Genomic DNA, 123,970 nt, shown 5'->3' with positions numbered 1-123,970 from the left:
AACGGCTGGGATTCGGGAGCAGTTTGCTACCGTTACAGGCCTGATCACATGCAGTACTGTGTCAGTCAATTCATCATGATCGATGTAATGACCGGGTCCGTCGCTAAATACTCGTTCGTAGATTCTATTAACGATTTTTACTTGGTGAGGTAGGTGCTTCGAAGCTGCATGCATTCATGTGCACTCAAGCTAACGCACGCATGTGCAAACTGCAAACTAATCTGCTCTGTGCATTTTCATATTCACTACACAGTGTTTCTCCTTATCTACGAACGAATGGTGTAGGCTTAGTTTCTTGTTTGACAATCTAGATTATTTGATTAGCAGCTCGAGTGTATGCCTAAGGACATGTGGCGCATGTATGTAGCTAGCTTAGACATGCGGCATGCTCTGACTCTGATCTGCATGCATCAACATCCACCTGGCAGCCATGCAGAATTGGAGGTCCCACGATGCTCGCTCCGGTGCCTGTTTTTAGCCGCTAGGCTGGATCGATCGGAAGTCGTTGATAAATGTAGTTTAATAATTTTTTTAAAAATAATTATAAAAAATATAATATAAGTGAAAAATTATTTATTTTTTATTTATCTGTGTTTATCATAAAAAGTATTGCTCCGTATATATAGTGGCAAAACCACTAAAAGATAGAATCAATTTCTAAGAGATAGTGCATGTTTCAAGAAAACCAAATCTTTAGGGATCGAGACGAGCCTAAATTCTGTTATAAAACTCTAGATCTCTAACACTTTCACTTGGATATTTCTCGTGAAATACATATGTCTCATCAAAATTCTCTAAAAAACCTAGTGAACAAAAATTGGAAGAAAAAGTATATAGCTCGCGATATGGTCACAAGAATTGCCTCATTAAAAATCTTAACATGAGAAACTTCAGGAAAATTCATCTAAAGAAAAAAGAGTATAATTCACCAAAAATACTTCAAATAATCTTCATGATTAACTTTAGGCATTTAATCTTCTTGACTAAGATTTAATTCTTCGTATTGATATTATGTGAAAATTCTCTTCCTGAAATGTGCACCTCTATAAGTCTCATCATCCCAATATCACGAATACACCTCTTAAAACTAGATACAAGGAAATACTTAGTGAATAAATATGTAAGATTTTCATATAACTTATTATGCATTACCTTTATTTCATTCATTTTTATACGATTCATGAGCATAAAAGAACTTATAGTTGATATACTTCATTAAGTTATTTTTCACATATCCTAATTGTACTTATGCAACACTATCTTCATGGATAATAGTGGGGGTGTTAGTGGTGTTCAAATCACATAACTGCTGGATATGATTGATCACTCTTCTAATCCACACGTATTCCCGTGCAGCTTCATATAAAATTATTATTTTCAAGTGGTTCGTCGAAGTAGATACAATACTTTGCTTTGATAATTTTTAGGAAATTGCAGTTCCACCACATAGAAAAATATAGGCAGTCTGTGATTTTGCTGTATACAAGTCTAACAGATACCTAGCATTTACATATACAACCAGACTTAGATCCTAATTTTTTATGTAGAACATACCCATATTTTTGCTACCTTGCAAGTAACGCAGAATATACTACACGTCTGTCGGTGTATTTAGAACCAGGGGTCCCTAAGTCCCGAGGCCAGACCGGCCGTCCACCACATATCACCACCCTGCAAGATAGGTAGAAGCAGAGTCTCGGGAGAGGGTGCTCGGGGCTGCACGTGGCAGCCCCCGAGGACTCGGTGCCCCGAAGGTCCCTCCAAGGTGCTCGGGAGAGAGTGCTCGGGGCTGCACGTGGCAGCCCCCGAGGACTCGGTACCCCGAAGGTCCCGCTGAAGTACTCGGGAGAGAGTACCCGGGGCTGCACGTGGCAGCCCCCGAGGACTCGGTGCCCCGAAGGTCCCACCGAAGTACTCGGGAGAGGGTGCTCGGGGCTGCACGTGGCAGCCCCCGAGGACTCGGTCCCCAGAAGGTTCGCGCAAGATCATTCAAAGACTCAAAGGGCCCCGTCGTCAGGGTGTCATCCAGTCAAGGGCCCGATGCCGCATTTAATAGGCGCGCGTGGCCTGACATTCTGACATCCTGACATTCTCGGCTGCCCACGCCCCAGTGTCAGACCCTGCCATGCACTGGCAGGGGGGCGTGGGTCCATTAAATGCACGGGTCCCGTCCCGTTTTCGCCTGCGCACCTCGGGATAACGTCGCCAGAATCGAAGCGCTCGGCCTGCCACCCTGCCCTGGCAGGAGAACAAGACAGGGTGGGCGCACCGGGCACCTCTGAGGCTGTCCGGTGGGCCCTTTTCAGAGCACCCCGAAGCTTCCGCAGCGGCTGGTGGTCGAATGCACGCCGCCTTCCTCCACCGCCCCTGTCACTTCGCCAAAATGAAATGATTACGCCTTTCTCCGTGGCACCCGGGCATTCGCGTCCCCTCTTTCCCATTCAGGATATGTCGAGGTCGGCGCATCTATAAAAGGAAAGGATGGAGGACACCAAGAAAAAAGGAGGAAGAAAAGAGTCAGTCGAAGGACAAGAAAACAACAGCCCCCGATCGCAAGACGATCAAGAGACCAGCTAGCTAGAACATAAGAGCCTCCAGCTCTTTGTAAACAGCTCTCCTTTGAGAACCAGATATATCCTTGAAGGATCCCCTTCAAGGATAGATATAACACTCATACAGGAGTAGGGTGTTACGCCCCCGCGCGGCCCGAACCTGTCCAAAAACCCGGTGTACCCGCAAGCCAGCGCATTTACTTCCGTTCCCGCTTATTTCCCGTACAAGCTTTTCTAGGATCATCCCCCCGGCCGAATCTCTAAAGAGGGGTCTCTCGGGATCCCTGCGACAGGAGTTCACTCTCCGACAACGTCCTTCCAATATCTTTTAGTGGGCTCTGCGCTGTATTGGGAATTCTAATCCTAATACTTCCTCCCTCTCTTTTTTAGGTCTATATGGATCTTGATATGCATGCAATGACCTTTTGATCATGGGGATTTTAGCGAAAAATAATTTTTTTTTTCAAAACCAAACCACTCTAACACCTTCTAAGTGTAGTTTGACCGAAATACTAAAATTTCATCTATCACATGTTCTAGCTGCGGACCTAAGCAAAACTTAATTTTACCCAAATCTTCATTTCAAATTCATACTTCAAATACATATTTGCTTCTTCTATTTCTTTTTCTGTACTAATGATATTCATATCATCTTCATATGCAAAAAACAATTCTGGGATTTGACTGTTTCAACTCACATAGCGACTTGTTCAATTGTATACTATAAATGTGTCTATTTCTTCTATCTTGATTTGGCAATGGTATTCATTCAGGTACCTTCATGTAAATGTTCGAATAAGTCTCCCATGCGGTCACAGCATCCCTCAATTTCATTTTTAACTCCAGGTTAACTGCCATTGAGATTAAACATCTAAAGGTAATACTACCTATCATCGGAGAATAAGTTTCTTCATAATCAATGACTGGTCGTTGAATGAAACCTTGTGCCAGTAGTTGTGCTTTGTACCTCACAATTTCATTCCTTTAATTTATCTTATGAATTAAAACTCACTTGTATCCTACTGGTTTGATGTGGGGAAGTATGTGTCACACCGGCCCAAAAACCGCTCTTTTGTTCAGGAACAACAATTCAGCTATTATTGCCTTCGATCGGTCTTCATAATCTGACATCATTCTTTATTTAGTGAGCGATGCAGCTCAAGGTCATGATCTACGGTTGTGGCAATTTTATTTGCAAAGTATGTGTCGACTATCGTGGTTGCTATATTCCAGGTTTCCCTTAAATTCACATAGTTTATTGCTATTTCATCATGGGTGGCACTTTCAGGTGCTTCTTCATCTTGCTCTTCATAATTTCTCTCATGTGCACTTGCAGGTGCTTCTTCATTATTTCTTACTCTTGGAACAAGGCCCTTTAGTTTATTAGCGTCAATTTCTATTTTAGCGCGTGTATTTTCATTGGTTTCTTCCTGCGTGGGAAGATTCAAATATGTTATGCATACTTCCTGAGGTTACATACCATAGTCAGGTCTCAACTAGCTCCCGTTCTTTTTTCTTTGGGGTATTTCTGTGATCTGCTGTGGTAAGCTCATATTTTTCACTTTTGCAAGATGTCTTCGACTATTTGGGCTTGAGAAACCAAATTTCTTGTTCGTTTATTATTTTTTGGAACTCTTAGGACAAGATGGGGATACCTTCTTTTGGTACTTCTAACCTCTCCGGTGTATTGCGTGTAGGCACATATGACTTAGTCACACTCTCCAAATCACAAAAATGATCAGGTAGATTGTTTTCTAATTTCTATGAATCAATAATTTTCTGTATTTCATCATTTGTTTCACTAGTGCGAGGATCATATGCCGTAATTCCTTCAGCCTGCCATATAATTTTTCGATATTTTCCATCCAAGGGTGTATTTCCTCCCCTAATGACGGAAAATTATTTTCATAAAAAAATACAATCAGCGAAGCGGGCCGTATACAAATTTCCAATTGTTGTTTTTAAATATTAGATTATGAATGCAGTCTCATAACCGACATATATCCCAACATTCCGCAGAAGTCCCATAACGGTTCGTTGTGGCGGCGGTATTGGCACATAAACCATACATCTAGGTTTGCGTAAATGAGAAATCTTCAGAATTACCCCTTGCACTAGTTACACTGTTGAATGGATGTTATAGGAGGATGGTCTATAATAAATAAGAGCTACAACATGTAAGACTACATGTCCTCTACATGTAGCAGACAAATTACATAGCTGTAACAAAGGTCTAGCAATAAACTTTAGTCTTTTAATCAGCGCTTCGGCTAGTCCATTCTGAGTGTGGACATGCCGTACAGAATGTTTAACTTTAATTCTCATACCAGTGCAATAATCATCGAACACTTTCGAAGTAAATTCTCCAACATTATCCATTCTGATAGATTTCACACGATGATCCAAAAACTTATTCCTGATTTGTATGATCTGCGAGATCAACTTTGCAAAGATGTGGTTACGGGTAGATAATAAACATACATACGATCACTTCAAAGATGCATCTATCAATACCATAAAGTATCGAAACAGCCAGAAAGCGACTAAATAGGACTACAAATATCCCCCTGGTTTCTGTCTAGGAATACAAGGATTTCATCTTGTACCTTCAAGATAGGTGGTCTTATAATTAATTTTTCTGTATCACATGCAAGGCATATAAAATCTTCATCATTCAAGAAATTCTTCACATTTATACCATACTCTTGTTTCTCATCATTATAAGACTAGGGTGTGCTAATCATGGCATAGGGAGAATAATTCTGCGCTACGAGTGAACACTTAAGTGCTTTTAATGCCAGTATAGTACAAGTCACTGCTCATAGTGGGAAGTTTTTCTAATGCTCTTACTTCACTATCACGCTTAGTGATGAGTAGTTGCTCCCTACCATCTTCTTCACCAGTTTCTACATGAAAACCGTAAGCACGAATATCTTTAAACTTAAGAGATTTCTTGTAGATTCAAGGTATAATAATGTTTCTTCGATGTGCAAAGTAGTTCCCATAGGTAGTATGATTGTGGCTCTTTCAGAATCTTCTATGTATTTATCACTTCTAGTGATAGTCATCACTTTTCTAAAACTATTTCTAATAGACTGAAAATACACATTTTCTCTTAAGATGGTGTTTATAGTTCCACTATCCATAATATACACTTCCTCCATACGGACACCACACATATTCTATTAAATACCAAAAAATATTGTTTGTAGCTAGGGTTGCTCTTCTAGAGCTTTCATTCATTCACTCAATCCTTCTAAATTCAGCAACTAAATAAATGGCTAATTACTTTAATTCTAGATAAAGTCTGAGAAATATTCAACCACTTTTTGTATAATGGCTTTCTTTTCCGCTTCATCCTCCATGGCATATTCTATAACAGTGGAGCAGGGCAAAGTAGAAGCCTCTGCATCCTTCATTAGGAGGTCTTTTACTGTCAATTTGGGAGCATTATCAACTTCCATGTGAGATGCTTCACTTTCAACTGTGGCTACTTTGTCCACTTCCATCTCTATTGCAATGGTGAGGTGTGTTTCTGGCTACTCCTTCTTCTTCTAGAATGCTTTCACAACTACCTTGGTGCTTTGCAGATTCTGGTTCTGCTCGCCATATGACTTGACTTCTTTCTTTGTCTTGCCATTATTATCACCAGGCTTGACCTTGACTGCCACCACTTTCTTTCCTCACTTCCCCTGCTTCTTATTGCGGTTCTTGTGTGCTATGAAAGAGCTATGATTGACTTCCAGGTCACTGCTCTTTCCTTACGGCTGGGATAAAAAGTTCTTGTTTATGACTTTGACATGAACTTCAAGAAGTTGCAACACGTCAATCAGTTCTGAAGACTTCTTGTATTTTGATTGACGGTGATTACGTGTGGATTCTGCCATATTCGGGTGGAAAGTGGAGAGAGTCTTCTCCTCTTCTGTGATATTTTTCCTACAAAGACATAGGAGTGTGCAAATACGATGCAGCGTGGAGTTGTACTCTTTGACATGCTTGTAGTCATAGAAAATGGAGCCAAACCAATCCTTGCTATGCAAGAGGACTAATAGTGTACTTAAGGTGTTCAAAACGCTCATACAATGCGTCTTATAGTGCCTTAGTGCTAGTCATTGCCATATACTCATCCTTCAAAGTAGGGGAGAGATGGTGCCAGAGAGAATGAAGTGCGTGATCATTCTCATCCTCCGTAACAATCATTTCACTCCTTATTCCTTGGTCAATGGCAGTGTGGAGTTTTTATCGCTCCAAGTACAATCCAGACATCCGATGCCTAAGTGGGATAGTTGCGACCATCTGCACTCAGCTCAGCGAACTTCTTGTTCATGATGCTAGCCATCTGTATACTCAAATGACACAAGCGTTACTAATAGTAAAGTTGCATTATGTTGCTAAATCGGATTGCTGCAAATTTTTCAATATTTTCTATACTATTATATGAATATTACTGAATTTAAACGCATAACAAGCAATTTAAGCAGTAACAATAACATAGAAATAAATACTGCATAATTACAAAATAGATGCAAAATTTAAATTCTAGAGGTACTTTTCTACAAGAAAAGATATTCTTGGGATTTTCTGTGAAGTCCTAGGGTTTATACACAAAAATTTTTAGGATTTACATAATTTCCAAAATCATAGGGTCTAATATGCAAAAATCAGAGCATCTGAATAATTTTCAGAACAACTAAGTGGCTAAATGCAAAAGATAAGGATTGTGCTCAATTACAAGGAAAACCAAGGGCTAAATACAATTTTTTGGAATTTTATTTTTCTTTCTTTTCTTTTTCCTTTTATTTCTCTGATTTTTCACCCATGGGCCAACCTTCTTACATCTCGGCCGGCCTGGCCTATCCTGCCCATGTGCCCAGCTTATATGGAGTAGCTAGGGTTTGATAACCCTAGCTGCCCCCGATTCAATCCAAACGGTGGCCTGCGGCGCATGGTGTGGGGTGACGCGGTGGCCAGTGCAATACAGGGAGGCACCTGCGAGGGCCAGTGTGGGGTGACGTCGGCGTAGCTTGCACGGCTACAACGACGCATGGTTCGGGCGGCGGCAGGTGGTGGTCAGCTTCAAGCGACAATGGCGGCGCACTTCGGATGGCGCGTGTGGTGGGTGTTGCACGATGCAGGCTGCTTCAGGCAGTGGCACATGATGGCGGCCGGAGCGAGTGGCTGGGCACGTCAGCGAGGTGGCTGCTCCTTCGGGCGGCGTGATGGCCGGCAGTGCAGGGTGGCATGATGATCCGGAGCACGGTGGTGCTGCAACGCCGTTTCGGGTGACATATACGCGCATGCGGTGATTAGACTGCGTGACAACTTCAAGGCAGCGGCGTGGTGGCCCACCAGCGTCGCTTCGAACGGCTCTTGCTCGGAGGCGACACGACGTCCTATGGTTCCAGCGCGGATGAGCTTCCGGCGCAATCGGGCGCACACCGAGCAGGTGGCCGGCGTGTCACTTCTCTCCTTTTTTTCTTTCTCGATGTGTGGTCATGGCCTTCGAACCACCACATACCGTGCTTGGCTGCCTGATTCGGCCAACGGTGTGGGGCTGCTCGACGAGCCTAAGTGGGGGAAAGAACCGTCGGCTTTCATGTTGGCGAGGTGTCGTGCCCCTTCCCTTTTGTTTTCTTCTTTTGGATCCCTGCAGAGAAGGGCGGCCACGAGGTTCCTAGGTGGCGGCGAGTTGGAGGGGCGGTTGCCGATTCCAAACCGGCGGCGAGGTGCGGCTGAGGGCCCCACCATGACTGCTACGCGATGCTATACATCTATTTTACTATTGTTCATTGATACGGGCTATTGTTCATATGTATATTCATGTGATATGTGCAATACAATTCACAGATCTATTTTAGTCTTGAAAACAGTAGCATCGAGAAAACATACCGGACGGTCACGTACCTTTCGATCCTTGTGAATAGATTCATATCGCGTAGAGCATATAGGCTAGACCATGACCTGCCCGCTCGATTCAGTGCAGATCTGTTCTGCTAGTTTGGTCTCAGACAGAGCTTCGTGCTGATAACGTGTTGAGAAACCACTGCTACCGGGTGTACTCTAATGATCCCTCGAGAGAACAATTGCAAATAAGACACTATGTAGGAAAAACTGCTTATTCTTTATTCATCTATATTTATAACGAGGAGTGTTGATCTGTATATAGTGTAAAAACTACTAAGAGATAGGATCAATATCGAAAAGATATAAACTTATTAAAAAAAATCAAATCTTTAAAGATAAAGACAGACGTAAATTCTATTATGAAACTTTAGGTTTTCTAGCAGTTGAATACTCAAGTGCAACGTTGTGTGGGGTCAGAGGTTACTGAGTAGTACGAAGAAAAGTTGCAAGATTCCGGCGGCTTCTCTCTTACTCATTCTCTGTGTGCATGAGACGTACGTGATCGAACGCACAGATAGTCCACCGGCACCGCACCCCATCGCTTCGGCATGCGACGTCTAACGATTAATGAGGTAGCGACCTTGGTGAATGACGACGACTATACGGCGGGAGCAAATAACGACATCTGCGGATAGCGAACGCTGCAGACAGAGTAGAGACCTAGCTCATCGAGAATGGGCCAGCTGGGGCCTTTGCGGCTACACCACATTCACATCATCGGTTGACGCTGGGACGCGATGAAGATGGAGCACACACTCATCTCTGTAGTGCATTCCAGGTTCCTCTTTCACCACTGACATAAGCAGAAGTATGTAGGTTTCATACATGATGTTATAAGTATAATTTCATAAAAAGTATGCAGTATTTCAATATTTTGCTACCGTAAAATTGAAAAACAAACAATTGATGGTCAATTAACTGTGAGACTAAACTATTTTGCGAGAAAAAAATATGTGAGACTAGACTGATGCCCTGAAGATATTTTCAGACACAGAGTGAGACAGTCCCTCTCAGAAAGATCAATCCACCAATATATCATTCCTTGGTTAAAAAGAAACTAGAATACATAAGAGGTGTTAGGCACCTTCTTTTGTAAAGTATAATGAGGATTATACCCACCATAGACTTGCGTGCAACGCCCTATGTATCTCGGTCTACAGCTTCGACGCAATTGTATGGTATCTTCAAACAGTTGACGGACAAAATGCAGATGACAAAAAACAAACAAAATTTCGAGTTTATAAAACCTTGGACGGACCGAGATCGGATCCCAGTTCACATTCAGCCACATCCAGTATTTGAATCGCCTGCCAACTTTGGTACGGTCCAAAATGTCCTAACAGAAGAGATCAGCATGCGACCGGCTGGCCAGGTCAACACGTACGTACGTCGCCCAAACGGCCGGACAGACCTTGACCCGAGCGCCGGCCGGCCGGAAGCCGGATCGCGCCGCGCCAATTGCCAAGCCAGTTTCGGGGCAGGCGCCGCGAGCCCGCGGGCGAATCCGACCCTACGCGACTCCCGCCCGGGCGTCCGCCCGTGATTTCGCGCAAAAGTTACAGAGAGCCTTCAGGACCTGCCCGCCCGACGCCCGTGTTTTTTTAGCGCAGGCACGACGCGGCGGCAGCCCACGAATTTCTGGTGCGCTGCCGGCCTAGCGGACAACTGCCAAAGCGCAGATATGATGAGGCCCGTGCACATGGATTCGTGCGTGTTTAGCTTGGAATAAACCGTAAATCTGGAAGGACAGGAGCTTACAGTTTCACCAGATTTACTCTCATCAACGTCTCGAGTCATAAATATGAACATCTCAGTTTAATTTGTTGCGTATGCAAAGTGGTTTAGTCCTGATCAGATGTAGCTTCACCAACTTGCGCGCAAACTCATCAGCACAAGCTAACCTCAGGAAATGTAACTCCGTAGCGTATCCTCAGTCTTGATTGTATCTCTCATTCATTTGTTGATTCTCTCATTTGTCTTATACCTTTTTTATCTAACTATTCAGTAAAAATCTCAACACGACTGAGATAGAAGATGGGTACATATCAAGTTGTGGAATTTTCACTTCCGCTACCATCTTGCATAGCAAAACATCGCCGACTTACAACCTGGCCTTATCTAGTGGTTACGTTGGTGATGCCAACGTTCACTCTCTGTCTATTATTTTCCATTTTGTCTGTATCTATGCATAGTAAAAGATTGCTGCTGCAGCCTTCTAGCAACTGCCTTACTTTACAAAGTGAGCTCAAGTCCCTTGCCACATTTACCTATCATGAGAGCTACATGGTTATACTCACTAGGCACGAGCTGCATAGACAGCCGAAGATGGGGAAAGATTGGAAGTAATATATAGAGTAAACAGCAGCAGAGTACATATCTACATGGTCACAATCCTACGAGAAAAATACAGTATCTGATGCATCAGTTCAATTACGAGATACCGTAGTATATCTGACTCTGTGCCGGGGTAATAACGAGTAAACGGCTACAATAATTCACCGTCACCACTAAGTTCCAACCAAGCGAAAGCTACCTCGACGTTACACTCGCATACATATATCAATATACAACAGAATAATAGCTTTGAACTTGTACATAAATCATCTGCCACTCATCATCCCGGTCTTCTTCAAGGAATCAAAGCTCAGAACGGCGTGCACGACAATGCATGCCAGTTCCGGAGGAGTGAGGACTTATCCGAGAAACTTACCAAAAGTTAGCTTGCTCCATCGATGCGGCAGAAAGCGACCACTCGTCACTCGATCGAGTTCACTGTAACAACTCTGGCTCGAAGCTGATTGGCCTCTTCAAACGGGGATCCGAAGCGATCGGGTTTCTCTATAGTCAAAGGGGAGCATAGCAGCAGTACACGTTGATCCGTTCGTTCAGTCTACCCCGAGTTCGTTCTACGTTCTGGACAGCGGAGTTCACAGGTCACGGTGTTTTTCTTCGTGCGGCAACAGCCAACAAACCGCGAGCGTAAGTCCAAAACCCGGTGATCCGGTCACGACACGGTCACCACCTGAGAGGCCGAGATGATCAACCTGGAGGGAAAAACCAATATGGAAATCTTAAATTTTGCTTGGAACGGCAAGGCTGGGTTGGACTGCTTCAGGTGTTGGGAGACAGATCACGGAGCACGAAAGAAATAGTAGCGCTGAATTTCAACGCCAGATTAGATCGATTTGCGAGTGTTGGCTCCATGGTCTGCGTTCTCATGACCGAATCCTCGCACGGAAGTTCATACTCCCTGTGGATCACGAGGTGTCCCCTAGACCTTGCCGGACGGAACAAACAATGAAACATATTTGGGTTTCTACCATCTTTAATGCGTCCTAAAGACCTTGCAGCTCTCTCTGGAAGAGATGGTTGGAAAGTGCGACTGGATCGTCAGCTCACCCTCGCCAACTCCCGAGTTTACAAGAGAATGATATGCGAACAATTTGCTGGGTCTTTAGAAAGAAAAACAAGAAAATGATGTCTCGGGTGAGAAGTCTGAACGGCTGAGATCAGCATGCAGTACGAAAGAGCTAGTCCACAGTACTGCAAACAAGGGAAGGGAACGGGCGAGATATCATGCATTCATACATCACCTGATTTGGAGCTTTTGAGAAGTTCAGCACTGAGAATGTTCAGCCATGAGCCCATGACACAGAACTCCGATCCCAAACGGATAAGTTCGCGTGTTGTACAGAGGATTGAATACATCAAGTCTCCGAACCTGAAAGATGTCCACATGCGTATACGTGATCGAAGGAGGTTTCAAGTGCAACACCCACCGGTTTCAGAATCTCAGCGTGTGTCAGGGTGCTGCGACGTACAACGGATCTTCCAGCGACGAGAAAAAACCCAGCAGATTTGTCTTCACAGTTCAGACCTTCCAAGCGGTCCAAGCCTAAGTCGTGCATGCAGGCAGCAGCATGGCAGTCTTCATGAGACCAACACATCGATACGACGATACCACTAGCGGTTCATATTCGATTTTCTGAATTTCTTGATCACATCGTGTTAAATTTACTTGTGTGGATGCGAGACGAGAGGTAGTAAGGACGTCAACATGCAAACACGGCTTCGATGAGAACAAGAGGAGAGGTGGCGTTACCGTCGGAGAGTAGGCCGGCTGGGCTGACATGTTCGCCTATTAAACCACTAGGAAGACCGGTTAGAAAGACGGAAAGCCTGGACAGACCCGAAGCAGACGAGCACCCTCATGGGTTGGGTCGTACTAGAGTCGGCCCACGCGTTGCCAAGGCCCGAAAACACAGAGGAAAACGACCTTTTTTATTTATATATTTTTTATTTTCCAATATTTATAAAAATATATATTTATTTTAAATATTATACATCTAGCCTACGTCGTTCGTTAAAATAGTAATAATAAAGTATCACCTACCTAACAAGTGGCATCTGTACTGTTGCTGGTTCAAAACAGGTGACATCTTTTTCACGGTGCTGTTGTACGGTTGTATGCCTGGTGTTGCCGGTCGACCGTGCATGTATGCATGTTTTTGGATGCATACTGAAAAAGTTAGCCACACGTGCTTTTGGATGCATGCTTTTCGGTTTTCACAAGACTGAAGTAGCTAGCTGGCAGTGCATGCATGTTGCGCTTTTGGACTAAAATAGCTTGCCCAGCATATGTGTGAAGAAGTATTATCGGTTGAATGGGTGATATCTTTCATAGTGGGTTCAGTAATATTTTGTTGGTTGGATGATATATTATATGAATGTTATATCTATCAGAGTATTTAATTTTTGACAGTTGTATCGTGAGCTCTATAGAGTAATAGTAGTCTAAATATGTAATATTTTATTTTTTAATGGACGATTAAAAATTAGTAGGCAGAGTTCTTTCACCGAAGGTTAAAGTGGTAACGGCTCAATAAGACTATCTTCAAATGTTTCACTTCAGGGGACATAATCTTTTCACAGCGGGATTTTTGTTTTTTCAGCGTTTCAACGATTTCTCTTCACGGTTTTTGTCACGAAGTAATTTTCAAGATCATTCCCTTCAAAACAGTATTCTCTCCTTTCACCTCACAATTCCTCTCGAAAAAAACTGTTGAAGATAAATAAAAATAAAAATGAAAAAGAGAATAAAAAAATGAAATGAAAGAAAAATGGTTAGGATAGTCTAACCTCGTGGCTGTGTAAACAGACCAATTTAGTAGGCAGAGGGTACAACCATCTCCATTGGTTGCTTCCGGCCCTAGCGTTCGCGAGTTGCTACCGGTTGCAGTGCGCGAGCGCCAAATTGACGCCTGACGAGTGATGCACCGCCAGTCCGTGTGCCTATATACTACTTCAGCCCTGTACTTCAATTTTCAGCCCAGAAATGCTCTGGCCCTCTGAAAATTGCGTTGAAATCCCAGCTTTCTTCTTTTAAGAAAAAACTAGCAAGTTAGCCCAGATTAATAGTGTGGCTAATTTTACTATAATATTTTATCACGATTTAATTAAAAATTAGTCTCTTTAGATTTTTTTAATGAGGTTAGTGTCATTTTAGTTACAAAACGTATAAAATTAGAAGAAGAGATAAAATTTATATTAGTGAAAAAGAAAATTATTTATACTCTAAATTTATACCGAATTGTATATATGTATTGTTTCGATTCATATACAATTTGATCAATTGTTAAAATCGTACATTAGGTATAGGCAACTCAATCAAAATCAGAATAATTTTGCCTTACTTGCGTGTTATATATTGCCTGCTGCCTGCTTGATATGACGAATTTAAACTACACAGTACTTCTTAATTTATTATGTTCGTAAGAATTTTTAATTTTTCAATTCATTTCATTATTAATTTTAGTTATTGATTAATTGTATTTTATATGGACTCTTTATTTAGATATTTCATTTTTATATTACTTTTGTTCTAAGATTATATTTGATACGGATCCTTATTTTCTATTATAACCTCAATTTCAATTATTATTTAATTTATTTTTTTACTCTTTATTAGATATTTTGCTTCTCAAATTATATAGAAATCGAACTGCTAAATTTTCATATTTTAATTCTAAATTTACCTAATTATTAATCGTATTTGATATGGATTTTTGGTTAAATTTAGACCATTAGACGTTCATAACAATGAGTGATGTAAATCTTTTTCTTTTTTAATTAGCATGTTAATTTCGTGATCTTGAGATAATAGATCTCATGCGAGTGAATATCATAATATCTTATACTGCAGGTATTTTCCAAAAGAAATCACTCATGTTTCCGTGAATTCACAAGGCCACACGTGTCCTGTTAAGTGTGAGCTGTTTCACTTTATAAAACCGGTGGTGTAGCACATTGCAAATTTACAATTCCGAGTGGCGCACCCGCATCTGCTATCTATCTTGCGTAGTAGCTCAAGAATCTCTCTAAGAAAATTGATGTGCCCACGAACATGAAGCACTGGTGAGCTTGATGACACTTTTCAGAGGCAAAACCAACCAGGTCAATCGATCTACTGGCCGTTGAATAGCCAGCGGAATTAGGTTTTCGAGCAGAAAGGGCTGCCAACACGTCACATTAACCAGAAGGGATCACTTCAGTTTCCGGCTCTTTGCAGCCACTTGGCAAATACTACGTGCTGACCTACTGGACCGAGTGCTCGTAGCCGCAGCATGGGCGGATCCACCATGATGCATGGGTATTCAATTGAATACCCAATTTTTTTGCAAAAAAATCGAGTATATAGCACCTATACTACGTATATATATCTTTGCTGCTTCAATCTATCAGACCACTCAGCAAATTGTAAACTAATTGTTTTAGTAAACTAATAAAAGTGGTTTCACTAATTTTGGGGTGTTATGGATTAATTATGAATTAATCTATCTGCAATACATTTACTCAATCCTGCACGTTACAATAACTATTTCAAGATTTCATGTATTTTTACAAGATAGAGGATCATGTAAGAAGACTAAAAAAATTTGTTTCATAATTTTTGGATTAGTAAATAATTAACTATGCATTTAACTCGAATTAATAAATGAGTTGTACGTTTTTTTTTCAAACTTACTCTCCATGTAATATGATGCAAAGGATATTATTTTTGAAAACAAATTTCACAAAAGGTCTTATAATTGTCTCTAGTTTTTTTTAGAATTTTTTGTGATTTTTTTTTAAATTTTAAATTTTTGGGCATGTTATTCAACAAAATCAAATTTTTGGGGGTTTTTTTTTTCAACAAAACAATTTTTGGAGGGGAAAGTTAAAATCCAAGTGACTTTTGGGGGGATTTTTGCATTTTTCCCTAACTGAAAAGTGCCCACATAGCAACAAACATCAGGTATTTATGATCTTTATGTTGTGACTATCCAGTTCGGCAATCAGCAGTTGAGCGTGAATTTTTTGTGCAAGTTAAGGATAATGACATCATTAAATGCTTCCAAGCCATAAAGGAACACAAAGTTAAATTGTAATTTTCTTTAAATGCTTTGTAATTTCTTTTAATTAGTTAAAACTTCTCTACTATGAATAATTTATACTTTAAAATTTACGCTACTATGGACTTCTCGTATTTTAGATTGAATATTTTTTTTAATACTGAATACCCAATCGCCAAATCCTGGGTCCGCCACTGAGCCGCAGGGCACACAAGCGCAAAGCGACGAAGGAATTCGGTCCTCCCATCCATCCTGACGTCGTAGGCGTGATCTGGACGCTGATCAACAACAGTTCATCTGTTCATGGCATCTAGATGAAGTGGCAGCGTAATTTGCTTTCTGAAAGTGCAAATTCTTTTTCCCCTGGTGTGCATTGCATGTAGATGCGCTGATTCAGGCATGCACTGGCCTGTGACCACTGGAGCCAAATGGGTGATACAGTACAGTTATCTCGCATGACAACCGTGTGTGTTATTATCAGCAAGGAATATCCTATCGCCTGGAGCAGTACTACAGAGAGCATAGAACTATTTTTTAAATACTGCTGATCCAGATACCAATTTAGAAAGATTAAAAAGCCAACTAAAATTCCATCAAAAGAACAACCTGTTGTAATAATGGTTGTAAATAATAATGTGATAATAAGAATATGGATATAATCCCACATATAAATATACAAAAGCATATCAGATATATCAACCAACTAGAAAATTCACATGTCTAAACCATTGTACTAAGTAAACATGCCCAATCTTAGCCCATCAATTCATAATTGAGTAATAATGTATATGTACAGAAAAAGAAAAGTAACACTTACAAATTGATTCACTGAAATGCACTGTCAATCGAGACTAGGCACGACCCAAAAATCACAGACCCAGAAATCCAATTGCTCATCGTTAACACCGGTGAGAAGAAAAATGGAGATACAAAGCTTCAACCGTATTGCAACTGCACTTGCGTGTGAGCCTTAGTGTCCACATCTCCGATCACCCCAAAAACAGAAGTTTCACAACTCAATCACTCAAAGTGCCAAAACACCAGAGCCGCCTAAATAAAGAGTCTATAAAAATATAATTAATCAAAGGTTATCGTAGCAAAATATTATAGCGAGACTAGTTATACTTAATAGTGTGAGCTGCCTTGTTAACATGAAACTCGTAAGTTTTGCTTGGAACGGCGAGCCTGGATTGTACTGTTTCAGGTGTTGGGAGACAGATCAGGCACTGGGAGGCTTATTTGGTTGGGCTGAGTTTTTTGTTTTTTTAGCTTTTTTTCTTCTGACATTTTACTATTAATTTTTTACAATAAAATTTTAGCTGCTCAGTATAAAAAAACTAAAAAAACTTTTTTCAACTAACTTCTCAGCTTTTAGCCTAAGAAAGCTGAATTTCAACGCCGTGTTTGCCACCATGGTCTGCGTTTTCCTGGCCGAACCGCGAGCAGAGGTTCAGACGCCCTGTGGATCACGAGGTGCTAGACCTTGCCCGACGGAACAAACAATGGTGTCACATTTGGTTGGGTTTCTACCATTTTTAATGCATCCTAAGGACCATGCAGCTCTCGCTGACAAAGACGGTGGGGACTGGATCGGCAGCTCATCCTCGCCAACTCCTGAGATCTACAAGACAATGATGTTTTCGATTAGAAGTTTTAACAGCTGTGATCAGCAGGAACGGACGAGATACCATGCATCACCTGATTTATTTGAGGCTTCGAGCAGTTAAGAGCCGAGAATTAGGAATGGCAATCAAAAGGTACCGCGCCCGATGGAGCCGAGTATATGTATGTTTTTGTGCCTACGAGCACATCGGGTCAAGTACCTGCGAAGTAGATGATCCATAATGGACGACAAGAGCCTATTTTGGTTAATTTTAAAAGCGAACGTATATTTCTACATTTTTTAAATATATATATATATAAATAAAAAATCACCGAAAACATTCATCTGGACCGGCCCGAAGCAGACGAGCTCTAACATGGGTTGGGTCGTATTAGACTCGACCCACGACTTGCCGAGGCCCCCAAAAGGAGATAAACCTGCTTTCATCGGTTTCTCCACACTCCTGGGACTCAAGGTAACGGCCCGATGGCAAGAGCGACAACGGCACAACCTTGCTTCCCGCCACAGAAAAAAAAGGTCCACGTCGAAGGGCCACCGCACCGTACAAACTTGGACAGACACTATGCAGTGTATATGTAGTGGATAGGGAGGTCAATGGACCGATCCCTAATTCTTTCGTGAGAAATTCTTCTATTAGCGGATGAGAATAGTGAGATTTTGTCCCTGTGAATTTATATAGGGACGGAGACGGAAAGACGCTCCCCGCTATATCTCCGATATTATATATATATATATACACACATAATTTTCTTAAAATATAAATGTATAAATATTATATTACGTAGAGTAAATAATAAATTACTCTTTTTTTATCTAACGTACAATATTTAATCAATTTTGTATTAATTACTCTTGTATGTATCAATAAATTACTTATTTATATAATGTATACATTATTAATATATAAAAATAATTAAATATCATTCAATTTTACATCCTTATTGGGGACACGATCCCTGCAAAATTCTCTGCGGGGATGGAGAGGAGAGAAATCTTCTCCTGATAACTAAATGGGGACGGGGATGGGGAAGCATTCCCCGACGGGGATTAGCCCCGTTGACATCCCTAATAGTGGCAGAGTTAGGATTTTATCACTGATTGTGCCTTATTGGACATTTTTATTGGACACTCTAAATTTTCGAATCTAATATACCATTATAAAATATACTAAATATACATTATAAATATATTATTAAAAGTTTTCATATAGTAAATTCAACAAATAATATTGAAAATTGTGGAAACTACAATATAAATTGTCCAAATATGAAATGAAGTCTTACATAGATAGTCCAAATCTGATTTCCAATCTTGTTTCCTTGCTGCCATCAATCTAAACTACTTTCTAATCTTGCTTGCTCTCTGATCTTGCCTCTGGACTTCATGCATCAAATTAGTCAGTAAAATTAAGGAAGAGGCAACTAGATAGTTATCGATCAGATCAGAGCAAGGAGGATTGGAAATAGGTAACAGCTGTCAGCTTCGGGGAAGATTGCAGGAATTTGCACAGCGCCATCAACTCCAGCAACATCTGATCAGATATCAACATATCCTAGATTTTTGACAGAGGTTCATTGATGAGAAAACTCGTAGATAATTCGTCAGTCAGATTAACAGCAGAGGTATCTGATGGGGTCCTCAGCAGAGCACAACAGCAAGCTGATTTGTGGGCAGCGAATAACCTTTGGGCAGAAACCAATATAGGCGGCAACAATTGTGCACGACCCTGATCTGATGTGATTCATCAACCTTTGGTCAGCAATGTACAATAGAGCAATAGCAGCTGATCTTGCCATCAATCCAAACTACTCTCTAAACTTACATGCTGCCATAAATCTGGTCTTGTACGCGGACAAGCCTTGTGTTTGTTGATCTGTCTCCAAGCCACATGGACCCATCACTACTGCCGCACAGCCACCATACCATCAAGACGCAATCGACTGGGACCGTGAGGAAAAACGATCGACAAGGTCGACCTGTATCTGAGGCCACAGTTCGATCGGGCAAGCCAATCAAGAATCCGAAGCAACAGAAAAGAGAGCAGCTCAACCACTCGAGAGCATTTGCAAATTGCAACACAATGACACAAGCCTCAATCATACACCACTGTTTGGATGATTGGATCCGCCCCCGCCCATGGTGCTTGAGTGCTTACTTGCAGTCCTGCAGCAGGGCCGCGCGCCCCTGCCACGCGCCGCAAGCCCGACCACTGCGTGCGCGCGTGCCCGCCGCCGCCACCGCCCGCCAGACGGCCAGACGCAGAGGGATGAGCAATGAGAAAGGCAGAAAGCTGACTTAGGCTTCAAGACTTGGACTTGCATGTTTCTTCTCATTTGTTATTTTGAGCTTGGGCTATATAGTTATAGATTTTTGGGCCAAAATCTAGAATAGTCCTGCATTACTGGATTACCCTTTAATCTGCCTATGTGTGTATAATAAGAAAGTCCATATGGCATATGTTAACTATTGTTGGAGTCTGTTTTTCTTACTCGAGTCGCAAAATCAGATATCTCATCTCCTTCAACTATTCAAGCTGGTGTAATTTACCTCCTTAGCTGGTTTTGATGTGGTTTCGTCCTATGTGGCTCACACATGGCGGTGGGACCCACATGCAGTGGCGGACCCAGGATTTGGCGATTGGGTATTCAGTATTAAAAAAAATATTCAATCTAAAATACGAGAAGTCCATAGTAGCGTAAATTTTAAAGTATAAATTATTCATAGTAGAGAAGTTTTAACTAATTAAAAGAAATTACAAAGCATTTAAAGAAAATTACAATTTAACTTTGTGTTCCTTTATGGCTTGGAAGCATTTAATGATGTCATTATCCTTAACTTGCACAAAAAATTCACGCTCAACTGCTGATTGCCGAACTGGATAGTCACAACATAAAGATCATAAATACCTGATGTTTGTTGCTATGTGGGCACTTTTCAGTTAGGGAAAAATGCAAAAATCCCCCCAAAAGTCACTTGGATTTTAACTTTCCCCTCCAAAAATTGTTTTGTTGAAAAAAAAAACCCCCAAAAATTTGATTTTGTTGAATAACATGCCCAAAAATTTAAAATTTAAAAAAAAATCACAAAAAATTCTAAAAAAAACTAGAGACAATTATAAGACCTTTTGTGAAATTTGTTTTCAAAAATAATATCCTTTGCATCATATTACATGGAGAGTAAGTTTGAAAAAAAAACGTACAACTCATTTATTAATTCGAGTTAAATGCATAGTTAATTATTTACTAATCCAAAAATTATGAAACAAATTTTTTTAGTCTTCTTACATGATCCTCTATCTTGTAAAAATACATGAAATCTTGAAATAGTTATTGTAACGTGCAGGATTGAGTAAATGTATTGCAGATAGATTAATTCATAATTAATCCATAACACCCCAAAATTAGTGAAACCACTTTTATTAGTTTACTAAAACAATTAGTTTACAATTTGCTGAGTGGTCTGATAGATTGAAGCAGCAAAGATATATATACGTAGTATAGGTGCTATATACTCGATTTTTTTGCAAAAAAATTGGGTATTCAATTGAATACCCATGCATCATGGTGGATCCGCCCATGCCCACATGTCAGATAATATATGATCATCTTCTCCGTCTTTCCCAACCGGTCCCCATGGGCGGCGGCTAGCAGGGCCTCTGGTTGATCCACCCCTCAGCGCCATGGGCAGCAGCAGCAAGGCCTCCGGCTGGTTCTCCTCCTCTGCCTCGGTGGACGGCGACAACAGCTCCGCCCCAATCGTTCTTGGTGGGAGAGTGACAGGGCCTCAGTGGGACAGTAGCACAGCTCAGTAGGGTGACAACAGGGTGACATCCTCCTTAATCCACGACGATGATAGCCTTTGGAGTGGTGGGATGCGTGGCACGGCTTTGTCTGCTGTGGTAGCAGTAGCTCTGACCCATGCAGTGTCGGAGGAGACAGCCACGACCGACAAGAATTCGGTCTTCGTCATGAGGACCAAGGCTGCGGCGAGCAGGGAGGAGAGGAAGAAAACGTCGTGGACCTCGCAGAAGGAGGTGACAAAGCAGTTGTCGGTGGTGGTGGTGCCATCAGCGCCGCTGCACATGTCAAGTTGCACCAAGGAGGAGGTGGACGCGATCCTCATCCAGCGCGGCCGGCTCGGCCTAAGCAACCATCTACTAGCGTACATAAAGAAGAAGGCGGATTGGGGCTCACCGAGAAAGAGAGGCGACGACCGGAGTGGAAGAAGACTTGATGAAGTGGAGCAAAGCAGCAACGGGGTACAAGGCTTGTGCGCGGTCACCACTGGTCCGAATCTCGTCCTTGGCATCGGTGCATCCTGGTGGCTCCTTGGCTTGAGCGACAAACCACGATTAGGGACGGTCGAGATTCCGCTGCAAGCTCTCCTCTAGTACTTGCGATTGCGCGAGAGGATCACGAACACATCCACCATAGAGAGAAGGAGATAGTGCTCGATGCACACGAAGGGGAAGCCTGATAGGGGGTTCTTGGGCCGAGGGCCTGGCCGTGGCCCGACCGGTGGTGTGTGGCCGAGGATCTCGATCACCACGGAGAGGCACGCCGATGTCGGGCCGAAGGAAAAGCGATGAGCGCAAAAGAAGGAGGAGGGAAAGGGGAAGCTCATTGTGTGCTTGTTTGGTCGGAAGGAGCGCTGCAACGGTGACTCGACGTGCGATTAGATCGGGTGGTGGCCAGAGTTGGGGAAGATGAGGCTGGCACACTCCATTCAGGTCGGGAAAGGACTGAACGGGGCTCGGGCGTTGTGGATGGTGCTAAGTGGTAGCTCTGCGCTGTGATCCGTGCTCTGGCTGAGAGAGGGAAGAACGAGGGAGAGGGAGAGGAGGGAGGTGCAGCGCCCTTTAAAGATCTCAGTACGACGGTGTCTGTGGGCTGGTGAGCTCTTTTTTTCTTGAGAGAGAGAGAAAGAGAAAAGAGGGAAGAAGAAAATATGAGATGTCATATGACAAGTGGGGCCCATTACCACATGTGACCCACGTCTGACAAAATCACTGTCAAAATCAAGCAGGGCTGAAAAAAATCCGGTATAAATAGTTGAAAAAGATAAAATATCTGATTTTACGGTTGAGGAGAAAAAAAAGGGACTCGGACAATACTTGAGAGAGGCAAAATGAATTTTTTCCAATATAATAAGCACTGAGAAGGCTGACTTCAGTTTCAGGACTTGGACTTGCATGTTTCTTCTCGTTTGTTATTTCTGGTCAGACACCAGGGGGTTAGAAATGGGTTTAGACTGAGAAGGTTGATTTGGGCTTCAGGACTTGGATTTGCATTTTTCTTCTAGCTTGCTATTTTGAGCTTGGGCTACCTTTGATCCACCTATCTTATATTTACTAATTGAAGACTCTTTTTAGTGTCTTCACATTAATTCTAAAAAAATCATAGAAACTCTCATAAAAAAAATAAAATATCCGATCATTAAATTGATTGATTGACTAATTGTAACCATGGATCAACAACCAGACGAAACAACATAGGTTAAAAAATAAATCATAGAGTTCAGCCTCAAGACTACTTCTTGCCTCGTCTTTCCTTTTTTTTTTTTATAGATACCGTTTATCCGACAAGGTTACATCAGCAAACTCCAACTTAGTTACGATAGCAATCAACACAGTCAATTAAATATACGTGTAATCAAATATTACAAAATTAAAACAACATGGCGCAAACATATTACGGATTATCACATAAAAATAATAGCAAAGAATTTATAATGTATTTCAAAAATAATAATATGAGATACGGTAACGACATTAAAAATAATAATAATTTCAAAAAATCAAGAAACAAATAAAAATCAATTTGCATAACACATAAAATGAAAATTATAAATTAGATCTATTCACAAATAATAAACATGATTCCAATATTATAAACAAAAATTATATTTATATTTTACATTCTAATATTTAAATATAAATAGCTGATGTATCTTAGCACACAACCATTATTAACACAAATATCTACAATTCAACCGTAAGATAAATTTCTAGCTGTGTAATTACACATGTTGATACTTAGTGTATATATAATAAACAGAAGCGGGTGAAGCACTGCAGTATCACTCGTGTTCTCATGAATTCACATACCACGCGTGTACCTGACTACCTGTATACATTTGCATGTAACGCCCTCGGGCTTCCTTGAGCAACGCACGCCGCGCGCATAGCCATCCATCTCAAGTGCTAGGCTGCTAGCTCAAGTTTCTCTCCAAGAAAATGGTGTGCCACCTGCCATGGACATGACGCACTACTGAATTTGAAAGCATTTTCAGGGGCGACGCGAAGCCAATCGAGGCAGCGGCAGTCTGCTTGCCATTGAATAGAGTACTGCAGAATTAGGTTTCCAGCAGAGATGGCTACTTGCCATTGAATAGAGCCTACTTGCCATTTTCTGGGGCAAAGCAAATCAAGGCAGTGTCAGTCTGCTTGCCATTGGCATGGAGCCCGAAGGGATCGGCCACTTGGGAAACACTACTGGGAGCACGAGCACTGGTAGCTGCAGGCCGCAAAAAAGCACAAAGCGACAGAGGAATTTGGTACTCCGATGTGTGCTGACGTGGTAGGCGTGATCTGGAGCTTTTCTTTCTTTCTTTCTTTTTTGCTGGTGTGCATTGCATGTAGATGCGTTGATGCAAGCATGCACTGGGCCAGTGACCAGCTGGAGCCTGTGTACATTGGCCAAGTGGCTTAACAGTACATTTATCTCGCATGACAGCCATGATACATGTCACATGTGTGTACATTTATCTTTTGTTAGATAAAGGAGTAAAGTTATGGTCTTTTGTATTAACCGATGTATACAGCATGTGTTTATTATTACAACATTTCATTATGAATACAACCAGAAAAATAAATAAAAAAGTCTTAACAACACAGTATATGATTGTACGATCACCCATTCTTGGTGTACATTTATCTGTGAAGCATGATGAGAGTTCGATATTTGCACACCTCATAGAGCTAGTTTTGATGTATGCTCCAATCGCAAAAAAAATAACAAATAGAATAAAAATAAAAAGGTACTGCTCCAGCTGCAAAAAAATGGGGAAGACATTTGTTTTTTTAATTAAATAAAGATTAATCCAACAACAAGTATTAGGGAGACGCTTACTTGCAGACAACTGAAAACATTAACATTTACACTAAAATGTCTTTTTTGCAAAGATTAAATATATCATATTTTCATTAGTCTTCTAGTTCTTTGTTCTTTTCTCAGTACCGTAGGCGTAGCTCCTGTTGACCCAAGATGTCAAGCCCAACGCGACAACGCCTAACGGTCCAAGCCCAATGCGACAAGTTGGCAATGCCCCTAGTGGCCCAACCTTTAACAGGCAACACACAATCCCTATTTACCTAAATGCGCAACTACCTCTCGGTGGCCCAATGCCCAAACACATGCACAAGATGGAGGGTGACGACACCAAACCTGGTGGCAGCGCAAGCACGACCATCGAAGTCACTTCACTTTTGAAGGGCCTACAAGTTGCAGAGCTTTGATCTCCTTAAATATGCATTATCATTTTCTCACCTTCAATTTTCAAAGATGTTATTGCTAATTCGTTGTTCATAGTGCTTTATCCATAATTTCTAAATAAAAAGATAAATTTCATTCCTTGTACTTAATTTATGTGATCATATGACATGTTGTCCTTTACATTTCTTACATACTTGAGTACTAATGTATAAAATGAAAGACTAATGCGATATTGTGATCAGAAAAAATACAAAATTTACTCGCATAATATCTTATTTGTTTCACCGTCTGCGCTTTCCTACTAATAAATAATACTATTTTTCTACAGAAGTTATCAAACACATTTTTTAACCAGCTATATATACCCATTGTTAAGTTTTTGCGGTTGGCACTGATCAGACCTCCTTTCTTCTTCCTGCAATCAATCTCTCTCTTTCTCCACTGCCCTAGCGACCCTACCACCACCGCACTAACCTGACCGTGTCAGGCCATCTCCGAGTTGCCCTAGTCCCGACCTGGCCCTTCGCCGGAATGGTCCTCCGCCACCACGGCCAATGACACCCCCACCGCCTACCGCCCCGGGCAATCCCAGTAAAGGCTGGGGCATCTGGGTCACCTCCATGAAGCTAAACCCCTCACCGGAACTAACTCGCCGTCCACTGTAATTGTTGCTAAATTTAGTGGCCTAACGACACATAGGAAAAGTGGAAGTATTAACATCAGTAGGAGTATGCTTATTGCCTTATAAATACTGGGGCATGCTATGAAGCAGAGATTGGGAGGAGCGAAATGAAACGTTACGAATGGATACATGTCACTTCAGCTGGTTCGATATAGCACTAGCAGCAATCAAAGGGGGTCTGTCTTGTACTGCACGAGAGGCTCATCTTTTTTCCAGGCATCAAAATGATTTACATTCAGGTGGGCCTTTCGTTTCCCGGCGTGGATCGATGCAATGAACCAAGGGGCAACCGACTTGACACCGATATTTATGTGTGGATTTATCACGACAATCTTATCCTCGCCCAAAGTCTGCAACTCACGATCGAGGACATCAATAATTCATGGCGTATGCTGCATGACGCTTGTTGTAACTGTAAACAAAAAAGAAAACATTTTTTTGGTGCATGAGAAAAGTCGGAAGCATGTAAAGCTCCAGATTCGGCGTATGATGCTACAACTAGCTAATCCGTTCTTTCCCCTAATTTATGGGATTGTTGATGCAAAACTTTCCAGCGTTCTCGCTTGTCGTAATCGTAATCACTCGCTAATGGAAGGATGAGAGAAGTCGTGCCTGCTACGCACGTTTCGCCCTCTACGTGCATATAGAGCGTGCTTGGTTCCTCTCCGACGTATGCAGTTGTGGGTGTGGGATGCATGTTTGATTGTCTGGATCGCTCGCTCGTGTTTGTATCCGTCCGTGCAGGCGCATCGTCTCAGTCTGGCTCCGTGTGTACGCGAGATTTGGTCTTATCCGCTGGTCCTGCTCAGACGGTGTAAATTTACTGTATATATAAATTTTTTTATTTAACTCTCGATTTTATTTAAAATTATAAGAGTGATTCAAAAATTTAAATATTTTTATGAACGAATTAGAGCTCACTAGCAACCCTATTTTAATTAGTTTGATCAAAAACCTAAGTTAATATTTAATTAAAATTCTCTAAAAATCATTAAAAAATCACTAATATTCTTTATCACGTGATGTACTAATTTATAAAAATATTTTTAACCCTAGTTTATTTGATAAAAAAAATAAGTTCTTTTATATTACAACATATACTTATACGGACCATCAAACATAATCTCTTCTCAATCAAATTAAACACGTACAACCAACCAAACAAATTTTATTACATCTTCTAAATCTAACTCAACTCTACCTAAATGAGACATACGGACCAGACTTATAGCATTCGGACAACAAACAGACCCATATTTATGGTTGCATACACGTAAGATGACCATGACCTGCCGCCTGTCAACATGCCATTAGCCTTTGTAGTCTCACCCTCATCGGATTCCGGATCAGAGCTGATTCCACTTGGGGCATGTGCATGAACCTTGCTAGGTGTTTATCCATAGATGTTTAAGGAATATATATAGTGTTAAATACCTATATAAAAATTGTAATGTTTAATGCAAATTAAGATTATTGTAGGAACGAGATTGATGATCAGATAGGTGAATAGACGCCTCAACAATTTTTTTTAAATCGATAGTCTTTTCTTATTTAGATTACCCAATATATTTCAAAACTCAAGCGGAAGCACAAATAGAGAGAAGTTTTAACAAAATAAAATCGAGATAACATAACTCCATGGATGATATATGAACCATATGTTCCAATTAAGATCAATCCATATGTCTTAGCAATCGAAAAATCACAACTTGCAAAGAAACAAGAAAAAAGATGAACACCGAGCAACGAAACTTTCCAAATTGATTGTCTAAAGGTAAGAGAATTCAAAACCCCATCACACAAGCGTGTGTATGTGAATTTTATGCCTCTAGCAATAAGAAAAATGACCTCACAAGGTGCTAAAAATTTAGCCCAAAAACTAAAACAAAAATCAAAACCGAAAACCGAAAAATTTGCAAACTTGCATGGGAACCAATAGAGGTAAACTAGAAGGAGGAGAATTCAAAGCATATGCAAAAACATAAATTTCATTACTCAAAAAGATCAACCATATTTTAGACAGATTACAAAGATTTATCTCTCAAAACTCTCACCTATTATATAGGCTAAGCACTCATGTTTTTCTCATCTAAAATCACAACTCTAAGCTCTCAAATGGGTGGCACAAGAGGGGCTCAAGTGGCTGATTCAAATTCTCCCATAATCCTACCACTTTATTTATAGCATAAAAAACTTGACCCTTAAGTTTCCTAGTTTTTTCCCAAAATAGTATACTCATACATACCACCAATGGCATTTTGGTCAATTTTCTTCTCCATTCATCGGACGGCTGTGACGCCTTCATGATTTAGCTTCGTCTCGACGCAAGCTTCGCGATGATGCCACGTACTACTCAAGTCCTCCCACGGTTTTGAGACCAAACCGCGAAACCGCATACACGCTTCTCAAAGCGTGACTCATCGCCTTGCTTACACCTTAAGCAAGCGCTTAGATATTGACGCATGTACTCCGTCATGCGATCCTGACCGCCGGCAAATCTCTCCCACTCCCGATCCCTCGTGCCGTATTTTCACTTACATCAACATCCCCTTCGCTTGACTTTGTCAACACGCTGTCTCCATCCACCTTCAATAGTTTGCTTGATCTTCACGTGTTCGGTTAGAATCACCCTTGACTCCGTCCGGCCTCCTTGATCGTCTGACACCAAGCACTCCGCTTGGTCCTTATCATCGCGCTGTCGACCGTCAGGTTGCATTCATCACCTACACATCATGTGACAAGCAAACACATTTCTCCAACTCCAATTCCAATTAGTCCATAATCAATATGCTCAAATAAAATCCCAAATCACATCAAAGCTCATGCAAAATAGAAGATCATTAAACCAAATAAATGACAATATCAATCACTCATCACAAGTAAACCAAGATAAATTTCAACTTAGTTTCTCAATTATAAATATTTAAATATAATTAATTATCTTGTTACTACTAATATAAATAGCAGTGCTTAATTAAACATATTTGTCCTCAGGCCAAGCACATGTGTCATATAGTTGGAAAAAATGATTTTTTAGGTAAGTATCTCATCTAATCACCTATTTTACTTGCTCTTATCGTACAAATTGGTGAACCTATGAATACTCCAACAATGTTTAGTTCAATTAATTACATTAATTTTCTAAAAATGTGCTCAATTTTAAAAAATAATATTTTTAGTTGAACTAAATAGTATCGGTGAGTATTCTTAAGTTCATCAATTAACACCCCTAATTCCACTTCAGTTCAATCGAGCGTGGAAAATGGATCCGAAATTACTGGAGGTCGTACGGCCGGAAACAGCACCGAAGGAGCGTGATCCCGGTGTTGGTGTGGACTTCCATGACTTGGAATTTCTCGTGCGAATTATCTTTTTTTTTCTCGCACTAACACGTGACCTGAGGGTTTAGCATGTAAGTGGATAATGGCGTGATTTCCCCACCTTTTCTGACTCTAATAATCATGTGTAATCAGCAATCTTGTGCAAGCCGCACGCTTGGCCTTTTAGTTTGAACGTCAAGTTCGGTGCATGCACCGGTCTGTTTCAGGCTTTGCATAGGACGCAGGGAAGTCTTCAGGAATAGGAATGTCACACCAGGACTCCGGATCACAAGAAAACGGTTTGGTGGCAGACGGATGAGCGAATGTGAAAAGGGCTTTGCAGAAAGAAGCTTTTCGTTTGTGTAGGATCAGGGACCGATCGATGTGGTTGTGGTTTGGTACAAAGCTCAAACTCAGTAGATCACCGTTTGATATTTGCGCTACTGACCACAGGATGAGAAAAGTGGTTCTATCGAGACTAGAGAAGATCGCCCTTGAACTATATTTTCCTGACAATATGATTTTTTGAGATAAAGCTCTCCTTATCCGGTCTTTATTAGAGGCCTCAACAGAGGTATACGGGGCGGAGGCTTTGAACCCCACCGGTTTGGCTCCACCATGAGCGTTGCTATGGAGCTTCATGCTTATCCTGTAATCGTATTCACATGAACAATTACTATCCTGTAATCAGAAGAAAGTTTTTTTTTCTCTTGATCAGCACACAGGTGTTGTCGATCCCTGGTCCTGGGCCGCGAAGCTATGCATTGCGGGTTGAGTTCACCTTCAGTCTTCCACGTCAACCAACCAAACCATCCATGGCCGCATGCAGAGCGGAAAGCACCAAGCAGCTTCATCATCGCGCAGAGAAGTGCTCTTGTCCAGCTTGGATGTTTGAAAAACGGTCGTTGATCCTGTATCGAATAAAAAGCGCCGTCCTTTTTCATGCCCCTTGGCATTTCTTTCTGCAAAGCTTAGCACATCAACTGGTAATTGTGCAGTCAGAGTCTAGGGGAAGACCAGGGACAAGAGACTACTCTTCTCTTGCTGGAAAGTAACGCTTTCTGCAGGTCACAGTGGAAAGGAAAGAAAAAGAAGGTCGTGCTACTGGTAAACTAGAAGGACCGGAGTCTGCAGCACGTTGAGGTGCTACTGCTGTCGCCTCAAAAACTGCCCTACAAGTTTACGCGAGTCAAAAAGGTCTTTCCACTAGGTCCTGTGGCTGTACACATCGACATATGTGTGTCAGGTGAAGTCAATTCCGGGCGTTCGTTTTCGATCGGACGACAGAGACAAGGTATGGAGCGCACTGGACAAGACGGCAGTTACGTTCGGGCAAGTATCGGAAGGAGTGAGAAGCACTCTAAGCAAATTTCATAGGCTCTTTTATGAAAGATCACTATAAAATTTTAATTAAGTTATATATTTTCTGATCAAATATTTAAATCGAACAGAAAAAAGAGGGAGATGACATATATTATTATAGGAAGAAGAAACCGATATTATATAATTTGTTTCCAGAAAGACCAAGAAGCTTCCGAGGACGTGGACTCTGACGTATCCCGCACGCAGGAAAAGGCAAGTCTTTGCTGCACCTCAACTACTGCGCCCGTTAACCCCCCACCCGATTGCTTAGTCCACGGTCAAAGTCTTGACCATTGACTAGTCTAACCCTTGTGTTACTAAGAGTATTAGCACTGTATTATTATTTCTTTCTGCAACCTGTGGCCTTTGATGCTGAGGATGTTGCGTTCGAAACCTGTGGCATGTGGAAGAAGGAACAAACCCGGGTAGCATGCATATTATATTATTACAGTATGAGATTCGAGTCAGTATCGAGCTATATGTGACTTGAAACCCTGAACTTGATAATAATAACTGTCGTGATCAACCTCGGTAATATAAGCAGACTGAGCTGCTGGTTTTCTGCTGATTTAGATCGTATGAGCTACTCCAGAAGATCGTTGTCGAATAAGCTGGCATTTGTATCGACCTTGACCTGCAAATGTGCGCATTCATAGACTGATAAGAATACGATTCTGGTACTGGATTTGCAACCTTATCTATACGTAGGATCCCAGAACGACAAATACCCACACGCCAGTCGGCAAGACAAGCGTGTCGCCATCGAATGTTGCGACAAACTTCTGTACATTTCTTCTCGAAGATTTCCACAGAGCTCATGCATGATGCATCCCCCGGAGTCGTGATAGGAAGAAAATCACGTGCTCCGCTGTTAAATTGATTCTCGGATAGCATGCTTGTGGAAACAAGCAAGAATTTCATTGGCGTACGTAACGGTGCTGCAAAAGTTAAGCAGTCATCGATCGCCCTAGCTAAGCATGTGAATGCACTACAATCTTCTACTATTACTGTATCAAAATAGATGATATTTTAGAGTTTAGTATAAATATTAAGGTAAAAGATAAAATAACTATTTTATCTTCTTTTAATACTACTTCTCTAATTACAAATGTAGATCATTTTAGCCTCCTTAACTATTATATAAATATAAGTCATTCTTAAATTTCTATACATTTTTTCTCTTTTATTCTCTTCTTACCCTTATTTAATAAATGCTATCACTCTTATAAATAAATGAGTTATCTTTTTCAATGTAGAATAAATAAGAGGCAATAAGGTCGTTCGATCTACTTTTTTTAATCCTTGTATATAAGTTTAAAACGACCTAAATTTACAATCGGAGGGAGTATTTATTACGTAGAAAATAATATTTATATTGAAAAAAGTTACTTAATGGAGGATGTAAAATTAAAAAACTTAAGTTAAAGTTACTCAAAATCATAAAACATTAAAAGCATAATGTATTTTGAGACGGAGGCAGTAGTCTTCAGTTCCGCCCATCGCACCAGCACAGTTGTTGAAAATCCAACCTGTCAGTCTTTGTGTTCCAACGTTACACAAGGATCGAAGTGCATGTAAAACGGTGGATATGTAAATCAGACCATCCATCTAGAAGGTTGGCACGTGAAATGGACGCTGCACCTTCAAAAGTTGCAGGTGCAGGGTAAGGGGGTACTCTGTTTCTAGTACGTTGAAGCTCTTCACCGCATGTCTTTCTGTTTGGTGGGCCCCAGCAAAACAGTCGTTATCCTCTGTGTTCGAGTGCAACTACGAGACGGTCCATAAACATTGCACCGCATGTCTTCCACGCTATTTCTTCCTGTGATGGCAAACTTCAGGGCCACATCATTCGATATAGATCCATTGTTTTTGTCAGGACTCGGGCTGTCAATCTTCTCTCTATCTAGTTACGGCGGGAGAGAGAACCGAACGATGGCTTGTGCCACAGTGCTCGCTTAGCCCAAGAGGGTTGGATTCCTGGGATAGTAACCGGTACGTCTCATTAGAGTTTTTCCTTAACAGCATCTGAGTTGAGTTCGGATTAGCGTAGAGTATATGTGTGTATATATATATACACGTATTCAATGCTAAAAATTGTTTTTAACAAAAACTCATAAATTTTAACTGTGATAAATATAACTTTTTTATCTAAAAACCAGGGCCAGCAGGCTAAGCAGTGAAGAGACATAATTCGAAGAGCTTTATTAACGAAACAGAGAGCGAGAGAAAAGCACTGCGCTTTACCATCACGGGATCGCCATGCGAACAACCCGAGGAGCCGAGAGAAATATGCGCGCCAAGGGGGTGTTGGTGGACCATCTAGAAAGCATCGAGATGGCACGACCAGCAGCGCTGCTGAACGCACGATCCCCGCGCTCCCACGCCACGGCGGGATGAAGTGAACCGGGCCGCGCTCCACCCGAGCTGATGACCTCATCGCTGATGCCACCACGTCCACCAGCACGAGTCTGCTAATCCAATCCAGCCCAGCAGGCAACAGCCGGAGCCGGGCGCAGAAAGAAGGGCTGTTTGGTTGTTGGCCTCACTGAGTCAAGCTAAAATTTAGTCTATATTTTAGAAATTTAATATCCATTTAATTCGAGGCTAAAATTTAGTTTATATCTTGAAAAAAATTGATTTTTTCTATAATATTTCTGCACATAACTCGAGCGACTAAAACATTCACCAAATTTTAACTTAGACTCAAACCAAATATTATTTATATATCCCGACTTTGATTATAACCCAATTTTAACTTACGCATAGAGGTCACAAACCAAACAGGCCCCAACTGACCTCTCCGCGAACTACTCGAGTAAAATAGAATTAGCACTAGCATTAGCGTCGCCTAACCGGGCTTCAATTAGCGCTTATTTTATTTACTCGGGAAACCGCATTCCATCACGTGGCTCCAGGTTAGGAAGGTTCAATGAACCGCGAGGCCGGTGTGAACTCGCCTCCCGCTATATAAGCCCCTGGCTCACCTCTTGCCGTTCAACTCGATCACTTAGCTCACTTCAGTCGTCAGCTCATAAACCAAACAGAGAGGCTCATCGGCTCGGAACAGAGAGGAGAGATAGGCAAGTAAACGGAAGGAGGATGCTTCTCAACCCGGCGTCGGAGGCGTTGGTGCTGGACAGCATCCGGCAGCTCCTCCTGGAGGAGCCAGCGATGGCGGAGGCGCGGCCGGCGTACCGGCGGAGTGCGAGCTTCGGGAGCCTGGTGGCAGACCAGTGGAGCGACTCGCTGCCGTTCCGCCCCGACGACTCCGACGACATGGTCGTCTTGAGCGCACTGCGGGACGCGTTCGCCTACGGCTGGCTGCCCGACGGCTCCTTCGCCGCGGTCAAGCCCGAGCCGCCGCTGCCGCTGCCGTCCCCGGACTCGTCGTACTCGTACGACGGCTCGTGCTTCGGCCTCCCGAAGCCGGAGCCGCTGTCGCCGAGCGCCGAGGAGGCGACGCCGAAGAGGGACGAGGCAGCCGCGGTGGCGAGGGGGAAACACTACAGGGGCGTCAGGCAGCGGCCGTGGGGCAAGTTCGCGGCGGAGATACGGGATCCGGCCAAGAACGGCGCGCGCGTGTGGCTCGGCACGTACGACACCGCCGAGGATGCCGCGCTGGCCTACGACCGCGCCGCCTACCGCATGCGCGGCTCCCGCGCGCTCCTCAACTTCCCCCTCTGCATCGGCTCGGAGATCGCCGCCGCCACGGCCGCCGCCGCAGCCGCCGGTGACAAGCGGCCGTCGCCAGAGCCGGCGACCTCGTCCGACTCGTCCTTCTCCTCTTCCTCGTCCTACTCCTGCTCGTCGTCGGGCTCGCCGAAGAGGCGGAAGCGAGGCGAGGCCGCGGCCGCGACCATGGCCATGGCCCTGGTTCCCCCGCCTTCCCAGCTTAACCGGCCGGCCCAGTCATGGTTCCCGGCCGCGCCGGCCGAGCAGGTGGCCATGGCGCCACGCGTGGAGCAGCTTGTCAGCTAGGCGCCGATCGAAGCTCATGTCAGCGATCGGGTGGAGGAGCCAATGAGGCGTGCCACGATGGATTGACCAGCAAGTGCAAGAACCGGACAAGACCCGGTGTTGCACTTGCACGGGCACGGTGCACGACGGGCAACGAATGCGACGGCGAGCGCACGGCCCAGTGAAATCTCCACCGGATGCAATGCGATAAGCTCGAAGCGATTGGGTGGTGCGATTGGAATTGCGGTCCGGACGAGATCTAGATGGTGCTAGCTGTTGTTCGGTGCAACTTGCCCAAGTGGAAGAACCTGTATGATTATCAAGTGTTTGTCTAGGAATTTACGGTGCATAAGGTTATTGCATTCAGTATTTTTTTTTGACGTCACTGTCACTGTGGTTGTGGGTGTGGTGAGAGCTTGTGCTGATGAGAGTAAAATTGTACAAAGATTTCTTGGGAGACGATGAGATTAAGAACAATCTCTTTTGTTCTTTAACCATACGAGAGTTGCGGTTGCGTTCAAGACACCAACGACTGCGCCATGATCTGATAAATAATATCTTAGCGGCTAAACCGGGGCCGAAGTGAACAAACGGTGACCAGAACTCGAGACATGAAATCGAAATGGTCCTTGAAAACCAGAATTCCAGAGCCCAACAATAAACAGACGCGAGGGTTCGCACGTACTAGAAGGCTTGCTCACGGCAGCAAGATTAACTAATCCCCCTCGTAAAATAGACAGAAAAAGTCATCGTGGGGGCTGCGTGCTGATAGCTCGGTGGAGCAAGTGGGCAAGGCGAGAGAGTCGCCATCTTGCTTTGCGATTGTGCTGGAGACGAAAGGAAGAAGAAAGACGCAACCAACGAATGAAGCAACCCTCGTCTTTACTCCTAACGAACAATAAAAAATCTAAAACCCGTGCCTATCTGGGATGCAAAGAGGGATAAGCACCCATCATGCATTCAGGAGAATTATTCTGCTTCCGGGCAATATCCTGTACAGTGTTGTGTTGCTTAACAGCTGCCCTTGGGCCATGTTTTGATGTACCAGACTATGGTATGAGATCGATCTCCATTCTTGTCCGGTATTGTGGGTGGAAAGAGGATCGAAAGGAAAAGGCATACGTTGATGGTACTTGCCAGCAACGTTGTCAGCGAAGCTTATCCCTGAATAATTTTTATTCGCATTCACGTCTTTTAGAAAGGGACGCTAAATTAAATTCTCGCTACGATTCCAGAATAGAATCGGAATAATTAACCAAGGGAATAGGTGTAGGCAGCTTGATTGTTTTCTTTTCTGGTAGATCATTGGTGTACTCTACCTCAATTTGCCATTTGTGGAAATAAAGAATATTCATTTGTGGATTCTTCTGAACAAGCCTTAGAAAAGAAGCTTAAGAAGCATGGTGTATTGATGCGAAATTGAACGGAAAAATCCGTAGAAACCATCCATTCTTCGATGAGTGCATTTCTATTTGGGATTGTTGAATTCCTCTTCTGTTGGAGAAAGTACTTTCCTTTTCGAAGCCGAAACATGGTTAGAGCTCTAATATGTCTTAAACTTATATTGAATTCAATTAATCTAAATCTCATATAAAGAACTTGCTTTCTTTCCGCTTAAAAAAGTTTTCTAGCTTGGAAAGATAAGGCTTGAAACAATTGTTAACTTAAAAAAATAATAGTTATTTTCTCACGAATCGTCGAGATTGAGATGGGGATCGTAAGTAGGATATATTTTTTTGCTTGACATGATCGGATCGTAGAAGCATGATTCTATCATATTTTAAAAAATTCATATATTTGATATAGGAATTGCAATATGTTCTTAAATGGATATTTATAATGTTGATTTTGATAAATTTAGTCATTTTTTGTAGATTCAAGTGTACTTTTTCACAACATTTTCAATTTAACTTAGTTTTAAATATTACTTGTTCATAATTCAATAATTAACCAGGTTAATTATAGGTATTAGCTAATTTTAAACATTAACAAACAAGATTGCTAGGATTGGGATCATATGTTTGACCCTACCAATCCTATGCGATCCACTTGATAATACACATATAATCATGATCCTATGAAGTTAAGATCCATAGACCAATATGGATTGTTCCGACTCGGTGGAATTGTAGGATAGTAGTATTCTAACATATATATCGGAATCGTGACAACCTTGCTTGCCAGCGAAATTCAACTTGAAAGAAGGTATACTATGGAACATATAGACTAGCCCCGGTCTTACTACAACCAACCTGCCTCCCTGGTTAATTAGAAAGGGATGGATGGAAGAATTTCACAATTAGATGACCGGCAAAAGCTTGATGATAGCGTTTATGTACCTGATCCATTCTTTCGTATTTGATGTTTTCACTTTTGTGGCCTTCAAGATGCGATTTTGATCACTACTTTTCGTAACTTTATATTAACAAATACTAATATAATTATACTGTGACAAAAAGTATTTTTAAAGACAAATCTAGTCATATAATTTTTATATAGCCAATCTTAGTTATTTTTAACGTATTGATGATCAAACCTTAGAAAGGTTGACGATGCAGATTCTAGGACGCCAAAGAAAAACCGGAGGGAGCATGATTCCATCCAGAAATGTAAGCATACAGCTAGACTAATCAACAGAGACCAATCAAATGCGGCCACGCTGGCATGGTTTGAACGGCTTCGGACCGTTGATTTCTGTTTAACTTTTGCCTAGGATCCTATACAGTAGTCACACCGTTTCCAATTTCCAAGTCCACCTGACTTTCCACGCCAGAATCGGAGTCAGTCCATACCAACCATTTTCAATTGTGAAAAATGAACACAACCTTTGGAGGTGAGATGGACGGGCCGATCGGCACACAACTTGTTGGATGGTCCACAGCCTCGTTCAGCTGACCCAGCCCGTTCGGCCTGCCCCGTCAGTCGGCAGAGTCCAACAAGGACTAGCCCTGCCCACACACGAGAGGTTCTGCGCCGAGTCTCGCCAACACACGGGAGATAAAAACGGCCCACGCCATATTCGGCCATCGCCAGGCAGCCTGCGGCCGAGCGGCAGGACGTCCAATTACCTCGTACGTAGCGCCGCGGCACCACCACAGGTGTCGCGCGGCGCCCGACACGAGTGCCGCATGCGTCCCACGCGGCCGCGCCAGCTCCCGCCTCCGCGCATCCCCAGGCGCGCTCTCCCTCTATAAACCGCGCTCTCCCTCTCCCTCGTCCACCTAACTCGTCGTAGTGTGGTAGTAGTGCTAGAACAGTGGGCTAGTGAACGTGGTAACTACCTCTGGACATGGCTGATCAGCACCGAGGCATGACGGGAGGCGGCGGCTTCGGCGAGCCCCACCGCGGGGGCGGCCAGGCGCAGCAGAAACAGCCGGCCATGATGACTGCTCTGAAGGCGGCGACAGCCGCGACCGCCGGCGGGTCGATGCTGGTGCTGTCCGGGCTGATCCTGGCCGGCACCGTCATCGCGCTCACGGTGGCAACCCCCGTGCTGGTGATCTTCAGTCCCGTGCTCGTGCCGGCCGCCATCGCGCTGTCGCTCATGGCAGCCGGGTTCGTCACGTCGGGCGGCCTCGGCGTGGCCGCGCTGTCCGTGTTCTCGTGGATGTACAAGTACCTGACTGGGAACCAGCCGGGGGCCGACCAGCTGGACAACGCCAAGACGCGGCTCGCGTCCAAGGCGCGCGACATCAAGGAGGCGGCGCACCACCGCATCGACCAGGCGCAGGGGTCTTAAAGCGCCCGGATCAGTCCTACTGCTTGGACGGCGCGGGACGGCGGCGCACGACCACCGACGGCATGGTCTACGGCTGCTGCTACGTACGCTGCTGTAGTGTCTCGGTCGCCGCGCTAGCTAGCTAGCTGGTTGCTCATCTTATGTGTTGTGCTTGTTGTGTAGTGTGTTTCTTGATCGGAGTGGGCGGACGTACTACATGTTGGATGTCTATGTTTATGAGGAGGAATAAAATGCAGTGTTCAGGAGAGATGCCAGTTGTCCACTAACATGCGATTTGAGATATTTCTCAGTCTACTACTAGCTCACGTTATCACGTGGCATGGAGAGCTCGAGAGACGAGAGGTGACGCTCTCAGCTGACAAGTGTATTTTGTGGCCTTCCATGCAAGGGAGGGAGCGTTTGTTCTCCAACCCAAAACGACAAGCATGCAGAGAGGAAAGCTAATTTTCTGGAAATGGAAAAAATTATCTTGCCTGGAAAGCGACGCCTGTGAGTGACAAGTCCCTGACGAGCGCATAGCGGTGAGCGGTGAACCAGAGCCAGACAACCAGTAGGCAGTAGTGCAGGCTCTGCATGGTTAAGACAATAACCTGGAACACCCTCACTGAGCATGATGGAAATTAACCACTTGCTGGACCCGTATACTACTCGATCCGAGAGACGAACGCGCACCTAGGCCATCACAATTTGGGCTGAAAAACTTGCGAATTCATCTGTAGATAGTTTTGATGTCAATCCTTCACATTGTGGGCTCTGTCCACTGCGAGTGCTAGCCCGCTGTCAATTTTGTACGTGTTAAATCTTTCCGGTTTCGTCCGTCAAAAAATCGTTCTCGGAATGCTTTATCCTTTGTGCCGGCCGGCCTGCCGGCCCCATCAACCAACGCGCCAACGCCCGCGCCCGGCGCCCCCCGCCCCTTCCCAGTAACTGCATCTCGGCCTTCAGAGCTCAATGGCAAACGACCGACGCAGTGCCTCGCCTCTTTACGCGTCTGGGCCTAGCCATTAGCGCAGTCACACCAGTGGCACCACACTACCCCGGCAGGCGACAGCGGAACGAAATGTCCCAACCCGTGCGCAAGCCGCAACTCGCCCCCGCCGGCTTATGGGGCGAGGAGCTGGGTGCGTCTACTTGGCCCCCCAAATCCTGGCTCCGCCCCTGGCGGAACCGTTCCTCCTCTGCAAGCGAATACCTGACGAGGGACGACGCCCTGGCGGCACAACCACGAGCTCACATGCCGTAGCAACCGTCACGCCGCCCAACCTCCGTAAGCAGTATGCACTTCTTTTCCAGAAAATAATGTCTTTCTTCGGAATCTTCTATGTACAGACACAAATGAGTGAAACTACCAACGAGTTCTATATAGACAACTTTCTCTCTCCATCTTATTTCATTTTTTCCCGTGTTCAAATATTAAAACAGATGCAAAAGAACAATACTAAATATTGCGGGGTAATGTCTGGGGCTATATCACTTGCCTGAAAGAGCCATGACATTGAAGTTGTTTGACTGGGAATACTGTGCAATCCGTGCCGTTATAACTTTTGCAGCATCCTGCACACAAAGATGTCCAAAATCATAAGCATCATCCACAATGCTTAACAACAACAACGAGCTATCAACATCACAGCAACAACAAAATCTCATGCTTAAGGTATGAATTTGCAGCTACAAAGTCTTTATATATCATAAGCTAAGAACATAAAATGAATGCAGCATATCCATAGCCGATGAAAACAAATCACATGAGTGCATCAATTTACCTGCAACAAGGTATCGGGAGAAGAAGGGCCATGAGGTATTGGCTGTGAGTTCCCTCCATCAAGCTCATAAAGTTCTCCTGGGTAAAAGAGGCAGGGTTATGAGAAGTGATCAACAGACTAATGGTTGGAGATGTGCAACAAAACCCATCTATGATGTCTTAGTAGATGATCGTATGTTACATACCATCAACGCAAGAGAAACAAACATAATGTTCAATTACACCATCCTTGGCCTGCATATAAAATATGGATCTGTCAGATGGCAACCAAAGAAAAAGCAAGCTCAGACCAAGGAGCAGGTCTTCCACCAGTTTCAAATAATTGTGATTTTCAGTTCTTTAATAATAACCCTTCCAATTGATACTGTAAATGAATGAACAATGTCCAATTCTCACTCACAATGACACATGATCAACAAAATTCACCACAGATCACAGATATTCAGACTCACAAATGTGATTACATGATGGCAAGGAAAAAATGGTATACTGGCTAACAGAAAGATTTGAAAAAACTGGCTGGGAACCTGTAACTCTGGATGGTCAGCAAACTGGTGTTTCTTTTAAGATAGCAAACTGGTGTTAGCAGTTAGTTCCCAGATGGTTACCGGTAACTGGAAACGTTTTGATTCTGAGAATCACTGGCAATAAAAGTAATATAAACAATGGCTTGTGTATATTTCAACATAATAATATCCGTACATCTGGTGCAAATATCAAGATGCTAGACACATGTTATAATAACCTCTGTGTCACCGGCAGTAGCAGCAACAGAATGAGCATTCTCCATTTCTTGGTCCTCCTCAAGAAACACAGCACGCTGAAAATATCAAGTACTTAATATGTTAGTTCAACATAGGAAGCAAGTAATCATCATGAAAGCAGTTGAATTGTAACCCATGGACCACTGACCTGGATAGGATCCATGTCAGCAGTTCGTTTATAAAATCTATCAAAATATGATCCCTCACCTGCAAAGAAAAGTGCTAATCAGATCTCACTACAAGTGAAAGATAGCTACAGTAAAAGGAAAGTTCTTGAGGTATAGTCTGGAATTCTTAAGGGATCATGCAAATTACTGTTTGTTTTTTAGACCAGTGCAAATTACCGTTGGTGACCAAATGGTAACACCAAAGAAGAAAAATGACCTGAAAGATTGCCATGTCTTTTGCAGCCAGACTGATAAAATCGCATGAGAAAACCGAGTATGTGCACAACTAGCTTTCACATATGTATGGCGTTTCATCAAATAACATCTCCCATATTATAGTGTTATTCTGAGACATCAAAACGCTGTAGATGAAAAGTTAAATAAGAGTTCAAAACTCCTGGAAGAAAAAAAAAATACCTAGCTTGATTTTGGAAGCAGCATTCCCCAGTGCATGAATAATACCAACTGTTCCACAGGCGTTCCCAATGGTCTGTTTTGTGAAATATACCTTCTTGCTGGGCTCCTGCATCATTTAGTTTTAGTTTAGGACTGATGATGAAAGTGTTAGATGTATATGTACCTTTTGTATTTTCCCTTTGTACATGGGGCTTCTTTGCATATTTCCACCTTGTATACCTGCCCTTTTGGGCTATGGAATACATTGAGCTGCACAATTCCAACATGGTAACAGAGCTTGCTCTCGATCCCCAACCCATCGCCCGCCGCCAGCCGGTATGCTCCCGGTGGGTCGCCGGTGAGTCACCACCGCTGGTCGCGGTGGAGGCAGCTCCATCTCCCTTTTCCCCTTCCTTTTTTTTTTCTTTCCCTCTCCACCGCGCGACTCCGCTGCCCCAGCTGCCTCTCCGCCGCGTAGATCCAGGCCCTGGCCGCCTCTCCGTCGGGTGGATCCAAGGCCGCCCCAGACCCGACCGCCTCTCCGCCGAACGGATCCACAACCACCCTGCCGTGCTCCGGCCGCCTCTCCACCAGCCGCCCCTTCTGTGTGTGCATGCCTGATCTCCACCAGCCACCCCATATGTGTGTGTGCGTGAGTAAAAAAAAGAAGAAAAAAAAAGAAAAGGTTGTTGTCTTCATGGCGTCCTCCGGGAGGCTAGGGTGCCATTCCTGTTTTGCGGTGCCCGATCTTTTTTAATGGCACCAACTGGGGGGTTCGCTTTTCACATAGAGATCCACATAGGTAGTCAACAGCTGTGGGGTTAAGGCTCCTCTGATCGATGCTTTCGAGGATAAGGCTGATGATCCGCCAGATGCTGATGATCACGCCAAGGATCCTCTGATCGATGCTTTCGAGACTGAGATGGAGACTTACCAGTCAAATCTCGCTGCCTACGAGACCTGGTTGCGTGAGGAGGCCTGTGCCATGGCCAGGTCGATCTCTCGATGTCCCTCAAGGGACTCGCCACTACGCAACTGATGTGGGCTCACCTCCACCGCAACTATGAGATTCGTACCAATGCGTTGTACATTGCTGTCATGACGGAGGCTCAGTCACTTTCGCAGCTTGACCCCACTGTGGAGGAGTTCCACCGTCAGATGTTCGCAGTTCCACCGTCAGATGTTCGCAGTTTGGCAATGTCTGGATAGCTTGGATGCAGAGTCCAGTGGTGCTGGCACCCGCAGGTGCTGTGACAGCCATCAAGCATATCGGTGTTGATGCTTCCTACATGAGATCGCAGGTGCAGGATCAAGTTGTGGCTCTTCAGTATATGCCTTCCGAGCTCCAGTTAGCTGACTTCTTTATTAAGGCACAAACAAGAGCTCAATATAGTTATTTTCTCTCCAAACTCAATGTTGTTGACCCACCATGAGTTTGGGGGAGGGGTGTTAGATGTATATGTGCCTTTTGTATTTTCCCTTTGTACAAGGGCTTCTTTGCATATTTCCACCTTGTATATCTACCCTTTTGGGCTATGGAATACATTGAGCTGCACAATTCCAACAGAAAGAAGCATATATATACTCTTGACAGTTATCACAAGTTCAGTAACAATCTTGCTGCAAAGTTTCAACTGCATAATTCAACGCTATACAAAATCAAACGGAGCTTTATCTCTAGCATAGATCCAAATATTCGACAAAACTAAAACCATTGATTTATGTGCTAAGAATGCATCATTAATGAGCAGGTACACTATATCTATAATAACATCAAATCTATTGATACTTCTAACTAACAATTGATAGGAATCAACCACAACTGGAACACAAACTAGCAGATTTTATTTAAAGAAAGAAGCTAGTTGGGTTTATCAAATCAAACCTGAACATGCTTATATTTGAAGAATAATGTAAATGAACTATTCGTAATGTAAGTTTGAAAAATAACTAAAACTATATACCAACAATATATACAGACAATAAATCCATTCTGATTTATGTTCACCGACAGGATGAATTAGCAAAATCATACAAACAACATACAAACAATTTCCAATCTATAAGTTTCATAAATCATTGTATCAATTTCGATTGGATCAATAAAGGTGTTGGGTACACTCGCTAGGAACCGACTTCAGTCTCACCTTGGTCTCCACGGACGATGCAGTCGAAGCTTGGGATTCCTTGTTCCGATCCTACCCGCACAAAAATGAGCTACAAATATAAGCTCCTCCCCGCAAGGGATTCAAGCAACCCGACGAACGCAGGGCCAACTAGGGATCGGGAATCACCTGGGGGTAGAGCAAGATGACGGCGAGCACGGGCTGGGGCACCATGGCGAGCATCTCGTCGTCGAGGCCATACACGTCGCAGAACCCTACGTCCTCGGGGACTCCCAGTCCCCACATGAACTGCACCGATCGTGTAGCATAGGGCGCCGTGAGCGAGGAAGAGCGAGGGGGGGGGGGGGAGGGCACGCGGAACGAACCCCTGTTACCGGAAAAGAGGAAGGGGTGTGAGGTAGTACCTGGTTCATGACGTCCGGGTTGGCCTCAAGGGGGAGCCACCGCTTCACCATGGCGACTAGCGCGCCGGAGGAAGGGAAGACGGAGGTATCGGCGTCCGGCGGCGGCGCTTTTCGTGAGGTTGCGTACTTGCTCTCTCTGTTTCTGCTGTGCGGCGAATGGGGTGCATTTTTGTGGGGGCGTTTTCGCTTTAGCCGCTGCGGTTGCTAATTTGCGCCCAAACGCACTTTGGACCCCAAATTTACGGAAAAGCCAAAACGCACTGGACCGTTTCAGGGTGCTCGAGAGCTCAATTTTCTGGCCGTCCGATGCGTGCTGCGATTCTCGCTCTAGGTCGTCTTCCCCGACTTTGGGTTGCAGTACATCCAGCGGGAACTCCAAGTACTGTTGCAAGTCAAACTGAGTCATGTGAACTTTTTTTAGGGAATCTGACACGTGAACCTATGTCACTAGTGAGTCTCTACTACGTTTCCAAGCCCAGCGTGCTCGATAGTTTTCTCCAGACCCGTCATGGCCCATGGTTTTTTTTTTTTTTTTTTTACTCTTCACCACTTAATACAGCTGTAGTATCTGAACATGAACGCGCGCACTCACCCCCACACACACGCACTCATCCCACACACACCTAACGCACGCACATACTAACCCTACAACTACACACAGCTTGAAGAAAGCGTCCATCCAAAGATCACCAGAATCCAAGAGAATCCCGAAGACGACGAGCACGTCGTAATCCCTTCTGTAGCGCCACGCTGTAGAAGCTGGAGAAATCCGAAATAAATCGGAACTCCCCGTGCGTCACCCGGACTTGAAGCCCGGGTGGGCTCGGCTCAACTCCGGAGCCTTACCACCGTGCTGAAGGCACGTTCGCATGGCCCATGGGGTTGATAGCGCCAATTTGCGCAACTGTCAGTACGTCCTTGACACGTCTGCACGGGACGGGATAGGCCGCCCCGCCTGAAAAACAAAACGCGCACAAAGCCGTGCACGCGGAGCCAAGCCCATCCGTCCAGCGGCCGCTCGGCAAGTCCGTTGGAAAACGCTGCCGCAACATCCACGTGATCGGCTCCGTAAATTGCATCGGTGGGCGGCTCGGCCTGAGGCCACACCTCGCCTCCCCTGAACGGCCTGCCCGGACGGCGTCCCAAAGGACCACACCGCCACGGAGCACGGGCAACGTCGGCCCTGCGGCTTGTTCACGAACGGCGGACGCACAGCCCAGGTACAGCACCGGTTCCTGGAACACTTGCCTAGGCTTATCAAAGGGCCAACGGGTGCATATAGCATAAGCAAGCAGCGAAGACGAGGCCTATTTGTTAGAGCATGTTTGTGCATCTGCTAGATCATGAGAACGTTTTGCGATCGTCAGTGCTTTCAGCTTCACTGCAATTTACCAGTTAGCAAGTGCTTCAAGCTTTGGAGCTATCCTAGCCCTCCAGAAATACGGAAAAATGGAGAGATTTTAGTAGGCAAACACATCTATCTAATTCTGGTCAATTCAGATACGATAATTTTGCACCATATAGAATGATCGAATCACACACACCAAACTGACCAAACACCAACAGTATGTAAACAATAGTTGCCAATCGGCACTGCTCTTTAAAAGAACTCAAAGTCCAGGTATTTCCCGCCTGACTTGACATCTGCGCCGGCAATCCTCTTGCTGTTGCCCCCGATCGCCTCCGCCACCCCGTACTTCACAGGCAGCTCGGCCTCGACGGGCCTTGGGACGTCAGGAGGAGTGCTGCACCTGATGAGAGCCCAGTTTACGCCCTCGAAGAAGGGATGCTGCTTTATCTCTGTCGCTCCCCTCTTCACGCCGAGGCGGTGCTGTGGTTCCTTGACCAGGAGCCCCCTGATGAGGTCTCTGCTCGAGTAGCTTGTGGACGGTGACTCCGGGAATCTTAGCTGCTGACCAACCACGTTAAACAGCGTGGCACGGTTGCCTGACCCCTTGAATGGGGTTTTGCCATATAGCAGCTCATGCAGGAAGATGCCGAAGGTCCACCAGTCCACAGCACTTCCATGGCCTTCGCCTTTGATGATTTCAGGGGCCAAGTACTCATGAGTCCCGACAAATGACATCGATCGAGCCGAGGTTGGCTCAGCAACGAGCTCCGGCAGGGTGGTGGCACTCTGTCCCAGTTCAGACCTTGTCTTTCTAGTCTTGTTCTTACTCTTCTGACCGAAGAATTTGGGTAAGAAGCATGAAGGCTGCATACAAGCTGACGTAGGTTCTATGCAAGCAGGCTGCACACAGAAAGAACCACCCGCTCTTCTGGGATCAGAATCAAAAGCCGATGCTCTGATGAGTGTAGGTGAGACTGCACATCTTAGGGAGAGGTCGAAATCTGAAAGCATTATGTGGCCATCATCGCGGACCAGAACATTTTCTGGTTTCAGATCCCTGTAGACAACTCCCAACATGTGTAGATACTCCAGAGCTAGAAGTACTTCTGCAGCATAAAACCTGCCCAGAATCAGAGCACTCGATGTTAGTGCTTGCAATTAGCAGGTATAAGCTACTAAGCATGACAAGCAACTATTGAATAGTAAAACAAATGATACAAAACTAAACTGTAGCATGGCCTAATATCTCTTTTACTCGCTGTTGCCCATGACATGGGCCCTGCTGTATAAATATGAGTCCATGAAAATATATAGGAAACATTTACAGACACCTCCCTGGGTGCACCTTGTTCTCTGCAAATTGTCTCATAGAAGCTAAGAGACTCTATTTGGAAATTATGTGGAGAGCATAACTGGGCAAATTTCGATTCTCCTCAAAATCCCATAAGACTAGTATGGTAACACTAAACCAGATTGGGAATTGCATTGACAGTAAATCTAGCAGTACCTTAGATTAACGAACTCCAATAATGTGAATAGAATATATTTTTTTAAGGTGAATGTGAAAGAATATGATATTAGGCACTTAGTCATATGGAGGTACTGAAGAAATCAGCTAATCTATTCCAGACAAGTCGTATTTCTCCGAAGAACTGAATCGTGCTATAATATAGATTACCTTGCAGCATACTCAGAGAAATGTTTGCCCGGTTGTTTCTGTCGCAGAGTATGCAGATCACCACCCGGACAGAATTCCATGACCAAACAAGAGAACCTGTCAGTCTCAAAATGTGTGTACAGAGTTGGAAGGAATGGGTGGTCCAGAAGCTGTAGAATCTCCCTTTCAGTTTGAGCCCTATTCAACTTCTTCCTACTTGCCAAGGATGCCTTGTCCATTACTTTCATTGCAAAGTAGCACCGAGTCCCACTCAATTCTGAAAGGTAAACACTGCCAATGTCACCACAACCCAGACGCTTTAGTAGTCTAAAATGGCTCATCCCAAGCACACCATCACGAGTTCGTACTGCATGAATTGCCTTCCATCTAGGATCATTCCCCTTGTGAGGCTTGCTGGCACCTCCTATGATATTGCTCCAGCTGCTGTCATCGCTAACACCACTGCTATTACTTGCTCGACTCATGCTAGTTTTTGCACTTTCTAGCAAGTCCCCTCGAACACCCTTTACACTTTCAGAGTTTCTCTCCGCAGTAAGCAGTGCTTCACTAGCTACGGCTTCACTTTTATATGTGCTTGTGCAGCTGTTCAAGGTGCTCATTGCAATGACCACACCCATGCTGTCAATGCTACTGTGAGGGCTAACATTGCCACTGGGAGGGAGTGAAGCATCCCAGACGCACTCTTTCTCCTCCGAGTCCTGAGGCAAAGACATAGCCTGAGATGAGCGTGCTGTGGCCACTGATGCCACTGCAGAACCAGACGCCTTCCTCTCTTCAGCCAAACCTTCAGCACCGCCTGCACCTACCACCACATTTGCCTTTGTGCCTGTAACATGGATCGAGAGGCCATCTATGAAAGGCCCCTTCATGGATGGTCCTCGCACTAAACACACCGGTGGCTCGGACTTCTCCTCATCAATTGCGACATAGACTGTCTTCATAATATCCATCTCAATAGGCTCTGGAGGGTGACTAGCCCCAGAGAAGGAGCTCCGGTCACCCTCATCTGAGGAATCCAGGCTCTGGAAGCTCTCCTCGCCATCAGCTGGCAAATCCTTCTCTTCATGCTGCTGGGAGTTCTTCCCTTTCCATGATGCCTTTATCGGTATCGGCGGCTCCAAGTTATGAACCTTCCAAGCAGTGAGCACCAAAGGATTTTTGGGCTCGGCAATCTTATCTACTGCCTCCATTTAACTCAGCATAACAAGTGCACAACTAGCTGCAAAGATTCGGTCGCTTGTTGGCGAATTACCGAGCAATTCTATGCTTCCTGGCACCGATGAGCAGATTTCAGCACGGAGAGCACTCCACCTACAAGAAGCACAGAGATTAAGGAGCTGAAGGAAACCAAAATTTCCCTTCAATCCAAAGGGTTCCATGAATCCAACCTGCTTCCGCGCTAATTCTGGGCACCAAGCGAAGCAATTCTCGGGTGTGGGAAGAACTCCACCCTGTCCAAACACAATAGTGCCCTTCAATCCACCGGATTAGACATTATTTTCTCAAGAAAACAGAAACCCACCAAACTACGCCTAAGTTCTTTAAACCCCACGGTTCCCAGACCGCCGCAAAATCCCAAGAACCACACCTCAAGTCCCCAACTTGCCACCTGGAAATGCACCTACTTGCATTCAGATCTTTCCCGCACGCAAACAGCCAAAAAAAAAACTACCGAAGAAGAGCAGGAACCAGCATTTCCCCAAGAAAGCAAGAACCAACCCGACCCAAGAATCCTAGCAGAATCAAAATAATCACCTCGAATAGGGGGAAGTGGAGATCCCGGAGAGGTGCTGCAGGGTCCTCGCCGTGTTCTTGGCTCTCCTCTACTCGCCTCCCCACCGCTCGCTAGCGTTACTACTGCTTGCTTGTCCCGAGTAACTCCGCACCACTCGCACTCTCTCTCTCTCCCCCTCCGCTCGTGAGAGGAAGGAAGTGGAGGACAAAAGCAAAAGCGAAAGGCGTGGTAACTGTGGAGGTCGGAGGTGGGGGCGTATGATATTAGTTTCCTTACCTTTTATTTTACCTTTAGAAATTGAATGAAACAGAGAGAGAAGGCAGTAAAGGGGCTGCGCGTCGGCTGCTTGTTTGCTGTAGCCTACAACATTCTACCGCAGCGTTTCCCGCCGCTAATCTCCAATCTACTTTCACTAATCACGCAGCTTTGTTCGCTTTGTCCATTCCTTTTCTTCTTGGGGGGAATTTCCTGTAAGCCATCAGAAAAACTTCCTCTTCCACTTAAATTTTTGGACTTCCTTTGCCATCGATTTTAGGTTTTGTTACACATTTTCTTTTGATCCTCCCGTCAAATTTACTATTTACCAGTTCTATTTATCTAAAATTCCTAAAAAAAATTATATATGTTTCATAATTCATGTGCAACCTATTTTAATTAATTTAAAAAAACCAATATAAAAATTAAAATTCTAAAAAAACTACTTTTATAACTTCTAACAATTGTTATCACCTCAAATAAAATCTCAAAAAACTAGACAAATTTACTAATATTATTCTTATATGATAGACTAATTTCTAAAATTATTTTTAGCTCTAGGTTATATGGTGAAAAAGTGAGTTCCGTTGTAATATTCTATTTCCATCTATTTTATCATGCTGTATATAAATAGAGCATTACAAATGAGCTTACTTTTTTACCATATAACCTAGGGATGAAAATAATTTTAATTTTTTTCATCATATAAGAAGAATATTAGTAATTGTTTCATATTTTTGGATTTTATTTGCGGTCCTAATAATTGTTAGAAGTTATAAAAATAGAATTTTTTACGAGTTTTAGTTTAAACTCTACACAAGTTTTTTGGATGAATCCAATTAAAATAGGTTGCACATAAATTATAAAACACATACAAAAATTTATAGAATTTTTAGAGAAACAGAATACCACTGATTTAAATAGTGAATCAGAAAATAATGAATTTAATGGGGATTAACTGAAATGTGGATAGAATGGTAAGAAAATAGGGATTGATAAAATCAATAGCAATAAAAGAAATAAAAAAAAAGTTTTCTGATGGCATACAGAGAATTTTCTCTTCTTCTTGTTACTGATCCATCATTTCAACCTACCTTAGCAATCACTACTGTCGGTGGATGAACACCGCAAGCGGGGATCCTGATGGACCTCCATTGAGATTCGGCCGGGGGGGGGGGGCTGATTCTGGATCTACCTCGTACTCGGGGTTAATGCGAATGTATGAGACTTTGGCGGGACGAATGATTGTCGGCTAGTAGGAGTAAATGCATAAGGAATTTAGACAGATTTGGGTCGCACGGAGGCGTAATACCTTACTCCTGTGTGTCTGATGTGTTATTAATGCTCTTGGAATGCCTTTCTCTGAATCTCTGTGTTACAAGGTTTTTTATCTATCTATCAAGTATTGAGCTTCAGTCTTCAAGCACCGGTCTCTCTGAACTTGTGTGAAGGCGAGCTTCGATTAGCCTCAGCTTCGTCTGAACTTCTCCCTTTTTTTCTACAAAGTACTCACCCTTTTATCTATCGGAGGGAGGCCCTCCGGGGTGTGCCCAGAACGGGGGCACAAGTTCCCGTAAACCATAAATAGAAAACAACCATCATGGGTTTACAGTTTGATGTTACAGGGGTTGAAAATGCGCCATTCGGTCGGTCCCTCGGTCATTACGCCTCAACTTTAGTAGGTGCAGGGGGGCCCACCGGTCAACCACTGAGTATCTCCTCATGCTCGTCCAGTCAGAGTAGGTCTGACACGAACTGACGTAGCAGGGCGATAGGAGATACGCCTCGAGCCCATCGACGATATCTTCAAGCCATCTTTCTCCTTGGGTCCGGACATGCAATGGGACTCGTTGCATTAATTGTGTCCACGCTTCCTTGCCAGGAGGTGGTAGGGACTGACGTACTCAGTACGACAGGCGTGGGGGCGAGTGGTTGGATGTGACTGGCCACGCTTCCCCTTAAATGCAACATCAGGCCTCCCACCGATCGACACCTCATCGTGGAGCCCTTGCGGGGTCCACCGGCAAGGGCTTCTCAGGTCCTTGGGGAACTTTGGGCACTCAGGGACCAACTGTTCCTGGCCCCGAGCACCCCCTCCCGGCCTGGCCCTTCTCGGATTCTCAGGGAACTCTGGGTACTCGGGGACCAACCATTCTTGGCCCCGAGCACCCTCTCCTGGATCTGGCTCTTTTCGGGTCCTCGGGGAACTCTGGGTACTCGGGGACCAACTGTTCTTAGCCCCGAGCACCCCCTCCTAGACTTGACTTTTCTCGGGTCCTCGGGGAGATGGTCCCCGAGGGATGGCGCCATGTGGCACTGTGCTGTCCTGGCCTCGGGACTCAGGAACCCCCGATTCCCATATCACCGACAACTACTCACTACGTATCTGTGTGAGCACGACGGAGAAACTACTCAAGTTGTTGTGGTATCTTAATCATGTATGACTGAAATTAAAGGGGGAAAAACTTACAAATATTTTTTTCTTCAAATCACATTTATTTTATTGTTGATGAAACATGTTTCCTCTACGATACTGATGAGGATTTAATAATTAATGATTTACTAGAAATATGGTGAATCCTAAAGATAGATCTACGCATGTCCTACTTCTGATACAGTAATTTTTCATAACCGCCATGATAAATAAGGCATATACCGATATTTCAGGCAGCTCAACATGTTCTATATGAAAAGTTGAAAATCATCCCGGATTACGAAGGAGTCATTCAGATATTTTTAAGTAATATAATTCAGAAATATTATACTTATAGACTCCGAGTACGTTACGCTTTCTTGATCCAACTATATAAGTAGGAGAGGGGATACGTCCAAAGAAGCGAAAGAAGGGAGTAAAAAAGGAAGATAAAAGGAAGCAAGGTTAGAAGCCAGAAGCAAGACAAATAATATGAAGCAAGCCTACTCAAATAGAAATACAAATAATCTATTGAAATCTACAGTGGATTGAAACCGCTATTAGATTCATTCGACAATAGCTTAGGGCTTAGAACACAAGATAACTCACTGATATCCTTAGAATTGGATCTAGATATATCCTCATTATAATAGTCTTCTCTTGAGATTAAGATGGAATATGACATAGAGCTATTATTGTAAGGAAGATCTAAATCAATATAAAATCTTGTATCCTCCTATTTGATATGTATAGTTGATGACCAGATAACTCTAATTTAAATAAGTATTTGCATAATCAATTTTACTCATCGTCAACAAACATATACTTAAATCATAGATTTTAGATTTAGGATCCTAGATAGTTTGCAAATAATAATTGGGAATAACAATTACACATACTTAAATCATAGTTTTTATATTTAGAATCCTAGATAGTTTGCAAATATATAAACGAAAGTGTACTGAAAATGAAAATATTTCTAATTGGGAATAACAAACTGTTGGTTTTAATTAAAGCTGCAAGTATCACCGAACGTGAATTAATTGTTGTATCGAAATGGTCGGAGCCTTCGAAGACGTTTGGGCCCGGAGCGCGGGACCATGTTGTAACTCTTTTGGACTACAACGGGCCCATCTGTCACCTTCTTGGGGTGCTGCGACCCCCCAATTACCCAAAGAAAGGAGCATGCGTGAGCCAGAGCCACTGAGTGATGCCATTTATAAACGCATAATCACCTGTTCACTCTTTAATCATTATTATCGTGCAAGTTTAGAGAGGAAAAGGATCTCTTGATCTTTAGCAGAACAAAATGAAGCGACATCCTGGGATAATTTCCAAATGTACTTTTCTACAATCCTTTGTTTACAGGGTCTGTTTCAATCTATGACCTTATCATACAATAGAAAAATAGAATGGAAATTCCATAACAAATTAAATACATAGCATTTGTGTTTTTTTGTCAGCGAAGATGAAAACCTTGTCAGCCCCAAGGTTGAGAATGGAAAGTCCGTGAACTAGTGAAATTGCGCAGGCAAATCGACCTAGTTCAGCAAGCTCATTCTAAAGAGACATATTAGCAAAGAATATCACAGCTTCAAGCGAAGAAAATTGCTACTACATCCCCGGGTAACAAACTACTACTGGACTCTCTACAGAAAGAAGCTAAGCAAGGGAAATTTAAGGGGCAAGTCACATCCTCAAAATCAATGGCGTCTCTTATTGGTATATGTCGTACCTACCAAGTGGCGCATAATGCTATAGCATCTTTTTAGTGAGAGCACCGCAATTAGCAGACTAATCAATGGATCTACCGAATATATGTGGCTTTGGATACGATAAGGTGCGTGATTGCCCGTGATGCACAATGTGGGAGTGGTTGTCAGGACACGAAGGCAACTCGTCAACTCATCCTACATAGGCTGTCCTCTTTTGCCTCCCTTTCTTCTCCCGTGCCCTATAGGACCATATGGTATCGTACCTGTCCTGCTTTTTAGACTAGTTTTATCTGTTGACCGAAACAATCAGGTTTGCCGCAGGCTCCTTCTGATCCATCACCTTGTGTCGCTGTGCAGCTTACCACTATTTTAAAAAATGGATAGAATCAGATAACTGAGATGGACAGTGAAGTAACGTGATAAAATTAAGAATCACAAATCCATCGGACAAAAATGAAACATTTAGCAGTTAAAGCACACGAAAGGTGAAATGATAAGTCATCAACTGAAACCACTTGTTGCTCTAATATTAATTCATTCTCAGGCAACTTCCCTGTTTTCCGGGATTGTTCAGTTTCCTGTTTGTCCGAAGCGATTAGACCTAATCTTCATATACCCAAACAAACCGTAAAATATTTATTTGTAGGAGAAAAGAATGGCAGGCTCAAATTTGCACAAATATGAATTTTGTCGCATTGGGCCTACGAAAACTTCGTGAGACCTTGACCTAACAGTTTGTACCTTACCATAGAACAAACAATTCATTCAGGTGGTGGCGAGAAATAAACCCACCATCGACAGCGACATGAGATGCTGAGTCTGCAGCCATTTAACAAATCCCAAAATAATTACGTTGCATGTAGCGATCTAAACTGAAGTGACCTGATTTGACGAGATAGGATGTATTGCCGAAGGAGACAAGTCAAAAACAGAAAAGGCTAAAAAGAAAAAAGGAGAAAAATCCAAGATGACCTGAAACGAATCACGGACCTGGAATCCTGGATAACGATCCATCGTATGTGCATGCAATGAGCAGGTACCACAGGATTCTCATGCTTCCACACTGCCCAATTCTGCAACCAGATTTTTCCAGTGGCAGTTTCTATGCACCGTCAGCACGCCTGCAGATTCAGCTTCATGATCAGATGTATGGTGTGAACGATAGCTCCTCGTTCTCATGTGACCCTGAAGGAAAAGCAGAGACGATTTTTTTTTGTTTTGTTGTTGCCAGTCTCATGAATTAGATTACTTCCTCCTTTTAAGTTCATGTCGGCAGGCTTAAGAATTGCTATGGTTGAAATTTTTGGTGAATGGTACCATGGGGTAAACGTATTTTGGACTATGGTTTGGTTTTATTAGTCACTTCATTAGTTTAGGACAACAGCTTAGGGTTTCATAATGTATACTGCTGAATATTTCAGCATGATTTCTTTCTACTAGTTTTTCCCAATATGCTCTCTGCCCTAGGCAATATGATGCGCGCTTTGAACAGTAGAAAAAGGAGGGGTGCAAAAGCCAAGGATCATCATCAAGGAGGAGACAAGATGTAATGATTAGCTTTGCATTCTAATATCAGCTGGCCCCATTAGTTAAGCTAGTATGAGGCATTGGGATTACCCCTACTCAAGCAACAACCAGTGCCCCCCCAGGGCCAATTATTTTTGACAAAGTTCATGGCAAATAGACATAGAGTATGTCTACCCAAGTAATAAATGGGTTTCCTCCTTTTCTGGTTGTTCCCTGGCCCTTCATCCATCTGGGCATTGGAATCCAGGAAAGTTGCAGAGTCCAATTCTGGTCTTCTGGGGCATGCATATGCTCTCATCTCTCTTATGATGCCCAGCTACTTTAGCCTGATAAAAAGGCTGTGAGAACGTGAGGCTGTGGGGTTCCCCTTAACCGCCACCATGACAAGTCAAGAGAAGCTTTGGCCTGAATGTACCTTATTTACCGCACAGTTCATCATGGTTGCTCTAGCACGGCAGGCAGGAGTTGCAGCCTCTAGATCTGCCGTGCAGCTTCACACACACACACACGCTCTTTTTTGTTTTCTTAGTTGGTGACTTGTTTATCTGATATACTAGGCTGGCTGAGTTTCTGCAGAAAAGGTCCAAATTTTGGGATGTTGGAGATTGCAGTTTATAACCAACAGAAATAACATAACATGTGCCATGTTGGAGAATACATTAATTGAGAATACAGTAATTGAGTAATGCAAGCAATAAATAAATATAAAACACACGGATCTCAGGGACCAATAACTCTAAAAAGAAAATGAAATAAATGGAGAGGTCACTAGCCACTGCTTTGTTCTTGGAATGTTGTTCCCACCTATCATCAATTTGAAGTCACTTAAAAGCAAAAACAATATCTCAAAGACCGCGTGTGTTGCCACAGCTACTGTGATAGTAATTCCATAGGAAATGAAACACACAAGAGGATTGGATTGCCGTTTTAATAAATATGAGCAAACAGAGGGATAAGATCGTATGCAAACCAGTGAAACCACACAAGCTGTAGACTTAGGTCTGGTAGGCAGTAGCACAAAGTATGAAACTTAACAGAGAAGCATCTCTATGAAAAACAGCTTCTGTTTCAAATCCTAGCGCACCAGCCAATAATCAGGTGTGTTGCACCACCTACACACAAAGCAATTCAAATAAGTAGTAAAATTGAAAGTTCAGAATGGATTGCTAAGATAAAAAAAATATCACAGATGATGGACAACTGCACTGGGTCCAACAAAATGATATCAGTCCCTTCTGTTGCTCAAAACTAGCCACAGAATAGATTCTTAACCAAACCTCAATAACTCTTATGGAATGTCCGCAAGCCAAATAATTTATGATAGTAGAAAAGAACAAATAACCCTTTTTTTCTGCTCCAAACTCATGATCAAGTAGTGTACTGAAAGTAAGGGAGGCTGATTACTACTGCGACATATAAGTAACATAGTGTCATTCAATTTTGCAATAGAATAAAAAAGAATAGCATAAACATCATTGAATTAATCTTGACCTTTAGCTCTTTTGAGAACTAAAACCAGACCTCAAAACAGGACCTGAGCTCTGCAGGGTTTTGTGTGCAAACACAATGTGCTAAAGCTTACTAGAGACACTAATTCAAATAGGACATCCGATCCCTGTCTCAATATATATGATAAAAAATCGATTACTTTTTTTTTTCATCTGCTTTCCTATCATCCTATGGGCTATACAAAGACATAAACTAGAATTCATACAAATAAACATTTGTTGGGCAGGTTTTACAATACCCCTACTGATGGTAACTCTACAACTTGAAAACAATTGTTAACCCAAATCAGATGGTGCATAATAAGAAACATGTTGAAATTAGTCTGTTGGGTTGCAGTGGAAAAAGTTTGAACAGATCTAACCTTTGCTCTCCCATTTGGAGCACAAATACATAGAAGGTTATGCTCACAGAACATATACAATGTGTTTTAGGCAGAGCTGATAAGAAATGTCACTAAGATCATAAGATGTGAATGATTATGGGACAGAGGTTAAACTCATTCCAGTTAGCAAGTGAGTGCTCATTCTACATGGATCAGCCAAAACAGCCACATCTCACAAGAGATACAATGAAAATACGCAAATACAAAAGATGAGATGTTACAACTTACAACACATTAGATAACACTTATGTCAATTTTCTTAAACTTGTAACTCAAAAAAGGCATATACGGGGACATGTATACATTACAAAAGAGCACCATTAGAATTTCAGTTTAGATCAGCCAACATGGACCTGAGAAGCTGGCTTAATATTGAAGATAGATTGCATTTTTTACATTTTGACCTATTGCAGCACAAAATCAATTGCCTCGCTCCATGAGTAAATTGAGGCACAAGAGCATGTACACATGATTTTCTATCCTTGAAGTTACTAGCTGCAAATCTAAGTGACTAGGAAGTCAAACAGATTGTGAGAACTTCCAGGATATTTTTCAAAAGAGGAAATTAAGAGGCCTAGTAACGTCCAATTTTGGTAGAAAGTCAAGTAAAACTGTAGGCATCTCATATTTAAGTTAACTAAAAAAACTCTGTGGTGGCAATTCAAAACCAGAAAGAACAAAAATACGTACCACATTAAGACATTCAATACATCAAATTTGATTACATTGTCTTCAAAGGTTGCCATGAGGACTGCAAAGGTTCCTGGGTAACACTAAGTTAGCTGGAGAGATTGTGAGGAGCAAGGGTCAGCAACTTTGCGACACACATGATAGAGGCTGATAGCCAACAGAGATGTTAGAGTGAGACTTTTTTTTTGTCATTACCTGAAATGAGCTCAGAATAAACTAGCCATATTCATATTTCATTTCCGGGCCAAATCCATAGTTTTTTAAAAGATCCAGCATTGCCGGCTTTATATATTAAGCATTTAAGCGGAAGGAGCAAAATTACAGGTGGCTATGCCACCAGGAGAACAACAGCAGCAGCAGCAGCAGCAGCCCTTGTCCCAAGTAAGTTGTGGTAGGCTAGAGATGAAACCCACAAGATCCAACTAAATAAAAGGGCAATTCAGAAGGGCTACATGCTGGCAGGTAAAAAGGCAACTAGATGTTTGGCTCCAGCCTCACTCCAGCTTCTTGCTTCAGATCTGCCAAATCCAAATTTCAATAAGACATTCTGCAAGAGCTTAATTTGCACCCAACAGGATTAGGTTGGTCGGGTCTGATCAAATTTATATACTTGAAAAAGGCCATATTATCATTTTTCATTGAGCAATTTGTCACCTTGGCTAGAACAGATCTAACTTGAAAATATGATACTCACAGCCGTCTACAATAGCTTTGCAGCACTTCTCCTTTGGGGCCACTAAGTTGAATTGAACCCAGTTACTGGAATCATGAGTGAAGCCACAATCTCAAAACAGCGAAATTCAGAATGCAAGATCATCAGCCCATGTCAACAATCACTATCGCCTTCATCTTCCCCGTCATCAGCAGGCCCGTCATCATCCACAATCTCCATTCCAAAGCATTCGACATCAGCATCCTCATCCATCCCCTCCCCTTGAAACTCCTCCTCTCCATCCAGTGCACCGTCTTCCTCAGTGCCATCGTCATCCAGAACAAGCTTGGACAAGCCCTTCCCGCGGTACAGCACCCCGGTGCGCATCACATAGTGCACCTTGTCCCTCATCGCTGCGAGGGGATGCTGCTCCACGAGCTTCCCTCTCTCGTACCCTTCTCTGAGCACCACCGTCGTTGTCTTGCACTTCAACGACAGGTAAAACACCCCGGGATACCGCGTGAAGAGCCTCGTGAACCTGTGCGGCAGGCCCAGCTCCTCCCGGAGCAGCCGGATCGCGTTCCTGCGCACCATCTTGTGCACCGTCAGCCCGAGCAGCTCATGCAGCAAGCCGACGTTCCTCTTCTCGTAGATGTCGCTGTCTGGGTCGATCCCTGACGCGTCGTCGTACGGCGAGATGTAGGGAAGCCGGTGGAACTCCTCCATCCAGGCGTTGACCTTCTTCATCCCGCCGTACCCTCGCGGGAACCGCATCGGGAACGCGAGTGGCGCGCTTGACGAGGAAGGCGGCCGCGACAGCGCGCGGTAGGTCACAGCGTCGATGGCCGCAGCATGGCGGCGCTGGAGCGAGGAGACGGCAATGCCGTCAGGGAGGCCGGATGCGGAGAGTAGCGAGATGCGGTTGTTGGCGACGGCGAAGGTTCCAGGGTGGGAGGACGGGAAGGCCGCGGCGAAATTGAACGGCAGGCCGAGGTCGAAGCGGAGCGGGAGGACTGACGCGAGCGGGAGCGACCTGGAGCGGGTGAGGAGGAGGAGGCGCGCGAGGCGGATGTGCGCGTCGCGTGCGGAGGCGTCGGCGAGGCGGGCGAGGAGGGTGTGGGAGGCGGAGGTGAGGGAGAAGGAGGGCAGCGTGGGGAACCGCGGATGCGGTTGCTCGGCGAAGAGAGTGGGGTGGCGGCGGAGGAAGCGGAGCACAGGAACCGTGAGGCCGAGCGGCTTCTGGAGGCGCGCGAGGGAGCGCGCCGGCACGAGGGAGGCGGCGGGGAGGCGCGCGAGGTGGTCCAGCAGGAGGCAGGACGCGCGGATAGAGGTGGTGCGCGTGATCAGGTGGTCCAGGCCACGGTTCTTCACCCACTTGAGCCGAACCTTCTGCATCGCGGCCGCGGAGGCGTGAGTGCTCGGGTTGGACCTTGGACGCCGCGGCGGAGGACGGTAGCCTGGTTGGGAGCGGAGCGGGGGCCGAGGGCGGGCGGCGACGGCGCGCGCGAAGTGTTTGAGGAAATGCGGAGGAAGTGCCCAGGCGGGTGCCCTATGCATCGGCTGACCGAGCCAAGGCACCAGGCCGGTCAACCCATAAAGCCCGACTAAGTGGGCTTGAGAACGGGATCGCAGAAACGGCCCATGTGGAGTTTGCTTTTCAATTTTCTTTGTGATTTTTGTACTTTGTATTTTTCTACTAATGTATAATTTAATCCTTTGATTTTATATATGTATTTCATATGTATGTAAGAATTAAAAAAAATCAAACAAATTTTTTTTGAAACCTAGTTCAACAATGTTGAAGACCTAATTCAACTTTTAAAAAGATATGTTTAACATTTCGTAACACCTATTTCAACAATTTTCAACACCTATTTCAACATTTTATGTCAACATGCTCAACATTTTCGATGTAATTGGTTGAAATAGTATACTTCAAAATATTGAATTTTTAGAAATTTCAAAATATATCCATATTTTTAAAAGACATGTTCAACATTTCGTAAGACCTATTTCAACAATTTTTTATACCTATTTCAATATTTTTGTGTTAACATGCTATATCATTTTGGATGTAATTTGTTGAAACAGTGTATTTCAATTGTTAAAATAGTATATTTAAAATTTTGATTTAAAAAAATCAAAATATATCCATATTGAATCTTATTTTGTTACATTAATTATAGACAACAACATGGTGCAAACGGTTTTGAAAACGAATAACCTGTTTCGAGAAAAATGCATTTCTAATTTTAAAATACCCTAAAATTCATCCCATCCTCACCTACTCCATCCCCATGCCAACTAGCTGTGCCATGTCAGCTGAGGGGCATGAGGCTGCCAGTTAGTCGACTACCATATAGCGGTGCAGTCTGGTGTTGGCTTTGTTGGTGGCGCGGGCATGAGTTGTCGGTGATGTGATGTGCTAGTGGTTTTGTCCGTGTTGGACCCCTTTTGCATTGTGGGGGGGGGGGGGGGGGGCAGGAGCACTAGGCGAAAGCTCTGTTTTGGCATCCTATCGACGCCGGTGCCGACGACGCCCTTGGGCGTCGTCTCCTCCTTGGAGATGGTGTTGTGGTGTTTCCTGCCTCCCTAGGAGGTTCTTCGAGTGAAAACCCAATTTCGGTTCTTCGAGATGGGCGACGACGTCATTGGCGTCGTGCCCTCCTTAGAGGCATTTTTTGGGTGTTCCTCTCCCCATGTATTCGGGTGGCGGTAGGATTGGGTCCTGCCTTTGGGCTAATCTGTAGTGGTGTGGATCACCAGAGACCTAGTTTAGCTAGTTAGATGATCAAGTGGTTGCGGTGATCCTGTCCTAGTTTAGCTAGTTTGTTCGTCTGCGGTGTTAGGGTTTTGTGCTCGGTTTTTCCTTAAAAACAGAGAGTTGTGTGATTTGTTAGCTCGTCAGCTCTTCTTCTTATTAATATAATAGGTAACTCTCCTGCCAATTTTGTTTTTAAAAAGGATAGGGGTGTGCGGGCATGTGGGTTGGAACTTGAACCCAACCAGGTTTAGCCCACCCAGCGCAAAACCGAGGATAGGGCCAGGACAACTCAGGCCCCATGAGAAACACCGACGAGAATAGGGCTAGGACAACTCAGACCCCACGGTGAGCTCGGATCGACGATGGAAGAGCGCTGCCAATGAAAACTAGTACGAGCGTCCATAGGCCCCAAAGGCCTAGGCCACTCCGTGGAGCGTCCGTCATGTGACCGCTATCCTAGGCCCACAACCTGCATTTTGTGCCAGTGCTACTGCCTCCATCTATTCGCACCCATTCCTTTACTAGGAAGTCCAGAGCGTAAGGAGAAATGCGGGACCTTACATAATTAGGCCCACAAGTCATCTATTGATGAGTGTGTATGCAAGGTGGGTTCGTTTTTGAAGAATAGGTCTGGCTGTGTGCCGTGTGTTGTCATGGACGGAGTGTCCGATAACAGTAAAACTTGAGCCCTGGTGACTTTCCACCACAGTCGAACCCACTTCATTTAAGAATATTGATATGACTCTTTCACAAAACCGCTTCATGAAAAATAAACCATTGCATGTGTAAACTTGTCATTTCCGCAAAGATTAACCTTACAGCTTATTCCTTGTCGGTATTATATGCATGTATTTATACCCCTGCCGTAGGGTAAGGGTCGAGACTTGCTGAGTACGTTTATACTTACTCTTGCTTGTGCTTTCATAGCATGATCCAGACTTTACCGAAGCAAACGGTGAGGTTGACGAGTAGGTCTCGGTCGTGTCTGCACCCTAGTTGCATGTGGAGTGGTGTGTCTTCATATTGTTCCTATTGTTCTATCTGATAGCGTGGATTCTGTTGTTCGCAAGAATCCTTTATGTATTCTTAGGATGGTGGATCCTTTTCATCACTTTCCATGTTGTATGATTGTGGTATCGTCTGTTGTAAAACTATTATTTATCAGTGACTGATCCAAAGACCGGTATAATAATGATTTTAAGCACCAGGGTAACTCGGGGCGCTTTACATGTAAAATAGAGGTTTAGGTCTATTGGTATTCGCTTCCTTCCTAGTGCATCATATCAGATCATTCTACATGTCCTTATTGCTACAAACCAGTGCACAGCCTGTTTTGCTCTTTTGCACAATTTTGTATGCCCACTGCATTATAATCTTGTTGATGTGGTCACTTTCATTGTTGGGCAAAAGGCACAACTAGTACATATGACTACTTAAACAGGTGCCTCTGACATGTAGTATGAAATATATGCTTCTTTCAATACCATGATCAATCAGATCGTGATGTTTCAAGACATGTTTCAAATTAGTTTTGTTCATTTCATTATTAAATGTGTGAACACTTTCGTGTTTATAACAAATATGTCTTATGTTGCTTTGCAGAACACAAACAGATCGAGAAGGGAGTAAGCAGTTCATAGGTAGTCTTTGTCATGCGACGATGGACTTACATATCTGCTAGTTCGTGGCTAGTTTTTGTGCAAATTCATCTTGTGATGCTCCCATTGCCACTCTGTTTGTTGATGGATGCTTCTATATTTTCATAGATGCTCCTAAAGGAAGGTGAACTTGTTTGTCATAATACCGTACATGCGCAATCGGGTTTATCTGCGCTACAAATTGATTGTATGGTTACGTGTCTAGACCGCACGAAGTAGCAAGTCGCAATCGTCAAGTTTGTAGCGCGTGATACGATGGCTTCAGGTGTTGGCGTGCCCAGTGCGTACAACCTTAACCATTTTAAGTTACCTGCCTGGAACAGACTTGCAACTGAAGTGCAGGTCATCGGCTTACCCGACTCACACTATAACAAAGACGGTAGATTGCAAGAGCCGAAATAGAACAAGTAAAAACTTTGCCGGCCAGAACTGAGTTAAATAATTGTCTCAGATCAGAACTCCAGGAAGGGACTGACATGGGTGCGAAAACAAAAAAAGGGACACTGAACTGCTCGGTTGAGATAAGTAATCATTTGGATTATATGAAAATGCTATTTTAGGCAATTAACAGGGAAATTATACAAACGCATCGCAAGCAAACAGTAGTAACAGTGCATCAAAGTTTACAAGAATTGAAAGAAATGAAGAATCTAGGAAGAGCAGCAGGACGTCTTCTGGTTGACGGGCTGGCCACGGATCTGCACGGTCGGCGGCCTGGCATTAGCTGCCGCCGGTTGGCTAGCCATCCTGAGACCATAAACAACTTGGTTATGATCTAAACTGGTCGAGATATTAGCACCGTTACACGACAATACTCATTTGAGTTGTGATATACCTGGTCTTGATGGACGCAGCCATAGCCATGAAAGCCTGCTCCACATTAGTAGCGTTCTTGGCACTGGTCTCCATGAATGGGATGCCCATCTCATCAGCAAGCGCCTAATAGATATCATATCATGTGCAAAAGAGAGAATGTGAGGGGTAAGCAAACGAAGATCAAACCTATGCCACTTGTTCATCTGTTAACCTAACCTAACCTCTTCACAAAATTCTATTTGATTGACTGGTCTCTTAATTCATAAGCACTACACTACATTCCCTCCGTTCCATGAATCTGCCAATTTATCCTAGAACTCACCTTGCCTGCTTCATATGACACAACTTTGTTTGCAGTTAAGTCGCATTTGTTCCCAACAAGGAGCTTGTTTACATTGTCGCTTGCATAGCGGTCAATTTCATTCAACCATTGCTTTACGTTGTTGAAGCTTTCTTGGTCTGTCACATCATACACAATCTGCATGTACACAAATAATTCTATCAATAGAGTGTCATGTGAAACTGAAGGAATACCGATTAGCTCTGGTGCCCAACTTACGATAATGCCATGAGCTCCTCGGTAGTAGCTACTGGTAATTGTCCTGAAACGTTCTTGCCCAGCAGTATCCCACTGACAATGATAAAAAAGAGTTATGACAAAAAATGGGCATCGAGTCATGGCTCGTAAGGGGATGAAACAGCTCTGTAGATTTTGGAACCACAGTTATGCATTCAAGGGCTCCTTGTATTCACACAAGACAATCTATTACAGTCGCGAACAGAAGGAATACCGGTCATACAGGTTTATGTTTGAGAAAAAAGTCATACAGGTTACAGATGTACAAACATCAGCTGTGATATTTTAGATCTATTTAAAAGTGGCCATAGTAAAAACCATATGCTTTTTTCTTGGTGATTTCAGAGGAATTATTCACCTATACATCTGTAAGCTGGCGAATAGTAGCGTAGTTGAAAAGTTAACATGTTAAGACTTACGATCTGAAGCTTGATGGTCTTGCCCTCCTGCTCAACTGTGCGTATTTTCTGCAAAGCAATCATGAAATTACTACTGTGCATAGCATGGAACTTACATTCAGAGTGAATCTAACAAAAATATACTCACAAAATCAACTCCAATTGTGCTGATATAACTGTCCAGGTATGAGTCATCCTACAAAAATAAGGTCATATATCAAAAATACTGTAATACTCTTATATGGAGGAAAACAGTGCAAAAACACGCAGGCATGATACTCGTAATAGTTTTGAGCTTATAACGCATGCCCAACAAAAAGACGCAGGCATGATACTCGTAATAGTTTTGAGCTTATAACACATGCCCAATGTTTTACTACAAGTTTCATGCATGCCTCCAGTAAATTTAGGCTACAAGTCTCTACTGGACTAACATATAATAGACTTTCACCAAAGCACACATGTACAAGTATCATGCTATGATATATAATATTGTTGGTAAATTCCATGCCATATTAAGCAGAAGTATAACTCCACAACTAGGTGAAGGACATGAAATCCATACCGCAAATCGCAGGAGTAAGCATGACTTCCCAACACCGGAATCACCAATAAGCAGAAGCTTGAAGAGGTAATCGCTGAAAATCGACAAACACATATTAATGTTATATTACTTACTAGTATGATAATGACAATAAATGGATTTCGATTAATGCCACGCTGTATGGTATTTGGCACTCCACACCTCAACTACCTCTCTTCCCACACAAAACTACTCGTAGTCCAAGGTAAAATCAGTAACATGTAATGCTAAACAAACCAGTAGAGGATAAGAGCGCTCTATGAGCGGCAAAAGTCCAAATTTTGCCTTGATTCTAATTCTGTAATATGTACCCAGAATCAATAAATACACACCATGACCTCTAACGAAAGCCACTGAGGCCTGACATACTGTTTGTGTTACATTAGTTTGAACAACCTCCAGTACAGATTTCCTTGGTTCTAGATGGGCTAGGCTAAATTCACTGAACACGCTTCAACTACATGTTGCAATTGCATGATTGAGCATCTAGAGCCAAGGAAATTTCAACCTATCGCTTAAACAATGCAACGCACGCTTGACATAATGCACAAGCAGTTGCCATGTATGATCCTGCCCGTAGTCATACTCTGGGAGGAACCATCTACCACACTGTAATGACGATTCAGTTCCCTAGAAGCTTCTGAACCATTAACTATTTCTCCTCAATTTTTCAACGACCAGCAACAAGGGCAGCCAAAGCAGAAAAAAGGTAGATCCGCACACAGGAGCGAATCATGCCTCCTAATGGTGGGGGTACAACTTGCATCGTGATCACACCAATGCAATAATTCTCGTATCAATCGATGATTCCAACAGAACAACCCCAGGCGTCGCCATCAGATCCAGATCCATAAGTCCGGGAAGAACAAAACTACGCGAGCCATACGATCCTCTCAGCAACTCAATGCACATGTCAACCAAATCGGAACATGCAACGTCCCCCATCACCAAGCAATTGCGGCACGGTGATTGAGACATACACACATAAACCTCAAAACAAAAACACGCGGATCCGCGCGGTGGAGGGGGGGCGGGGGGAGGGGTGGAACCGGGGCACTTACTACTCGGGATTCATATCGAGTGGAGCCCGCGGGTGGAGTCGCCGGCCGACCTGTCTCCTGCCTCCTGCGGTTTCGACGAGCGGATCGGGCGATCGCGGGGGCAGGAGGCGACGGGGTTGGGGAAGGGGAAATGCTGAGGGGGGCGGAACGACGAGTCATATAGGAAGGTGGGTCCGTGGGTGTTACCGTTCCCGTGCGTGGGCCAAACTACGGCCATGCTTGCTTCGGATTGGCCTTGTACACGTGTAGTCAGCCATGCTTGCTTCGGCGTCAGAGTCTCGGGATGACAAGGAGTTCTTTTTTGTTTGATGTCTGGGATGGTGCATTTGACCTCCGTGCTTCGCGGGAAATCACATGTTAAAAAAGGTTGTTCAGAGTATCGTGTACCACCATCGGTGTCACTGTCACGGTTTTCTTAGAACTCCAGCTTTACTAATTAAACTTTGACCTTTAATCTTCTTCGTGATACATGTGCGAATAGCTATTTTTTTAAAAACCAAGCTATGCCGTTACATTAAAGCGCGTTTGGTTGAGGGTAAAATTAAATGGGATATGATTATTCATATTTTGTTGGATGAGATGATTTTTTATTTAAATAGCATGAATAGTATGGTTTACTTTTTTATTTGGTTAGAAGGATATAATTTGAATGGGATTAGTCAAAAAATTTGAGATCCGTTTATCATATATATTTAATTTTTTATCAAAATATAATTAAGTGGGATCTTATTTTGTTGATTTAATTGCAATGAATATAATGTTATAATTAGATCACAAATCCGATAAACGGTTTAGGAGATAATATTATTTAAAGCGTGATAAAAAAATTTACTCTAACAAACCAGAATATGCCACATCAGTAACTCATCTAGAGTATGAATAGCTTCATCTCGCTAATTTTATAGGATGATCCAGCATCTATGGAGAATATTCCCCTTAGTTAGCCATCATATCTAGTTTGCTCTTCAATCAAACACAAAAAAACTAAACCACCATCTCTCATATACAAATATTCCTTCAATCAAACACACCCTAGATGTGTTGTGGTTGAAAAAACACAATACTAGAGAAATGAGACGGTGCATGGTTTGAATGAGCTTGAAAGCTTGTGACTCCTTTATATCTTATTTATATGGGTAGGAAGAGGAGTAAATCCTCATCTTATCTTTGGTAGCATGTCAAAATTACAACTTGTGACATTAGATACAATTGGGTCGATTCTTTACATGGCGCATCTCTATGTTATTATGCCATTTTCCCAACAATACCCTCTCACCTGCAGGCTCCTTCGTACGAGGGACCTACATATACAACTAGAGATAGCCCCTAATATTTCAAGGATTGGAACATCTACACTAGAAACCCATGACACATGTACGCGTTGTTAAAAACTCCAACTAAAAACCCAATAAGGAAAAAGGGCATGGAGAAAAGTGTCAGTAGGTCATGTGAATCTAACCTATCCTAACACCATGATGCTAGGTCTTTTCATCGGAGCCACTGCAACACGAATAGGCTTTGGGTAGAGTATATTGGAATGACAGAACCGAGGGAGTCGTACTCCCCAGCGTACTTTGGTGTCGATGAGGCATGGATCAGTTGAAGTCGTTGATGTAGCTAGAGTTAAAGTCATCGATGGAGTCCCACGGCCCGGGGAAGTCTACAGCACGGAACCTATCGAGGCCAAGGGAGTCATATTCCCCCCGGCGTACTTCGGTGTCAATGAGGCCTAGCAAAGTCGCAATCGTGGATGGAGTTTCGCGGGTTGACAGGATTGCAGGTGTGAAGCCACTCGAAGTCCAAAGCATTGAAGACACGGCGAGCCAAGAGGCCAGAGCCAACGGAGGAGCTTGTTCAAGAGCAAAGATTAATTTAAAGAATACTCCGGTGTTAATCGCTAAACCAAGTATTATCCCCTACTTCCTCTTTAACCGATGTTGTAAAATAGGTTGCGCAGCCCCCTCCAATACTTGAGGAAGGCTTGAGGACCACTAAGAAGGCAGTGGCGATTGAGGATGCTATCCGAAGCCCTTAGTGGCCTTTAACTCTACATGATGTGTACTATTATTAGAAGTTCCTTAATCAATATTTAGTCGATGATTTGTTTAGGAAACATATGGTTATGTTGCAGCTTTCGATACATAATTGATGTGCTTTCATGTGAGCCATTGTGTAGTCCAGCTGACATCTTTCTTGGTTTGGTATTTATGTGTGTAATTTCATCTGATTGTTTATACTGGAGACAATTCATTAATCTACAGATGTGTTACATACCCTCTTGATTCAATCCTAAAATCAACACAAGTTCCCTAGCAATGCTCCAACAAACCAAACCAGAAACAAATATTTAGTGAATTAAGAGGTAGGGAAATGGAGAAAAGAGGCTGCATATAGAGGAATTAGAGGTAGAATTAGGGATTAGAGCAGCAACAACAGAGGGGTTGAGGACAACAAGCAAGTAGGAGGAAGGAGCAGAGCCAAAGGAAGTAGGAGGAGTATGTTCCATCAATTCTATTCAATCTCTGTGTGTCGATGCCTCCAGATATTCTGAATCCTGGCTTCCCATCGGCATATGGGCCAACCCATCAGCCCTCTAGTCACTATGACACCGGTGGCTAGCAGCGTGCCCGTGATATTCCTCCCTCATAAAAATACAGCTTGTCCTCGAGCCGTTGTCATGACCTTTAACAAGGATACCTGGAAACCACAAGCTTGTACTTGCACCGAGATCAACCAAAAGCTTGAGCAAATAAATTTTGTAGGATAAATCATAGCTTCATCTTCCTTGTCCACATGTACTCTGAAGCTCCATTAATTGTTCATCATATGCACTGAAACCATGCCATGCCCACCATTAAAAGATGCATTGCCTTGAGGAGTTAACTTAAGGGAGAACAACATTTCTTACCACGAGTTTACATCCTTGACAGTATAAACATTTTGCAGTCTCTTGGTGTTGGCAATTAATATAAGATCACTAACAATCAAAGTAGCAAAACGAAAATGCATGATGTGTTGTCAACAAAGAGCAAATCCAATGTAGCTGTGAATTCCACATATCGAAATTGACACTAGGTTAGTGATGTTCACCTCCTTCCACGTCCAATAATAAAAGGCTCAGCAAAAAAGCCTTAACTCTGCATCTAATAAAACTAATTCACAATCATGGTTCTCCGTTGATTCAGCAATACTTACTACGATAGTGATTCTCACAAGCATAGGCATCCTAGGTTTCTGCTCGAGTTGTACAATTATCTCAACTAGTGTGCAATCGATATTCTAAGTTTTAGCACAAGCATGCAACACCAAACAATAGCTTGATAGATAGCCATCTCCACCACGCTTCAGCTGTAGCATCATGCATGCTCTACAACCATCCATACGAAATTGCACTACCCTGTCAAGCACAGTCTTACCGTTGTCAGCATATAGCTTGATAGTACCACTTAATGGTTGCACATAAACTTGTCCTGAGTTCACCAACACAAGGCAGACACCAAAGAGAGAACCACACAACAGTAGGATTTTGTGATAGAACTTCAATGGAAGAGCTCAAGTAGTTCAATTCAATAGAGGTTGAGTAACCATGAGGAATTTCTGAGAGCTCACCAAATAATTGTAGCAACCTTATTTCTCCTTGAGCACAATTTGTGTTACCAAATTTGAGTTTCATCCTGCTGATTAATTTTTCCTTACTATAATCATTCCCAATTATTTGACCACTCAACCATACAACCATAGGCCCATCCACAATGGAAGACACAAGTATTTCCCATAACAATTTTGTTGGCACATGCAACCACTTAGTGGCGGCCAAAGTGATACACATAGCATTAAAATGCTCTTGGCTGATAGTGTATTGTGCAATTACTTGACAAACAAAGAATAGCAACTGGGCAAGCATGAATGCATGAATCAGGATGCTAGGCATGCAGTGGTAGTGGTAGTACCTCTCCTCCACGGGCATGGTTATGGCAATGCTGGTGATGCCGATGTCGCCGACACCCATGCGATGACCTTCCATCCAAAGCTTCATGTGTGACATGGCATTGAACTTGGTGATGTCGAGCGGCAATGTGCTGAAGGGTGATGTCGGGGTAGCCATGGTGACATTCACGGGCATCAGCAGACTGAGGCCGCGACCATGATTCAGATTCAGCATCAACGACTTAGTAAGAACCAGCAATGGGAGCTGGCGACGATGACATGGGTGACATGGGTGGCTTCATGACCACCTCCTTGCTCAGTGGAGGATGTAGAAGTGATGACATGCTAGTTTGGTGCAACCATACTGAGATCCTTGACAGAAATCACGACGATCGTGAGCATGCCGACTTTGACGGTTGGTGGTACAACATCAACAGGCAGAGCAGGACGCGTGATGTCGATGTCGAGTGTTAAGGTGTGCATGGAGGAGGTTAGAGCAGCAGTTGGAACATCCATGACACCCGCTAGAACTGCCGTGTTGAACACCTTGTGTGCACATTGGTAGAGAGTCCTTCCTCTATCCTTGGCTTCGTAACAACCGTGGCGTAGCCCGTAACGGTGATGAGAGAGGCTAGCGGCACAATCGGATAGGGCATCGAAGCTCCTAGGGCCTTCAAAGCAGGAGATGTCTCCATCACACCCACTAGAACTGCCGTGTTGGAGGCATGCAATGACACCAACAACTTGGTGATCTTTGCCATCTATTTCTCCATGTCCACACGACCTTCTTCTACTCATAGTCAAGCACCTCCCAGGATGACAACGACTCTGATGCCATAATGTTACGTACCCTCTTGATTCAATCCTAAAATTAACACAAGTTCCCTAGCAATGCTCCAACAAACAGTACCACATACAAGTATTTAGTGAATTGAGAGGTAGGAGAGTAGAAAAAGGAAGCATGATATAGAGAAATTAGCGGTGGAGTTAGGGATTAGAGCAGCAACAATAGAGGGGTTGAGGAATAGCAAGCAAGAAAGAGAAAGGCGCAGAGCCGGAGGAGGAAGGAGGAGTATGTTCCGTCAATTCTGTTCGATCCTCCTTTGTTGTGTCGATGACTCTGATTATAAGTTGAATCCTAGCTTCCATCGGCACATAGGCCAACCCATTCAACAATAAGCCCACCATCCCTCTGTCCACTATGACACTGGTGGCGGACTGTCCGTGACAAGATGTTTTATTCTATGTTTATTCGGATCAAGAAGATTGTCTTGTTTCTGTTGGAACAACAAGTATTGCTGGCAAGTAGGATAGAGAAGTTAGGAAAGCAAATGAAAATACTACAAGAGCAGCTAGATATATCTGGCATTGCTGAGTTGCGAGAAGCCTATAGGGAAGTTGGTTTGGATCTCATAAAGCTTCTTAAGTTTGTTGATTTTAATGCAACTGGCATTCGGAAAATTTTGAAGCTCAATAAGCGTTTCGGTTACAGATTTAGTGATCTTAATGCCCTCTCTTTTGGGAATGTGTTCCTTCAGGTTTGGTCTGAGACTTTTGAGATAATATTGTTCAAAACTTAAATAAATTTATTGAGTTCTTGCAGTGGAGGCACTGCATGCGCAAAGCTAGAATAACGGTATATTTGGTTTGAAGCAAAGCATTGCTAGAATCCGAAAGCAAACGAAATTCTTGTTTTTATTCTTTTGTTTTTCCAAGATCACAACGTGTGTTTAGTTACGTACCAAAACTTTGGCTTTTACATGCATAAGTTGTTTTTCTTGCCAAAACATGCCCAAATTGTGGCGACTAATTTCATTACCAGATAACGATAATACCGTAAGCTAATTAAATCGTATAATCGATACATATGTGTTGGTTGAAACAATTATTTGGCATCATAATAACAAGACATTAACGATAGCTTCAAGCACAACCATCACAGAATCATGGGGCAGAAAAACCATAGCCCTTGATCGATCAAATAGTGCTATCCTTGGGTAGGGGTGGAATCCGGTCGGATTTCAATCACACCACTTATTTTATATTCTACCATGTCCTTTGTTTCTCTCTCGGATTCAAACACAGATGTTGTCTGATATGAATACACATACCATGCGTCCATGCTGGTAATCTCAGTCACAATTGCGATAAGCGAGCAACAGCTTAGTAATTAAACACTTCATCTTGGTGTCAACCAAGCTCCTGTAACAACCAAGCCGCTGCTCTGAAGCGTTCTTCGCCTCCCATGCCATGTCGCGGTCTATCCTCATCTCTTTGTCCCTCCTCTTGTTGTTGATCTGACGAGATTGCCGCAGCGCCTCCATGTCCTTGCGCGAGGTGTGCTGCGTCAGGTTGAGCTCCACGCACACGGCGAGCGCCTCGCCGACGGTCATCCTGATAGTGCGGTCATTGGCCTCGAGGAGACCCGCGAGGGACGCGATGGTCGCGTTCCAGGCGGCGCGGTCCGCCTTCCGCTGCGCATCCGTGACGGTGACGGTGGTGATGAGGAACGTGCACGCGGACACGGCCGCGGCCACCAACTGGGTGCTCTTCGTCTTGGGAGATCCTGAGCTCCGGCTGGGGAAGATTACGTCCCAGATGGCCTTGAGCGACCGCTCCGGCTCCGCTTGCTCCGTGACCAGTGCGCCGGCGAAGGTGACTACGGCGATGCAGTCGAGCGCGGCGACCACCACCAACGCGTCCGTGGACGCCGCTAGCCGGAGCGTCCTGGAGAGTATCAGGAACGACTGGTCCAGAATCTCCGTCGCGCCGCCCTTGCGGAGCGTGAGCGCGAAGAGGCCGACGGCGTGGTACGCGAGGCAGGCCTCCCTGCTGGCCGTGGGGGCGGAGGAGGAGCCGGCCTTCTTGATGGAGACGCCGCAGAGGGCGAAGATGTCGAGGCACCTGCCGTCGTCGGCTTCGTCGAGGGTCAAGACCCCCTCGGGCGCGCCGACCAGCGACGCCATGGCTGCCTCGAGCGTGGCGGGGGAGGCGCTCTTGTCGTGGAGCGCGGCCACGCATATGTCGAGGAGCTCGAACGGGTCCGTCACGTCGTCGGTGTTGCAGTTGACGGACGGTATCGGCAGTGCCTCCTCGTCAAAGCCATTGGCGTATTTCTTCTTCTTGCGACACACGGCCGAAGCGAGATCAAGCGGCGGGGTCTCCTCGCCGACGCCCTTGGCGCCTTCCGAGTATGATCAAGCGGCGGGGCTTCCTCGTCGACGACCTTGACGCGTTTATTGCTCTTGCGAGGCATGGCCGGAGCGGGATAAAGCAGCGTGGCGCGTTCCTTGTTCTTGCGGCCTATGATCAGAGCGGGATTTAAACGGCAGGGCACAATTAACCTTTTGCCATCCTTATTAGTGGCATACTCTCAAATATCATCGTTATTAAAAACTTTGACAAAATACCACTGAAGAGCAAAATGACTTGTCTGTTCTTCTTCTTCCATGGGAGGCCAGAGAGCGGTCGTCGTATTGGCCGCGCCCCAGCCCCGGCCAACGATGACATTGTCGATGAGCCCCGCTGTATTGGTCGAGCTCATCTCCTCCTCCACCGGCGCGCTACTAAGCCCGCCTAGCTTCAAGCTGTTGGCGAGCCCCGCCGTGCTCGACCTTCCCCTTCCCTCCGACCTTCTTCCTCCTCTTCAGCCTCCTTTACCCCGGTCAGCCACCTCTTTCTCTCCCCGGTGGTCCAAATCCAACTTCCCTCCACCGCCCTTACGGCCCCCCTCTTCGGCCATCTCCCTTCGCCGGTGAGCCCCCCTCTCCTAGCGTGCCTCCTCTCTCCCTCCGGTGGACGGCTACCACAGGGGCAACCCCGGTGCCGCGCCCGGAGAGGAGCACGCGGCTCGCTCCGTTGGAATCCTTGGCGCTGTTGGTGACGAAAGCCGTGGTCGCATTGGCGCCTGAGCCGGAGTTGAGCTCGGCGAACGCGATAAGCTGCGGGGAGAGGCTGAAAACGAGGAGCTTGCACGGCGCCCGCACGACGACGAGGGAGTGGAGCAGCACGAGCTCCTTGGCCGCGAGCGAGCTCCTGCCGGGGAGGGGAGGGCGAGGGGGCCGACGCGCGTTCTCCCTCGGCCGGAGAAGCGCAAGCACGTTTGGGAGGTGGTCCAGTGGCAGGTGAGGAAGAAGGGGGAAGAAGAAAGAGGAAGAGCAATTGAGTCAATTTGTAGAGAAATATTCCTTTAAAGATGCCGCCACATCAGCAAAAATGATAATAAATCAACAATCCAGTGGTCCCTAGTAGTATTTTGTCAAAGTTTCCGGTGACGATGGTATTTAAGAACATGCCACTAGTAAGAATGGCAAAAAGTTAATTGTCCCAAGCGGTAGGGTCTCCTCGCCGACACCTTTGTACATTTCTTGTTCCGCGACCTATGGCCGGAGCGGGATCAAGCGGCGGGGCCTCTAGGGTCCGAACTATATAATGTCATATTTCGACTTCTGGTTATCGGATTGAATATTCATGAGCATCTGGTTTGTGTTTATAGACCACTAGGGTCTGAATCATATAATGTCATATTTCGATTTAGCAGTCCATAGTCAAATCTGTTTTGGTGGAAATGTAGAGGGGAGTTCATGTTTATTGCCTCTAGTACTCTTTGTCGATAGTTCACTTTTAGTGATATCAACTTTTTGTTGCTAGCTTTCTGATGCTGGCTTCCATAACACTCTGACTTATTGTGATTGGTCTTTTCTTGATTCGGAAAGTTTTCCCCTGGTTGTCCATGTCATAACTGAATCTACTATATTGATTCAGGGCCGCTTGACGGTTCTACTTTGTTGTTATTAATGATTTTTCTATTTATTATTTATCATCCGTAGCATGTACCAATTGAAGAAGCTAATATATGCATAATCGTTTCTTGCAAGGAGGCATTTACACTTTGGTTTCTGTAAGCAGAATCATATTGACCGACCTTCAATCGTTGCATCATCCATACTGCAGGGTGTTGAGCATCCCAGATGTGCCCAGTACTGTCCTTCAAGCTATGCAGAATTCATGCAATGCATTTGCTGTGTCCAAACGAAGAATATTTATGAAACTCACAAGATATCCTCAAACGAGCGGTGTGTTCTAAGTCCTTACAGTTATTTTTACTGAATCCTATATATAGTACCTTTATGTCGTGTTTCCTTTTGCTTGTTTTATATGCTCATTTTGTCTTCAGTAAGGTATACAGCATCAGAGAGACGTGAAAGACAGGGTAGATGCGACTGGTCTCGGGCAATCGAAGCTTGTAAGCCACCGCTCCCACGCGCTGCAACACCTATAAAGAACCGAAATAGCGAAATGCCAATTTGTGATTAGATCGATCTACCACCGAGGATTGAACATAATGCTGGAGCTTCAAGTAAACCCAGTCGCCTTCCTCGAATGAACGTTCTGAGCGCTTTTGTTCTGTCTGATACTTCATTCTTTGGCATGCTCGCTGGAGATGTTGAGACAACAGATCAATGCGCAACTGCCTTTCTTTCATCCATTCAGACAACTCTGGAATAGAACAGACATTAGTGTCGATAATGCCAAAATGACAAGGAGTATGCCCATATAAAGCTTCAAAAGGAGAACATGTCAATGAAGAATGGTACGGTGTATTATACCAAGACTCCGCTAAAGCTAGCCATGAAGTCCATTTACCAGGACATGAGTGGACAAAGCAACTCAAATAAGCCTCCAAACACTGGTTTATGCGTTTGGTTTGTCCATCCGTTTGTGAATGGTAAGCTGAGCTCATGTTCAATTAGGTTTCAGCCATTTTGAATAGCTCCTTTCAGAGAGCACCAGTGAAAATGCGGTCTCGATAGGAAATCAGTGACTGCGGCAAGCCATGGAGCTTATATATGTTCGTCAGGTAAGCCTGAGCTACCTGCCACGCAGTGTACGGGTGGGAGAGCGGGATGAAATGTGCGTAGCTTGTAAGTTTATCCACCACCACCATGATGCTATCGAATCCCGAAGATCGTGGTAAACCCTCAATGAAATCGAGCGACACGATCTGTCAAGCCTGATCAGGTACAGAGAGGGATTGCAAGAGGCTGGGGTACCTGAGATGCTTGGGCTTGGGCTTGGCTTGAAGGCAAATTGAACAAGCTCCCACAAATTCAGTCACGGATTTCTTGAGGCCAGGCCAGGCAAAGAGTTTCTGCACTCGGTTATATGTGACATGTATACCAGAATGCCCACCGATTGCGCTAGCGTGCAGTGCTTGCAAAATTGCCTCCTGCATTTTGATGTTTCGGCCAACCCAGATGCGTCCCTTGTATCGAAGTACCCCATCTTTCAATTGGAAGTGAGGAAGCGTTGTTGGATTGATACTTAGCATAGTAACCAATTCTTGAGCAGCAGGATCATTGGAGTAGCCCAATACAATTTCTGAAATTCAGGTAGGAACACATGTTGAGATGCCGTCAGTTCTGCTGTTGTCACTGACGAGCTACAACGCGACAATGCGTTCACTGCTCAATTGTCACATCCTTTCTTGTATACAATTCGATATTGAAAGCTCAGGAATTTGGTCATAGCCTTTTGCTGCCACGAGGTTGTGAGACATTGATCTTGCAAGTGCACGAGACTTCGCTGATCGGTGCGGATCAAGAACTCACCATTCTGCAGGTATATGCGCCAGTGCTCTATCGCCATGAGTATTGCAAGGCATTCCTTTTCGTAAGTCAATAAATGTTGTTGTCATGGGCCCAAAGCCTTCCTCAAATACGCCAGAGGATGCTCTTGTTGCATGAGGACCTCCTTGTTCCCTTCTCTGATGCGTCTGTTTGGACAACGAACTGCTTGTCGAAGTCTGGTAATGCCAGTACCAGTGCAGACAGCAGCGCTTTCTTCAGTGTACAGAAAGCCTCTTCCTCCAGATTGGTCCATTGAAAGATTGAGTGCTTCTTCAACAAATCAGTCAACGGCCTGCTGAGAATTCCAAAATGCCTTACGAATTTCCGGTAGTATCCCCCAAGCCCCAGAAATCCTCTGACATCCTTGACCGACAACGGCCGCGGCAACTGACGCACTGCCTTGATGTTCTTGGCGTCTGTTGCAACTCCTTCCGGGCTGATCACATGCCCCAGATAAGTCAATTGGTGCTTGGCAAACGAACATGTGGATCATTTAATGCGGAGTTCGTGTTCGGATAATACCAGGAACACCTTGCAAAGTGTCTGAATATGTTGCGCCAAAGAGCTACTGCATATAAGAATATCATCTATGAAAACTAGAACTCTCCGCAACAATGGTTCAAGGATTGTATTCATCACGCACTATGTAGGATCCAGAATGGCGAATAGGGAGTGGTGAATAGGTGTCTCGATAATTTTTTTCAAAAAAGATAGACTTCTCCTATTTTTTCACCTAACTCACCTCAAAAATAGATCATAACAAAGTATAACACTCGACACAAAAATCCGGCGCATGCTCACTGCGAATTGCTTTCAATGCACCAGGGAGTTCCTAAAACAATCTCAAAGTCAAGCTCCGAAAATATAAGAACATTTCATCATTTCTCACAAGAAAGAAGATCCAAAAGTAGTGACAGAAATCATCAACAATAACAAGTACATATCACTTCCCACCCACCGAACGAACCTGAGAAGGACCAATAGTGTTTATATGGAAAAGTTCTCCCGGTCGTTCAGTGATCACCAGATTAACTGGTGGGTGAGACGCGACAACCATCTTTTCATGTCAACAAAGAGCACAAATAAAGTTTTTCTCAAACTTGAGCTTAGGCAATCCACGGATCAAGCCTAGGGCACTCAAATAAAAAAGCAAATCAAAACTTATGTGCCCTAGTCTCATATGCCACATCTAAAGCTCAGAATAAGATTGAGCAATTAAACATCGAGAAGAACCAATAGACTAAGAAAAAACAACTCTAAAAACTCACTCTGGAGATCCGACAAATCAAAGCGCCCGAAGAATCAAGAACTCGAGAAGTATCGTGTTTGAAACGCACTTCCAAGTCCTCATCCAACAACTGAGATACATAAAGCAAATTATATCTCAGATGCTCCACCAAAGCTGCATCCTTGAGAGTGAAACTCTCATTTACCTTTACCATACCTTTGTCCTTCACTCTTCCCTTTATATCATCCTCTAATGTGATGTACTCGTGTTGCTTCGTTGGGCTGAGGTTGGAGAACCATGATGCATCTCCGGCCATATGGCGCGAACAATCGGAATCGATGAGCCACTTGTTCTCCAGGCCTCCGCCTACCAGCTCAGAGGGATCGAGCTCGAGTTCGCTGTCGTTATCATCCGCCATGAAGTAAAGGCCAGTGAAGTCATTGTTCTTCCTTTCGTTCTTCACTTATGATTCCTTCTCCTTTGACCTTTTCTCCTTGCTTGAGGAAGTGTCAATGTCACTGAGCATCACCACAAACGTCCTTGAAGCCACCTTGGCCATTTTCTTGGATATCTTGTTGCGGTTCTTGAAGAATGACTTTTTGGACTTCTTATACTTGTCGTGGTTGTGGTTGTGGTCTTCCCTCTTCTTGAGCTTGGGGTAGTCCACCTTGAAGTGGGTGGTGTCACCACACTCAAAGCATGTCCGGGAATCACCCCTCCTCTCATCTCGACAGTTGTTATAGAAGCGGGTGAACTTCTTCATAATCAGTGCAAGATCTTTATCATCAAGCACATCCACCTGCTCCTCTCTGATAGAGACTAGAGAAGACAAAGCAAAATCACCTGTTAAAGGGTTAGCATAAAAAACATCAACTCCAAGCTGATTGCCACCGCTAGGTACTAAAACCAACATCATATTATGAGACATGGGGTTTACTAGGCATATCCTTGCTGCATTGGCGATCTCGGTGGGCTTGAGATTTCTAAAGAATTCATCACAAGTCAATGTGTCATAACTGAATGATTCTTCAATGCTCGAGATCTTCAGTTCTCATATGCTACGGTCAAGAGCATAGAGAAGTTTAATCGCTCTATCATGATCTGAGTAAGGCAAAACTCCAGTGGATCTCAGATTGCCGATAATCCCATCAAATCGAGCAAACATGCCATCCAACGACTCTCCAGGACCTTGCACGAACCTTTGATATTCTTGGTTATACGTGCTTTGGCGATAAGCCTTGATTTGGTTGGTGCCCTCATGAAAAACACTAAAAGTAGACCAAATTTCACAGGTAGTACCAGAAGTGATGGACCCTGTCAAACTCATTCCGACTCAGGCTTATGAACAAAATATTTTTGGCCTTGTTGTTGACCTTATACTGTTCAATTTGAACTTGAGTCATGCGAGCACCAAGGATCTCATACTTGGAATCAACTATTTCCCAAACTGCACTTTCTTGACTTAGGAGATAAGCCTCCATGTGCACATTGCAGTACGAAAAGTCTCAACCATCAAATGACATAATCTTTCCACTTCTCTCCATTTTCGCCTACGGATCACAAAGCCAGTTAAGGTCAAAGGTGATCAAACTGGCTCAACAATTCTTTCGAAAAAGATGGCACTCTCTTATTTTGTAAACCAACGTACCTAAAAAATGGGTCACAACAAAGTACAACGCTCGACACAAAAATCACAGCGGAAACAGAAAAAACCCGGAAGTCCGAGTTGAACAGAACAGTGATTCAAAAAATCAAAATGCAAACTTAAAAATCCAATCAATGGTGGGTCTCATGATTGGAATAGAACACTAAGTTCCACAACATATCAATCCATAACTCATCCCCACACAAGGCTTGAATCTTGAGAAGGAACACGCAAATATCAAAAGATGAACACCAGTAAAAAAAAGTCTCCAAGTTGATAGATAAGAGGCAAGGGAATTCAATAACTAATAATATAACTTAATACGTGAATTTTATGCCTCTAGCAACGAGAAGAATGACTCTAACAAGGTGAAAAATTTTAGCATAAGCACAAAAACGAAAATCACAACCGAAAACTGAAAAACTTGTAAACTAGCAAGGGAACTAATAAAGGGAAACTAAAAGAAGGTGAATACAAGCATGAGAAGAAAAATAAATTTTATTACTTTCAAAAGTCAGTCCTATTTTAGACGGATTACAAAGATTTATCCTCACAAAGCTCTCATCTAATATATAGGCTAAGCGCTCCTTTTTCTCTCCTCTAAAACTCTAGCACAAGGCTCTCATATGGATAACTCAAGGGGCTCAAGTGGTTTGTGTAACTTCTCTTATAGTCCTATCCCTCTATTTATAGGCCGAGGTTTCTTGACCCCTAACTTTTCTAGCTTTTTACCAAAATACTTCTCTCTTGTAGTACACTCATATATACTACTAAGGGTATTTTGGTCCATTTTCTCCTCCATCCATTGGACGCCCATGACACCTTCATTACTTAGCTTTACCTCGACGCAAGCTTCGCAATGATCCCACGGTTTTAATGTCAAACCGGGAAATCACCTTGTATGCTTCTCAAAGCGTGACTCACCACAACTTGCTCACACCTTGAGCAAGCACTCTGATGTCGACGCGTGTACTATGTCTTGTGATTTTGACCACCGGTAAGTCTATCTCGCTCCCGATCACTCAGACCACCTTGTCACTTACACTGGCATCTCTTTTGCTTGACTTTCAACACGCCATCTTCATTCACCTTCCATGCTTTGTTTGACCTCTACGTGTATAGCTAGGATCACCCTTGACTCCGCCTAGCCTCTTTGATCGTCCGGCACCAAGCACCTTGTTTAGCTCCGATCATCTCACCGTCGACCGCCAAGTGGCATCCATCACCTACACATCATGAGACAAACAAATACATTTCTTTAACTCTATTTTTCTCTCCAACTTTGTTAGTCATGATCATAATTGCAATACAAAGACATGCTCATGTAATCCCAAAATCATCAAACCATATCAACAATCTTGTCAATCACCAATCACATATAAACAAAGGCACATTTCAACTTAGTTTCTCACACTGGAAGGTAGCTGGCGCACCAGTTAATCCATAAACCATCACGTGAAATTTGTAGTGGTCGTGATGGGTTTAAAGGCCATTTTCTTCTCATTTTTAGCAACCATACAAATTTTGTGGTAGCCAGCGCGCAAATCCATTCAGAGCTTCCTTTGAAATAGTCATCATAATTTTAGTAGTTGAGCATCTTCTCTATGCAGTTCTTTCGATATGCAATCACTTGGATCAGGCTCCTCTAAAAAATTCAATAATTGCTTGACAACATGGAGTTGTACTGTAGCTGCACACTTGTGGTTTGGTGACCATTTCTTCCCCTCCTTCAGCTCGTGTGGCTTCGACGCCCCTTCCATCTTCAGTCTGATCCACTGTTGCATTCCGCAGCTTCCCACTTGGTGATGGTGGCAGCGGAAGGGTGGCGTGCGAGATCATGCGTGCCCCCGCCAGTGCTTTCGGACGATGCTCTCGTTGCCAACCCGTGTCCAGCAGTTCTTCCTGCAAGCAAGCCAAGGATACAATAGTATCGAGGTGGGGAGGATGATGTAACACAACTGCAACACAAATGTCATCAAGCAAGCCGTCGAGAAATTATGTAATGAAGTACATGGGTTCCCATGATGCATGATGAGCTAACAAATTGTGCATCAGCAAATCAAATCGCTCTGCGTATTCACTACGCTATGCGTTTAGCGAAGGGTGGTGAATTGATGAAGTGTTTCCTAAAACTAATCTCTACTAAATCGAGTAATGACCGAAGCAGTGAATTCCTCCCAATCCAGACCACCCCATAAAAACTTGGTGGACTACAACTAGAGAGCGGTGCTTACACTAAAATGCATAGTTGCCAAGCTCACCCAAATTTCTAGTTGGATACGAAACATGCGAAAATAAGCCTCACACCTAAGTTTCCATGATTTTGGTCCCTCCCCTTTGAATTGCGGGAAATCCATTCGTGGTGGTGCATGATGGTAACCCCATACAAACGCGTGTGATGATCAAATGAGAAAACACATGACCAACATTGGGAGAATAGAGTGTACCCTTGGCCGGAGGCGGATATGGGAAAATATTCTCCCCAAATTCCTTCCCTCAATGAGCAGTATCAACGTCATGGCTATCAAGCCTTAGTTGCTCAACCTCCAGCGCGTGTCACAGATCATCCAAGAGTTTGAGGTGTGTATCACCCGAGATTCCTCCACACACTCCCGCTCTGATCTGGTGAACTTGAGTGCGCAAATCCTGAATCTCGTACCGAAGATCGTTCACCGCCGCTTCCATCTCCGGCTTCCAGCCAGATTCTTCACCGTCGGGTTCATCTTTTCCACCTCTTGAGAATCGATGAATTAGAGGTCTTCAGCTCCACCAACATCTTTGCGATTTCCTCCACTTGTTGTTCCATCTCGACTGTGTTGCGTTGTTCCCGCGTCAGGTACTAAGGATGACGATTAGGTTTTTCTGTTTATTCTTGGGGCATATTTTTATCTCTCATAATGGAATTTCTGGATATATAGAAACTACCCGTAAGTACTCAGGACATCTCGTAAAAAAGGAAGTTTATCTCCAAGACAAGGAAGGAAGGTCTCCAGTGGCTGTACGCCCCCCCCCCCCCTTATATATGCGGAGCCAGAGGACCCTGCAGAGGAACAAGCATAACAAGTACACAAGAACCAACAGAACGAAACACACCCATTAGAGCTTTGCACCTCAAAGCTTTTGGCAGTTTAGATCTGTTTTATCAATTTGCCCTGACTACACACAAGGGAGCTCTTTGACTAGTTTTAAATCCATCTAGGCTAGCTAAACACCCCCTTGTAACAGTCCGAGAGATCAATACACAATAAATAGGACATATGACTATTATCCCAAGGGAGACCTAAACCTGTATAGAAACCCCTCAGTGTATTATGTGATTTGTCTACTCGAAACATCCCTCTACTTCTTCTAAAAATTTGTAAGATCAACAGTTCACCAATCGTTGACAGAGGATGAACCAAGTACTCGGACGGATCTGCCAGGGTCGATTAGGCTATGATACCAATTGTCACAGTCTAGAACACATGTAGATCATGATAACACCGGAGAAGTATTTGGATTGATTCACCGATGAGTTCAGATAGGAAGGAAGAGTTCAAAGGAGGAGGAAGAGAGGTTTAGTTCAAATTCTCCATCTTGTTCATCCCCTCTCACAAGACACTCTCATGCCTAAATAGCTTCGGCCTCACCCCCTCTCATTACATCACTTGGGTATCGAGTTTTGGGCTATCGCGCCCACGGCCTGCCCTGCTGGGCTTCAAGTACAACCCACGCCTCGGTCTCCTTGATTCCACTGGGCATCGTCGTTGTAGTCGTTGTAGTCGTTGATGGCGCGACACTTGCCTTTGCCACTAGTATCGATATTGAAAGGGAAAATTCCACACTGTATTGTGCATGCACCCTCTATCTCGGTCATGCATTTGTGTTGAGATTCGTGTTGGAGGGTTAGGTGAGAAAAAAATATGAGGTAGGTGAGAGAATCAGCAATTGGATGAGAGGGATGGACGGTCAAAATAAAGGATCGTGCACAGCACGTTGAGAAGTTGCATTTCCCCACTTATACCTAGCGCCCCAAGTCTAACTGAGATGTGTATAAATTGATCACTGCTCTATGCCTCCAACAGGCACCATTTCTTTTAATCCTATTAGGCCAAGAACTCCCCAGTCTTTCTGCACACCCAGAGGCAACGCAGCTAGCTAGCAAGCATGCCAAAATGGTGGCAACGACACCCACGCTTATCCACATCGAGTCCATCCAGACCGCTGTGATGAGGCGGTCACTGCCCATAGCGGTTTCTAGGCCGCCGCTCACCGCCACGGAGCTGCATCGCTGCTTTCACGTCGTGGTCAACTGCCACATCTTGGGCGTAGAGCCGTAGGCTATGGCGAGGGAGCGGGTGGCGTGGGTGAAGGAGTCGCTCAATGAGGCACTGGTCGACCACCCGGAGAAGGGCGCATGTGGGACGTGAAGCTCAGGAACACCAGAGTGAGCTTGCTCCAGGCCTCGGTGGAGACGACCACCATGAAGGTGGTCTTGGAGGCGACAGGTAAGGATTAGGAGAGGAAGGAGGCCGCACTAGCGATGTGGACCGATGTGGATGTGCACGAGCCCGATGTGGTAGTAAACATGGGCCCTAGATCTATCTGTGACTGATTTAGCAAGGTCGTTTACTGCCACGTCGGTAGTTACAATGATAGTTGGGGCCTAGGGCCCACAAATCAATCACAAATAGATCTAACCCAAAAATGAGATACCCAACTCGGGAGCATAGCAATTTTCGTGTTTCTCTTTGCAGCTGACATGATTCCAGGATAGTAGCTGTTGGGGGGTCGCCATCAAGGACCCTCGATGCCCCTTTGGCTCCACCAGTCTAGGCTCAAGGATTATCAGACTTAGAACCCCTCTTGGACTCATGACTCCGAAGGGGTCCCGAAGGCCATGCATTCGGGGCCCTCCTGACCACTGAAGCTATCGGCCCTTCAGAAAGATAAATCATGAGGGACTTGTAGGTCACACCTCACTTGTAGCGAAATGACCGGTATTTAATACCGGTCAAGTGGTGGCCGTCTAACACGCTAACACAAGTGGTGGCCGCCTGACAAGCTGATGCAGTGTGGCATCGAAATAAACGACTAGCCACTAGGACAACTGCCTTACTAACCGTCGCTATGAATTACGGGGCTGCACTATATCTTGTGATATAGTAAAGAATTTGTATCTCTATCAATCTTATATGGACATATTTGTACATTCACACTTTAAATATCAATATAAATATAGACTTTTGACCATCAAATCAAAGTGACAGATTTATCTAAAAACACGTAGTGTTCTATTTATCTTCACTTCTCCTTCAAACTTAATTCATTCTAATAAATTAGCTCTCATCGTATTTTATTCGTGAAAGATATTTTCTTTCCCAACAACTACTATGCCATCTACGCCAGCTGCAGCCTGTTCCTCGCCGACCCGCTGTCCCTCATCAGCTTCCTCAAGTCGTGGGCTCGCAAGCACGCGCAGTTGCAAGCGCAGAGCAAGCTCGTCGCGAACCCGCACGCGCTACCTGCAAAACCCAGGCGGCGCCAAGCGCCTCAAGTCCGCACCCCTGGACTCCGCGACCGCCACCACTGCCGGCGCTGCAACGCGTGCTCTTAAGGGCCGCCGACGCGTCCGGCCAACGCGCGCTCGCCGCGGCCTGCGTCAGCAAGGCCAGCGAGAAGCTCGCCGCCAAGGAGCCTCCGCGGTCCACGGTTATCGCCCGCGAGGCCGCGATGGTTCGGGAGGTATGAACGTCCAGGCGTGAACTGCGGATGATCAGACGCCGTGTCATGAGCATGGCCATTCCCCATGCGTTTTGGGTTGCGCACTGGCGCGAGGCCGGTCTCGAGGAGCTGGCCCTGGAAGAGCCCGTGCACGTATCGTACTGCGTCTTGCCGTGTGCCGACAGGTGGTGCTGAGCTCTTGATCAGTGCAACTCTGCCGAACTACATCTAGTTTCGAACTGCCGTGTGCTACCGTTGCATGGTACATCGATACATAATCATTTCTTCATCACTGCAGTGCTATGCTGTTCTTTTAAGGGCTGCATTGATGTGCTGCTTTTTTTTTCGAATGGCATTGCTGTGCTGTTGGAGATAAAAAAAAATTGTGTATTTGCGAACAAACGGCATTTTCCACGAGGAAAAAACAGTCATTTGACGAGTGCATGATGTCATTGTGGAACAATCTTATTTGTTGTGAGTTATGTCAGCATAATTAAATAACAGAAAAAATTATGAGTTGTATGATTCATGTGGTGGAATTTATCCACTGTTTCGAGTCCTAGGCTTAGTATGGATGTCATTATTTTTTAATTAAATCTTGAAGAAAAAATAGTATATGTACACGTATGTATGTTCAATGGTAGATCCCCAATCTAATTTAGTTGTGTGCTAGGACTTATCTACATGAGTGTGGTGTGCCTATGTGCATCCAATTTATATATAAAAAACACATAAAAAATTCATATTGTTTCTGAACTTACTCAGCCAGTTTGCAATCGACTCAACCAAACCGCGGGCATCCAAACAGGTGAGGGCTAGAAGGTCACTCTCCTTGACTTATTTAATACAATAGCCGGCTCTTATTGCCCCCTCCCTCTTAGGCCAACTGCAGCAGCACCTGTATTTTTGCGGACTACTGTAGCAGCACGTATCACTGTAGCAGTACTGTAGTAACATTGCTCACAGGGACTGACAGTGGGCCCGGAGAGAGAAAAAGAGAAGTAGAAGATAGGAAATAGGGTAGCTGCTGGAGATGAAAAAATAAGTGATGCTGTAATAGTGATAGAGGATGCTGTAATAGTGTTTTTGAGAATGAAAATTTAAGATAACTGCTGGAGATGGCCTTATACTGGGTTGGTGACTGTCGGAGAAGAGTTTCTCTTGATCTCTCCCCATGGACATGAGCATGCCAGCCAACAATGAGGTGGTGGTGTGATTTGCCGTTTCATGCTTTGAGTTTATAGCAATGTTGCAACAAGTAAGTTGCATTGTTGCAGTAGTTTTTTTTCTAGATATTTGCACATGTAGTAAGGTGTTGTTGCAGTTAACAATTTGTTTTTTGCAACAAGTTGCGTTGTTAGAGTGGCTTTCTCTAGATGTTTCACGGATCGGTTGATGCACATATTTCAATATGTTGGACCATTGTTGCCTATATGTTGCATTGTCTATTTTGGAATGTTGTAGCAAGATTTTCTATTTGTTGCAATTTCTTCTTGGTTTTGGCTTGTTGCACTAAGCTTTTCAGTTTGTTGCAAAGGCTATTTGTTGTTGTTGCACCATCAAATACCATTTAGATAGCTGAGTGTAGTATATGAACTCTTGATTATATTTCGATCTTGCTGCAATTTTTGCCATGGGGTGGCCTAAGAAGTCTAGGCCTACGAGGCAAGCTCAAGGTAAGGGGCTGCTTGGGAAGCAAGGGGGTTTCAGGTGGAATGTTGCGTCAAACATCTCCATTGGTTGCCATGTTTTTTTTCCTTCAAGGTCTGATGGCACACGAAGACTCCTAGTCCAATCGGACGACAAAAGCTACGCTCTATGCTAGCGTCCGGATTGGATATCAAGGCGCCCGGATTGGACGTGCAGACGCTAATAGCGACCTAAAAGAATGTGGGTTAAGAGTTGAAAAGGAGTATGTTAGGCAACAAAGGCGTGTTTGGTAGAGATATAGATCTTATATTTGTTGGAGCTCGTCATATCTAGCTTCAAGAAATTTAGAATCTGAAACTGTGGATGGATTAAAAGTATTTAGTTGAGTGATTTGGTTTTTAATTTAGATAACAAATAAATATTTAAATCGCTTTATTTTATTATATAAATTTCAGATTTAGTATGGATCTCTGATCTGGTGCCAAACGAGCCTAAAGTGCTGAAAATCTAAATGAATTTAAGAATGGTATATACTTTCCAGTGGCGGTGGGAGAATCGGCCTTTTTTAAGTGATAGTATTTCGTAAATTTTCCCATATCCTCCCAATTCTAATTGCTATGGCGCCATGTTGCTGTCCATATTACCTGTTCAATAAGCAAAGCAACGCATTCAATGGCGATGTTATACCATCAAAACTCAGCAGACAAATGATCAAATTCTTGGTTTGTTCAACCGTCATTATCTACTAACTAAGTAGGTACTTACTGTGACCTTTGTATTTGGTATACCATTGATCATTTCTAGGCCCTTTCTTCTCTTTTCCTGGGGGCAAAGGAAGGCGCTAAATACGTTCGTCGTACGCCTCTGTGCGAAAGACTAAAGTGACGGGAAAACTCGCTGTGCAATTAAACATTTGGCCACCCCAATATACGTACATTAGTATCCCACGCAGACAGAACGAACAGAGCTCAGAACCGATTGATTGGCCGGCCTATATAACAACAACCGTTCTCAATGTCCCTGCAGTCTTGTCCATCGATCACTACTGATCAGCTCACTCTCCCATAATCTGGGCGTCGTGCGATACACCAGCCTCGTCCAATGGCCGGCACACTGCGCGTCCTGTTTCTGGCCGTTCTCCTCGTCGCCGTCGTGCCGGCGTCCGCGAAAGACTACACGGTGGGCGACTCGTCAGGGTGGAAGCCCGGGGTGGACTACACTGCCTGGGCCAAAGGCAAGACGTTTAACGTCGGCGACACTCTCTGTAAGCACCAAAGCTCGCCACCAGAACCATGCATGAAAATTAATCGCGGCTTCCTCGATCGGGCTAATTAACTCGTTGGTGATCTTGTGCGTGCGTGCCGTGCCGGGGCAGCGTTCCAGTACAACGCGGCGCACTCGGTGGTGGAGGTGAGCGAGGCGGGCCACGGCACCTGCTCGGCGAGCAACCCGCTGCGGTCGTACAGCGACGAGAGCACCACCATCCCGCTCACCAAGCCGGGCACCCGCTACTTCATCTGCGGCGCCAGCGGCCACTGCGCCTCGGGCATGAAGCTCGCCGTCACCGTATCCGGCGGCGGCGCCCCCGCGGCGTCGGGTCCCACCGTGCGGTCGAACACGACGCCGGCGGACGCGACGACAGCCGATTCCGAGTCCTCGTCCAAGTCGAACTCGAACGCGAGCGCGGCAGCCGGCGGCGGGGCCCACCTTGCGACGGGCCTGTTGTTCGGGGCTGTGGGCCTTGCTGCCCTGATGGGCTGATGGCCGCCAGGGAAAGGCAGTGCTGCTTCATGTTTCGTCTCGATATCTTCGTGTGCTTCCGTGAACCGAGTTGCAGTCTTGCAGATACGGAGTTTTTTTATTTTTTTATTTTTTATCATTAATATTCAAATAAATAGACTCTCGATGATAATATTTGGATAAATAGGTATCTATCGCTCTTTGAAAAGACACAACAGACAATAAGAATATTATTGTAATAATACCACCTCTTACCGCTCTTTCAAGAGACGGGTGGAGCTCACCCCTGAGCACATCACTCCTTACCGCCCTCTGAGAGGGTGGTTAAGTCCCACCCCACAGAGGGCGGTAAAGTCCCACCCCACGCCTACCGATTGTACCATCCATTGAGAGGGTGAGTAGTTCCACTTATAGCGCTCTCAAGTGACTGTTAACCCCTCGCCCCGCCTTCTCTCCCACTACCCTCAAACTATAAAAAGACAAAATCAATCAAAATAGTCATTTAAATCTAGAAAAATAAAAGAAAGAGAGGGGATGAGAGGGAGACAACGCGGTGAATATTTACTATTTTTGATCTGCGGATTTTGGATCTCGCTTTCCAGTAATTTTTCTATACTTATGTTTTTATTAGTAATTAAAGTATCACTAGATCTAGGGTTTAGCAATATAATAATAGTTATATTATACAAGACCTAGGATTTAGAAAGGTAATCAGAAAATAATAATTTTATGTTTTTTATATATTGTAAAGATCAATTTTAACATGGTAGGATAGCTATTAGATGTATAGTAGTATTTAGAGTACGGTAGTTTCGATTATCTAGATTTTATAGAATAATAAGTAGGTAATAACTGTAGATAATTAGAAACTTTATTAAGTAGACAGATGGTTAATTAGTTTAAATATATTATTTTGCTTAGGAGCGCTATTGATTGTAGTGAACTAAACGTATTGTTAGGTGATCATCGGTGTTGATAATTTTGTTAAAGTTTCAATATTCAGAAATATAGTTTTTTCAGTATTAACATTGAACATAATTTCGGATGTTTTCAGGGATGTCCAATAAATTAGATTTTCATATATATTATGGTGAATGTCATATTGGTTATGGTCCTAACGGTGTAGATCTCTCTGAATTTTAGCATATCGTCAAGGGACTTAGTAGAGCCAATGAGAGAATCATAGTAGGCGTGTACAAAGTGGCTGATGTGCCATTTTCAACTGGATCCCTAGCAACATAAGCTTAAGCTGAGAGCTGTGCTATGTCGTGCTACTCAGAGGTACTTTGGAGAGCTCGTCCCAATCAATACGACATCTACTTTGAGGCGGTATGTAGATATATCATGTGAGCATGGTCTCCCTCTTGTGCTGCTAGTTGAGACGCACCAGAAGAATCCAACAGAGATAAACGTTATGGAAGCAGTAACAGGAATAAGTCAGGCAATGGTGGATGAAGTAGACTCGATAACTGTGGTGGATGAGCAAGACGTTGGGGATGTGCGGAAGATGTAACCTAGGGGTGTAGCCGATAAGGGGAATCACATCCCTAGCATAATTGAAGAGATGGAGAGGGATGATCATCAGCTGGAGGAAGCCATTGTTGATGAGGATTCATCCGACGAAGAGGGAAATACTCATGTTCCTGCAGAGTGGAGGAATCAGGAATTTTCAAAGCTACTGGTGAGTGAGCGTCATCAGACATCTTGAAAATATTATGAGAACGAGGTGTCACAGAGTGTTATGTACCCTAGTAAGGAGACTGTTATTTATGCAGTTAAATTTTGGTCGCTGTTTCTTCAAAGGCAGATCGAGGTTGTGAAGTCGAGAAAAAAGGAGCACGACATCAAGTGTTTAGTGTTTGATTGTCCGTTGCAGGTGCATACATTCAGGGGAAGTGGGTTGACTACTGGGAGTGCTTAATAGTTAGGGAGCATAACTGTCACATTAAGGAAATAGAGTTCTCCCACTGGAACCTATCATCTGTTTTTGTTGCCAATGTTATGTACGGAGAGATTATGGATAAACTAAAGTATAAGCCACGATCAATAATCCATACTATTAAGGAAATGTTCCAATGCACAATAAACTACGTCAAGATATTGAGGACGAAACAAAAGGCTATTGAGATGAGATTTGAGACATACGAAGATTCGTATGACAACTTACCACGTCAACTAGCCACAATATGTGCAAGAAATTCTGGAAGTTACTTTGACATCAAGTATTACCCTCGACTGGTGTGAAATATAGAGGGAAGTGAGTATTGCAGCGTGCTTTTTTGCATTTACGGTAACCATTAAAGCATTTAGGTATTGTAGACCCATCATGTGCTTGGACGGGATGTTCCCCACTGGAAAGTATAAAGGATAGATATTATCTACAATTAGGGTAGACGGGAACAACTAAGTCATGCCACTGGATTTGCCTTTGTGGAGACCAAGAACAGGGAGAGTTAGTATTGATTCCTTGAGTGGGTCAAGTATGCTATTTTTCTATACCGACCTGATGTATGTTTGATTCATGATAAACATATAGGGTTGTTGCAGGCTTTGTTGGATATGCAATACGACAGTGTTCGACGGTATGTAAGAGCAAAGTAGCCCGACTTGAAGAGCATGTGGTGCATGAGACATATAGGTGCAAACTTTTACATATAATTCAAAAATAAGAACTTGACGAATCTTTTCAAGAAATTATATAACCAAAACCACCAGAGAAAGTTCAATGCACTATGAGGCAAGACTAGACGAACAAACCATGAAGCATACAGCTGAGCTAGCAGACACAGGAGATGACTCGATCGCTCTTGGATTCATCCCAATAGATACTCCCCAGATAGTAAGGAGGTCAGGGTCAACTGTTAGGAACTTTTCACAGTGGATACAAAATGAGCCAAGAGAGAAAGGGTATTGATGTACGACACTGGAGGGGTAAGGTATGGGATAATAACAACTAGTCTTACTGAGATCTAATACTGGGTTATGCGAGGTATGAGGTCCCTCTCACTTGTTGGAATTGTTGAAGGTATTGTGTCTGGAACTTGCAAAAAATTTATTTATCACTATGCAGTTGCTTTAAACACAATGACAGATAACTGTATGTTGTATGGATCGATGTTATATGAGTACATGGAGAAGGTTACAAAGAAGGCATATATGCATTCCGTCAATTAGGAGGGAACTGCGGAGTACATGTTCAGTGTCTTGTACCGTGATAAGAGTCATAGGGGTGGCAGACGTGAGTACCATGTGCAAGAGTATGTGCTTAGGATTGGAACATGTATTTGTACGTGTTAGAAGCCACAATGGCTACACAGGTTGTGTACACATATCATAGCTGCATGTCAGGAGCACAATATGCTACCCAGATAATATGTTTCTCACTACTTTATGAAGGATCAGATACTAAACATATGTAACCATGAGCTTTATGGCTACGATATTATTGATATGTTTATAAGTAATCCAAGTCCCTCATGAATCTATGTGTCAGACTTTCAGAGGATAAAGTACACATCGGGACGTCGACAAATTCGGAGGATTCAAAACGATATGGATGAATCTAAGGTGGGTCCAAGGGTGAAACGATGCAGCAAGTGTGATGAAACAAGTCACAAATACAAGTACTGTCCAAAAAATGCACATGATGTGTAGATGGGGTCATGACAGCGATCAAGTGTGAATGTGTTTAGCGTATATCGATATTATATTTGTAAGATTTTTGTCTTATATATATAAATTGTATTTGATTGTATACCGATATATTATAATATGTTCATTTAACTTTGTGTACATGTATGTTATATGTTGTTTACGTAATTGTGTGTATATGTTCATGTAACAGATTGTTTATATTTGATTTCAATGCAGATATGACGTACCCACCGACCCCCGAGCTTCTTGATCCTGCAGTGGACAAGAAGCACAACAGCTTCTTGTCTACCGTTCACCAAATAGAGTTAGGAGTTTTCCGACCATGTGGCCCCAGGGAGCTACTTACGATCAATAATCGTTGGAACCACCGGTATATCGCAAATTAGCTGCGTATATGCATGATTATTTATTTATTGCATGCTCTATATTTACTTCATATTCTAAATGGTACAAGTTGGCAGGGAACTTAGTTTCCGTCTGGGTATGCGTCCTTGGATTGCTGTTGCATATTCAGCTCCTATTGACTCCTACCACTGTATCATTTGGTGGAGGCCCAAGCGACAGAGAACCCTGAGGTAGTCGCAAGGCGATTCTATTTCGACCGCTCGCTGATCGCTGCACTGGTCGACCGGTGGAGGCATGAGACCCACGCTTTCCATATCCCCTACGGCGAGATGGCTCTGATGTTGCAGGACGTAGCCTACCTGTTAGCCTTACCTTGCGCTGGAACTGCCATTGGAGTCGTCGACGTGGATGCAGACTGGATGAACATCATGCTCCAACGGTTCGCCCCTATTTAGCGGATGGACGATGCACACGCCTACGTGCCCAAGTTCCTATAGGATCCACGAGAGCCCATGAAGAAGTGGATCCTCCGGTTTTAGGTACCTTGCAATTTACCTTCCCATTTACTTTACGATTTTAAATATATTTTACTCATCATCATTTGCATTACTTCAAGCATGCATACATCCACCTGGACACTGGTGTGTACTCAGTCTCGAGGCACTTGGAGGCCTACCTGATTTGGTTGTTTGGCTAGGTTATATTCACTAGTAGCCAAGGCCACATGGTGTTGAGGACCCTTGTTCCGTACGCGAGGGGGATCGTAGATGCGGTGCCCGTTGATGTCCCCAATTGAGTTAGGCATCCGCTATCCTGGAGCCAATGTATCGGGCCTTATGCGATGCATGCATGAAGGAGTCACAACCCACATTTGTTGGGTGTCCACTCCTGCTGCAGTTGTGGTCGTACGAGCGGTTTGCGATCAGTCAGCCTATTGTGGACCAGTCCCCATACCCCGAGGAATGGTATGGGAAACCCGAGGACGGGCTCACTATGGGCTCGTTGTGGTATTGATGTTAGGTACTTATAAAACATAGCCCTGCTTCACTTGCCACACGTTTTAATTCTGGTTTCTTACTATTTTTCTCCACAGCCGCACTGGGTGCACGAGTAGGCCCACAGTGCATACGAGTTTTTTAGATCGCAGTTCAACCGTCTGCGTCCAGAGGACGTGATCTGGACCCCCTACAACCACTTGATGATACGAGCCCGTGCACCTTTCGGTTTGTCTCTGTTGTGCAGCCGCAACGGGGACTACTGGCTTACGAAGAAGCCGCTCGTCTTCAACATCTATGTCGAGGAGTACTCATCTCACCGCGTGATGAGGCAATTCAAACGCTTCTAGGCGTTCCCCCTCATCAACGTTTGCACAGTTTCAGACCACGTTCATATGTAACTGAAATCAAATATATAATCCTATGCTTTCACAAGGAATCTTATGCTTCAACCCTCAGCCAAGCTCATGCACTTAGTCCATACATCAGCCCCTAGCTATCATAAATAACCCCACTCTCATCTATAGATAGACCACTCATTCCTCACCTCCCTCAACTACAATGTCTTCCTCAGCTCCACCAAGCTCACCCAAGAAATATTGGAGGATTTTTATCTCCTAAGGGGTTGAACCATCGATGTGCTTCTATGACGACCTTTATAGGCTTTACGAGTCTCAGGACATCTCCTACACCTATAATATACACTTGTTCATTTGTGCCAACTACCAATACGATAAGCCTCAACATGGACCGTACGAGTATCCATCGGTATAACAACATAGATAACTCATGTGGCACTTTTCATACGATTTCGTGCACTATTTTACTAATCTCATATCTTATTTCATTTGTCTAGTCTCCTCCACCTATCTGTGACTTTATGGAATAGCTCGACATGGAGCAAAATAAAGACCAGAAGCGATGAGTTGACATGAGCATGTGGTGAAGAAGGTAAGCATACAAATGTCAGGAGTACGAGCAACAACAGGAGGAACTACGGCTGAAGTGGTAGGAGGAGTAGCGCATAAGGAAGGCATCAGAGGAGCTCGTCACAGTTCAAGCACACGAAACAGAGAGGGCAAGGAAGCAAGAGAGGACCCGTTGAGCTAAGGCGGGTGGCCCCGATGCCTTGAGAAAGGGCAAATATCCTAGGTACACTCAGTAGAGAGCATCTACTGTAACCCAACATATTTTTATTCACTAAGGCATGTTAGAATTAGCAGCGATACACTATTAGGTTAGTCTTTAGGCGTATTGTACATACCAATATTTGTTGTCATCATGTCTTTATGGTTAGGATTTATTCGTGCAGCAACGACAAACCTCATGTCCGATATAATGTTTGTCATCGTATATAACCTTCGTGCCGAGTTTTATACTAATAGTGCTTCACAACTACAATTGTTCAAAAAAATTAGATTTTGTATTCTCCCAACATTACGTTACTAAAAAATTACTCATACAATTTTATATCAAATAAATAAATAAATATTGACAATTTTACATTGATCCAAATTTCCAAAAATAACTACTCTGCAATGTTGTTTTGACCACTTTTTACACAACTAATATTTTTACCGAATGAATGTGCATTTTTTTTCTTCAAATTGACGTATACAAAAATTAAATTAAAAAAATTCCAAACGGTGAGGCGAACCGCCCTCTCAAAGAACAGTAAGGAGTGTTGCTCGGTGAGCGCTTAGGGTGGGGCCTTCATGCCCACTAAGAGAGCAATAAAGACTAACCGCTCTTAGAGAGCGGTAAGGACCTCTGGTGCCACGTTACCATACTTACCGTCCTCTAACAATATTATAACTCTTCCAGAGAACGGTAGACGTCTATTTATACGAATATTGCTATCAAGGTCCTATTTATTTAAATATTAATGATAAAAAATAAAAAAATACCCCACTCTCTGTTGCGGTGTCATGGACTCATGGCCTATGACAGTGTTTGGGTGTGCGTTCCTTGAGTTTCGTTATGATTTCAGGCCAATTACTGTACACTGGTTTATTGTTGCTTACGGACAATAAAACTTCGCCTTAATATATAAAAGTCTAGTGACGCAGATGTCTGACTGTGGCACGGTCTATATATTCATCCTCAAGGACCTCGACCATCTTCAATGTAAATCCGTAAATTTACAAGTGGTAGGTGAACGATTTATTGGTTAGCTAGCTGCTGAGCCAGCGACCAACGCATAGAGCCTTTTATCTCGCCGACTGGAACAGTGGAACGTCTCACCGAACGGGCACGTAGGCCTGTACCCCGCCGACGACCGAAGTCATCCGATTCGACCACCAGAGTTGCGCTAGGCTGCTAGGTTCATGTCATGTGGCGGGCGTTTGGTTGGACGGAGGTCATCCGGCCACCAGCGGCGCACGGTGCACGGCATGTAATGCTGCTGCTGCTGGTGCACATGATGCGGCCTGGCAAAGTGCCACACCATCCGCGCACAGGCCGGCTGGCCATTTCTGCCGGGGCCACGAGCCCACGACGACCATGCACGCAAAAGCACCGCGGCCGCCGTAGGCACACGGTTAGCTAAAAGGGAGCACGATGTTTTCTGGTCTGCCGTGAAGGGCTAACAATATCACCGGGATCTATCAAACTCTTCGTTCGATCGCCGCGCGGCTTTGTGGTAAACTTAACAAACAATCACTGGGAACTATCAACTGTTCGTTCAAATCGTTGTAAAGTTAGTTTCGCAGGTTGTCTATCTTGCCTTTCAGCTCCGGTTCCTGAACTCTGTTCTTTGTTGGTGTAAGACTTGGATGTAAAAACTTTATTCCTTTACTTTGTAATGGAAATGGGTATCCCTGTGTTCGGAAAACAAACAACTGCCGTGCCCTTTTTCGTGGGTAAACTGGACACGTAAAAGTCAGAACTCGTGGCCAACCGAACGTCCTTCGAAATAGTTGACACGTTCTATTTTCTATACAGGCCCTACCTGTTCAACAAAATGCTGCCACGCGCACATCGAGCCCCAATTGGATTTACAGCCAGTTTGAATCAAGAGCAGAAGCACGAAGAAGATTGCTCGCTCGAGCAAGGAACGCATGCATGACATCGACTCCCAGACCCAAGCTTGGAGCAGGAAGCTGCTTAACCGCCAATACCTAGTACCAACAACACAGGGGAAACCGCATCACCAAACCTCACCAAACAACCCCGAATTCCTCCCCGGCATCACCTTCCAATCTAGAAATAAGAATGGTGTCAGTCTCTGTGCGTCGCTTGCTTGCAAGACCGCTCCAAACCTTTAAGCACTCCATAGATTAGGTAACCAATCTTCAACAAGAACTTCCGTTTCATATATATACCAGCATTTTGGCACGCATGGATACCTTAGATCCCTGCCCCTGCGCGGAGTGCATACCAGGTTCACTGCCCGTCGTCCATGGCTCAAGCTCGCTTTGCTCTGGCGCTGTGTGTCCTCCTCGTCCACGGCGTGGCCCCGAGAGCCGATGCGGTGTCCTACAACGTCGGGAACAGCGCAGGGTGGGATCTCAGCGCGGACTTCCCGTCGTGGGTCGACGGCAAGACCTTCTACGTCGGCGACGTTCTAGGTACGAACCATGCCAACTCCCCTGTCTGGTACAAGCAAAAACATGGTGCAGTTAACGCGTGTCCACGTGTTTTTTCATCTTCGAAACGGCAATGATTCGGATACGTGTTGTAAATTGTAATAGCTGGGGCTAGTCACGATTGCATGCACTCTGTGATCCAGTGTTCCAGTACTCGAAGTACCACACCCTGAACGAGGTCGACGAGGCGGGGTTCAAGAACTGCAGCGCGGCCAACCCGCTCCTCTCCAGGAGCGACGGCAACTCGACGGTGCCGCTGACGGCGCCCGGCGACCGGTACTTCATCTGCGGCAACCAGCTGCACTGCCTTGGCGGGATGAAGCTGCACGTGCTCGCCAGCCTGCCGCCGGCGCCGGCGGCAGCTCCGGCGGGGGGCCCGCAGTCCACGCCGCAGGCGGACCCCGGGACCGCCCTCGGGCCCAGCACTGACGATTCGGGCATCCCCAGGCTCGTGTTGGGCGGGTCCCACCGAATCACGGTGGGGCCCCTGCTGGTGACGTGGCTGTGCGTGGTGGCAGCTCTGCTTGTATGATGAGGCGTTTCATCTGCAATGCCATCTTTGCAATTGCGACATGCATGAGAGTTCGTGCCTGTTTTCAGAGTTTTCTTTCTCTGTTCCTTCCTCCTGTAATCCTTATCACGAGCAAAAAAACGAGCATCACACGGGGGAGCGAAACGCGCCTTCCGATGATGGAAACATTGCCCGTTAACGTTCTACATGCTTCGTGAAATTCTGACATTGCGTGCTAAAGTGTTACCCTGAATCGCTGATGCTTCTAGGATCCCATTTCTCTCTCTCTCTCTCTCCTGCTGATCTGTCCGTTCGTCTTACGCACAGTGCCACGCGTTACGCCCACATGGAAAAACGTCCGGAACGCACCGTGCGTTCGGTACGTCTGTACCCAGCAAGGACAAGGACACCGGTTGGCGTGTCACTTTCAAGTCCCGATCTCGGCCCTTTAGTCGGGGCAAGAAAAAGGTTTCCAAGGTTTTCTCTTGTGCGGCGACGAGAAATCGACCATCTTGACAACGGACATGATGGCACGGTTTCAATCACCACCCCTGACTTTAGTAGCGAGTAGTGACCGGCCATGGGTGATGGCGCGGCGGCAGGTCACGTAGAGGCGGGAGCATTGTGGAGGCGATCAGCGAGTGGGGAAGATCGTTGGCACTTTGGAAGGCAGGTGTTGCAGGCCGCGGAGGCAAAGAGCCTATGGCTTCGGAGCAGCTAGTGGCGGGGTGCAACGGCGAGCAGAGCAGAGCAGACGAGACATGAGGCCTGTACTTCGTACGGCCTTTTCATCAGTAGCACATTTGTTACTGTGTTTTGAATTTTTTTTATTTTTTTATATTAATCATGTTGGTAATAAAACTGCGCAATTATGCAGAAAATAAGTATCGCTAATATGATTAGCGGTGGGTGGCTTATCTTTGCACCGCTGCCCTTACAAGGGTGTTTGTTTTCAAACTATAATCCCATTAAAAACTAGTAAATAAAGCTCTTTGATTCCAAAAAATAATATTCATTAGCAGCAGGTGGATCGGGGACCAACTCTAGATGATCACAATTCACATGTAGGTAGATCCATCTCTCCCCAGCTGCTCAGGATTCATACAAAGACGATCTCATAGCAGTCTAGACTTCAGTCCAGGCCATAGGCACAAATTACTCTTGTGTTTACTATAAAAACAGTATTTTTTTAGATTTAGTCTAAATTTGAACGAGCTAGCCTAAGGCTTACCCACACGCTTTCCACGGGCTTTGTGTATTCTACCGTGCGATTCAAGATGGCGCATTGGCACCTGCGTTCCTATGTTTTCCACTTGCCCTCCCCTTCTCGAGTAGTCGAGTTCCTGAGCCGATTCATGTCGGTGCACGCGTTTATGATTTCTTTGGTGAAGTAGCTTTTCCGGTGGCATGTTGAATTACGCGACATATGCCAGTTGCTGTGCGAAATGAACAAATTTGAATTTTGATGGGTTGCAGCTGGCGAATGATTTCAGGATGTCATCGTAGGACTTCCTCTGTTTCGTCGGCTTTGTGTGAGCAGCGAATGCACGGCCTGCCCTTGTCCACTGAATTTGTTGGGTGCAGTGTCCCTACAGATGTCGCCTCTGATACAAACTTTCACATGCTTCTGCAGTGGCGGATGCACGGGCCGTGTGTATTCTACTGGACTACACGTACATGCGTTGCGATTCTTGGTACCTTTGTCAGTACCTGGTAAAAGTTCCTATCGTTTTTCACGATAAGTGTGTAGATCTAGACAGAAAACCCTGCGATCTACTATCAGTTACCCACTGTTACGGAGTTCTCCATCCTTCTGCCGTTGTGCATCCTCACTGACATTTACGAAGAGATTAATCCAGGCATCTTCAATTGCGTTAACGTGACAACAAGCGTACAAAAGCGCGGCATGAGGATGCATTTGACAAGTGACAAGCAACAGGGACCGGTGCGTGACGCATCGGAGAATAGAGATACATGCAAAAACTCTCTCAACAAAGCGAAAGAAGCTCCAGCATCCATTCAGAAATAGAAGTAAATTATCAATGTGTTATACAGCAAGAGTCATACATGCAACCATAAACACCAAAAAGATAATACGATCGTGTGACGGCAGTAGGGAAGTAATGGTAAACGCAACCCTACTTAAAACAAGACCACGAGCCCTGCAGCCGCCAACGCGACCAGAGCGGCGACTCCGGTGCATGCGCTCGGCGCCGCCGACTCGTCCTCCTGAGCGAGCGCCGGCCCTGGCGCCAGGGAAGGGCTCACCGACACCGAGCTGAGCGGAGACAGCTCCGGCGCCATCGTGGGTGACAGCTCCGGAGCCATCATGGGCGACGGAGTCGGGGCCATCGTGGGTGACGGAGTCGGGGCCATCGTGGGTGACGGAGTCGGAGCCATCGTGGGCGACGGAGTCGGGGCGACGCTCGGAGCAGGGGACACGGGAGCTGGCACGGGAGCCGTGATCGGCGGTGCGATGGGCGGCATGACTGGGGCAGCGAGAAGTGGCGATGGAGCCAATGCCGGCGGCAGGATGGCCGGAGGAAGCGTCGCTGGTGGCATGGCTGGAGGAAGAGCAGTCACTGCCGTAGGGGGCGCAGAGACGGGAGACGTGGCAGCTAGTGGCGGAGAGGAAACCGGAGGTGACGTAGCAGCCAGCTGGGGAGAGGCAGCTGTGGTCGGTGGCGCCGCAGAGGCTTGTGACGGCGAGGTGGCGGTAGTGGGCGGTGCGGCAGAGACCTGCGGTGCCGAGGCGACCGTGGTTGGAGGTGCGGCCGAGACCTGGGGTGCCGAGGCGGCCGTCGTTGGAGGTGCGGCAGAGACCTGCGGCGCCGAGGCAACTGTGGTAGGCGGCGCGGCAGAGACCTGGGGTGCCGAGGCGACCGTTGTTGGAGGTGCGGCAGAGACCTGCGGCGCCGAGGCGGCTGCGGTTGGCGGCGCGGCAGAGACCTGGGGTGCCGAGGCGGCCGTCGTTGGAGGTGCGGCAGAGACCTGCGGCGCCGAGACGGCTGTGGTTGGCGGCGCGGCAGAGGCCAGCGGCGCCGAGGCCGCTACTGTTGTTGGTGGCGCGGCAGAGACCTGCGGCGCCGAGGCTGCTGCTGTTGGCGGCGCGGTAGAGACCTGCGGCGCCGAGGCTGCTGCTGTTGGCGGCGCGGTAGAGACCTGCGGCGCTGAGGCTGCCGTTGTTGGTGGCGCAACAGAGGCTTGAGGCGACCAGGCGCTGACCGGAGGAGCGTTCGAGGCCGACGGTGATGAGGCCGGGGACTGCGCGGCGCAGGAGACGAGGAGGAGGGAGAGGACGAGGGGAGCCAGAGCCATTCTGCCCGGCTCCTTCTTGAACTCTTCCCCCTTGGCTTCCTCTTGGCAGAGAAGCTCTCTCTCTCTCTCTTGCCGCGGCTCTGTGTTTCTGACCTGAGCAATGGAGCGAGAGCTCGAGTGATGTTCCATATATAGTGTGCTTTGCTGATCGTGTGTATAAAACAGAACGGACAGTGAAAGCTCGAAACTAAGAGAAAACGAGCCATCTTACAGCTCAGTGGGGCTCAGTTTATACTTATGGTGTAGGGCAGCAATTCAGTACGTACACGCCGCGCGTATCTATACAGTACGAGGGCAGTAGCTATCATCCAGCCATGCATGCGTATACGTACAGATTTGATAGGTAATCGCTGCTTTCGGTACTCATGCACCGATATTTATGAATGTATTGCCGCATGAAGTTTGTACAAATTATCTTCTTTGTTAAACAAGCACCTTGTATATAGGACGGTGGTGATTTAATTATGTTTGGTAGAGTTTTAGTTCTATTTTTTTTAAACAGGTTATTCTTACATCTAAAAATTTATAGAGCTGTAGTTGATGGTATATAAGAAATGTTTAAGTAAATCATCCTATTTACATTCTAGAATTGAAAATATATATTTAAATTATTTTATATTAACTTATAAACATCAAATCTAAAATAAAACTGGGAGCTAGAGTCCTGTCAAATATAATCTTAACTGATTAAAAACTTATTTAGCTGAGCTTACATATTAACTTATAAAATAAAATTAGCGAGAACTCTGTCAAACAACCGTTTATAAATTTCAGCTCTAACCACCAAGGCTCCTCCTTCCGTCCTCGCCTCTTAAACCTGAAAGGGACTCGCAAACTAGATCCAGGCATAGAGTCTCCATGGACATAGAGTCTCCATGGACAGCCTGGATAGACCGCTCGCAATAAGGCTTCTCCTTCTGTTATCACACTAGGGCCGCTTCGATTCATATCTGTGGTACAATGATTAGCCATGCATTAGTGCAACCACCGCCACGTTCGAGCCTGTGGTTTTTCCTCCTCCTTTTCCCTTCTGATACCGAGTGGCGAGTGTAACATGGCAGAGTGCTGACAATATTTGGAGAGGCCTGGGGCGCCTTGCATCGCAAGGGAAGAAAGGCCGCCTTCTTTTTCGTTTGGAATTCTCTCCGACTACCAATTCTGATCATTAGTTCGTTTCAAGAAAAAATACACTTTGTTCTGATCATAGCGGCGCATTGTTGTGGTATATGCCCTTCATCAATGCATGGTATGGTACGATAGATGCTTCAAAATAGCATTTGCTTTGGTTGTTGTTAGTACTGCTTTTGCATCGCCAAAATGATCATCAAGCGACAAAAATCACTGGTGATCCTGACCATCGAGCGACACTAATTCACTCGTGCCTGAACTCTGACAGCAACTTCTGCAACATTGCATGCGGTGTTCATAGAAGCAGACATCTGTGCAGCTATATTTGGTCTGGTTGGCGCTGATAGTGATAGGCTTAGCATTAGCACTGTCGGTGGCATGGGGAGTGGTTAGTCACTGATCGGCCGGAATGAATGAGCCCGGGAAAAATTGAAGCCCTCCTCCGGCTCCTAACAATTAGATTGAATTAGGGATGACAACGGACCAATTTTGGTCGGAGAATGTTTTTTTTATTTTCGTCCTTATTTAGTTATCGGTGAAGTTTTTTCATACTTATTTTTATGGAGAATTTTGCGAGAGTCAGTCTTTAATGGGATGTAAAATTAAATTATAGTTGATTATTTCTATATATTAATAATGTGTTTGTAATATAAATAAGTAACTTATTAATATATATGAGGGTAATTAAATGAGATGAGTTAAATATCGTAGGTTAAAAAAATATAAGAGTAATTTATTATTTTCACCGTGTAATATAATGTTTATATATATATAAAAACAAGTATATGTGTGATATTATGATATAATGAGGAACAGAGACGGAAGTGTCTTCTCGTTCTCGTCCTATATAAATTCGTGAAGATCAAAATTCTTTATATTTATTCTCTAATAAGAGAATTCTCGTAGGTTACCGGAGAACAGAGCTCTATTGCATTGAATAGATGTCGTTTTCCTGACCAAACCGTGGTACGCGCAGTGATCTCGCGTAAGCTACCGAGAGCTGTTTGACAGGACTGGGCCAACCGCCGTAAGCAGTGGACGTGCCATAATCACCAAACCAAGCATTCGCGGCGTAGTTGGAGCACGAGCACTGTGATGGAGCTAGGATTGGTCGCCAAGCGGCACAGTGCGTCTTCCTGTTAGTTTTTTTCCTTCAAAAGGACTCGAGTTGTATTAAACCTGAAATAAATACATCCGTACCTGAGAAATAAAGAAATTATAGAGACAACACAACCAAGTTCTCTTGTTCACCTCTCATAATCTTCACCGTTCTTCACTTCACCTCGCAATAGCAGCAAAGCATATCATTGAACCAAAGTTTAAACCTTGTACCAACTTTGATGAGAAACCATAACCATTGGATCGCTGCAATAGCAAACACCTCAAATCCACTTACAAAATGCATATGAGACTCTGAATGAACATCGACGGTGCACTCGTCGAAAGAGTTAAATGATCAAATCTAGCACAATCTTCCACGGATTCATCGAATCCAATAGCTTGGAAACATAACGAAGGACGATGAAATTCTCCCACTATACCACAAAGAGATGGAGAAAAACTAACCTACCATGCGCTTCACCGGAGTCGCCACCATCGATGATGCTATCATTGTCAGAGAAGAGGTGGAGAATCCAATTCTACATGATTGTCGTACCACCGCAACCATTATGAGAAATTTTAGCACATCATAATTTTAATTGAGAGAAAATAGATCATACTAGTAGATCTATGAGAAACACAGGACCTCGCTCCTCTCACCGCTAGTGAGATTATCATAGGTAGAGAAGTAGAGGGGCCACAAATAATGGTGGTGGGAAGCGCTAGGCCAAGTCAAGAAAATCCGGTCCTAATTTTCGTATCTTCCCATTAGATTTAGGATTCCTTTAGGCGTGAGTCTCGATCATCATCGGGATTTTTAAAGATGGATTGATGCAGACGATAGAATTGTCAGAAATAGCTTGCAGATGATAGAAATATCAGAAATTACTTGGACTCATACCAAGGGTGGATCCAGTAGGGCAAGGGGTAGCCCCTCTACCCCAGTGCACACCTTGGATACCCTCAGAGTCCTCCCAGTCTCTAGTGGTAGTAGTTCAAGATCTTGTGATCTGAGGTAGAAGAAATAAGTGAAAATTTACAACTTATTCATAAATGAGTGTTGGCCATGATAACTTTTAGTTTGTTACTCTTCTATCTCACAATACATGACGTTTTAGACTTAGTCATAAATATTAAGATAAAATGTAAAATAATCATCTTACTCTTATTTATTGCATATTAGTCTATAAGTAATAATGATGTAATGACTGAAAAATGAGATTTGTATTGGGAAAGAAATGACGTGGTCTTCTCTTTGGGCTATACTTGTATGATTGCTTCCATGAAATACGGAGCTCTTAATTATTTGAGAGAACTTATAAATGCTTGCTATTTGTGCAATTTTCTTCCGTGCCTTGTATAGCCACTTGCGTACCGTTCCATCTTCTAATCTGAGAAGGTATAGATTGCTTTCTAGACCTAAGAAAGCGTATTTCTCTCCGAGAGGCAAAAGGCGTATATCGAAAAGACGCTTTTCTCCGCGCGAAAAAAAAAAGAAAAAAAAGAAATGTATCTTTCCACGTAGATGAGGCTTGCGCACTGGGGGTCCCGCATGTCAATCTCACTGCGTTCTCGGAGGCACTATCCCCAAGCCAATTTCCCCCTCGCGCAGGCGCGCAGCTTCTTCACACTCACCGAGAAACCGCTCACGCGCCCATCGATCGAGCAACTAGCAGCAAAGCATGCAGCCGCCGTGCCTGGGCGCATGCAGCGGCGGCGGCGGCCTCACCCTCCCCGTGCCCCGCCTCCGCGCCTTCTCCCCCCGCGCCGCGCCGCCTAGGGCTTCCGTCTCGAGCTCCGCCGGGGGCGGCAAGGCGTCGCCGAGGGGGAAGGAGAACGTCTGGAGCGTCGATAACGACCGCGCCGCCAAGGAGGTGGCCCGGGCCCCGAAGCAGCGCCGCAGGAGGCACCCGGGCGGACGCCACCTGCCGCCGCCGCCGCCTCCGGGGAGGAGGAAGGGGAAGGATGCGGGCTCGAGGGTTATGGTGTCCGGCGCTATGCTCGTGGAGGTCGAGACCGTGCTCCAAACTCAGGTATTCATGCTACTATCAATCTGTCCAGAAGTCCAGAACGTCTAGTTGCAGTGATTATAACTGTAGGGTGTATACGTGTCTGACACTGTCTGAGTGTCTCTAGTATTACCATTTTAGAGGAATAGTGGAGGACTGGAGGGTCCTGTTCGTCCTACGAAATTCAACCGATTGCTTTTGTTATACGCATCAATCAGTAGTTTAAAGCGATTTTATGTAGGCTTTAGCCAATGGCTGCTGCAGTTTGGCCTCCAGCGTGCACTTTTGTCATAATTTGAATTTGTTGTATTTTTCGATGGTCGGATAGTTTGGTTCAAGGCATGCTAGTTAGTGATGGTCTGATTTATATAGTCGGAAATAGTGGAGATTAAGCTGGAGAGAAAAGCATATTCCCACCAAATTGTATACTTAACAATTTAACGTTTATAATTCCTAACAATTTGGTGCATACTTCTGATATTGTTAGTTTTCAACCTTAGGAACCTGTTATAAAGCCTTCTTTGGATACCTTTGCTAGTAGCTTAAGCGGTCAATGGAAGGGTGTTGGATCTGTCTTCTCGCCAATCACAGCAGAGATGGAGCCTGTTGGAGTTGGGAGCAAAGAGGAGTACCTTTATGATTGCTACACTCTTTCTCACATTGAGAAGTCTTTTGATAGTGTTCATGGGTCAGAGATCCGAAGGAAGACAAATTGGGTTCAGATCAATCACTTCAGGGAAGCTGAGGAACTGATTGCAGCATATGATGGTGGGAGTCAGGACACTTCCAGTGGGAAGAGAACTGTTGATTTGCCTGCATATGAGTCTTTTGATCTTAAGAGGAGCGATGTACTTGATGAAGAAACTTTTGCTGTGGAGCCAGGAATCGTATTTTTGAGGTGGGATTCTTTTGTCTTCACTCTTCACCCCCATTTTTTTTGTCTTTCTGAAATACTTCTAGTGATCTGCCTGTCTGCAACCTTTATATTTGTTACTCATTGAGAACCATGGCATATTTTTTATTGTCATTAATATTTTTTGAATGGAAATTAATAATATTTTACTATGTATTGTAGAATCTGGAATTTGTTACTTTTGTTGGCTGCAAGATCTTCATTTGTTAAATTGTAAATTTTGGTATAAAAATCCATTTCCTGGCAACCTTCCACAGTTAAATGGCATTTTGTGTGAGAAAAGGAAGCTAGTTGTGAATTTAATGCCATACTATGGTAAGAGCTACTGTACATGTAGATCTGTATGGAAGACCTATCAGCAGTCCATTCCTCAGTGCATTTAAGTTAAATGACTTTGATGCTTTGTTTATTTATTCTTGTTCAAGCGCAATAATGCATTATTCTCTGGTCTCTATTCTTCTGTGAAAAATTGGGTTATCATCATTGCTATTTTAATTCAGTAATGCTACACGTATGTCTTCTTGTTTATGAGTAGTCCATTACCTACACTTTTGACCACTGTCCGTTTCATTTTCAGGATGGATCATACTCTAGAGGTCCAGTTGATATAGAAATTGGCGAATACGATGATTCAAAATACTTCCTTTCACCAACATATAAGTTTGAGCAAGTACGTACTCCAATTAAGTTTTCCTTTTCATTTTTCGAAGACGACATACACATGTTTTGGGTTACTTCAATGATAAAAACACTTCTTTCTATATGCTCAGGAACCTAAGTTGCTTGTTGGCATCCACAGATCCATACGAGAACATCTTTTTTTTTAAAAAAAAAAACTGTAGGGAAGATGCATTCCATGTCTTTCTTTTATTTTCGCATGCCATAACTTTACTGGTTAGGCTTTGCTAGACGGACATTTTGACTGTCCAAGCAAAGTACCACGAGAGGCTATAGTGTTGACCCAATAAAAATTAGGCTGGTACCATATTCTTGCTTGAAAACCATTCAACACACTGTATCCTTGCTTGAAAACCATCTTCTGTTGAATGTCTTCTTTTGAGAGGTTGTGTTTCTTTACCTGTTATAGAGAAACAAATATTTTTCCTTTTATGCAGCTTTATTGCTCATTATAGTTTTTCCCAATGTGCAGTGAATGTGTCACTTCTAGGTTTTACAATGAATTATACAGGTCTCTAAATAGCAAATTCATGAGTCACGCACATGCATCTTATGGTGTGTTAGCCTGGTAGTGGTAAGTATGCATTTTTTTAAAGGAAAAAGAACCCTTCCTAAGTCCCAATTTGTCTTCTGGAGATATATGCATATTATAATAGTAATTACCCACTTGTCCTCTAAAAATGCAATTTTCAAGTTACAACATCCCATTTGGAAAGAGGCTCCTGTGGCCATTAGGTATGCATACCATTTTGTGTCTAGATGCCTGTGATTCTTGCGTCTTGAGATTCTTTTAATGCTGTCTGTTTTACCCATTGATAACTTATGGCACCCATTTGTATTTTAGTGTCTTGTTAAAGGTTGCCACAAGAGGTTGCGGATTGTGCATGCAATTGAGTTTAATGAAGGAGGAGCTAACATACAAATTGTAAGGGTTGCTGTGTATGAAGAACAATGGGTCAGCCCAACAAATATCCATGTTGAAGAATAAGACTCTGCTTCATCAATTCCAAAAAGTTTATCCATCTACTTTTCTCCTGATGGCATAGTTCTGTTTGTATTTAACACACATGTATTAACCATAGTTCTAGATTGGTGGGACCAATCCAGAAAGGACTAAGAACAATACTTTTCTGGAAAAATCCATTTTAACCAAGGCTATTTAGAAAGCAAACTAGCGCAGCAAGTTCACATAAACACAAAAATGCAGTAAGCTTTTCTTGGTACAATTTTCTGGCACTCCTATATTGACTGGGTGCTTTGAATGTAAACCTTGGTTCACCAGTAACACTATGCAGACGCTAACCAGAGAAATTGTGAAACCTTAAAGTCGAAACATGAGGCACTTGATTGAATAGCTCCAGATTTTCTGTTCATGTGGGACAGGAATGGACCAGATGAGCTGAATGATAATCTTTTTTTTTTCCTAACAAGAGAAATAGTTCCGTGTGGTCTGGGTGTAGATTGTGCCTACTTTGGAACAATATTGACTGTACAAGCTTTTTTTTTCCCTGAAAGACTTTGCCAGGCTTTTTTAATAGATCGCATTTATCTTCTCTGCAGCGATACAACAATTAACCTTAAACCTTTCTCTCAAAGAAACCGGACCAAACCATCAGAACTGACAGGTTCCTGGAAAGTATATGAAGTTAGTGCAACACCAATTTTCAGTGATGAAATGCAAGAACTAGAGGGTGGTGCTTTTTTTGTATACTTATGCATGGAGACTGTGAAGAAGAGAACCATGCCAGAGAGCTCAGTTTTCTTTGGGGAGGAGGAGCTGCTCGACATGCAAGACGTCACTGTGCTTTGGTTACCCGGTGGTGTCACTGCCTATGTTGATATCGACAAAGATGGTGTGCTCTGTATAGGGGTTGGGTGGTACTCAGAAGAAGGTATCAATCTGGTGATGGAGAAAGACTACGGAACTGATGGGAGGCTTAGAGAGGTTCGGTCGAAAACTGAAGTAAAGCGCAGGTAGAATCAACCAGTTCCACAATAACCCAATCAATCTCTTTACTTTTCTGTTTCGATTAACCTTGTTTCTGAATTGGAGTGTAGGTGTGAGTTACACCAAACCCGTGTGCCAGGTTTGATGTACATCATAGATCAGTTGTAATTTTTTTCTTGCCTCTGTAGAACGTGGATGTTTTGGCTTCATCAGTCAGAAAAATAAGCTAAAAACAAGAGGCTCATTTAAGGTCGTGAGGCCTATGCATTTGGTTCCCACGTACATTATCATATTTTATGATGCTATAGAATGTTTCGTTCAGAATGATTTGTTTTGTGGCCACCTGGTGTGGAATATGCTGACAATCTTTGAGAACTCACACTGCGCTTGATGTAGACCTTCGCCCACTGGGCGACAAGATTTATGACCGTGACCGGCACAATGATCTTTTATTCATCCTTAGGTAAATCGATTTATCTCTCAACATCATATTCTTCAGTGAAAGTTAGATCTTGGTCTTCCTTTCGGCGCTGTTACAATTCCTCTCCTACCTTGCTTGAAAGGATCTGTTTCTTGCGGAGGTAAGGCTCTTTCTACGCTAAACATCCTTCGGCGTCTCAAACGGGCCTGAAGCCTAGAGGCGCAAGGCGCAACGATTCGCGCCACCATCCGCAGCCAAGCCAAACCAGAATCGCCAAGTTGACCCTTTCGATCATGTTGGATCATGTTTGCTGGTATGATGTGGTATCTATTTTTCCCTCCCATAATATGATATGGGTTTCAATTTATTGCCTGTAAAACTCAAGTTGACCCTTTCGATCATGTTTGTGATTCATTTGTAATTTAGAATCTTGGAGAAGTTCAAGCATTCACCAGATATCCGCAATACCTGTTAATATATCTGCAAACCTTTGAAGTTGAAGGGTAGAATCTTGGAGAAGTTCTAGCATTCAACAAGCGTGTGTGTGTGGCCTAATTGATTGTTTTAATTTGGTTGTCTTAATTATACTTGGTGAAACTATTGTCTTTTGGTTCGTTGCAGGAGTGTATCACCACTTCTTGAATTGTACTTCTTTTTTCAGTTGCACCCACTTGCCATGATTTATATGTTTTCATACGTTATATGCTAATCAATGATCGATTCATTTGCAGTACTACCTGAAGGCACAGTTTGGTTACAGCAAAGATGAGTTTGCTAATCTACATCTAATTGCCGGTGCTGCCGGAATGCTATCACAGGTACCAACACCATTATAGCAGAAGAACTGTTGTATGATTGTAGAATTGTACCCTTGAATTTTCGTGATGTCACAATGTTAAACTTTTAGTCATATCAAGGCTGCGAGTGTAGTTATTTAATTGTTGACACCCAGACTTACGATCATATTTGCAGCTAACTGTAATGCCTATTTTGGCTCCAATTCTAGGTGAAGAGATACTACTTACTGTGGGGCAGCTAGGAGGATTTACCCATGTAATAGCTTTTCACCAAGACCTTTATCTGATCCTTAATCAGCATATTTCTGTGTTTTTTGGCTGAATAAGTTCTGAAATATTGCAGGTTTTCTTGCATGGTCATACTAGGTACTTTCTTTGCCCTTGGCAATTACTTTATCTGATGACATTTTAGTTGATGTTCCTATCCCAACGGCAATATATAAGCATGTGATGGCTTAGTAGTTCGGCACCAATGCCAATCATGTGTTGAGCATCTGAACTCACCTCTTCCTTAACTATTTCTGAATCATCTTGCAGGTGCCCTATTTTGCCGCAGCATTTGTAATTTTGAGTGCTTTTGTTCACCCTTCTGTAAACCACTGTTAGCTCAACATTTTTTTTAATTCATTTGCCTTATGTGATATTGAAAACATTCTTGATGAAAAAATTGTAGCTTGAAACAAACTTAAGGTATCTCTAGTACTTAAAAAATACACAGTATCTCTTCACCCGGAATCTTACCAACAACGAGGTTGGGGCTTTCCCCAGCACGAGGGGGAGGCCAGCTCCACTTGCAAGCTTGGGTGGCCTCGTCCATTAACGCAGATCATCAAGATCCGGCATGGAGGAGTGGTCGGTGGCAGGGTCACGAAGGAGTCGCCCGAGGTGTGCAGCAGCTTCAACAGTGTCCGTGGCCGCGGCGACGTAGTGGACTAGGCAGAAGCTGAGGGTGCACAGAGGCGGCCTTGGGCTGATGATGCTGCCTGCGTCAGTCATGGCTGATGTGGTGCTAGGACTGGCGTCATGCATGTCGACCCGAGGATGACGGAGCGACAGAGAGGAGTCAACAATATTATCATGTGTAAATTCTTTTTCTAGAGCATACAAAAAATATGAAACTCCTTCTACGTGTCTTCGAACAGCTCTTTGGACTCGAGATAAAATTTCACAAAAGTAGATTGTTCTATTATGGTGATGCAAAGAAATATGAAGACCAATACACACAGTTATTCATGTGTTATATTAGTAATCACCATTCAAATATCTTGGCATACCTATGTATTATAGAAAATTGAAGATCAGGGATTGGACGGGTATAAAGTGTAAGACCCCAAACTCGAGATCCCCTGTACCTCCTATATCAGTCCATAGATGAAGTAGCTAATAAATATAATATAACAGTTATAGTATCACAGTCAAACTTCGTACATAAACATTAAGGTTCAGAGTACAAAGGTTTACAAACCACACCATTAATACAAACTTGGCCGAACGGCCAACCAAAAGCCTAGTAGAAAGACGACAACCCATGCCACAAGCAACTAGGGTGCGAACGTGACTTCTAACTCTACTCTTCATCCTTGCCTTCACCTCTGGTGAAGTCGGTATCGGCTTCCTCATCTGAATAACAGCAAGAGTGAGTATGGAAGGTACTCAGCAAGCCATATACTACTTAAGGTGTTGATAGATGCATAAAGGAGTAATTCAAGTATGATGCTTTACGGTTAAGTTTTAAATATAAAACAGTTTATGTAGGTATTTAATTGTATCATCTATGATTGACTTTAAAATAGTTTAATTAGTTTAGAACCAGGTAACAAGCTATATCTAGGGTTTTTCGGTCTTGAGAGGGGTTGCACTTCACTCCACAGTCTCTAGCATCATCTCTCGTGTACCTCTAGTACCATACAACTTCTAACGGTTTGAGTCAGAAACCTCATCGCACAGACATCTAGTCTACACACTCACTCATCAAGACACACATACCTAGAGTCTAGTCATTAGGGTTACTGTTTTTGCATGTCTATGACCATAGACACGACTATTCGAATATGTTTACACTCTGCAGAGGTTGTACACTGTACGCATGTGTCGGAGGGTGAACTCCTCAAGCAGGCATCCGTAGGGACCCCTTTGAGATCGGCCGGGGGGATGATTCTAAATCTGTTTTGCAGGTGAAATAAATGGGCGTAAATGCAATGCAGGTGGAATGGAATGATCGGATGCAGAAAGTAGTAAATGCTCAGAAGGTTTTTAGACAGGTTCGGGCCGCACTGAGCGTAACACCCTACTCCTGTGTGTATGCTATAAATGCTTTGAGAATGTCTCTCAGAGGTTCTGCTGGGTTACAAGAATATTTGTCTAGTTTAGAGCTTCGGGCTCCTTGTTCTCCGGTGATCTGAGCTTCTGTGCTTGTACTAAACCTCTATCTTGCCTAACTTCGACTTACTTGTCTTCGCCCGTCTTCTCCGGGGAGCCCGCCCCGCCTTAAATACCCTCCGAAGCGGTAGCGTGCCCAGAAAGGGAGGGCACGAGTTCCAAGACGCCATAAATGGAAAGCAACCATCATGGGCTATTGCGCGAGGTGACGGGGAGGGTTGAAAATGCGCCCCCGTCCGGTCTTGTAGGTCATCATGCCGTTCTTCAACGGGTGCCGCGGGGAGGGCCCACCGGGCAGCCACCGAGCAGCCCAACGTGCCCACTCGGTCAGAGCGAGTCTGACACAGCAGGGCAGCAGGCGGGGCGCCTTGGGCCTCGCAATGTTATCCCGAGGCGCGCCGGATGTCCCACGATGGGACCCGTGCATTAAATGTTCCCACGCCTCTCTGCCAGGCCGTGATAGTGACTGACAGCAAGCGTGGAGGAGCAGTTGGAGGTGACAGGCCACACGCCCTCTTAAATGCAGCATCAGGCCTTTCACTGGTTGACACCTCACCGCTGGACCTCTGTGGGGGCCACCGGTGAAGGACTTCTTAGGCCCTCGGGGAACCGAGTGCTCGGAGGTCACTGTTCACAGCCCCGAGCACTCTCTCCCGGATATGCCCTTTCTTGGTCCTCGGGGAGCCGAGTGCTTGCGGGCCACTGTTCGCGGCCTCGAGCACTCTCTCCCGTAACTTATTGTTCGGGTCCTCGGGGAACCGAGTGCTCGGGAGCCACTGTTCATGGCCCCGAGCACTCTCTCCCGAAACTGACTTCCCTTGAGTCCTCGGGGTACTCAGGTGCTTGGGGGCCACTGTTTGCAGCCCCGAGCACCCCCTTCCCGGTACTTGACTTTTTCGGTCTTCGGGGGACTTGAGTGCTCAAGGGCCACTGTTCGCAGCCCCGAGCACTCTCTTCCTGGCACTTGGTCTTCTCGGGTCATCAGGGAATTCGGGTACTCGGGGACCACTATTCATAGCCCCGAGCACCCTCTCCTGAGACTTAGTCTTCTCGTGCCTCGCGGAGATAATCCCCGCGGGAGGGTGCCACGTGGCAACCTGCTGATCTGGCCTCGGGACTCGGGGACCCCTAGTTCGTGTTTCACCGACAGCATGCGATTTGCTAAGCCTCCAACCATTACAAGCGGATGAGTGAATCATACTGAGATATTCCAATCACCTTTTCTATCGGGCTTTTCTATGAGATTTAGCCTCAAATGCTAGAGTTCATGTAATAAAGGCCAGTCCCTTTTTAAGCCTAGGCCAGTACTAACAACCTTCAAACAGAGGGACAGATGGCCACTTGACTGCTTGTTGCTCTCAACCTCCTACTATGATGCCCAACTCAGTTTGATGAAGGAGAAGCCAAGTCCTACCCATTCAGGACGTATGGTTGCATGGGGTGACTAAGCATGATGGCGTAATGACTCAGTCCTTAAACGGTCAGGGCAGGTATCTTCTGGCAATGAATACCACAGAGGTAACTCAAGCCCCCGTGAGCATCCTCATCCAGAGTACTACTCCACCAGCCCCCGGTAAAACAATTTTCACCTATTTTTACACATCACCCTCCGTATCCCACACAACATCACGAAATTCACAACCATCACGGAATTCAAAACCATCAAGGATTCATGGTATATTAGTTATGATTGATAATAGTTATTTTTATCTCCGAGGAGATGTGTTTTAAAAGCGACATCTCTGAGGAGACGTATTCAATCCTAAGCATGCTGGATATCAATGTGTCGCCTGTCATTAATATATATAACAACAGGTAATCCTAATCTTAGGGTGATATGTATTTTGGATGATAACATTTATCGCATGATAACATTTATCGCATGATAACATTTATCGCATGGCAAATATTTAATAGGATTAACTATTACAAGCATATCGTAAAAGCGCAATACATAGCACATGCGATATAAGTCCAGTTTTAATTGATCATGTAGATTAGTTAAAAACATAGATTCAATATGATCAAGAAAACAAGACTTGCCTTCTCTGAGGTTTTCTTCAAGATCTTAGTTAATTGTAGTCAAGATCTTCCTCGCTCCGGACGCTTTCCGCTCATCACTCGTAGAATTCCGGCAGTTCGGCAATTGTGACTAGGATCATTAATGTGCTATATTATGAAAGAATCAAATAACACCAAATAGAAAGCCAAATGAGCCCTAATTAATATCACACTATGATGGATAGATAGATCTCGAATTTAGATAAATTTTGGCGAAAGAATCACCGGAATCAGAGCCAGGACGGAGAAGTTATGACTCCCAGAAGATTTAATCTAAAATTACATCGAAAAATTACAAAAATACACTATTCATGAGTGGGCCCCACGGATGGGACCTACTGAACAGTTGTCTAGGCCCACATAAATAGTGACTCGGTGGACCCATATGAACAGTACCAGCTAGGCTGAAATGGGTTTTGATTGGGCCAGGCCGGGCTTTAGTGTTACAGTACTAGACATAAAGTTCAGGCCTGCTCCTGTTTGGGTTAGTGGCTAGCAAGCTACGAAGCTGGGCTGGCCCATTGGGGCACGACTAGCTAGCGTTGGGCCAGCCGAGTTTTTTTATATATATATTTTGAGTTAAAATTTAAATAAATAGATTTCCGGTGAAGATATTTGCAAAACTAGGCGCCTGCAGCCCCCCCTGAGAGGGCGGTTACGGTTCCTAACCGCCCCCTGAGAGGGCGGTAGGCCTAACCGCCCCCTTAGAGGGCAGCAAGAGGGGCTGAGGGGGCGGTTAGGCACTGAGGGGGCGGTTAGGGGCATTTTTTCCTCTAATTTTTTTTTTTCCATTTTGTCCTCTAAAAATATATTTTTTGTAATTAAAGAAATAAAAAAGGAAGGGGTGTAAGGAAATTAAGAATTTAAATTTGGAGTAGGTTATGCAATAGCGGGAGAAAAAAATCAGTAATTAGTAGTCGCAGCATTTTACGTGGGTATGGGGTGCGAACGAGGACAAACATAGTATTAAACATAGGGTGAAAATATTACAATAATACACTGTAACCGCGATGACACGATGAGGAAACAAAGGTGGCATATACGGTTCGCACTAAGACCTACGTATTATTGCGCCGATCCTAATCATAACATGCCTTAGGGAGGGAAAATATGTCGGATTAAATTAGGTACTCTCTACTGCGTGCATCTAGGATACTTTCCCTTTCGGAGGGCATCGGGACCTGCCGCCTTAGTAATCTATCGGTCCAAAATATCTGTCTCCTCAGTAAATGGCTCTATAAGCTACTAAATGAGGATCGGGTTTGACAAAGATTACTCAGAAAAAAATACTTAACTAATAAAGCACTAACTCAGATATACCTCATAAAAAGTAAGAGTGAATTTCTTAAATAGGATTCTTTTTAGATATAGCACGGAACCCATATTAGAATTTGGAATAACAAATGGTTAGAGAATAAGCCCCTAAGTGAGCAATACCATCAACTCTATCATGTTGCTAGGAGGCAGCATGCCACAATTGCAGAAGTGATGAGAATAACACCCCTGAATCTCTCCTTCCGCCAATCAATCATTAGAGACAAACTAATTGCCTGACATAATCTAGTGTCGAAGTTAGTGCATATTAACATCTTTGATAAACGTGACACATTTAGATGAGGACTACATACGAATAAGAGTTTTTCAGTCTATTTCATGTAAATGATTGTGGAAACTTAAGGTTCCACTCAAAATAAAGATCTTCTTGTGGTATTTAGAAAGAAGAGTAATCTTGATTGAAGATAACTTGGTTAAAATAAACTAGAATGATAGCCTCAAATGCAGCTTTTCAACCACAATTAAAACATTCAACATCTTTTTCTAAGTGTTATTTTGCTAACTAATTATGACGGATAGTCAAAATAGCTCTAGGCATTAACAAATCTAGAGATATACAATATTTTATGGGTGATTGGCTAGATGACTTAGGAGCAAGTTAAAAGAAAGAAATCTTGGTTTAGGTGGCTGTTTTTTTTTGGATAATTTGGCTATGTCGTAATGATATTGTCTTTGATAAGAAATAAATAATATTTTTGATGCAGACACTTTTTAGAGGCACTTATTGTGTGAGATTTTGGAGATTGATATAGCAGGAAAGTGAGAGGAAAAATAAACATGGTATACTAAGTATTAAATGTGGTAGCTATGAAGCTCTTCGCTAAGATTGAGTGATAATATAGTACTAGGCTACATGATCGACGATTATATTTATATGATCTTTTATGTTTGTATTTTCTTCGACGTTAAGTTATAAACTGAAATAATGTAATAATAAATTAAGGCTTTATGCATCATATAATACAAAATGGCAGGACCATTTCCTATTGTAAGAAAAATGGGGTTAGATCCAGCCATCCAGGCTTCAAAGATCGGATGGGATCCTGGGATCACATCAGGGGGCTCTATCTCGAGTCCAGTTGACAGGCGGCTATCAGATAAGAGATGTCACACTCCCAATGCACAGTACCCATTGCTCCCAAGTCTCAAGCTAGGAGTAGCACCTACGTGTGTACTGGCACTGACATGAGAGGAATATCATGACGAGAAATCTTGGGCGCTGGATTTCTTCCGTCATCCTTGGCGATACCCTTCTTTCCCGATCCGAGCAGAGGCGAGCACATCCTCTTGCCCGAGGATACACGCATCACCTACCAGACATGGTGAAGGGACCTAGTAATCTACGACCTACCAATGATCTTGTCACAAATGTGGAATAAACCTAGGGCAATATACTACTATACTACTGCGGTACTGCCCTGCGTACATGCATCGGTGCATAGACAGATGGACATGGACATCTGGAAGCTTTCCTGTGACTCTGCGAGGAGGCAACGACTCGGCTTGGCCGAGTAGCCTGTCCCCTGCTGAACCGAGGACCCCGAGGCAACGCTCAGTTACTCCCTGTATTCCCCCGTGTCACGCGCATCCATAGATGTACGTACGTGCGGGAAGGGAGCGAACGGAAACGGACGGACACCGTCTCAACCAAAACGGGCGTGTTCGATTACGATTCTCCACCGCGGCACAAATTTGCTGCCGGAAACGTCGAGATTTCGGTGGTTTAGGCCACGTTTGGGGGTAATTTTGAGTTCGCAGCACGAATTTGTCCGTCCGGTTGCCGCCGGGGGTGGACGGCAGCAGCAGCCGCGCTCGCGACCGGAGGGGACGGCGGGTGTTGGAACCGGGCGGGCGGCACGCGTGGGCGTGGACACGAGCACATGGGCCGTTCGCGCCGCGTGATTTGACAATCCAGTGGAAGCAGCCAGCCGGCGCGTGGAGCCGCGCAGCGAGAGAGAGAGAGAGAGAGAGACGGGGCGCGCGCGCGCGAGGACGGGACAAGCCGCGTGCGCCGTGGGCGTGTGTCGGAGGGCGCCGTTGGCGTGTGCGTGTGCGTGCGCGTGCGTGTGCGGTGTTTTTGTGCCCCCGAATGATGCTGTTCCTCCCGCGGCAGCGACCGGTGTGGGGGCGCCGAAAGCCTGCGAGGGCGCCCACATCACCCGTACAAAACACGGCAGCCTGAATCATATATAAACAACCACAACCACATATAAGAAGAGAATGAACTCTTTCGATCTGTTTTTGCAAACTCAAATAAATCAAATGAGTGACACCCGGGTTTCACCTGGGTCAAGACCACCCACATACCTCTGCCAGCGCTTCACCTGGGTTTGCCGATGCGGCCTGGGTCAAGCAGATCGACGGAGTGGCGTTAAGGAGTGTAGTGGGTCAGGGCCGGGCTAGGCCTTGCAGGATTTTAGATTCGGCGGGGTGAGTTTGGATGTAGAGATTGCCTCACGAGACAATCGGGCTAAGGCCAATTTAGGTTAGGATTAGGACCAAGATTTAATTTACACCCATGGGCTCTGATTCGGGTCGGGTCCAAGATGGTTACTCCTCCCCTCCCATGTGTAGCTCCTCCCCCTTCGTGCCCCCCTCACCCGTGGCCCGTACCACTATCAGGGTTTTAGGTCCCTTATCGAGTCTTAGGTCTCGTTGGACAAGGGTGGTTTTCCACTTGGTAGGAATTTCGGAGCTGAGTCGTGTTTAATATTTTGAGTTTTGGGTTAGGTACGTTCTCACTCCACTTAGCTCTTATCCGACTCGTTGCCACCCTTAAGGGTGGGTTTGGTTGGAGGGAAATGATGAATAGGATATGGTCGTCTCTGTTTTTTTGTTATATGTCCATCCAAGTTGTTTGTTTAGTTGGAGAGATAATAATGGATGTGATAAGAGTAATTAACTAAATTATATCTTTTAATTTTAAATAATAATGGTTAATCATATACTAATCAACACCTACTAACACTTATCCATGCTAATCTTATCATAGTAATTACTAATTAACAATAAAATATACTAATTAGCACTAAGTGTAATCTAATCGATACACCAATAGTGCACTAATAAACACACTAACACTTAACAACAATAATAATCTTATAATAATAAATACTAATTAGCAATACAATATGCTAATTATTATTAATTATTTTACTAATGATCGTGATTAGCTACGGTAAATGGTCTCATCTTGCCAAAATGAATGAATCACTCCGTCTAACATATTTAAAAAATATTTTTAAAAGTTGGATGATCCATCTATCCATCTTTCAACTAAACGGCTTAAAAATATAGATATACATCTCCCATATAACCCCATCCCACCAATTAAACATACCATAAGTGAAGAGAAAGACGAACAACAGGCCACACAAACCATGTGGGGAACAATCGACGAGTCTGGCGCTCCTGCAACTGTCCACAAACACTAGTGTAGAAATTAGCTCTATGGTGCATAGTTTTTTTCCACGTCTTAAAATATGAGCATATATTTAATTTTCTGTTCCTTATTATTGATTTGCTTGTTTGGTAGAACACATGAACATAGACAATAAACATCACAATATATTTGTTAGCTTGTTTTTATGTTGAATATTGTGCGCAACTTATGTCTAAGACACCACCTCTATATATCTCTTCTTTAATTTTAAATCACATCGCCATAAATTCTTTGTGATATAGTAGTTAAGGGTCTAAGATATTGTGTATGGTGGAGTTCCGAGACTCACAAGATCACACATCTCTCCTCCGGAGCCAAAGCCACAATTGCATGGACCCAAACAGCTAAATCTCCATCATAAGAGAGAGAGAGAGACCGGGCGCGTCCGTCATGAACTCATGATAGTCGTCTGATCTCTAGGTCGGTCGAGTGTCAAGAAGGTGGAACTGGAACTTGGAAAGGCCATTTGGAGGTATTTGAATGCGTCATGATTTCGATCAGAGATTATTGTACGCACCAGGTGAGTCAATCGAGCAGACCAATAGAGAAATTAAAGGAAATATTAATTGTTGTGACGCTTATTGAAGCCGAATGTTCATTAGCCTGATTATTGCTTTTTTTGGTTCATCGAAAATTTCATGATAGACTGTGTTTGGATTTAGAGCTCATTTTCCTTCTCAAAAACCAAATGTAAGCAACTTTTCCCTTACAAGTTCATTCCTATTTGGCTAAGGACCGGTTATGAAGGGCAAAACATGTATGCATGGTGCGGATCTAAGCAACTCCTCTTTTTGGTGCCCTCCTATGAGCAAACGGACACCGGTGCTGTCTATCTGAGCAATGATGGCCATTTTGCCGTTTGGAGCGCAAGATGACCATGACTCTGAACGCAACGACTAGCCAGGGACGATGAAAAGTGAGGCGAACGACCAGAGGAAATACTGCTGATTCCTGATTGCACGCAAGAACACTCCTACGAGCTAGCTGCCTTTGCCTGTCTGTCCCCTAGGCCCTAGTGCTTTGCAAGTTGCAGCTAGTACTGCTTGGTACTTGATGCTACCTTCTCTCCTCTTCATCAGTTCATCTCCCACTCTTCAGTCTTCACTGGTTCTGTACAGTACTCCACTAGTCTACTTACTTTAGGTTTCTGTTCTTTTCTTGCTGCTTCTGTAGTAGCAGGCTCCCAGTCCCAGAACACTGCCTGTTTCAGTTCCCCTCTGGTGTCTACTCTTTCTAGGAACACCATGCAAAAAAGAGATGGCAAGGGAGCTGTACCACTACAACACCGCTGCTCTTCACATGCTCCCTGTCTGACTGATCGTGACCGATCACAGATCACCGCGCTTGGATCTCAGTTCACTAACGCTGATCGCAATGCAATCCTGCAAGAAAATTGGCGTTGTTGGATTTGGGGAGAGATTGAAGTGGATAGAGAGAGAGATGACTGCAAGGCATGGCAGGGCAAAGGACAGACAGGCCATGCCCTATGCACGAGCTAAGGTGGCCCAAATGGGACGAGGGAGGAAGGATGGCTTTAAAAAAACAATTTTTTTAGGTCTTATCATGTGAAAGATTAGAATATATGTTTATTTTTTCTCTCCTCTTTTAACTTAAATATTAGATCACGAGATTGAATAATATGAATAAGTTCTTATAAAGATTTTTTAAGATAGAATTTTATAGAATTTGCTTCCTTAAAGAAGAGGCTTTTCCCAGCAGCTGCAATGATAAAAAATTCCCTGTCCCCTGAAGCTGGCCCAGCTGTGGCTTAATCTGCATGTTGCGCGCGCGTTGCTGCTGCTGCTGCAAGCATGCGATGTGTGCATTTGGTTGGTCATGGTTTGCTCTTGTTAGTGTGCTAGCCCCACCACTTGCCCAATAAACCCTAATTTTCAATCGGTGTATCATGCATATGACCGGCCATATGTGCATAACCACAACCACTTGCCACTGCAGGCATATGATTGGCACGAACGCTGCGGCCGTTCCCTTTCTTGTACTACATCGAAGAGAACTGTACATAAGATTTTTCTTCTTCTTCTTAGCTTAGTAAGATTCCATTACAAATAGAAGCTCAGGATCGTTGTACTATACTATATATGGAAGCATGGACGTACGTACTGCGTTTTTTATATGCATGCTTCTTGTGCTCTTCTAATAAGTATTTGCATGCACATGTATCTATCATGTGCGCATACATCTGATAGCTAAGTATCGATGAGTTTGTGTTTGTGTCATATGGATGTGTCACAGGCCGATAGATTGTGACGATTCAAGAAAATAGATGGATCGATCGAGTGGATGCAGATGTGATACAAGCTTACATTGAGTATGTCCAAGCCTTTTAGTGGGATGCCCACAATTATTGAGCAATTGCAGGGAACAAAAGGTACTATCACTGCATTCTTGTACCCGGATCGAGCGCTGCAGTAACATATGCTCCCTCATGAATTCTTTTGCACAAAGTGGGGAAAAAGTTCTGTTGAAAAACAGCACTAAAGCTGTCACGGAAATGATTTTTATTACAGGCGTCTAGGGCGCTCTTGCAATTACAGTTTGACTGACGCTTATGATGAAAAAACGTATATTTTAAAGTTCTAGTTGCAATTTTAGGAGCTTGCAAATTAATATACCTTTGTCGGAGTTTAGCTCAGACCTTGCTAAGTATTAAATAGGACGTAAAATAATATACTTACTCAATTACCTGCACAACATGAAACTCAAAATTGCACTCTGAGGACGCTTAGAAGCACATACAATGGCATCAAAATCTCTAATGAGCTTAAGGTCGGTTACACTACTACAACAGAGAGAAGACGAAGGAACTCGCGATTACACAAGTTTTTTATTTACCACGCTTCCTATAGTTCGGACGTTTGATTTTGTGTTGTTCTTTAGGCCACGATGTGAACACAGTGACGGTGGCAAGGTTAGGGCTTTGGAGTTGGTGACAGCGGCTTCCCGATTGGGATTTATCTCGCGTTCTATCGCGTGGAAGATAAAGCAAAGTGCATCCGGTTCAGAGAAAGAAAAAAGAAGATGATACAATGGGAATCAGATGAGCTATGTTCGTGGACTAAGATTTGGTCCATTTTCATGTGTTTGAAGTATAGCATCACCTTTTTTTACCATTCTTTCAATCACCTGAAAAATCGTAATCCATCCATCACATTTCACTATTACAGAAATGATCTAGCAGGATACCCCTTACAGAAGCCTATTCGGAGCCGTTTGTGCAAAGGATATCACAGACAGCTCCAAGATAGAACCGTCGACGAGGAGTAGTTTCCACGAAATAGGACGTTAAGAACCGTCTGAATTATTAATAGAGATGACTCTAAAATGTGACCATTTGTACAAAATAACGTAGTTCAGTCGGTTCTAATAGAAGCTGTGCGCCCTGCTTTGCACCTATAGTTTAGACGGTTCTAATGTAAGCTGTGTGTCCTGCTTTGCACGAGTGCGCCCCGCTTTTGTGCAATAAAAGTTGGGCAAAACCTTCTCCAATGCATGTACGAGTGCTTATCCTCTTTGATAAGCTCCTCAGATCTGGCCCCCTCCCTCCCCATCCCTGACAAGTACCTGCCCCATCTTTGAACCACCACCCTCACCGACATGGAGGCTAGCACGGAGGTCGTTGTCGTCTTCACCAGCGTCGTCGCTCGCCGCCTCCACTTCACCAACTCTGACGCCTACTGGATGGGGCATCTCCGCCTGCGCCATTTGCGAGATCCACCTTTTGCTGATGAGATCCGTCTACAAGATCTTGCGGCGGTTCAAAGATAGGATTTTCCCCCTCTTTTGCTGATGACATCCGCCTTGTTGTCTGTCCTATAGGTCCGTGTTGGTCGACAAGAAGCTTGAGACAGTTTACGCCGCGGTCGCCAAGCTTGACGAGATCAGGTGAGTCCCCTGCTCCACTCTCCACCGGATCTCGCTGGGCGTTTGTCCCGGTGTTTCTCCCTCATTTTCACTGATTTTTTAGTGTTTTTTTTTTCTACACAGCGATAATGAGAATGCTGGGTTCATCGCTACCTCAGGTAGATCCCGTAGATTCCCTTTGAATGCTTTGTGCCCCTTTGATTTGTCACTTATGCGAAGGGTTTTGATGGTTGTAGTGGTGTTTTTGCAATGGGGAGCCAGAGCAGATCGAGTGGAGTAAGATCCAGAGTTTGAGGATTCAATTTAGGTTTGATTAGATATTGTGATGAGGAGACCTCTAGTGCCAGAGAGCGATGGCGTTCGACCTCGGGGAAGGGATGTTGAGGCAGCAAGAGCCATGGCTGGTGTAATGCCAGTACCTAAGCCTCAAGATGACATGAACATGCAGCTCGCCATCCATCCATCACTGCGTACCAGCTTTAGCTTGTGTTGTGTTGCAGAAGAAGCAGTAGCCACCAGTGTTCTTCCATTCCCCCCTCCCCCTTTCTTGCTTCAGTCCTCGGTTGCCAATAGATCATGACTAATGAGCGCTTCATCATTGATTCATGTTCAGACTGTTGCTAATTCATGAGTAATATATCTGGCCTTTTTCAAGATTGTGTGCTCAATACTTGCATTCATGCATGATGCATGCAAAGGCACAACAAGCAGCCGTAGCGGGCGATGATTTTATTTTTTGGTATTTTTTTAAGTTAGTACAAACGGTTCTAAACTATGAGCCTCCTGTACTCTTCCTAGTTCACAGACGACTTCGGTTACGAGTCATCTGTGATATTCCCTAGTACAGATGACTCAATTACAAGCCATTTGTATAAATCTTTTGTACAGACAGTTCAAAACCCGTCTGTACAAATCTGATTTATACAGACTCTTTTTCACATGTGATTCGAAAAAATGTCCTGCACGGGGTTTCTGAACCGTCTGTACAAATGAATTTTCTAGTAGTGTTTTGATATAATTAGATCCTATTGTAATTAGGGATATGGTCAGCGCATCAACATCCTCCTCTCTAGTGATGGTGCATAAATAGTTGATGGATTAGCTCTCAAGAGCCTTGTATGGTCCAAATTCATTCATGACCTTCCCACCGCCCTCAGGGAGGAGAAGGCCCTAGGGTTGGCAGAGGTGGCTCGACGGCCATGCATCGGAGCAGGATGGTGGGCGAGGTGGTGGCAAAGAGGCAAAAGATATGTAGTTAGTAGGCGGACAATGTCAAGCAGTACCAGAGGCAATGAGTGAGGATAGTAGCTAAACAAGGTGGCAACGACTGAGGAGGCGATGCGTGGTGAGGTTGGAGGGGTGTGGTGTGCCTGACTGGCTGTTGCTTGGGGTGGTGGGGTTAGAGTTAGGTTAGTGGTTAGTTTACATATGAGTGAACATAAGAGAATCGTCAATGGTGAATCTAAGACAAAAATAAAGGGGCACACCTCTTCATCATATGTATAGAAACACATACATTTCAAAGAAAAATAGCTGA

At 44.3% G+C, this 123,970-nt stretch overlaps 11 protein-coding genes and 1 long non-coding RNA gene across 14 annotated transcripts; 6 read left to right on the top strand and 6 right to left on the bottom strand.

The window, feature by feature from the left end:
• The first annotated feature begins 33,313 nt into the window (after positions 1–33,313).
• LOC133924693 (ethylene-responsive transcription factor 2-like) lies at positions 33,314–34,663 on the top strand. Its single transcript, XM_062370347.1, has one exon. It carries the CDS (start codon positions 33,428–33,430, stop codon positions 34,304–34,306), a length of 879 nt encoding a protein of 292 aa, XP_062226331.1. The 5' UTR covers positions 33,314–33,427; the 3' UTR covers positions 34,307–34,663.
• Positions 34,664–37,345: 2,682 nt separating this feature from the next.
• LOC133924695 (oleosin 16 kDa-like) lies at positions 37,346–38,157 on the top strand. The gene has a single exon (XM_062370351.1). It carries the CDS (start codon positions 37,575–37,577, stop codon positions 38,022–38,024), a length of 450 nt encoding a protein of 149 aa, XP_062226335.1. The 5' UTR covers positions 37,346–37,574; the 3' UTR covers positions 38,025–38,157.
• Positions 38,158–39,360: 1,203 nt separating this feature from the next.
• LOC133924694 (ubiquitin carboxyl-terminal hydrolase 3-like) lies at positions 39,361–43,850 on the bottom strand. Its single transcript, XM_062370350.1, has 9 exons — positions 43,644–43,850; positions 43,408–43,527; positions 43,261–43,311; positions 41,135–41,240; positions 40,699–40,757; positions 40,532–40,606; positions 39,972–40,020; positions 39,788–39,864; positions 39,361–39,578 (listed from the first exon to the last, which is right to left on the bottom strand). Exons 1-9 carry the CDS (start codon positions 43,692–43,694, stop codon positions 39,495–39,497), a joined length of 672 nt encoding a protein of 223 aa, XP_062226334.1. The 5' UTR covers positions 43,695–43,850; the 3' UTR covers positions 39,361–39,494.
• Positions 43,851–45,093: 1,243 nt separating this feature from the next.
• Positions 45,094–48,641, bottom strand: LOC133924690 (serine/threonine-protein kinase D6PKL1-like). 2 transcript variants are annotated; one of them, XM_062370345.1, is made up of 4 exons: positions 48,428–48,641; positions 48,061–48,144; positions 46,673–47,983; positions 45,094–46,114 (listed from the first exon to the last, which is right to left on the bottom strand). In XM_062370345.1, the coding sequence occupies exons 3-4, from the start codon at positions 47,860–47,862 to the stop codon at positions 45,244–45,246; spliced, it is 2,061 nt and encodes a 686-aa protein (XP_062226329.1). In that variant the 5' UTR covers positions 47,863–47,983; positions 48,061–48,144; positions 48,428–48,641; the 3' UTR covers positions 45,094–45,243. The 2 variants fall into 2 exon arrangements, with proteins under 2 accessions (XP_062226329.1, XP_062226328.1); XM_062370344.1 differs by having other exon boundaries at positions 48,061–48,123.
• A 3,898-nt stretch (positions 48,642–52,539) lies between these two features.
• Positions 52,540–59,110, bottom strand: LOC133924692 (protein WHAT'S THIS FACTOR 9, mitochondrial-like). 2 transcript variants are annotated; one of them, XR_009910838.1, is made up of 5 exons: positions 57,593–59,110; positions 57,094–57,416; positions 56,899–56,990; positions 53,781–55,429; positions 52,540–53,154 (listed from the first exon to the last, which is right to left on the bottom strand). XR_009910838.1 is itself a non-coding variant. In XM_062370346.1 (1 exon), the coding sequence occupies exon 1, from the start codon at positions 59,105–59,107 to the stop codon at positions 57,725–57,727; it is 1,383 nt and encodes a 460-aa protein (XP_062226330.1). In that variant the 5' UTR covers positions 59,108–59,110; the 3' UTR covers positions 57,451–57,724. The 2 variants fall into 2 exon arrangements, 1 of the variants encoding a protein (XP_062226330.1); XM_062370346.1 differs by lacking the exons at positions 52,540–53,154; positions 53,781–55,429; positions 56,899–56,990; positions 57,094–57,416 and having other exon boundaries at positions 57,451–59,110.
• Positions 59,111–62,488: 3,378 nt separating this feature from the next.
• LOC133924689 (GTP-binding protein YPTM2-like) lies at positions 62,489–65,586 on the bottom strand. Its single transcript, XM_062370343.1, has 8 exons — positions 65,408–65,586; positions 64,329–64,401; positions 63,912–63,959; positions 63,785–63,832; positions 63,348–63,419; positions 63,111–63,266; positions 62,808–62,911; positions 62,489–62,719 (listed from the first exon to the last, which is right to left on the bottom strand). Exons 1-8 carry the CDS (start codon positions 65,419–65,421, stop codon positions 62,623–62,625), a joined length of 612 nt encoding a protein of 203 aa, XP_062226327.1. The 5' UTR covers positions 65,422–65,586; the 3' UTR covers positions 62,489–62,622.
• A 5,703-nt stretch (positions 65,587–71,289) lies between these two features.
• Positions 71,290–72,903, bottom strand: LOC133923605 (uncharacterized). Its single transcript, XM_062368884.1, has one exon. It carries the CDS (start codon positions 72,298–72,300, stop codon positions 71,467–71,469), a length of 834 nt encoding a protein of 277 aa, XP_062224868.1. The 5' UTR covers positions 72,301–72,903; the 3' UTR covers positions 71,290–71,466.
• Positions 72,904–87,094: 14,191 nt separating this feature from the next.
• On the top strand, positions 87,095–88,113 carry LOC133923604 (mavicyanin-like). The gene is made up of 2 exons (XM_062368883.1): positions 87,095–87,453; positions 87,565–88,113. Exons 1-2 carry the CDS (start codon positions 87,291–87,293, stop codon positions 87,948–87,950), a joined length of 549 nt encoding a protein of 182 aa, XP_062224867.1. The 5' UTR covers positions 87,095–87,290; the 3' UTR covers positions 87,951–88,113.
• Positions 88,114–96,025: 7,912 nt separating this feature from the next.
• LOC133923603 (mavicyanin-like) lies at positions 96,026–97,083 on the top strand. Its single transcript, XM_062368882.1, has 2 exons — positions 96,026–96,492; positions 96,654–97,083. The coding sequence occupies exons 1-2, from the start codon at positions 96,324–96,326 to the stop codon at positions 97,040–97,042; spliced, it is 558 nt and encodes a 185-aa protein (XP_062224866.1). The 5' UTR covers positions 96,026–96,323; the 3' UTR covers positions 97,043–97,083.
• Positions 97,084–99,041: 1,958 nt separating this feature from the next.
• Positions 99,042–100,505, bottom strand: LOC133924688 (vegetative cell wall protein gp1-like). Its single transcript, XM_062370342.1, has one exon. It carries the CDS (start codon positions 100,466–100,468, stop codon positions 99,164–99,166), a length of 1,305 nt encoding a protein of 434 aa, XP_062226326.1. The 5' UTR covers positions 100,469–100,505; the 3' UTR covers positions 99,042–99,163.
• Positions 100,506–104,128: 3,623 nt separating this feature from the next.
• Positions 104,129–108,383, top strand: LOC133924687 (uncharacterized). Its single transcript, XM_062370341.1, has 5 exons — positions 104,129–104,601; positions 105,078–105,469; positions 106,061–106,160; positions 107,013–107,152; positions 107,729–108,383. Exons 1-5 carry the CDS (start codon positions 104,251–104,253, stop codon positions 108,144–108,146), a joined length of 1,401 nt encoding a protein of 466 aa, XP_062226325.1. The 5' UTR covers positions 104,129–104,250; the 3' UTR covers positions 108,147–108,383.
• Positions 108,384–108,601: 218 nt separating this feature from the next.
• On the top strand, positions 108,602–110,286 carry LOC133923602 (uncharacterized). The gene is made up of 4 exons (XR_009910650.1): positions 108,602–108,850; positions 109,269–109,355; positions 109,544–109,590; positions 109,678–110,286. It is a non-coding gene; the product is annotated as an uncharacterized LOC133923602 (long non-coding RNA).
• Positions 110,287–123,970: the final 13,684 nt, after the last annotated feature.

Source organism: Phragmites australis, chromosome 7 (assembly GCF_958298935.1).
Source record: "Phragmites australis chromosome 7, lpPhrAust1.1, whole genome shotgun sequence".
NCBI classification, from domain to species: Eukaryota; Viridiplantae; Streptophyta; class Magnoliopsida; order Poales; family Poaceae; genus Phragmites; species Phragmites australis.
Note: the sequence above shows the minus strand (reverse complement) of the source record. Positions and strands in the feature narration are given on the sequence as shown.

Bases quoted from the DNA above. Each gene is read 5' to 3' on its own strand.
- LOC133924693 (XM_062370347.1), top strand. From the start codon at position 33,428: ATGCTTCTCAACCCGGCGTCGGAGGCGTTGGTGCTGGACAGCATCCGG.
- LOC133924695 (XM_062370351.1), top strand. From the start codon at position 37,575: ATGGCTGATCAGCACCGAGGCATGACGGGAGGCGGCGGCTTCGGCGAG.
- LOC133924694 (XM_062370350.1), bottom strand. From the start codon at position 43,694: ATGGTGAAGCGGTGGCTCCCCCTTGAGGCCAACCCGGACGTCATGAAC. The intron at 43,312-43,407 runs GTGATTCCCGAT...TTGTGCGGGTAG, and splicing joins TCATCTTGCTCTACCCCCAG to GATCGGAACAAGGAATCCCA. The intron at 39,865-39,971 runs GTATGTAACATA...TCTTTTACCCAG, and splicing joins TTGTTTCTCTTGCGTTGATG to GAGAACTTTATGAGCTTGAT.
- LOC133924690 (XM_062370345.1), bottom strand. From the start codon at position 47,862: ATGGAGGCAGTAGATAAGATTGCCGAGCCCAAAAATCCTTTGGTGCTC. The intron at 46,115-46,672 runs GTAATCTATATT...GATTCTGGGCAG, and splicing joins TTCTCTGAGTATGCTGCAAG to GTTTTATGCTGCAGAAGTAC.
- LOC133924692 (XM_062370346.1), bottom strand. From the start codon at position 59,107: ATGCATAGGGCACCCGCCTGGGCACTTCCTCCGCATTTCCTCAAACAC.
- LOC133924689 (XM_062370343.1), bottom strand. The intron at 62,912-63,110 runs GTGAGTTCTAGG...GATATCTATTAG, and splicing joins TGTCATATGAAGCAGGCAAG to GCGCTTGCTGATGAGATGGG. The intron at 62,720-62,807 runs GTATATCACAAC...TTATGGTCTCAG, and splicing joins GCTGCGTCCATCAAGACCAG to GATGGCTAGCCAACCGGCGG.
- LOC133923605 (XM_062368884.1), bottom strand. From the start codon at position 72,300: ATGGCGTCGCTGGTCGGCGCGCCCGAGGGGGTCTTGACCCTCGACGAA.
- LOC133923604 (XM_062368883.1), top strand. From the start codon at position 87,291: ATGGCCGGCACACTGCGCGTCCTGTTTCTGGCCGTTCTCCTCGTCGCC. The intron at 87,454-87,564 runs GTAAGCACCAAA...GTGCCGGGGCAG, and splicing joins TAACGTCGGCGACACTCTCT to CGTTCCAGTACAACGCGGCG.
- LOC133923603 (XM_062368882.1), top strand. From the start codon at position 96,324: ATGGCTCAAGCTCGCTTTGCTCTGGCGCTGTGTGTCCTCCTCGTCCAC. The intron at 96,493-96,653 runs GTACGAACCATG...TCTGTGATCCAG, and splicing joins CTACGTCGGCGACGTTCTAG to TGTTCCAGTACTCGAAGTAC.
- LOC133924688 (XM_062370342.1), bottom strand. From the start codon at position 100,468: ATGGAACATCACTCGAGCTCTCGCTCCATTGCTCAGGTCAGAAACACA.
- LOC133924687 (XM_062370341.1), top strand. From the start codon at position 104,251: ATGCAGCCGCCGTGCCTGGGCGCATGCAGCGGCGGCGGCGGCCTCACC. The intron at 106,161-107,012 runs GTACGTACTCCA...TTTGTATTTTAG, and splicing joins CAACATATAAGTTTGAGCAA to TGTCTTGTTAAAGGTTGCCA. The intron at 107,153-107,728 runs ATAAGACTCTGC...TCTTCTCTGCAG, and splicing joins ACAAATATCCATGTTGAAGA to CGATACAACAATTAACCTTA.